The sequence below is a fragment of the Lottia gigantea genome, assembly GCF_000327385.1.
Source record: "Lottia gigantea unplaced genomic scaffold LOTGIsca_5, whole genome shotgun sequence".
Taxonomy (NCBI): Eukaryota; Metazoa; Mollusca; class Gastropoda; family Lottiidae; genus Lottia; species Lottia gigantea.
In genome coordinates, this window is record NW_008709715.1 from 3,751,559 (window position 1) to 3,876,551 (window position 124,993).

The 124,993-nt window shown below is 31.8% G+C and overlaps 14 protein-coding genes across 14 annotated transcripts in view; 10 read left to right on the top strand and 4 right to left on the bottom strand.

The window, feature by feature from the left end:
• LOTGIDRAFT_229110 (hypothetical protein) overlaps positions 1–6,485 on the bottom strand; it is a 13,642-nt gene extending 7,157 nt beyond the window's left edge. Inside the window, exons 1-14 of the mRNA XM_009062005.1 lie at positions 6,437–6,485; positions 5,673–5,760; positions 5,166–5,354; positions 4,771–4,786; positions 4,251–4,317; positions 3,097–3,243; positions 2,793–2,965; positions 2,392–2,602; positions 1,959–2,170; positions 1,661–1,775; positions 1,151–1,357; positions 796–1,008; positions 351–485; positions 138–205 (exon numbers count right to left, since the gene is read on the bottom strand). Of these exons, the coding sequence (XP_009060253.1) occupies positions 138–205; positions 351–485; positions 796–1,008; positions 1,151–1,357; positions 1,661–1,775; positions 1,959–2,170; positions 2,392–2,602; positions 2,793–2,965; positions 3,097–3,243; positions 4,251–4,317; positions 4,771–4,786; positions 5,166–5,354; positions 5,673–5,730 (1,811 nt within the window). The 5' untranslated portion in view covers positions 5,731–5,760; positions 6,437–6,485. The remainder of the gene's footprint in view (positions 1–137; positions 206–350; positions 486–795; positions 1,009–1,150; positions 1,358–1,660; positions 1,776–1,958; positions 2,171–2,391; positions 2,603–2,792; positions 2,966–3,096; positions 3,244–4,250; positions 4,318–4,770; positions 4,787–5,165; positions 5,355–5,672; positions 5,761–6,436) is intronic.
• Positions 6,486–6,908: 423 nt separating this feature from the next.
• On the top strand, positions 6,909–7,906 carry LOTGIDRAFT_154308 (hypothetical protein; the record flags this gene model as incomplete). The annotated part of the gene is made up of 2 exons (XM_009062006.1): positions 6,909–6,935; positions 7,583–7,906. Coding segments are annotated over 2 exons (351 nt in total), but the record flags the coding sequence as incomplete, so codon positions are not given.
• Positions 7,907–8,061: 155 nt separating this feature from the next.
• LOTGIDRAFT_154309 (hypothetical protein) lies at positions 8,062–11,273 on the top strand (the record flags this gene model as incomplete). Its single annotated transcript, XM_009062007.1, has 5 exons — positions 8,062–8,222; positions 8,355–8,429; positions 8,832–8,906; positions 9,180–9,348; positions 11,262–11,273. 5 exons carry the CDS (start codon positions 8,062–8,064, stop codon positions 11,271–11,273), a joined length of 492 nt encoding a protein of 163 aa, XP_009060255.1.
• Positions 11,274–24,057: 12,784 nt separating this feature from the next.
• On the bottom strand, positions 24,058–27,215 carry LOTGIDRAFT_106069 (hypothetical protein; the record flags this gene model as incomplete). Its single annotated transcript, XM_009062008.1, has 8 exons — positions 24,058–24,130; positions 24,162–24,251; positions 24,994–25,083; positions 26,130–26,219; positions 26,380–26,469; positions 26,530–26,619; positions 26,680–26,769; positions 27,079–27,215. The coding sequence occupies 8 exons, from the start codon at positions 27,213–27,215 to the stop codon at positions 24,058–24,060; spliced, it is 750 nt and encodes a 249-aa protein (XP_009060256.1).
• Positions 27,216–32,913: 5,698 nt separating this feature from the next.
• Positions 32,914–33,315, top strand: LOTGIDRAFT_58934 (hypothetical protein; the record flags this gene model as incomplete). The annotated part of the gene is made up of 1 exon (XM_009061683.1): positions 32,914–33,315. A coding segment is annotated over one exon (402 nt), but the record flags the coding sequence as incomplete, so codon positions are not given.
• A 10,218-nt stretch (positions 33,316–43,533) lies between these two features.
• Positions 43,534–44,109, top strand: LOTGIDRAFT_98136 (hypothetical protein; the record flags this gene model as incomplete). Its single annotated transcript, XM_009062009.1, has 2 exons — positions 43,534–43,655; positions 43,986–44,109. Coding segments are annotated over 2 exons (246 nt in total), but the record flags the coding sequence as incomplete, so codon positions are not given.
• Positions 44,110–47,801: 3,692 nt separating this feature from the next.
• On the top strand, positions 47,802–49,616 carry LOTGIDRAFT_84676 (hypothetical protein; the record flags this gene model as incomplete). The annotated part of the gene is made up of 4 exons (XM_009061703.1): positions 47,802–47,968; positions 48,308–48,431; positions 48,767–48,974; positions 49,414–49,616. Coding segments are annotated over 4 exons (702 nt in total), but the record flags the coding sequence as incomplete, so codon positions are not given.
• Positions 49,617–51,987: 2,371 nt separating this feature from the next.
• LOTGIDRAFT_229115 (hypothetical protein) lies at positions 51,988–55,564 on the top strand (the record flags this gene model as incomplete). Its single annotated transcript, XM_009062010.1, has 2 exons — positions 51,988–52,048; positions 52,481–55,564. A coding segment is annotated over exon 2 (3,060 nt), but the record flags the coding sequence as incomplete, so codon positions are not given.
• A 285-nt stretch (positions 55,565–55,849) lies between these two features.
• On the bottom strand, positions 55,850–61,236 carry LOTGIDRAFT_229116 (hypothetical protein). Its single transcript, XM_009062011.1, has 10 exons — positions 61,158–61,236; positions 60,231–60,968; positions 59,760–59,832; positions 59,465–59,558; positions 59,157–59,239; positions 58,646–58,806; positions 58,314–58,365; positions 57,995–58,083; positions 57,724–57,779; positions 55,850–57,504 (listed from the first exon to the last, which is right to left on the bottom strand). Exons 2-10 carry the CDS (start codon positions 60,917–60,919, stop codon positions 56,963–56,965), a joined length of 1,839 nt encoding a protein of 612 aa, XP_009060259.1. The 5' UTR covers positions 60,920–60,968; positions 61,158–61,236; the 3' UTR covers positions 55,850–56,962.
• A 260-nt stretch (positions 61,237–61,496) lies between these two features.
• LOTGIDRAFT_229117 (hypothetical protein) lies at positions 61,497–65,622 on the top strand. The gene is made up of 7 exons (XM_009062012.1): positions 61,497–61,620; positions 62,273–62,340; positions 62,623–62,713; positions 64,004–64,088; positions 64,344–64,402; positions 64,606–64,716; positions 64,899–65,622. The coding sequence occupies exons 1-7, from the start codon at positions 61,545–61,547 to the stop codon at positions 65,003–65,005; spliced, it is 597 nt and encodes a 198-aa protein (XP_009060260.1). The 5' UTR covers positions 61,497–61,544; the 3' UTR covers positions 65,006–65,622.
• A 741-nt stretch (positions 65,623–66,363) lies between these two features.
• On the bottom strand, positions 66,364–73,875 carry LOTGIDRAFT_105903 (hypothetical protein; the record flags this gene model as incomplete). The annotated part of the gene is made up of 4 exons (XM_009062013.1): positions 66,364–66,611; positions 67,883–68,042; positions 68,458–68,633; positions 73,680–73,875. Coding segments are annotated over 4 exons (780 nt in total), but the record flags the coding sequence as incomplete, so codon positions are not given.
• Positions 73,876–98,646: 24,771 nt separating this feature from the next.
• LOTGIDRAFT_229119 (hypothetical protein) lies at positions 98,647–101,947 on the top strand. Its single transcript, XM_009062014.1, has 6 exons — positions 98,647–98,731; positions 99,005–99,584; positions 100,149–100,299; positions 100,963–101,087; positions 101,477–101,584; positions 101,729–101,947. The coding sequence occupies exons 2-6, from the start codon at positions 99,027–99,029 to the stop codon at positions 101,897–101,899; spliced, it is 1,113 nt and encodes a 370-aa protein (XP_009060262.1). The 5' UTR covers positions 98,647–98,731; positions 99,005–99,026; the 3' UTR covers positions 101,900–101,947.
• A 3,059-nt stretch (positions 101,948–105,006) lies between these two features.
• Positions 105,007–115,583, top strand: LOTGIDRAFT_106459 (hypothetical protein; the record flags this gene model as incomplete). Its single annotated transcript, XM_009062015.1, has 9 exons — positions 105,007–105,110; positions 105,502–105,680; positions 108,937–108,990; positions 112,092–112,245; positions 112,791–112,974; positions 113,677–113,846; positions 114,255–114,436; positions 114,782–114,959; positions 115,361–115,583. Coding segments are annotated over 9 exons (1,428 nt in total), but the record flags the coding sequence as incomplete, so codon positions are not given.
• Positions 115,584–115,940: 357 nt separating this feature from the next.
• On the top strand, positions 115,941–121,486 carry LOTGIDRAFT_183243 (hypothetical protein; the record flags this gene model as incomplete). The annotated part of the gene is made up of 4 exons (XM_009062016.1): positions 115,941–116,002; positions 117,884–117,990; positions 118,287–118,456; positions 119,944–121,486. Coding segments are annotated over 4 exons (354 nt in total), but the record flags the coding sequence as incomplete, so codon positions are not given.
• Positions 121,487–124,993: the final 3,507 nt, after the last annotated feature.

Here is a 124,993-nt window from a genome sequence, read left to right on the forward strand (position 1 = left end):
GTCAAACATTGAGAAATATTATGAAATTGATTGACCAGTTAAATGAATATAGCTTTTGAAAATAACAAGTGGTGAGTTTTCCTTTAGTCTTCAAAATTTTAATTTCTGAAAAGTATTTTTTTGCATAAAAGTATAACCTGACAGCTGCAGCATCCATATTTTCTATTGGTGTTGATTGTAATACTTTCTTCATAAAGAATTTATTCTGCAAAATAGATTAAGAATATATAGCAACGATAAATTGTATTCAACTAGCAAATAGCCAAAGCACTCCTTATAGAAAAGCTCCATGATCAGCAAGAGAGCAAGTGCCAAATCACATTGTATTAAAGTATTAAGAGATAACACACCTGAGAATCAGGAAGGTCTAGGGATGTGCTGTTGTATAATAGGGAAACATCTGTATTCTGTATATCTTTTAAAGATAACTGCTTCATAAAGTCTTTATTATCAGCTATGTCTTCAATAGAACCAGCTGCTATTAGCTATACAATAAAAGTTCAATTGAAAATAATAAACCTCAAGCTAGATATGATTGGTAATAAACTGGTTGAAGTAAAACATGTTCAAAACACTCAAATTGGAAAAAAAACTGAACTGTAATATGACCATTTCTTTTGTATATTATACATGCACAAGCTTAATCGAGATCAGAAGAGTAGCTTTACATTAATTAACAACTCTGAGCAGTAACTATGCTTCTATTTTTAAAGTCAAAAGCCCCTAACCATTTGTAGCCCGGAACTACAAGCACATGAATTTGATCATTTTAATGATTTGTTTGAATGAAGATACCTTTTTAGCCATTTTACGAACAATAGCTCTCCGTCTTGGATATTTTTCAGCCTTCAATGTTTTTTTGACATCATTTAGAACTGTAGCTATATCAGATGCTGAGAGACTATCCACAGAATCCATTGGTAATTTTACAACCATACCTCCAAATCGTGCCACAGTAGCTGTATCAATTGGTCCAGTTGGTCTACATCTCCTTAACACATAATTTTTCTGAAACAAAATTACCACAAATAAAATGAATACTTTTATTTTAATTCAACTACACTTATACAATCACAAATGCAAAATAATGTAGTAAAAAAAACTGAAAGGTTTCCTACAAATTTAAAAAAAAAAGGTAATTAAAACTTACAATGCTTTGTGGTAATTTCTGATAACGAAAGTCTCCAAATATATTACTCTGACAATCCTCCTGACAGATTGTAGCTTCCGGTATTCCTTGGATAAACACATCAGGGAAACTTGTTACAAATTGTCCATAACTAACAAGTTCAGTACAAGTAATGTTGAAAGGATGTACAGATGGTAGAATACATCTTTTTGACACTATCTTTAAAGCCTGAAACACAGGTAACAATTATAAATTATTAGAGAGATTTTCAAGAAAGTAATGGTTTTGCTCTAAATCTAGATTAGTTTTACTTATATTACATCAACCATTTCTTAATCATGTATGGTCATAACGATCAACCAAGCTTTTTTCCTTAAGGGTAATATGCTCATACTTTATCAAATTTTAAACTTTTAACAATTTTGGTTAGTTCTTTTATCGTAATTTTTTATGAGATTTGTATATCAAGCGAGTTACTTAAGTCTAATCGAAATTTATAATTTATCTTGTAATAATATCTATATAACTTACTAAGGGTGAAGTGAAATCATATGACTTCAAAGCTGCTTCAGCATCACTACAAGTCATTCCATTCATAAAGCTTTCTACATCATGAGGTGCCATACATCCCAATATAGGTTTTATTCTAAAAAAAATAAAATAACCATTGAAATACCTGTTTAAGGAAGCTGCAAAAATTATCCTGCATAAACCCAGAAAAATTTAAGTCTAAGCTTTGAATTGAAATTTGATAATTTTGATATCATTATGGTCTGGTTTTGATATATCACCTACAACCCAAGGTGGTACAAAAATATAAGGAGCAAACCTGTTAACTGTTACTGACAATTGATCACTGTTCACTACTGATAGATATTTGTTAGCTAATTCTCTAGCACAACCAGCACCTCTTTCAATCAATCCTCTAAAATTTCCTTTTTCTATTATACTTTTAGACATTTGATCCACTGTTTGGTAAGCACATGATGGTGTCCAAAACATTTCTTTAGCTGGTAATAACAGATCGTGCTTGCTCAAAATCTACCCGAAAAAAAATTTTGTTTTGTTTTATTTTATGTATTTATTGTGTAAATACTTGTAATATCAAGTTCTTTATATTAAATTTCATTCCAATTTTTTTATTATTCAATATTCTGATAATTTTGTTCTGGTTCTCAATTTTAAAGCATTTTCAAGGAAATGTGCAAAAACAACCAACTTGGGTTCAAATATTCTGGTGAAAAGGGCGTATAAACACTTACATCATTGGCTGCCACAGTTGAGCATATAGGTGCTGGTGCACAGAACATGAGGAAGTAAACCTTGTCAATATCATTGAGGGTTAATTGAGTCTTGAGTGAAAACACTCTTGTACATAGGGCTCTAAGTCTAATCATATCAGAGAAGATATAACTTCTCACAGCTTCAACAGGATCAGTATCTCTCTGTGTGACATTGTGTAGTGTATCAAGACTGAAAGAAAAGATGATGTACCGTTAAGTTCTGAGACACATCTAATTATAACCCGTATTATAGTCTGAGTGTCAAATCTCCAAATTCATGTTTAACTTTAATTGGAGTCCAATGGCATTACTGTGCACACAAATTTTTTACATAAGCAGATTGATTAAAAAAGTCTTATCAAAAATGGGCTAGTACTTACAATAAATCTATTGCTGGCAGAGTTAATTGTGAGACTAGTTTTCCAGGTAAATGTACCACCAAATCACCCAAATACGATATATGTTCAACATCTATCTTGCGTGGAATTCTAAAATTATTCTGTTTATCAATAATAGCACCTATGCTATTAGTTAAAATTTCTGGATGAATAAGCTGAAAAGGATCAAACATTTGTGGGTCAATTTTATTGAATTTTACTGTTGAATTTTATATGACCACAAACAGCATTGTTTAAATCATGACTTATGACAGTACAAGATGCGACAATAATAAATTTTGTTTACCTCAAGATTGTTTTTCACAAGAGATATCAATGTACTAAGCTGACTTAAGGCGAAAGAAGGATGACGAATCAAGAGTTGAATAGCAACTTTATCAATATTCCTATTCTTCATAGCTGTTAATACTTCATTCGCAGTTGAACTGGATACCTAGAAATATAAATTCATTACACTACCGCTATCAAATAGATAGTGCTCAATATTCCATAAAGATAACTGATTTCATAATAGCGATCCACTCATACACAGAACATATATACCGTAATTAACTTTACACTTGTACATATTTCAACATCAGGGAATCACAAACTGCTTTATACAAACCCCTCACAACCTTTGTGAAAGTCTACTGTTTATAAACCCTCCCTGTGAAAAATTGTCCAATATTTTAAGGTGTATTATATATACATGTACAGGTATATCTCTTACATCCTTTAACAACGATCATTCTAGCCGTTGCTCTCACAATCCCATAATCTCGTCATTACTTTTGAATGGTAGAGAGTTTACTTCTCTACCAATTATATTCCTTCAAACAACATTTTGTGGGAAAATGTTTGAATAACCTGATGCAAAATTTTGAAATACCAAATCTCAAAGTTCATGGTTGAGCTTTTGATAGTTTTCAGAGCAAGAATAAAAAAATCAACAATTTTTACGCCTCCTTGAATAATGTTCACATTTATTCTAAATGACCTGCGAATCAATGACTCAACAAAGCAAGTACGACTACTCAAATGAGTTATGCCCCCTCTCATTTCGTCGTTACTGGGAAAAATCCCACTTGAAAACTTTGAAAATTAATTTACAATGGAAGGAAACATTAGAATTTTCTGAATTGTTACCTTTCTGTCAAGTTTCACATTGATCAATTGGGTTGGTGCGAATCTGCAATAATTTCCGATGATTCAATGAAGACGCCATTTTCAATCACTGTCCTTTTACTCCAAATATTACAAGATTCCTGATTGGATATATTGAATGGTGACGTATGGTCTGCCAAGGGTGGTTTTAAGTCTCTAATGATGAGAATATGGGATTGTTCAAGCAATGGTTAGATGTGAATAATCATTGTACCCTTGCTAAAGGAACATGCTTACACCCATATCCTCACAGCTAAGAAGGTTTGTGACGTACGAAATTAGGGGTATACTTACATTTTCATATGTACGACACGCAGCAGGTATCATGTAAGTCCTTTTCTGCAACGTGTATCGACGTATTCTAAAAAACATTAAAATCATTGATCATAAAGATATCTTGCCAGGCAAGGTAACATATGCCCACTGTTAGCTTGTTACCACGGCTAGATCAACAGATAACAGATCAAATTGTAATCAAAACTGCATCTATATTTCATTCATTGCAAAACATTGTGAAGTACAGGGGGGATGACAAGCAATTGGAGAACTAAATTGAAAATTAAATAACAGTAACTAAACAGTAAACCTTTTCATTACCGTTACAATCTATTTGAGATTAACTTTCACACTTGAATAATCCTAACTATAATTTTATGGATTTCTGAGGTTAGCCCAAAAATGATCACAATAAAATTTACAAAGAATTCTTTTTTTCTGAAAGCAAACTTTGTCAGTAATGAAAGGGTTGAGTAAACACATAAATCAACAGATACAGTTTGAAACAGAATTTAATTTTGTAAATTCTTGTACTTACACCTGCTCACAATTTGCTAAAATCAACAGAAGAAAAGATTTGCACAAGGTCATATAAATTCAAATAGAATGCTACCTTAGTATAGAATTTATCAAAATGTCAGACAATATTTTATCAACTTTCATAAGCATGTACCCTGTTTCATACAATTCAAAAAACAAAAACTTAATTGCCCATCAAGCAAAAAGCCTGATTTCACATATTTCATGTGTTGCCAAGTTAAAATTTGTTCAAGTTAAACAATATGCCATTACACCTACACAAAGCAAAATGGTTTTGAGAAATAATTTAATTGGAGCAATCCTGTTTTTGTGACTTAAAATCATAATTACTGGCAATCTTGTAGCAACTGGTAACAAATTTTGTTGGCTCAAAGTACATTGATAAATTGTTACCTTTAACAGTATCGATAGTTGTAGTTGGCAACATCGTTGTTGTGCTTATTTCTTCTCTTGTTTTATTGTTAATAGTTGTATTTGACGATTCTGTTGAATTGGTATCGATAGTTGCATTTCGTGATACCGGTGATGAACTATTTTCTTCTGTTGGTGTTTCATTTTTGACACATGTAACATCTAAAGTAACTGAAATGGTTTATAATTCAGATTGAGCATTCACTGTTTCCATCAAAATATAGAAACTTAAACTGCTCATGCTAAGATGATATACAATATCGATATACAATATCAAAGTTTTGTCAAATCCATAGCCTCTTTTATGTGCACAAGCCACTGTATTTTGAATAAATTAAGTCATGTTGAATAAACACACCATAAACAACTGTTTGTTTCAGAATCTTACAAGTTGGTCTTTGCTTATGGACTAAAAACTATTTTTCAAAACAAATGTTTTAATTCAGAAAATATTGGGTACAGTACAAAGTAAACTAACTCACTACTTACAAATACTTAAAAACAAAAGTACCAGAAAGCCCAATTGGCTTTTTAATACAAGTCTCATTTTACTGCTTTGCTAAGCTCTTCAAAAAGGCTGAAGAAAAAAATTAGAACCATTTATATGCATACCGGTAATGAAACTACATACATATCAAACTGCAAAGTGCTTGTGCCGATGGAGACTCTAGAGTCCAGTTTTTATCTTGCATCACTGACAGTGATGCGAAATTGGGTAAGAGATATCTCGACCTTAACCTTACTCCCATCCAAACTGCCCAAGCCAGTACACTAAAAAGAGCATTATTGCCAAATCAAAAGATAAAAAAAAAGAGTCTATTATTTAACTTATATTAGGCTCATTAGTAGTCTAAGACAATGCTGATACTGATAATAAAAAATTTCGCCTTGTTCAGTTCTTAAGTCAAGAAAGTTTAAGTTAAGACGTAAAAATTGAATGAGTTTCGTTGAACAAAATCTATAAGTCACATTAGTTATTTTTTCTACAGAGTATCTGTCGATTATCCGCTCTCAAAGTCAAAGGCGAAGTCAACGAAGTATGACGTTCGTAATAAATACTGGGTAAGCCAAGTAGAATTGTCTATTTGCGCGCGAAAGGGAGCCTTCGTTCAAGTAAAACACGTAAAAAGCTTCAGCCTAAAAGCTATGCCTTGAAAAAGGTGACCGAAAATTCGAGTGATTTAAATAATTCCCACTAAAAAGAGTCAAATCTAGTCTGATGTGGGAGTGCTTTTATTGAATCTTCCACTTACATGAAAAGGCCGACGTTTTTCTGGCACTGAAGCAGACAGCGGAAGTCACGTGGGCACATTTTTTTGGGGTCGTCACAATACTTTATAGGATCTTTCATTCGGATATAATATAAAATCATCCTCAATGAACACTCCGTCGTATGTAGCAAAACTTAATATCTGTCCTCTGTGATTTGCGATAAATAAAAATTAGAAACATTTACGAAAGAATTAAGAGTGTGTTTGTTTCAAAACGTTTGTTAAAAGATACATTTTGATTGCACAGTATTAATAGATGAGCCAATGATCAGACATCGATTTAACCAGCATTGGTATTCATTTTCATCAAACATGTCATTCAATGTTTCAGAGTTAACGCCCTTTAACCCTTCGACTAAAATTTTGTAATTTTTCATCTAAGTTATTGTGCAAGTTCGTCAATCTCTTTCATTTGACTCATTATCCCGAGGTCAAGTTTCAATCCTCTTGAAATATGTCTTGGAACCAACCTGGTCAATATGTAAGTTCTATTTCCTTTTGCTGTTCTCTTATTTTGTCGATTATTTTTGATGTGATAATACATTAAGCTTATTTAGACTTGGAATATCAGTAATGTAATAATAATTATTAATAAAGTCTTTAATGACAAGGGTGAAAATTAGGCATGTCAACTTCATAAATAGTCATCCAAGTGTCTGAACGCTATTCGCCTTGGAGAGGCTGGTCAAAGACAATGCGAGTTAATAAAGAAAGACATTGATTACCCCTAAAGAGTAAAAATCACCTGCACTGTCAAAGTTTCTCACTTATTTTGGACCAAATTCTAAATGAAAGAATAGTCTATTTATAATTATATGTGAAATTGTTAGATCTAATGTTAGATTGATTACAGAGTAGCAACTTGCTACAAACTGACTACAAACTTGCTACCATTGAACTTGGTATCGGTAAAAGCATATTCCATTTTGGCATTTTAGCAACCCGTCATTATGCCATAAGTTTATGATATGATGAATGTGTGTGTTTGCCCTAATTGTGATGTGTTGTGTCATGGTTAGTACTGGCAAGTAACTACATACTTCTTACCCTGGATATATAGTTTTAATTCTAAAAAGTTTAAGTGGTAGCTGAAAATTATACCATATTATTTGTGTTCAATGATTTCAGGGTGGTTATGGTAGTGGACAAGGTAGTCGACCACCATATGGACAACCTCAAAATTATAATCAAAGCTATGGACAACCTCAAGGTTATGGTCAGCAACAACAAGGCTATGGTCAGCAACAACAGGGCTATGGTCAGCAACCTCCAGGCTATGGCCAGCAACAACAAGGTTACCGGCCTCAAGGACAACCATATGGACAGCCACAGGGTCAACCTTATGGCAATCCTCAACAAGGATATCAACCACAATATGGTGGTCAGCCGGGAGGATACAATGCCACACCACCTCCCCCTGGTGTCAGTCCAGACTTATGGGGATGGTTTCAGGTAAAGTGATATAAACGGCATCATCTTTAACACCCACATGTTTTATCTAGTTCAAGTGATCAGCAATTTAATAGGTCTCATATTTATATATAGGGAACCAAAGATTGTTCTTCAACCATTGATATTATTATAAATATAACATACTGTAAAGAACTATGATATCTATTGAGAAAATCAATGTTTTGCAGACAGTAGATCAAGATAGGTCTGGTAAAATTACAGCAACTGAATTACAACAAGCTTTAATGAATGGAAACTGGTCAGCTTTTAACCCTGAAACCTGTCGTCTAATGATTGGTATGTTTGATAGAGACAAGTAAGTTGTGATACTCAAAATCCATGAAAATTCAGATTGGTGAATGCGCTAATAATTGAAGCTGTAGATGTCAATTTTGATTTTGAACAACATCATTTTGATGAAATCTTTGTTAATAATTCTATTTTACAGGAGTGGAACAATAGATATTCATGAATTTGCTGCCTTATGGAAATATATACAAGATTGGAAAGCTTGTTTTGATAGGTAAGAATATCAAGTGAGAATTACAAATATATTTCACTTTCAGTCTTTTTGAAATAGAGATTCAGCATTCTATATAATTGAGAATGTATATGTGCCCAACTTTTTACCCTAAATTGGCATATTCTATATTACTAGTACTGTAAATAATACAATCTCTAGGACAATGTTGTGGTAGATAATGTTGTCTGTTTTAGTCTACAGCCATGTGACAATCAGCTGACCATGATACTACTTATAGTCTCCCCCTGTTTGCATATTGAATTTTTTCTGTTCTGTAAAGCTGCAAATCACTGCTTGTGAAGCCGAATGCAAACTTTAGCTTTGAATTGTATTTTCAGACCCCTTTATAGAGTTATTTCCCTTTATATATTTAGTAATAATATCTTCATTTGATATTTTTAGATATGACCGAGATCGATCAGGCAACATAGATGCAGGAGAACTTCACACTGCTCTCAGAGAATTCGGTTATCAATTGTAAGTATATTTGGAAAATTTATATCAAATATACTGTTTATACTTTCTTGTGGTAACATTTGTAGTAATAATTAAGTATGCACACTTAAAATTTTAAGTGTGTATTTGATTGTATGCTCTCTAGAAGGCACAATTCTTGATGGATATTGATGAAACTTGGTTATATTGATAAATATCACCTAAACCTAATGATGAACCTTATGAAAATATAGTAGAAAAATAAAATACAATGAGTTATTGCCCTTGTTCTTTCAAACACAATATTTTCTTCAGATCACCTCAATTTTGTAATATTGTTGTAATGAAGTTTGATAGACAAGGGAGAAGAAGTATCAATTTTGATGATTTTATCCAAGCTTGTGTTATGTTAAAAACATTAACAGATAAATTCCGTGCTAAAGATCAACAATTAGTTGGAAATATCAGAATTAATTATGAGGAGGTAGGTACATGAATTAATTTGTGTTTAGCATGCAGGGTTCATTTTAAGGAGTATCACATGGCAGTTTGGGATTCCAAATGACCCCTTTTGCAATCCCATATTTTCTTTGGATTAGCCAAATTGAAATTTATCACAACTATCTGCAAATCAAATTGAATATTTGAAGGTTTACTGACGGAACATTTTAAATTGCCTTTGATTTTTTAAGAAATGCAAATTAAGATTTAACTTGTTTATGAAATATACAATTTTGTGTGATAAATTGCTAATAAAATTTCGCAATCTAAATTGAACCCTGTATGCCAGGGTAGCATTATGTGCTCTGGGCCTGCTTCATTTGTTATAGTATTGACAATATTGCCAGTTATAGTTTTCACTCCTCTCACTTTATGAAAAAAAGACACTGGCTCATTTTACTGATAATGTTAGAATATGACTAGATGTGAAGTAACAGATTCCTTGAAGTTCTCTTGTCAGGAATGCAAGACAAAAATCTGAATTCTTTTAAAAGGTTGCTTTTGGTTGAAAGGGGCTAAAGAAAGATTACATGCCTGCTAATTGGACATCCAATACATAGGTATTAGAGCTTATGTCCAGGCAAACTTTTTATGATCTAACATTTCCCATCTGCATCAGTCCAAAATGGGCATTTCATTTAATATCATTGTCATATCTTCATTATCTAGTATACATATAGACATTTTAATAACTTGAGAATTTAATTTTTCAGTTTTTAGAAATGGTTTTAGATACAACATTAGTTCGTGTATAACATATTTTATTACATTACAACTTCCATCACTTCCAGTGCTGATCTCTGATGAATAAAGTTACGATAAAATAAGATATTAAAGTGTCAGTGTTAGATTTTTTATGTTCACCAATGAAAAAAGATGACTAAAGTCTTTGGTGTTCAATTACAGCAATGTTTATAATCCTTAAATGGGGATTTATTTTGGTTCCATTCATTTATAATATTATTAGCTGAATTCTTCATCATTTTCCTATGGCCTTACACATGGATCATCTTATTATAGGAACTATTTATGAATTAGGACTGTTGGTCCAAATTGGCATGGTCCAGTCATACATGCAGTCCATCATAGTGTATTTTCAACATATTATATTACATATACATGTATATATTTCATAAACTAGGTAGTTAGCAATAGATGTGTGTAGATCATCACAAAAGCTATTGCTGTGAATTATTCTACTTACAGTGTCAGATATCCTAATTATATTGTCAGTTGAGTATAGATATCTATACTCTCTGAAACCATGTCTTATTTGTAATGTCAACATACATGATGAGATATTTGACTGATATTCTCAATATCAATTCTCAGTATCAATGTTGGGATATCTGATTGGGTAACTGGGTGCAGACATTGAGTTATCTGGCTAACATTGTCAATACCCATTTTAAGATATCTTTCTTTTAATGTTGGTACACACATTGAGATATCTTACTTACATTGTCGCTGTTCATGATGAGATATCTGACTTATAATGTTGGTACACACATTGTTTATTTGACTTAATATTGGTAGTACCCATGGAATACAGATTCAGAAAAAAAATAATGTGTAATTTGAGCATGGTGATAATTAAATGTTCCCACATTATTATAATGCAGATGTATGTATACATATATTGCTTTTTTTTTTTAAATTGGTATACTTTTTTGATGGGAGACCTCTCATTTTGATGTGAACTCATACATATATATAATTTAGTGGTAATAAAACATAAACAAATGATTGGATTATATTCTTTTATATTTTTTAGTATAAAGATATATATGTAACTAAAAATTAGATGTGTTTTATATTATTTTTTTCTTGTTAAATAATATGCTCTGTCTTTTTCATGTATTTCTGAATTGTTTGTTGATGTTATTTTCTGTTAAGTTTCAATGTTGACAGAATCAAACACCAGAACCAAAATAGTGTTGTAGTACTAGAGTGGCTCATGATATTGATTGTTTTACCTATAGTCCAGTGCTGTCTCTTGTGATATTTATTTTGTTTATTTATAATATTATGTAAATTGCAATTTGATATGATAACTGCACACAGACTTTTTTCTTCAGGTAAAGAAATTCCAATTATACAACATTACTGCATATATATCTATATCTGAAGTTATTAGATGGATATGCTTAGTTAATATCGAAGTGTATATTTCATAAATATGTGTACTGTATATAAAATTACTTGCTCAAATTCTCAATGAAGGGACTAAATTCATCCACTATCATATTATTATGCTTTCTTATAATAATTCTTCTAGAACTTGAAATGGAATTATAACAATTACAGTATATTATATAAAATATATATCTTTTATAAGTCATTGTATTTGATATGAATTAAAAGATTATATAATTTTTCTAGTGTCAACAAAAAATGTCGCCTTTGCAAATACCATTCAATCCAAATGTGATGGTGACATCATGATCTGGTTAGGTTCTTTGTGGAATTTTAGGAGCATGGAGTAAATAAGCCTATAAGTGTCTCTGATGTACAATAAAAGACTCAAACACATCCTTTGAATTCTTTGAAGGAACAGGTGCCCCATTTTTTTTTGACCAATGTACTAAAGTCTCAGAAACAGGAATTAGTAATCAGTGATCAGGACTCACTCTCAAAATTTTAGTCTTTAAATCCATGTGTGTACAGAATTATCTGAATTTGAATGTTAATATGATGACTCTCATTTTAAGATACTCTGTGATATATAGAAAATATAGAAATAGTGAGTAAATTTCCTAGTTTGAAGTATTTTTAAAGAAATTATGCAATTTTCTTACATTTCTAGTACCGGGTACTTCTGAAGACTTTCACAATCCAAAGAACATGTTTGAATAAGACAACTAAATTTCAATGCTTCAACAAAAATGTTGTCAGCTTTAAAACCTTATGTTTTAAGCAGATTATCATTGGGTGAATAGAGACCTTGAAAAAAAATTCACTTGAAGTGCATGAAGCATGAGATAAATAACTCATTGACATGAGTGTTTTGGGTATTTTAATATGTGTTGAAATGATGATGGACTATCTATTATTAAAAAACTTGAAAGGAAATAAGTAGTAATCATTCATTATTAAAGCTAGTATATAAGCTTACTCAATATATTATGGTATATCCTGAGGAATATACAAAGCCTACTCTTTATACAATTTACCAATAAAATTGAATTATTTATTGCTCATAATGTACTATTTAAACTTATTTTTATTATGTCTTTTTTATGTTTATTAGGTTTGTACCACCTAATTTCTTTGAACATTTGCCATGTAATTAAGGAGATTACCTCATGAATTGCTCATAATCAAATATAAAACAAATATGCCTGAAGCAAAGGCGACATTTTCACACCATATCTCTTTACAGCAATAACTTTGCTAACCATTTACTCATTGAATTGAAACAAAGCATAAAAATCGGCATCTGTGACTTAATGCAAATTCTATGTGTTATCAATTTAATTCTGGACACTTCCAATTATCATCTTTCGCTGGTCTCCTCTCGTCCTCTCGTGGAGTGGGAAAACTTCACCTTATAATCTTTGTCATACCCATTTACCCAACATTCTTTAATGTGCAAAGCAACGATATCTTTCTATTCGGGTGACACTTTTCCAAGTCAGCACCTACAGGGAGACACTGTATTGAAAAAGTCAAATCCGAGATCTACGGGGAAAATGAGTTTTTAAGGAGTGCTCGGCTTACAAGGAAAATTGCTTATAATTTTACGTAGGGATTGAATTGACCCTTTTACTCTTTGAACCACCACGGCCCCCACGTCTTAATTTGAGATATATGCATTTTGTATAATTATTATATTCTCACACACGAGATATGATCCTATCGCATATGTTGATTAGAATTTTATCCTACTTGTAACATTTTAATATTGTATAAGAAATGTTATCTTCAAATAACAGATCCTCTGTCCGAAACACTGATAATATCTATTATACAGTTATAAATATATTTTTAATATGAACTTAATCAAACGTTATTTGATGGTCTTTATAATTAGTCAAACCTTTTGAATCAAAGAGCATAGATAATAGTTGCAATTCCCGACTGATCGTGCCCAATTAGCAAATTAAACCGTCAAGTCGGTAAGATCAAAGGCGACTTCTATCGATGACCGACAAGGATGGGTCTTTGTTTCTAATGAATCAAATAAAAGGAATCGTTTGAAGTTCTCACTTCCGAAGCAATTAAAGCGAGCTAAAACAAGTGAAAAAGAAAGCCTATCTAAATCGGCCAGTAATAAGATTATTATTTAATCTCTTTAATGTCAGTCTCACAACTGACTCTTTGTTCCACACGAGAGCTACAAGATCAAAGGCAAAACTTGTTTTTCATGAGCATTATTTATTCTCTTATTTTTCTCTCGTGTATAATATAATACTTATTTGAAACGATTCTGATCAACAACTTCTAAAGTTTCGTGTCATTAATTATTAATTATTGTAAGGTTGCACTCGAAACGCAACTTTAAATAAGTAGAAAACAGTATATTTACAATGTTACGTCAAAGAGACACAGACATCATGCCTTTACGGATTCAGCTTAAAACATAGAAACTTCATATATTCTAACAATTTGATTGAAGATAGCATGACATATTATTGTAAGATATTTGATGAAATTTGTCCACGACACAAATTTATTATATTGAGGGACTAAACATATGAATTTGAATTATTGACCTTGAAGTTTTTAGGATCTTGCTCGACAAACTACGATAAATGACGATAGATTTCAGTGTATGTCTGCAATTAAAAGTTATAAAAGAATCAGATCTGTTAAGTTATCCAGGCAAGGCTTCTTTAAAATGTAAATTGTTGTAGGCTACTATAAAATCGGGTGTCCCATCAGAATATTTAACCTTGAGGAAATATCCATATAATTATTATCCTATTAAACAACAAAGTTACAAACTACAACTTTCTTTGATGATCGTAATATTTATGTTATTCGACATTTGTTAGCTATTAAACTTCTTGCGACAATATATAAACGTGGGAAATTTTTTAGACCAGTTACGACTATCGAAAGACAACGTGCCCTTTGACTCGTCATGCCCTTTGACTCCTTATTCACTTCACGTCCCCTACTTAAAACAATTGATGAGATAGGGTAGGTAGGTAGGTAGATGACCAAGTTAACGTTCGCTTCCAGCGGATGCTGATATCGCAAACTAGGTAGTTGTTGGTAGTCGTAGTAGTTGGTAGTTGGATTGGATCAAATTGGATGATTCGGCGTTGTTGGTTTGGTTGTTGATTCTTCGTTAGATCTGGTCGGGTCGAATGACATGGCGGTGAAACTCGGCCCTGGATGGTGTGGCGTGAGTTACTCGGTCTCCTTCATTCTTCCAAACTCGTTCTGATCATGGTATTTCTTGTTGATTGGTAGTCGAGTGGTAGTCGTTGGTTTGGTTTGGTTTGGTTAGATTATCTGTTATCTGTTGGAAAACTCGAAGACCTGAAAAAATAAGAAAAGAAAGTGAGAAAAAGAGGGAGGAAAGAGGGGGGGAAGCTTTCACAAAAGGGGGAGAGATGTTCTCTGATGTTTCTGCAATGAAACTTGTTGAATTGATTGGATATAATTAAAAAGTGTTAAGAAACTTTGAGTTTAAAAACTTAGTCTATCTGTTCAAGACAGATTTGGTTATAAAATGGAAGACTAGTTCCATTATCGTATACCAGTGGTCCGTGGTTGGAGCCAAAACATTCTGTATGGTGAGTGGTATGCCGTTGGTTTCCAGGTACTCTAGCAGTGGCTTACGAGCGGGTTTCAGTTCAGTGCATTGAATGAGGACATGCGACCTTGTGGCAACGTGGCCGCAGCGACATTTAATGGCGTTGAACTGATGGTCTCGTAGTACGTTGTTGGTCCGGAGTCTGGTTGCCACTTCACAGATGGCTACAGATGGATGGTTTGGTTTGGTTTGGTTTGGTATCTTCGGATCAATCTGGTATCTTGCGGTGTCGAGGTTCCGTAACATGTCGGACCATTTCTGGTTGATCCTAGAAGATACGATACTGCAGAACTCCGAATAGGAGTATTCTACAGGCTCGATATCCTCCAGACTCAGACTTTCCTTGGCACAACGGTCTGCTTGATCATTGCCAGGAATGGAGACGTGCGATGGAACCCATACTAATTCAATCTTCTGGTTGTTGTTGGTTTGGTAGTTGTGGTTAATTCTTCTTATTTCGGAAATAACTTGCAATTAGAAGAGGTGAGAAAAATAGATTGGAGGCTGCTTAGCGAGTCGGATAGAATCGCGGCATGCTCCGTGTGATTGACGGACAGCCATGCTACCGCGTCCCTGATGGCAAAAAGTTCTGCTGTGAACACTGAATAGTGCGGGGGGATCCTTTTACTGATGCGGATGCCTTTTGCTGGGATGCACAAACCGTAACCTGTTGCGGTACTACTCTTGGAACCATCGGTGTAGATCTTCAAATGGTCGGCGTACACGGAATCAATCAGATCAAGAGCGCGAGCTCTTGCTCCCACTGGGTTCTCGTGCTTGTTGGTACTCTGGATCAGCTGGGTGTTGACTGTCGGGTTGGTAACCTTCCAAAACGGAGTAGCCGATAGGCGGCGTTCAAGGATCGTTACTTGATCGAGCTGATGCTCTCTCAATAGATCAATGACCGCTTGCCCGTAAGAAATACTCCGATTCTTCTGGTTATTTCCGACACGAGTAAATCTTCTGATGCTGGAATACGTCGGACAGCTTTCGGACAAATACTGAAGTTTCCCCCAGAATTTGAGAGATAGCTCCTCCCTCCGAAGAGAGAGGGGTTTCTCTCCCACCTCCTGAAGTAGCGCCTCATTCTTCGTACCTACGGCTGCCCTGGTGGCAATACGTATAGCTTTCATGTGTAGAACGTCGAGTTTCTTCAGTTGTGTATCACTTGCTTTACCATAGGCAATACAACCATAATCAATAACTGAGCGAACCAGTGACCTGTACATCATCATTAGAGTTTCTCTGTTTGCTCCCCATGTGGTACCTGAAACATAACGCATAACATTTAAGATTTTTGTAGACCGGTTACAGATATAGTCAATGTGCGTACTCCAAGTCAGACACTTGTCAAAGTGTACTCCCAGGAACCTTACTGAATTCTCATGCTTAATCTTCACACCATTCAGTCTAAGGTCAATACTGTCGTGATCTTTCTTTCTGCTGCAGAACAAACCGACGGTTTTAGCTTCCGAAATAATGAAGCCCCAGTCGTTTGCCCATTTAGCAACTTGGTTCAGAGCAGTTTGCATACGCCATTTAACTTTATTGAGGTCATTGTGACCAGTCCATATCGAACTGTCATCTGCATATAGAGCCGTGCTAACCGAGAGCTCTATATGCTTTACATAATCCAGGGCCAGATCATTGATCATAATACTGAAGAGGGTAGGATGAGATAGGGCTCTTTCAAATGAAAATATACGAAATTGCACCGTTTCCGTTCCAAAGAAGTAACATGATTGGCTGTTGCTAAGTAACATATTATATCTACCTCTAATGGAAGTTTTTATCACCAAATTATGAATTACAACAGACTAAATAAAAAATAAACCTTTCCTCTAAGCTTAAGTTTTTCAAATTTCAACTGCTATCATTCAAAGATCAAACACTTCCATTTCATTGATCAGACTATAAAGTAAAAGGACATCAATAGATTGTTTGAATTTCTTTTAAAGGTGATTTGAACTGAATAATACACACAAAAAGGAATTAAATTTTGCAGAAATATTCAATCCTTGAGGGCATTAATTATGTTCATAATATTGTTGTTATTTCATAACTATGAAAAGCTCATGCGTGCCATTTGGCTAACAATTAAAAAGTTACTTTAAGGATGTGGATCTCAAATGCGCTTAAAAATGACTTTGTAGCACAACCTGGAGATTACTTTATCTCGCCGGGAATCTATTACTATATGTTATATCTAACTAAAAATCAATGTGATTTCAGGAAGTGCCTCAACTTCATATATCAGCTTTTAAAGATGCGCACAAAAAACGATAATTGCTTTACCATGAACCAGATAAAGGACATGGTTTAAATGGTTGGTTGGTTGGTTGGTTGGTAGATGACAAGTTAACGTCCGATTCCAGTGGTATGGTAGTTGTTGGTATAGGTAGTGGAGAAAGGGGTCGGGTTTATGTGATAGCCTATCAGACTTTAAGAGAATACTGAATAATCAATTCAAACGTGGAAAGATATTTCCAAAAGGTTGTTACATTAATGAGAATAACATTATCTATAAGAAAAGATAACATTAAAAGATCTTGAAGATTAGTTCCATTCAACCAAATTCACTTTGATGAAAACAAGTAGCCGTATCGTCTGGCCATCATACTGAGTGACCATTACCATTTTCTAATGTAGAATTCGCGTGGCAGATGTCCAGCTTTCATTAACTTCTCCAATAAATTCAATCAGAGGGGTTAACATCAAAGAAGCCGACAAGTAGAAGAATTACGATCCTGGACATAAGGGACGATAGAGTTATTGTAATTTTGAGTTAAAAGTGTTTGTTGTATGATCCGGCTGATTTCCCAAGTCAATTTCATTGCAAAAGTCATTGATAAAATCTCGACCATCATAAATAATAATTGAGATTAAGAGCTGACAGTGTTTGAGGAAAGGAATGGTTTGGATCGTCTTGACTCTTGGAATGAAAACTACCATTCCGTACTTTCACTTGATTACTTAAAGCAACAATTCGGCTCACATTTTTAATAAAAAAAAATTCGAAACTCCAAAGTCATTAAACTGTACCAACTGATCGAATTTCTGCAAACATCTTTTACAAAAACTTGTGTTATCTTTTAAGCCATTTTCTCAATTATTCAATCATGACAATCTAAATCAATATTACATGATAAACTGCTATAACTTATGATTTAAATTATATAATACCAATTTTTTTTTTTTTTTTTTGATCATACTGAAAGCTGACAATGAAAAGCTGAAATTGAGCGCTGTTACAAAATATATCACTATATCCCTTTAATATAGTCTAAAACTTTACCTATCCAATTCCTACATCATTTCTAATTCACTTTGTTCATTTCCTTTGTCTTTTATCTTGATGTCTAAGCACCAAATATAAGTTAACGCTATAACTATTTTATTAGATTCTATCAAGATTCTTTTTTCTTTAGTCTTTAATCTCAGGAACAGTACTATTTGGAATTAAGAAAGAAGCACGGATGAATTATCAAAATATTAAAACACGTGGAACTGAAGCAATGGACCGTATACAGTAATCTCTTTGATGTAGTGAAAATATAATTATGGAAATATATAAATAAGTATCATTAAGAATTAATTTTGTCTCTTCAATAAATCAATGATATGTATCAGGTTTCAAGTCGAGCTAATCAAGGATGATATATAATGTTTTATAAAGATAGGCTTGTGTTTAAAATCAGTTCCAGGACAGATGCAATCCTATATTGATTTATCATTATCAATGAGCATCGCATCAAATTTTTGCGGTAGATCAAAGAGAAATTGTAATGACTAGTTAAAGCTACTGTTAAGGGTGGCACGCGTCTGATACGGTTTGGATATCCGAGACAAGTTCTAGTGACAGATGATTACAATTCTTAAATTTCACTTGGTAAAATTCTACTTGCATCAACACGTTTTCATTAAAGACATTTTAACTTCAAAGAGGCTTTGTACCCTACGTACGAATATCGGCTACATATACTTCCATCATTAATTTCGGATCCAAACTAAACGAGCGAACTGATGACCACTCTACAATATGTATAGTTACTTACCGTCACCTACTGTAGATATAGACCACCCTACTTTTTCTATAGTTACTTACCATCACCTACTGTAGATATAGACCACCCTACTTTATCTATAGTTACTTACCATCACCTACTGTAGATATAGACCACTCTATTATATTTATAATTACTTACCATCACCTACTGTAGATATAGACCACTCTATTGTATCTATAGTTACTTACCATCACCTACTGTAGATATAGACCACTCTATTATATTTATAATTACTTACCATCACCTACTGTAGATATAGACCATTCTATTGTATCTATAGCTACTTACCATCACCTGCTGTAGATATAGACCACATTACTACATATATAGTTACTTACCACCAAATGCTGTAGATATAGACCACTCCATTGTATCTTTAGTTACTAACCATCATCTACTGTATCTATAGACCACACTACTGTATCAATAGTTACTTACCATCACTACTTAGATATAGACCACTCTATTATATCAATAGCTACTTACCATCACTACTTAGATATAGACCACTCTATTATATCAATAGTTACTTTCCACCATCTAAAGTAGTTATAGACCACTTTATAGTTACTAGCCGCCATCCACTGTAGATATAGACCACTCTATTATATCTATGGTAACTTTGCATCACCTACTGTAGATATAGACAACTCTACTATATCAATAGCTACTTACCATCACTACTTAGATATAAACCACTCTACTATATCTATGGTAATTTACTATCACCTACTGTATCTATAGATCACTCTATTATATCAATAGTTACTTAACACCATCTACTGTAGATTTAGATCACTCTCATATATCAATAGTTACTAAACACCATCTACTGTAGATATAGACCACTCTATTATATCTATGGTAACTTACCATCCCCTACTTAGATATAGATATCTCTACTATATCTATGGTAACTTACTATCACCTACTAAAGATATAAACCTCTCTATTTTATCCATAGCCACATACTGTAGATATAGACTACTCTACTACATCTATCGTTACTAACCGTCATTTACTGTATCTATAGACCACACTATTGTATAAATAGTTACTTACCATCACTACTTAGATACAGACTACTCTACTATATCTATAGTAACTTACCATCATCTGCTGTAGATATAGATCACTCTATTATATTTATAGGTACTAACCATCACCTACTGTAGATATCTACAACTCTACTATATCTATAGTAACTTACCATCACCTACTGTAGATATAGACCACTGTATTATATCAATAGTTACCTATCGCGATCTACTGTAGATATAGACTACTCTACTATATCTACAGTTACTTACCATCACTTACTGTAGATAAAAATATGTTTGTTTCTGCCATTCAAAAAGCTAAATGTTGTCCATGTATATTATTATATGTAAGATAAATTAATGCCTGTATAATGACAAGTTCTATAAACATCCCTTTGATTAACTAGCAGTAAATGATCCTCGATTGATATTTGATCATCAAGTATTACAACTTAAAATGTCTTTGATGAACAGTATAAGTGGAATCATTTTCTATATTGATAGTCTGTGTTCAGTTCAATTTAATTTGTGTTGCTTTCCTACTTCTTCTTTCCTTTTTTCTTCTTCTAGTGAAATGTAATTTCGTGACGACGACTAATAAACGAAATACAAAATATGGTATTAAAAACAAATTAATGACTGGATGAAAAGATTTCAAAGGAATAATAAATACCAGTTGATAATGAAAAGCCTTTTGGCTTGTTGGCTAAAGCCTTTGACAAAACCAAAATGAATCATATTTCTATATCCAACAAGCTCGAGCTTCAAAAGAAACGTAAGGAGAAAAAAGGATTAAAAAGTCTCTTTGACGTGTAATCTCTCGCTTCAAAGAGCAAACTAGGAAAAGAATTGAAAAATTCACCTTTTGTTATACAAATGATGAAAGTATTATCAGGGAAATTAACTTGTTGATTAAAAAAAACTCAATTTGTTACAAATTATCAAAGTTACGTAGCTCTGTAATTTCGATATAAAAGGCAATTTTTCACAAGTTAATCTAACATCAATTGATAGTGCAAATACGTTCGGTTTGTTTCATCTGCTTTTGATATATCAGATAGCTTTGACAAATTATGATTTTCACATCTAACTTTTTCATACCACAAAGAAACCCCAGAGACCAAATTGATTTCGACAAAATAGATAGCTAAATAATTAGATATTCAATTTCTATATGGAACAGAAATTGTAAACTGTGATTAGCCAAACTGCCAATTGGTTGAAGACCGTCGACGACGGAACGAGTTGCTAATACAAGGAACTCTTGTATATCGTACCTTTACCATTTTTTAACAATCAACTTTCGTTGATCTTATCGTTAAACGATTTGCTGGTCACGGAAGAACTCTAATGATTTAATCAATATCTTTCAATTCAGATTTTCTAACATCAAAAGAATTTGTTATTTTATGTGTTATAAAGGGGATATTTTGAAGTTGATTACGTTATTCTGTTTACCTGTATATCTTCATTATTACACCTGTTCTAATGCTACAATTACATACAATAAACCACATTTATTTACCTTTCAACCGTAACAATAGACCATCAGACGGCTACATAAACCATTTATTCTTTCTCTTTGATCTACCGGCGAATTAAGCCAACAGCTTGCTAACCCTCTAACGTCTCCGACCCTTAATTAAATACTTCAAAGGGACACTTGTCAACGCTGGTATTGATTTTCTCTTTGGCGACCGACGGCCAATATGTTATGTATTTATGTGTTAAAATAACAACGAAAATCTGTTAACTTTTCATAAAACTTGTAGCTCATACTTCTTCGCAAGATAAGAGAACACCCGATACACATGATATAGGGGTTGAAATAAGTTTTTCAAATTATGTCGATGCCGGTTTTGTTGGCGATTTCCAATCAGTAGTATCGACAGGTACGTTTTCACCACTCGAGTAGGGGGTGTCGGTTGGTTTGGGGTTTTATTTTGTATAAGAAAAAATTATTATCATAAACGGACTTTAAATAAATAAATAGAATAAAATGATACATTTAAAAGTGGGATGAGAATAGTATTTTCAAGAAAGCACTCACAGGTTATGAAATAGGTAACAAATTCAAAGGATGAGATAGTGAGTATAAAAATTAGTTAGAAATGGTTGTGACTTAAAATTATGAAAGTATGAAAATCTGTTCCTTTTTCCTCGGTTCTTGAAATGACAGAGTGAAGAGAATATTTTTTTCTCTTAATTAATTTTCGTTTCAAATATAAAATATTTTCTAGGGTTCTATTTCTAACATTGGTACTCTAATAGTATCAATTACATGACAAAAGGCACGTTTTAACTACTCAGATTAAAGATGTCCGAATTATCTTATATTTACAAAAGCAATGGGTCTTATTTGTTTGGTACGAAGACCCTAAGGCGCAATTGTAAACATATTTATTTATTATTTCGTTTATTTATTATTTCGTTTAAACGAAATAATAAATAAATATGTTTACAATTGCGCCTTAGGGGCTCCGTAGTTTGGAAACAACAAAGAAAAAAAAAACATACACTTTCAACCAACTTTCAAAAACATTCTCATTACCTCAAATTATGAACCACAAGATATGTAACTATGCGACAATTATAAATAAAATGTAACTGTAACATGTTTTAGGTATGTATAAGGGTTATAAATCAAACAAGGAGTCCTGTATAATGATAGAGTACGATCATTATGAGGCAAAACAATCAAATTCATATTGTGTAAAGAGAAGTTAAATTTCCGTGTCTACAATCCCGAAATAGGCAAAGAAGAAAAACTGGGTGACCTCAAACAAGATGGATACATTCTACATGAACGTCATTTTACTACCATACAACCCTACACTTTTCCCAAATCGCCGTGTCAAACAGAAATACTTTCCTCTGATATACATATAAACTGTCTTTTGATATCCTAGATTATAGAAATAGTTGTCGGTCTTGACAGGTTTAAGATGAACTTCAAAGCAAGCGTCAGGTAAACATCAAAGATAGCCGACAAACCAAGATGACCTGAGCCATCAAACACTATAGTAGTTTAGTAGGTGTCAAATTATGCCTTAATGAGTGTGAATATTGATGAATAAGCGGCGATCGACAGCCGTCTAAAATTAACCACAGATCCTACGCTACATTATCATTTTATGATATTTACTAGGCCTTTGATCGTGTTTTTCAAAGGTAAACCTAGCAGATTAACATTTCTTCTTTTTTTTCTTACTGATTATCCATACAAATACAAAGAAGACTTAAGATTATATGGCTAAGTTTTATACTTAAATCATATCGAGTTACCGATTTGTTCCGCGCTTGTATATCTAAGACGGCAAGTTCTTTGAAGTCTATTTTTTTTATCATCGTGTGTTATGTTGCCTTTAATATCCCCTTGAAAATCATATAACATATGATTTTGATGCTTTTATTCATCAGATATGCTTTGAAACCATTAATGATGAAATTTGAAGTTTCAATTATTCAAAAATAAACATAGTCGTGTAATTTTTCAATATTCATATGTAAATTTGAAATAAAACATTTAACATATCACATAATGTACAAGTTTAAAATACGTTATAAGTCAATGTTAAATTTCAAAATACTTTCATGAAAATTACAATCCTTGTCCCACAGTCGAAAATCGAAATGGAGTATTTTTATTCTGGTGTGTTTAAAAAAAACAAACACTTTTGTTTTTGCTGACTGCAAGGACTTTTGCAGTCTCCGTAACAAAGATAATACAAAAACTAAATAAGTATATACAGATATAATGAGTGGTCTATATCTACATTATGTAATGGTGTCTATAGATATAGTAGAGTGGTCTATATCTACAGTAGGTGATGATAAGTAACTATCGATGTAGTAGAGTGGTCTATATCTACAGTAGGTGATGGTAAGTAACTATATATACAGTAGAGTGATCTATATCTACAGTAGGTGATGATAAGTAACTATCGATGTAGTAGAGTGGTCTATATCTACAGTAGGTGATGGTAAGTAACTATAGATACAGTAGAGTGGTCTATATCTACAGTAGATGACGGCTAGTAACTATAGATACAATGGAGTGGTCTATATCTGCAGTAGATGACGGCTAGTAACTATAGATACAATAGAGTGGTCTATATCTACAGTAGATGACGGCTAGTAACTATAGATACAATAGAGTTTTCTATATCTACAGTTGGTGATGGTAAGTAACTATAGATATAGTGGAGTGGTCTATATCTACAGTAGATGACGGCTAGTAACTATAGATACAATGGAGTTGTCTATATCTACAGTAGATGGTGATAAGTAACTATAGATACAATAGAGTGGTCTATATCTACAGTAGATGACGGCTAGTAACTATATATATAATAGAGTGGTCTATATCTACAGTAGATGGAGGTAAGTAACTTTAAATACAATGGAGTTGTCTATATCTACAGTAGATGGTGATAAGTAATTATAGATACAATAGAGTGGTCTATATCTACAGTAGATGACGGCTAGTAACTATAAAGTGATCTATATATACAGTAGATGACGGCTAGTAACTATATATATAATAGAGTGGTCTACATCTACAGTAGATGGAGGTAAGTAACTTTAGATACAATGGAGTGGTCTATATCTACATTAGATGGTGATAAGTAACTATAGATACAATAGAGTGGTCTATATATACAGTTGATGACGGCTAGTAACTATAAAGTGATCTATATCTACAGAAGATGACGGCTAGTAACTATAGATATAATAGAGTGGTCTATATCTACAGTAGATAGTGGTAAGTAACTATAGATACAATAGAGTGGTCTATATCTACAGTAGATGGTGGCAAGTAACTATAAATAAAATAGAGTTGGCTATATCTACAGTAGATGACGGCTAGTAATTATAGATATGATAGAGTGGTCCATATATACAGTAGATGGAGATAAGTAACTTTAGATACAATGGAGTGGTCTATATCTACAGTAGATGGTGATAAGTAACTATAGATATAATAGAGTGGTCTATATACAGTTGATGACGGCTAGTAACTATAAAGTGATCTATATCTACAGAAGATGACGGCTAGTAACTATAGATATAATAGAGTGGTCTATATCTACAGTAGATAGTGGTAAGTAACTATAGATACAATAGAGTGGTCTATATCTACAATGGATGACGGTTAGTAACTATAAAGTGATCTATATCTACAGTAGATGACGGCTAGTAACTATAGATATAATAGAGTGGTCTTTATCTACAGTAGGTGATGGTTAGTAACTATAGATATAATAGAGTGATCTATATACAGTAGATGATGGTAAGTAACCATAGATATAAAGAGTGATCTATATCTACAGAAGATGACGGCTAGTAACTATAGATATAATAGAGTGGTCTATATCTACAGTAGATAGTGGTAAGTAACTATAGATACAATAGAGTGGTCTATATCTACAATGGATGACGGTTAGTAACTATAAAGTGATCTATATCTACAGTAGATGACGGCTAGTAACTATAGATATAATAGAGTGGTCTTTATCTACAATAGGTGATGGTTAGTAACTATAGATATAATAGACTGATCTATATCTACAGTAGATGATGGTAAGTAACCATAGATATAAAGAGTGGTCTATATCTACAGTAGATGACGGCTAGTAACTATAAAGTGATCTATATCTACAGTAGATGACGGCTAGTAACTATAGATATAATAGAGTGGTCTACGCCTACAGCAAGTGATAGTAAGTAACTATGGATATAATAGAGTGGTCCATATATACAATAGATGGTGGTAAGTAACTATAAATATGATGGTGATGGTGATTTACTATAGATATAATAGAGTGGTTTATATCTACAATAGTTGGTGGCAAGTAACTATAAATATAATAGAATGATCTATATCTACAGTAGATGATGGTAAGTAATTGTGAATATAATAGAGTGGTCTATATCTACATTAGGTGGTGGCAAGTAGCTATAAATATAATAGAGTGATCTACATCTACAGTAGGTGATGGTAAGTAACTATAGATATAATAGAGTGGTCTATATCTACAGTAGATGATGATAAGTAATTATAAATATAATAGAGTGGTCTATATCTACAGTAGGTGGTGGCAAGTAGCTATAAATATAATAGAGTGATCTACATCTACAGTAGGTGATGGTAAGTAACTATAGATATAATAGAGTGGTCTATATCTACAGTAGATGATGGTAAGTAATTATAAATATAATAGAGTGGTCTATATCTACAGTAGGTGGTAGCAAGTAGCTATAAATATAATAGAGTGATCTACATCTACAGTAGGTAATGGTAAGTAACTATAGATATAATAGAGTGGTCTATCTCTACAGTAGGTGATGGTAAGTAATTATAAATATAATAGAGTGGTCTATCTCTACAGTAGGTGATGGTAAGTAACTATAGATATAAAAGAGTTGTCTATATCTACAGTAGATGATGGTAAGTAACTATAGATATAATAGAGTGGTCTATATCTACAGTAGGTGATGGCAAGTATCTATAGATATAATAGAGTGGTCTATATCTACAGTAGGTGATGATAAGTATCTACAGATATTGTAGAGTGGTCTATATCTACAGTAGGTGATGATAAGTTACTACAGATATTGTAGAGTGGTCTATATCTGTAGTAGATGACGGCTAGTAACTATAGATATAATAGAGTGGTCTATATCTACAGTAGATGATGGTAAGTAACCATAGATATAAAGAGTGGTCTATATCTACAGTAGATGGTGGCAAGTAACTATAAATAAAATAGAGTTGGCTATATCTACAGTAGATGACGGCTAGTAATTATAGATATAATAGAGTGGTCCATATATACAGTAGATGGTGGTAAGTAACTATAGATACAATAGTGTGGTCTATATCTACAGTAGATGATGGTAAGTCGCTATAACGAAGTGTTATTTGAGGGTAAAAGTCGACTATCGGACTATGATCTACAGTAAGTGACAACATATAACGAATGGTCTATTGTGGTCTAGATGTAAAGATGTAGTAGAGAGTTTATTGAGTTAATTAATGTAAATAATGAGATTTGTAAAGTAGTTATAACGTTGTTTTTTCACCTAAAGACGATACCTATTTACTTGGACAAAAAAATGACTGAATAAAATATCTTTCCAACACTTAGTTAACCCCATTTTACCAAATATTTATTGTAAATTTTATTTACATTAATTATCCAACACAGCCTTTGTGAAGAAACTCAAAAAGACATAGGCATCTGTCCACAAAGATGAAAGAAATAATATTGGCTCGTTGCCAAAATGTTATCATAAGTATGATTTGATGTCCTTAGCAAACGCCTTTTAACCTACCAAATGTATGATATTTTAATATGTTTTACATATTTGTCGTATAGTTTCTGTGGGTCTGTAAGAAAATAGAAATATCAAGCGTTCTCTGAATTTAAAATTCGTATTTGTCAGTTGAGTTTTTCTATCCACTCTTTTTCCTTTGATTTACAACTGTGCTTAATACATTGGCCTGAACATCAAAGGCGGCCTCCGGCAAACATGTGTAATTTATAAGGGCAGAGGTATTGTCAAAAATAACTTTAAAGTTTATCAAATTATTTCACGAAATCGTCAAATTTTTATATGCTTAAATAAGTGCCATAATTGGGATCACAAGGGAAAGTTATTCATGTTTGTTTACATTACATCAAAACATAAGTTAATTGTACTGATATGTAATTAACCGAGGCGGTAATATCAAAGGCTTGAAATTCTCCCAACCGAGTGTTGCTATCGGAAGCTATAAAGAGTTACAAAGTAGGTTAAAGGTAACCGTGTAGAAATATTTAATATTTAAATGCTTTACCATGCAATAATGTACATTGACATGTTTTTTGGAATCTCGTAGATTTTATGTGGGTATAATTTTTGTGGGCTTACATGTCATAATCAAAATATATGAGACTTTTCAAGTCTTATTGTACTAGCTGAGGACCCTTTAATAATAGACTGGTCTAGGTGATTTCTCTCAGTGTTGTTTCTAGCTGGAATTTCATTGGTGCGGTCCATCTAAAAGGTATGACGTCACATAGTATGGGGGGATTGTCGGCGGCGGGCATGTGGCTTTGATCTTTATACATTCAAACTTTTCAAATAGTCTCTACTGTGTTTGTTCCTTACAACTCTAATTCTGGATAGAGATAGCCTTTGTCTTCGGCCGCAATGCAAAGGTAAGCTCAATCATTTATCTTGTTACGAGGATTGCCATATGTAGATAGCGAGGCGACCCGTCAAAGTGAGTGTTTAGTCAGTACAGTATACAACAAACCCGCGTTCTAACCCAATGGCAATGAAACGGCGTCAGCAACTCAACTAAACAATTTCTACAGTAAATTTGAGGTATTTATTTCATGTGATCATGGATTTCTTCTTGTGGATGAGTATTCTTCTGGATTATACATGTTGCACTAATTGACGGATATTACAAGTTCTAATGGATATATCAGTGATGGCCTTTTAATGTTTATTTTTGACGGAATTCCTACCCTTTCAAGTGTAAAGGCCATCCAACGGTGTGAGAGACATTTCTTAAAGTTCAGAAGTTATTCTTCAAGTGTATGGATTATTATCGGGAATATAACAGGACTTGGCTTCTATCGTTCACACAAATTTCTTACGTTGTTTTAGAAAGTAATATTCTGTTATGTGTACGTTACATAGGGGTAAGTGTAAATAGTTGTAACGTGTGTGGTATATTGGGTTTTTGGCCTGATTATGTTACCCCATGTATATTGTGACTGGTGCATATGACATCGTAAATTGTCCTTTCTAATTAGGTTTGTTGATTTACTACAGGTCCCAATCAGTGGTTTAATTATATGGAGTAACATCCGATAATTTTGAGAATCCATAGTAAGATAATTATTTTGATAATTAGAAATATTTTTAGAAACAATTTTTCTTCCATTCTGAAATTGATATGCGAGTAAGATTGGCGTTTGATGTTCCCTTTTTTCTAATTGATCATAGTAAATTGTCTATATGGAGCAGCAGTTGTTTATAGCATAACAGAAGGTAATATTTTATTCGCGATATTGATAGTGTAGTAGTGTAGTTGAATATTCCTTAATAAACGCCCAGCTGACGTGTTTTCGTTATCTGGTCGTATCGGATATCAAAGGAATAAGTGAAAAATGGTAATTGTCTTTGATCTTTTCGTAAAAAATGTTATGATTTGGTGATCTAGTTAAAGTGTTGCCCACAGCGCCACCATTTGTAAAAGAGTAATGGCGGCGGCTTCTGATGTATTTTGAGGTGAAAATGAACGAGTTGTATCACCGACCCGTATTAAGATATATTGTCCAACATTGTGTAAATCGTTCTTTTTGTCACGTTTATGCTACAATATGTATATCTTTTGATGCAAAGCTCATGCATTATCCAGATAACAAAGATAACCTATTTCAAGCAGTCCAAATATATCAGGGCAAATATGTTATTTTAGTCCGTTCGTTTGTCTTGTAAATTGCACTGGTTTCGTGATATATACTTAAAAAAGAAAGAACATTTAGGTCAGTTTTTACGTTTCTTGATTGTGTTTAGTCTGCAGGTCTGATTAGGTTGCAGTTATTAACTGGTCAGCAGGAGACAAATGGAGATGGACAGTTGAGGCCATTATGTTAATTGTTGGATTATGTAATATTTGTCCAGTGAAATAATCTAACTAATGTTGCCAAATTTACTTAACATGGTTCAGACGGACAGTGTAGTGGTCAGAACATGAAGTGGTCAAGAAAGTATACATTGGTCAGTGTAGTGGACCATGGGAAAGAATGCAAGTCCTGTTTGGTATTTAGTTATTTTTTCTAGTGAATACCCCAAAGGGAGTGTTAAAGAATGTCCATTTTTGCTGAGTTACACATGTGCCCTCCACTCTTTTAGCTGAATAAATTAAATTCACTGAATCGGGTTTCACTTGATGGTTAGATGAACAAAAGGGGGTTTCATGTTACACAATGCTGTATCTAAAATCTATGTTTCTATCAGCTACCCAGATCAAACTCTGGACTAGATGTTTTTTCTTCAGTATTTTTCACATGTTGAAATAATCAGGTTAAATCTAAAAAAAGACTAAAGGTTGTTGTTAGGTTTATAGATATGTTACAGACACACTTTGTTATACACCCATATTGCTCATGGCTAACTTGTACTCCTAACAAAATTTAGACTAAAACTTTTTGTGTAGGCCTACCCAATGTCAAAGGGAAAAGATCAAACTAAAATCAAAAGATTTGCGTTGGCTGCAAGCTTTTGTGTTTCATCAATTTTCATGGTACAACCCAACTACATACTATTAGAAACACTAATAAACACAGAAAAAAATTGATAGCTCTTTTTTAGAGAAGAATAAAGCAAGTCAAAGAAAGCAAGTTTCTTTTAGTTCAGCATTCATTTCAAATGATATGCCATTACAAAGTATATCAAAGCCAGTGAGATTACAATCAAAAGAGGGCATCAGAGACATAAACAAAAGCTCAATAGAACTGATCTCATGTGATCTGGTGGATCAAAGAAACCAGTTGATATTGAAGGCCTATCAAATAGCACACAACTGAAGGAGATGAGTAGAAAGATCAATTAGTAACAATTACTTTTAGAATTTCAACTTTATCAATAAGTTCTTTGAATAGTAGTTATAGATTTTAATACTTAGCATACCTTTATCAAACAGGAAAGATGTTAAATACATAGAAGTTGTATCGAACTATTCACTGTTTAGTGTTTTTATTGCAACAGTTGAACAATCTATCTTTTATATCAGCCATTACTCTCTTCGATTCCATTCTCTTACGATGAGACAGAAAACTTGTTGAGATGTTTGGGTTTTTCTGTGCGTGAGGTATAAAGAAGAGGTTTCTATTTATTTTAGAATGTTTTATAATGATGAAACTATGATGATATTGATCTATTTTTACCTGACATTTAACACTTGTTATTTTAGCCTACTATTCCTTCAGTGTTAATTTCAATTTCAATTTGTGTCCTGATGCGTTAGCTTGCAATTCTATAAGGATGTTAATATGCTCATTACCTATAACTAAGCATATTAACTTTAGATGAAATATCCTGAGCGCCGTAATATTGGTATTCAAGAACTGACATTAAAGAAGATGGGTACAAAATATGACCTTGAAAACATTTATTACATGGTAGACATATACATACATCAGTATGATTTGATTGTAAATCATCATTGGGCAAAAGTTAAACTAGTAATATTTGTAAAAAATGCATTGTCATCTTGTTCACTCACTTCCATATATTATAATGATATTTTTTGATTCAAATATTTCTTATTTCTCTTGACGCAGTTACTATTTAGGCTGGCTTTAGTTGGTTTTATTGCACCTTGACACAGAATAATATTATTAGCTCTCTATTGTAGATGGGTCATGTAGTTCATTTGTCTCTAAGTTTAGCAGCTCAAATCTTGTAAACACACTTTGGTACACAGGATTCTTTAAATCAGACAACTTTGATAGTTTAAGACTTTAAAGGTTTCTTAGTGTCACATGGGTTCTGATTGAAGCTTGAGACTTCCTTTCCAACATCAAAGACACAAAATCGAGTCTTTTTTTATTTCACCTCACTGAATCTTCTGTCTTGTTTTTTCTTAGTCGGTGTGAATGAGTTCATCAAAGTAACTCTGTGTCACTAAATCTTTTTAAACTGAATTTTTTCCGTCCAGAAAGTTGAGGTGATTTGTAGCTTGAGTTTGTGTTTTAAAATGATTTCTATTGACTTTAGAATAAACTTAGTTTTCTTTCAAATGACTTTTAGTTGAAAGGTAATATTGAATCAGCAGCTCAACTTAGATTCCCTAGTTTCCTGTCGAAGTATTTGTTTTCAGATGTGTTAACATTAATTGCACACTTAAAAAAACACTCCTGATTAAAAAGAAAAGCAGCCACAATAGTTCAAAGGATCCAAAAATAAGTTTTTTTTCCAAAGGAGTAATTTAATGTGTTTTATGAATAAAAGAATGTCTTCAAATGTTTCATGAGATTTGTTGAAAGTCGAACTTAAACTGTTCTGTTATTGCATTGGTTATCATGGATGTGAACTAGCTGACCTCATTGAATGATGATTTTATTATGTTTGTCATTTTTACATCCTTGTGATGTAAACAGATTTTATTTCTTTACTTCACTATTTATCAGTTGTATATCTTCATCTAATATTCGATTATTTTCTTTTATAGATGTAAGAAAATTTGTTTGTGACAATACCATCTTGCGGTCAGAGATTGACCTCACAAATTTGTGAGGATGACCAGCAAGGTGTTTGAATTTCTGAATGACTCGGGTGGTAATAATTTTACGGAATCAGCACCAAGACCACCTGTTCCTGGAGAAGAAAATGAGCTTCAGTCTAACGGAGGCATGTCAACACGAAGTAGTGGCTCACATAAAAGTCAAGTGTCCAGTAAGAGTCAGTCTTCTGGTAAAAGCATTTCGTCAAGTAAAGGTGAAGTAACACATTCACCCGCTGCAACCCCTCGGAAATCTAATCTGGACAAAACAGGAGGATCTTTAAGTTGTTCCACGCAAGGTTTATTTATTGATGATATGGATGCTCCTCTTGGATTTGAACCTGAAGGAAGTGCTGCTAATTCACCTCCCTTTACTGAGAATGGTACACCTCCCCATTTAAAATGGGCTGAAACATTACACCATCTGTTAAGTGATAGTGATGGTGTGGAGTTATTTAAGGAATATCTAGATAAGGAAAGTGGCGGATGTCCAGAGGTTGACTTCTGGTTCGCATGTGAAGGATTACGACAAAAGGATGCTCTACAATTACCTAGTGTTATAAAAGTGATTTATAAGAAGTTTGTGAGGCCAGACAAAATAAAATGTATTGATAAACCCACACGGCAGGACATTTCGGACAAAATCAATCGTAAAGAACAAGACAGCACCATTTTCGATACTGCCCAGGCAGAAGTGGAGGTGTACATGAAAAATGTGACCTATCCTGCATTTTTAAATTCAGATTTTTATGTGCAATATGTACAGAACTACGGCGATAGTCCAAAATCAAGCCGTTCTAGTGGTTCAAATAGTGCTAGGCCAGTGTCCCAGACAGGACTTTTACCGGCCCTAATTGAGGACAAAGAACTTGAAAGTAGCCAATTGGGTTCTAATGTGGGATCTAGTGCTTTGAATAAATCCCATGGTCATAATTTCCAACGTCCAGAATTACCTAAACGAACTGAAACTGTTATTGGGTAGGTACATCATTCTTCTTCTCCTCAATCAATTTGTTACTTTTCACATCGGTGTTGACATTTATTTTTACTCTAAATTATGTGTTGCTTTTGTGTTTGCACTTGCCTTAATTTCTAATCACCAATTTTTGATTTAGCTACCGCAATCAGTATTATTCAGTTCTTTCATCTCTCACTTCATCTAGGTGTTCCCGTTATACCTCACGAATGTCAAGTTCTTCATATCCAGCCCATGTTTCCTATGCCCCTGTATCTACTGTGGATAGCGAATTACAGAGTTTGTCAAGTGATGCCTTAACAGATGACACTATCTCCTTAACAGATAGTTCAGTGTAAGTATCTCCTCTTGCACTTCATAAATTTAAAGGGATACACCATGCCAAATGTTCAAATATTAAAATTTTCAACTACCGGTATTCAAAGTCTCCTACTCTTGTGGAGAGTCTGGAGGTGTTGAATGCTGACACTGGGCCAGCACTGGCTGTGGCATCATAATTTTTCTTACCTTGAGGAAGATTCAGCACCTTATCTCAAACAGACTTGCAGTCATCGTTAACACCTTAGGGGTTCAATCCAGATCCATTGCACTATGTACAAAATGACCTTCATTGCATAATGTGGTCCATTATCCTGACTTGAAGCTGAATATTTTCATTCTTTCTCTAAAACTCAAATGTGGAATTGTCATTTAATTGTACACAGTTGAACCATAGCATGGTGTATCCTTTTAAACATTCATGGGATGTCATCAAACACAACTTTCTTATGCATTATTTATTTTTAATGTGCACATTGCTTTGTACTAAAACTAAACAATTAAACTGGTTTTGTCTAGCAATCTCTACTGTGTGGAACTTAGTATTGAAGTTCTCCTTATGAATTCATTAACATTGTATATTAGGAAACTTTTTAAAAAAAAAAAAAATAATGAACATCTGTTTGCTGCAGGTGAAAAAGGATCAGATTTTCTTCTAATTATCTAACAATGTTAAACCATAATATAAGCTTAAATGATGCTAAACTTGTTGATAAGTATGAAATTGAACTTTCCAAAAAAAAATCTGACTTGAGATGGAATAATATTTTCAGATAAGTAAAAGTCAGTTAAATAACATAATACTCTGGCCTGAAATTTGGGGGTGTCCATAATGTTAAAATATCATTGTCAAATTAACCATTCATGTTAAAATATTCTATATAAAACATAAAACATAAAAACCCTCTTTGATGTATATATTCTATAATAATGTATTATTATAAAAAAGAATTATATATGTAAAGTATAATTAGGGTGTTGTTCTGATAAGAGTCAATATATATCATGTAGTACAACAAAAATCATCAAAGCAATGATCCAACATTGTAATTAAAAAATAATTTGTTAGATGTTCACTTATTCAAAACTTTTTTATAAGGGTTTTTCTTTTGTTATATTTGACATTGAGATGCAGATGACATTCCTTTCTGTGCAGTTTTTGGCTTCTGTTACTTAAATACAATGATTTCAATGCAAGTGTTTCTCAATTGGCATAATAAAGATAAATTTGAAAGGCACATTCAAAGACAAATAGAGCTCAGCCAGTATATATGCTCATGAACAAAGAGCAACAAAACACATGAGGCAAAACAAGGTTATTCTGTTGAATTTGTTATCTACCTGAATTTTATTTATTAATTCAGAAATTTTACCAACTTTATTTAAACTGTGCATATAAATGATTGTTGACCTCTGCTAGACTTGACAGGCAAAAATACCACATGAATAGCCAGTGTTTAATAGAGTTTTGTCTAGGCCTTGTGGTATGTTATCATTACTTTACATCAAGTCAAATTATACCATGTCTCTGTCTGTAGACTACATAAAATAATGATAATTTCCAGACTGTCTATCATTTCATAATAAAAGATTAATATAATACTATTATTTCAAATCTCTAATGAAACATCAAAAAGTAAAGGAGTGGAAACTAGAGATATTTTATCTCCAATGACAATTGAAGTCACCAGACTTTTATTGTCCTCAGTCATGGAATTTGGACTTGATATTAAGATTAAATTATAAATATAACTTATTATCATTGCTATAAGATCTGAAACCTTGAGTGAATGGTGTTTTGAAAGCAAAAGCATGCCTTGTCATGTACCATTAATGTATTGAGCTGTAATTTCCTTTTGTCCCATTCACTCAATTAAATAATTTTAAGGTGAAGATCATGAACTTGTGGTAGAAATAGTTGTCAAGATAAATGATAATTTTAAACTATATCACATCTTGACTAATGCATTTTATGTCTAGGTCATCAGAGAGGTCAGTTTGTGTACCTGTTTTACCCCTATTTCCATTAATAGTCTCCTTTCTAATTGACCACTCTGACCAATTAGTAAAATATTTAAGGTTAAAAAAGTGAAACTATTTTGGAAAGTTCAAGCACTAGGTTACCTTTGCGAGATAGCGTTGTAAAGTCACAGGTGACATGAAAAATGTTATAATATTTTTCTAGTAATGTTAAAGGTATAAAATCTAATAGAGAAGTATAAAAGAAAGATGAACTATTTTATCACCTCCAACATCAAAAAAACCTATTTTATTATAAAACACCATAAACAATAAGCTGTTTTGATGGACACTTTATTGAGACCTAGTTTGGTGAGATGAAAGAAACATTTATTTGAAGTATTGTTTAGAGTTTTTCAGTCCTATAGCATAGCTGTTTACTTAGGAGACCTCAATCTATTGTAGCCTTTATCGCCTTTTAACACCAGTTGGTTTGACTGGGTTGGTTCTGGTTGAGCGAGTGACAATTGGTGTGTGACAGGAAGGCTCCAAGTTTTACTTATATATACCACTTTGATCAGTGAAGTAAGGAGACTGTGATCTAAACATAGATTAAATCAAATTAGCCCCAGGTCATATTTTAAGATGAAAGTTAATGTCAATATTAAATTCTTTCACTTTCATGAAAATAAATTAAGAGAAATCACTCATTTTGCAAGCCATCAAATTTTAATTGCAGTAGACACAGCTTCGAATTTTATCCATTAAACTATTATTAATATTATGTTCAACAAATATTTCATTGTTAGAATAATGCCAAGTACATCAGTTATTAAGCGATATTGAAATTTTGGTTTGTTCAAATTGTGGTAAATTTTTTTCAAAAAATAAAAGCAGACAAAATAAAACTGATTGAAATCCTGAAGGAATGTAAGAGATGTAGGTTGTTTTAGATAAAATGAAACAACCTGGACTCTGGTCTCAATTTAACCATTGTTCAACTTTTATCTTATATATAGACCTGGTATGTATACTAACAGTAACACCCAAACACTTTCTTATTTTATAAGCTTTATCTTCAATTTGAACATGGTAGTTTTATTCTTGTTAAACACTTGTAAACAGCAGAGTAAATTTTAGTAGGTAGTAATTAAATTGTACTGAAAACCTATTACTAAGACTTGTGCACATGTGAAAAAGGCATTGTTCAGCCAGCCTTTGATGGTGTACAACTATTATACTGAGTACACTGTACTCTATTCAGTGAGACTTTAGACAGCAGTCAGCCTTATCCAAATGAAAACACTTCAAAGGATTTGTCATACCACCGTGAAGAAATTTATGCACAGTTGATAAAAGGGCCAGGCCACTTATGAAGGGAAGGGGCTTTTATCTAATGACTTTACTTTGCCTTTGATCTTTCTCTCCTTTACCTGTGTGAGCCAATGAAATTGAGTCTAGCCTCCAATTGATTTGAAAGTCAATAGATGCGTATATCTGTATCTGGCTTTCTTCACTACCCCAACATGTTTCAATAGATTGTTTGAATTTCTCCCTACTTTTTTTTTTATTGACCCTAGTAAGAAAGGATTTAGTTTTTTTTTATTAGGGATGATAATTTTGATCTCTTTCTATGATAGTCCTATTATGAAATGGGGTTATCTAGCTGATATTCAATGATATCACATTCCTTTTTGGGTTTAAACAGGTTTTTGGCAATTTTTCCTCTATTGTTAGGTTGACATTGTTTAGTGGAAAATATGAAAGTGTGAGGTTACCATATGTTAAAGTTTAAAATCACAGCTTTTATGGTTTTGTCGTTTCTTGGCCTCGTAAAATAAAATAAAAAGAAGTAACACTGAACATTAACTTGGAAGGGAAACTTTGAAAATGATACATTCCAACTGTTACTTTTAACATATGCCAGACTTTCTTTCAAATGATTACATATGAATGTCTTTGATCCAATTATAATTGTGTTGATTACTAATTAGCTAATTAGATTAATTAATGAGCTCATTAAGAATAGATTGAAATGATTGTAATTATAGAGATGGGTTATCTAGTAGGAGTTGGAAGAGAAGTAGAAAGTCTATGAAAAATCAAGCTCAGGTGAATCGAGAGCCCAGTGCTGGTCTCCATTCGAATATTATACCTGTAAGTATCTATGTTATGTTACCTAGGGAGGACCATTGTTACTTAAAATATTGTATTCCATCATAAATAGATCTGTCCCAAGTATCTGTTTTGAAAAGTGTATGAAGATTTAAAAAATGATTTTATATCTCTGTCTGAAAAGAATGGTCCTTCTTTTATTCAATATTTCCATTGCTAAAACCTAACATTGAAACTGATGATACATGATATAGGAGCTGAAAATGTAGTCATGGATGTAAAACTCAATTTCAAATCGAAAAAAATATAAATTTTCATTTATACACTAATGATAATGTTACAATACTTTACATGTTAATCAAGACACTTTTTTTCTTGTTTTAGCGAACTGAAAGGGCACCAAAAGACAGAAATATTGCAGAAACAGATCCAAAGAAATTTGCAGCTCTGGTTATAGAGAAGTTAAAACGGGTTTATGAAGAACAAGAAATGGGAATGAAAATGGAGGAAAAATTAAAATCTTTAGAGGTATGTTAAAACTAGATTTTATAATTACTATACCATTAAGTTCACATCTATATTTTTTTTCATTTTTTTTTAAAAAGTACTCTCTTTGATGGTAAGATATTTCCCTTTGAAAACTTTTTCAACGAGCCTTTGAGAAAAGTTTTATCATGGTTTGAAAATCTTGTATCAGTCTTGTCTTAGTACAAACAAGTATTTAATGTTTCCTCTGATTCATGGATTAAACTTAAGTTGAATATATCTAGTTTGCCTCGAGTACAAATAATAAACTCATTGCCCCTTTCCATATTAAATTTTTCTTGCATGCGTCTTGAATTCTTCATTCCTTGGGTTGAATTTGTTAAAACCTTTTCCACATTATTAAATTTTTGCTATGAAACACAAAATATTTACTTTTTGCAGGATTCTAAATTAGAAGAAGAAAAACTTTCGTCATCAATGGTTAAAAATACAACCGCTTCATTTAATATACCCTTTATACCTTCCAATTCTGTGATAGAAGATGAAACTGCTGAAAGTATTTTAGATCAACATTGTAGTCGGATATGGGCAAGTTCCAGTCATCATACGCCCAGTGGACATTCACCGCCAAATAAATCTCCAATGTTGGCTCGCAAGAGATTAAATCAATCTTTACCTGCCCCGAACAGTGGTTCTAGTGCTCTTCATTCTCGTAGCTTTACGCATCAACATCGGAAAAGAGACTTTGTGTCCTCTCAATCTTGTGATAGTGGTGTAGGTGAGGAAAAGTTGGGCAAAGAAACACATAAACATATTCATCATCATCATCATCACCATCATCAAGCTCGGACTTCTAAAAATAAAATGGAGAGAGAGGCCCAACATGTGAGTATGTCATGTTGGACTGATGTGATAGGACAAGGTAATCGTAGTGCAGTGAATAAAAAGAAGACTAATAAAGGTGTTAAATCATCAGATAGTAGTAGTTATATCGATAGTGGAATAAGTACTGTTTATGATAAGGAATCATTACCTCCAATGCCTAATTTAATGGATCCTACCAGTTCCAAGTAAGTTCCAATTTTCTTATTTTGATACATGCATGTTTGCGATAAAAGTGAATCAGCATATTATACTGTGCTATATAAGATTGCTTGCATCAGTATTACAAGATAATTTTCAGCACTCAGTAGAATAGAACAGTATGAAATAATCAATATCAATACAGATATTGCTAAGTATTACAAATTGTATTAGATACCTACTACAGACGTATTGTACAGGTTACAAACAAAATGATATTTAGTCTATATCCATATTGGAAGATTTGAAAACCATTTTGTATTTCTAACATGTATCTCTGCCTGTATAGAATCAGGCAAACTTTGTATTTATAGCTACATGACAATGTGTATCAATGTATTGATACACATATTTCAAGTATGAATTTATACAAGTATTACAACACTAAATTGTTACAGCATGTATATCAATGCTAGATTGATACAGCAGGTATTAGAAAACTATCATGTTGAAGGTCACTCAATTCATGAATATTTTTCATTGCTGGTTTTGGGAAAGGATCTGGGTAAATCATTAATATGCTAAATTAAGAAAATAATTTCTAGTATACATAGAGCAAATAAATTGCTTGGAGATCTGTTGAGTAAAAAAAAAGATTTTCTTCTATAACATATAGAATAACTTCATAATTCACAGTTTTATTAATGGATAAAGTAAATTTTACATACATAATTCTCTAAAAATTGCTAGGTTCAAACCCCAATATAATATTATAATTTCAAGATAAGACAAATTGTTTCAAGTGAAGCTTACATAGGATACTTTTGACATAATTTAAGTAACATATTTCATTTCACCACACAGAAATAAAGTTTAAGTAATGTCTTTACCATGGATTTAAAACAGTCTTATATACAATTGTCTCTTTTTATCTCTATTTCCATTTCAAAAAGAATTTATCAATCTTTAAAACAAACAAAAAATCTCTTTGTCTCAAATTCCCCAAGGTTTAAATATCCTCACAGGCTTTTTCTCTTGAGACCATTAATATTTTATTTCCTTTTCAACTTTCTAAAAAAACTAAATGCTATCAATTGCCTGAGTTTGTGTTTGATGTTATGAGGAAAACCTATTGATAGAATAGAAGTTAACCTAGCTCTAACCCTTTGTGTACATTGAATCCCTTTATAAAGTGTAGTCAAAGAAAGAATTAATTACAGCTAGCCATGCAGTAAATAATATCAAATTACAAGTACACTGAGATTGAGAAAAACTTTACCAATTGACTGAGTACAAGTTAAAAGACTTCTATTTTGATAGAATCTAGCAAAATATCCTTCCTTCACTTCAAAGCTGACTGCATGCTATGATTTGGTGTAGGTAAAGCCTCCTAGATTAAGAGTGGAAAGAGAAAATTAACTCTATGCCATAAAGAAAAGAGAAAAAACAGTATTGACAGTAATTGGGGAATAATTGAATCAGAAAATTAACCAGGGAATTGATTATTGTCCTCTTTTAATCATCAAAGCTCCTTTGAGAGAGAAAAATATCAAAAGCTGTATTAAAACATTACTGACTCTTTGTACAAGTATTTTCATCTTACTTGACTTCAATACTGAAAAAATCCTCACTAAGTTACCTAAGAATCTTGTGCTTTTGAGATGGAGGCTTTTTGAGATTCTACATATGGCAGACACAAAGTAACCTAAAGCGAGATCAAAGAAGTGAGGTCGTCTAGCAAGATGGTTGCCGTCTGTGAGTAGAGAATAATGGCAAACTTCAAAGATTCTAGTCTGAGAATGCCAGTAGGCCAAATAAAGTACAGCTGTGTGCTCATGGGTCGTTAAAAGCTAAACATCTAAAGGCTTTGTACTGATCCCTTAAGAGATGAACACTACAGAAAAGACTATTAGATATCTTTCTTTATTTTTCTCAACTGATAAAAAATATCTGGTTTTTAAAACATTTCTCTTGAAGAATTTGAGATCATAGTGAGTTGGTAAATTAATTTCAACTTTGAAAATTGTTTACTGGTACTTATTTGAAAGATATTTATCTGAATATTATATATATAGAAATAGCTGATGTCTGGTAGGAAAGCTCGTTAAATTAGCTATTAAATTCTAATGTATGGAGTGAAATGAAATATTGACAATAAACGCAGAGAAGTGTTAACTCATTTCTGTTACTATAAGACAATAGAAAGATTGAATTGATAATATATTAGAATGATTTGGACTAGATTGTAACATATGGTACTAGTGATTTTAAACTGATAGTGTTTTCACTTTATATACTGATACATATCTACATTTAATTTCTAATTTATGAATTCATATGCAATAATAATTATAATTTGATATCTTTGTTATCAAGCTATCTCTTTCATCATGATCTCACTTTCCAACACTTACTTTATTAGTCACATTTTCCAATTTAGTATAAAAATATGATCTTTATGGAAAATTGTTGATTCAGAACTATTAATTAACAATGTTGAATATATGTAAGTTTTTATTTGGACTAGAATGATAACATATAACTTCTCTTACACATATGAGTATTTCTGAACTCTTCCATTTACATAGCATAGATGTAGACTGTTTGTGGAGGAAAGAGGGAATTTGTAATAACAATGGGTCAAAATGAATAAATATAGTAATGGGACCTCCTGAAGTAAATATTTTGTCCTTTAGTAGAGGTAATTTCTCAACTGATTCTGTAGGTGTTCCAATTATCCTTGTTCTGCTCCTAAACCTGTCTAATGAAGAAGATTCATTTTCTATATGATGAAAATAATCTATTTAATACATTTAGATCATTCTGATTTTTACAAATTTAATTAACCATGATTGTTGTTGTATTTTCAGGGTGTTAACTTGGATGTTGGAGAGTGACCGTGTCACTGAGCCGAATGCCAGCTACCAAGATCCAGATAAGAGTTCCAGAACTCGTGGATCTCATGCAGCTAGACTTAACCATTCAGCCAGTGCCTCCCTTCCTTCTCATAAACAAAGGTTAGGGCGATCAAATACTTTATTTTTTATTCCATTTAAAGTATTCATATTCAGTTACTAGGCCATGTTTAATCATTGGAGGTATTATTGATACTCTGGCCTAAAATAACCTATCTTTTATAATTGATGTTATTGTTTTCTTGAATAGTTATGCAATGTCATTTTCTTTTTTGAACAGTTCGAAAAAAGTTTGTGGAAATAGTGGAACACATACTAATAGTAGGTCAACATCAGTGGAAAGAAGTGGAAACATTTTACAATCTTGGGTTGCACCAAGTCAAGTTTTACCAAATCAACCATTTGCCCAGGATTCTATGATGCCTTTACCACCTCAACCCAACACTCGTACTCAGCTAGAAGAGGCTAAACGAAGGTTGGAAGATTATCCTGCTGGCTCACCCATCAAATCAAAGTAAGTCTTAATTCAAGATAAATTTCAGATGACAGAAGCCACTTCTGTGTTGCAAAGAGCTATGGTTTTATAGAATTCTATAAGCTAAGATTCTGTTATTAGTGGATAAGCCAAATATGTGGATGTGAACCTCACTTTAAAGAGAAGTTATGGAAAACTGTTTCACTGAATAATGGATTATTTCTGATTTTTTATGTGTTTCTTTTATCTTCCAGATCTTTTGCTGGAGTACCAAAAGGTCACATTGTGCCGTCTGGTGCATCCAATACTAGAACTATGCCTTCTGCTAAAACTGTACCTTCTGAACTAGATAGATCTGGTGGAACCCAAACATTAGAGTAAGTATTACAAATCATAATCAGAGTTTTGTGGTTGAAGGGAGATAAATCTTGATGATTCATGTTTGTCCTACATATCTTTCTTTCCAGAAATTAATGTTGTTTTCCAAAATCCCCAAAAAACATTTAGGCCCATATTCCTGAAGGCTGACTGAATCAACCGCAAGCTAAGATCAATGTCTAAATGCATCTGGCCTACTATAAACTGACAATTGGAAGTTATCTAAATCAAGCTAAATGGAATATAAAGTTGACTTGTGTTGTATTCAAATCTCAAACTAATTTCATCCTCTTCTTTCATTTCAGTCGATCAGTGTTATCAAACAAATCAAATAGTGCCAACATCTCTACCTCAAACTCTAATACTACTGTAGTTGGGATATATTTCGGTGCCGAACCCATACCATATCGTCATACTTTACCAGGTCGTAATATCACCCTCGGCCAGTTCAAAACTCTTATTACCAAGAAAGGAACATTCAAGTAAGTATTATTACAAGAGACATCTATCTTTTTGGAGCCTGATGAATTTAGGAGAAATAGACTTTATCTGGTGGACATACTGCATTAGTCTTAAATTTAAGATATAAGTGGTTGTATCACAGACCTTCAATAGTGACTGCATATGAAGATTTCTAAAAGTGATTATATATGTGAGTTGAAAGGGGATATGATTGCAATCAATCTGAAGGGATTCAATGCCCAGTGTACTTCTAGCCTCCGTAATCTTTAATTCAATTATCTTTATGCTACATACAGATTTTATTTAGTAAATTTAGACTTCGTAATATTGATGTCTAATTTTATTTTCAGATATTTCTTCAAACGAGATAGTGATGAATTTGGAGAAGGAGCCGTATTTGAACAAATTAGTGATGATAGTGTTGTTCTACCAATGTGGGAGAACAAAATAGTTGCCAAGGTGGACAAAATTGAATAAATAGCAGTTATTGTGGCAAAATTGTAACTTAAAAAAAAAATTGTGATCACATCATTGAAATAGGCAGCATTCTTTACTTTCTTTCGTCCAATATACAAAAGAATGTCAATGCAGTATTTTGATGATGTCATTGTGTATGGCAATACCCATCAATCATCAGTAGTAACCCAGCGAGCAGAAGTGAAGCAAAATTTAGAGTTGTGCACAAATAAAACCAAATAAGGACATGATATTTTGACTGTCATGGTGTTGTGATTGTGAAGAAAACCTTATCAAAGATGTCTATTATATAGAAAACGGTATATAATATATATTTTGTATATGACAAATGGCCAAAGCCATGGCATGGCTAGTCAAGCCAGAATATTTGTTTGTATGTAAAGACATGTAAATAGTTGTATGTTATCTTAATTTTATTGACTCAGGGGAAGGCTTATTAAACAGTTTCTTGCATACATATTTTATCTGATTGCTAATTTTGATTTAAAAGAAAAACATTGGAATTGTGTTTGGATTTCATGATTCTTCACAAATGAGTCATGAATGTTAATATCTGAAAAATTTCAATAGTTTTTGTAGCTAGATGAAAATTATCAGTTAGATAATATATGTATGTAATTTATCAGTGTTTTATGTGGTGTATGTAGATGTGTATTTTAAACTTTAAAATATGGTCAAACTTATGTCTATGACGGGTTTTAATAGTACAGGGTACAAAATAACAATCAAAACTTCAGGAGATAGCTGATCGATGTTAAAAACTTTCAATTATCTTAAATTTAATTTAAACCAAAAAATTCAACCCAAAATCAAATGGAGTAATTTTTATACATAGATAATAAAATTAGTGGAATGAAAAGTGCTTTGATTAATTTATTTTAACATCTTTTATTATTTTTTTTAAAAGAAAATCAAATATTGTTATTATTTATTTTATGAATTATATGATGTCTGTAAGGGAAAAATATTGCGTCATAAACCAGTATTAGGGTTACATTTTAGATATTTGTGCCTTTTCTTGAAGTCATTTCTGTGATAATCTTGCTATTAATTTTAATGGGTTTTGGAAATATCAAACTTCAATAAAACTGATACTAGATATGGCACCACTTTTAGAACCACTAAATTAGATTTTAATGTATGAAACAACAAGAGCTAAAACAATAAGATACCAAAGTAATAATAAATTTATATATAAAGGATTAAGTCTTGTAAATATAAGAATATTATATATATTTACAGAATATATTGTGACATTGTTTTTAACATAAACTCAAATTGACACATTGTATATTGTACCCTTTTTACCTATATAATGTCTACAATAAGACAATAGGTAATATATAAATAAAGTTTGTATATCATAATTACATTATTTTGATTTATTTAAAATTGATGGCTTGTAAAAGAAACAAGTTCAGAAAGCCTTGATCTCTTATGGATATGCTGTGTTGACTGGAAAGCCAACTTATTCAAGATCACTTTCAAACACAGACCAAGTTTGGAACCCTAACCACCTCCACCAGGTTAAACATAAGCAAATGACCTGTGTCCAACCTGTTATGCCTCAGAACACCCAATTTATATTTCCTAAATAGACTCTTCATATAGATGTATTCTTCCAAATGAACCTGTGCGTACATGATACCCCCAGACCACAGTGATGTCTTATTTTTTTTAAATAGTTACATGAAAATTCAAAAATAAATTTTCAGTTGCATACCTTTTGTCTTTGATCATTAGAAATATAAGGTTTGATCATTTCACCTTAATAACACACTTCCTCCCAGCATTTTTCCTTCTGTTTCGTTATCCTTTTCCATGTAAGATTTTTTCGATTCTCATTTTATCAATCAAAAGTAGGACTCTATTCAATTTAGGTTTAATATTTTTAAAAAAATGATTGGCAAATGTGATTTCATAAACATTTGGTTTGGTGAGATTATACCATAAATACAACAATTCACTAAAATGTCTTGGCCTTGACTGGTTCAATCTAAGTTAATCTAAAAATGTTCTGAATCCGGTTTATTGGGAAATTACAAAGTAATCCAAGGGAAATAAGTACACTTAAACTCAAAAATTTACTAAAGCATCAGATAGAATAGATGCTACATAATCAGTTCCATTTACATTTATTGGACAAATTCTCTGGATCATGCATCATTTATTCAATCACAAAATTTCCATATAGCAATATGGTTTAGTATTAAGGACTGATGAACAACATAAAAAGCCAGTCCATATGATAGTCACTTGTGTATTTCCATCCTAAAAGAAATCCACACAAAAGTGTCCCAGACATTAAAGGGACATGTTAACATTCCTCATTTGACCATACACATCCTAGTAATTCAATTTTGTTGATCACATCACAGAAACTGAATGAAACCATGATGTATATTGTTCTTCAATTGTGTTCAAAAAACTTTAAACCCAGCCATCGAAAGAATAAACATAAACTAAAAACAATGATGGTACTTGGTACTAACATCAGGTAATAATAAACCATGTTTCAGTCAGGCCAGGGATCTGGAAATATATAGATATAAAGTTTATTGCATACTATTATGATAACACGATTTTCTAGAAAAATATATGTTTGATCTCAAAATTTCAGCCATATACAGTTTGCTTTAAATTATCTTTTATGTCCCACAGATGTCCAGACAACAATGTTGTGATTGCATACTAGCAGGTATTAGCAATCATTTTTGTATAAATTGAAATATCAACTTCAAAATTTTTAGCATTGGCGTTGATGTAAAAGCTAAACTTGAGACTGAGTTAAGATTTATCAATATCAAATTTCCATATTATCCTCTTGGATTATGGCTATATGCACTGCCCATACACCCCCAGGCCCTCTACTGTACTCCTACTTCCAGCAGGCAGGTGCTTCCCCTAGCTCTATACCTTTGTATGCAGAGTAATGGAAATATAGTTTTTTACGATTGGGTTATTCATGCTACACAGCAAAAATCATAATCATCCTTTATTTAGAAAACGAAAGTAGACAACTGTTATTACATGTACCAAATATTTCTATTTGCTTATAATAAGACACAAATACGTATTCCATAGTAAATCTACAAACATATCTAAATCCATGTTGAAAGAACAACTCTTAAAAATACATGTTACACTTACCAAAGTGATTAATTTATTTGTGGGCCAGTGAAACTTTACTTGGGTTGGCCTTGTTAAATGAAGAAAAAATGTGAAGCCGAAGTCTTGGAAAACTAAAAATGCAAACCTTTGTTTTTTTCTTCAATACTTTGCCAACCATCGAGTATCGAGTTAATTATTTTTAAAAAATCATACTAGGACTACATAGAAATAGGATTTAGAATTTAGAAGCAGACAATATTAATCGAACGAATAAATTAAACTGCGTTTCGTCTTAAATGTACAAATCCTAAATTTGTTTCAAGGGAGGTAATTGTAATGAGCATGCTGGTAAACAAAAATTATAGTTTATGTAATGGAATTGGTTGTTGTTATGAAATGAATTGGTGAAGCCAAGTAAATGCCAAATGGATAAAATATCTAGTAAAATTGTGTATACTGCTTTGAAGAGAATTCGACCATTATGGGTCAACGTGGCAAAATTAACTGCACAGTATATTAAAAAGCCGGATGTCATTCCCATTGAGAGAAAATTGAGAAGAATGGATGATTCATTGATATTGCAAAAAAAGAAGATTTTGTATAAAGATGACAATTTTCTTGCTATTGACAAAAGTTTTGATGTCAAAATGGCATCTGATTCATTAGAAGATGTTGTTACTGTAGACAAACAGCTGCGTGCAAGTTTTCCGGAATTATGTGATAATAGTGTATTTTATGGATTTAGGTTTGTTCATCTTGCCTTCTTGATCTTAGACTGGAGTAGTCTATGTAGTTTTCAAGTTTGGATGGGATTTAAATTAATCATATCTAACAGTTAATCCTTGCTGTGGAATATGACTTAGATGTTTAGAATGTTATATTGTGGCGGTTCAGAACTATAAGCTTACATGATTAGTGGAGTCGAGTCAAAAGGTTTATGCACATCTGAAAACATTTCTATATACACACACCATTTCAATTTTTCCTGTCTAAAATTGATAGATTAATAGTTTGTTAAAAATATACTGTAGTGTTGTTCTTTAATACAGTATGTTTATTTTTTGACTTTTCTGGTCTATTTCAGGTTTCAGCAAAGGCTTGATAATGCAACAAGTGGTGTTGTTTTGATTAGTTTGAATAAATCTTCAGCAGCAAAGTTTGCTAAAAGCCTTAAAAAAAGAAATGTCCTGAAACATTATTTAGCTCTTGTAAGTAAAATTGCACTCCAATTCCCAAACATATGCTAAAATTAATGGATTTTAACCTTCTTACATGACTTCATGGCTAATATCATAATACATAATGGTAGATGATAATGTTGCAATCTGGGGTGCTATTGAGGCAGGTCACACTCATCCATCTGGGTATTTTAACACAGTATCCCTTCTGGACAGTTTACATATCTAATATTGTTTATTTGGTATATTCATTACACACCACCCACGAGCAAGTGCCCCTGCTGGGGGACTTAGTTATCCCTGAGGTAACTGAGATCTTGAGTCAAAGTCAGAGAACTTAATTGATTTGAACTTCATATTTCCAGGTACATGGCCATGTTGAGCCCACTCAGTTTATGATAAATGTACCATTGTGTAGACACATTAGAGAAGAAAATGAACCTCACAAAATGAAAGTTGCTGAAGATGAACTAGATGAAAACTCCAAAGATTGCCAAACTTTTGGTGTTAAATTAGAAACTGGAACTTATAATGGTTCTCCTGCCACTAAATTACTACTTGTTCTGTTTACTGGTAAGAAACAGTTTGTGATTTCAATGCTGCTGAGCAAATATCTTCATCAAGGGTCAAGGTTAACATTGGCTGTGGTACAGTTCAAAAGGGCTGACTATATTATGCATTGATTGAAAGGGGTTGAAAGTGGAATTTTACTTACGATTAGGAGGATTCAAATTCATGGCACCTAGCAGATGATAATTCAAATTGCTGCTGACGCATAAGAAAGTGTTCCAAGCATCATTAGAGGGAAGTTATGCCGCTTACACTGTACAGAAGTTGATAACTCTTGTATATAATCAAGAAAGGCGATAGGGCTTTAAAGCCAAGATAAGGATGGGTTTAAAGCTTTCATAGTAGATTGGAAATGGATATAGTGAAGATGATTTGATGCTAACTGTGCTCTCAAGTTTTTTTTAATCACCCTGCAAACTCTATGTTGAACCTTGTTTTTCAGGTAGAACACATCAGTTACGAGTACATTGTAAGCATATAGATCATCTAATAGTCGGTGATTATACATATAGCAATAGACAAGATACAGAACCATATAGAATGATGCTTCACTCTTATAGACTACGTATACCGATATCACAAACACAAACTCTAGACATCAAAACTGATAATGATCCATTTCTATCACATTTTGATCCAAACTGGCAAGTTGATCAAATTCATATGAATTATATTGATTGTGTGAAGAAGTTTTATGATAATGAATACAAGTTTGTGATACCAGATGAAAATGAAGTAAAATATTATAATGCTGTTGATTCCTGATGAAGTTTGTTATTAGATTGTAACATTACTTTTATAGATGTTGGTTTTTGTATGTTAGCTATCATGTTATTGTATAATTGAGTATATATGTGATAGATTTGAATGTGGCAGACTTTATACTATGAAATAAATTTATATCTTACTTCACATCAAGAAAACTATTTGATAAACTTCATTATTTTTTAATTACAAAAATATTTACATAACTCATGTTTTTTCAAGCTCTTCAATCTCTTCAATCTGACTATGATATAAAAATGCGTGCTCAAATTATTTAAAATATTTTGAAGTAACAAATCAAATAGTGAATGAATTAAACATTGTGTTGTATTGATTATTAATGGAACTTATTGTACCATCTAAGAGAAATAAAACCACAAATAAAACGGTAGAATTTTAATGTTTTTTTGGTTACTAAATGTTACGCTTCAAACAGGAGGGCAGTACAGTTGACATAGGTCCAGACTTAAGTCAATCAAAGCTCAAAATGTTTGATAGTTATAAGATCTGTCAGCCCTTTGCCAGGAGAGCAAATAAGCTACATGTAAATACCTACTAAGCGTATGATGAAAACGCATTCAACAATGTTCACAGTATCAATGTAGGCTATGCGACGTGTTGTTCGGTAGTTAAAAGCTTTTTTTTCTATCTTCACTACTTTTTAGTACCGAACAATTTAAAAATTGTCGCATATTATAATAGATTTTTTGCTTTTGATGGTGTCACAAAACACAGAATCAATTCATACTTGTAAATGTTATACTCTAATTTATAGGCCATCAGTCTTCTGCCAAAGCTAACGGCCTAGGTTAGCAGCCTCGTTATCGAAAGCAACCAAATTACTATAAATATAAATTCAAATCCATGCTACGAATAAGACTCACAGAGTGTCATGAAAAGTAATCAAACGGTATAAGTAATGAAAATAGCAGAATATATATTTAATAATTTTTCTGATTAACACCCTAAACAACAGCGTGTGTAGCGAAATACATTGTGGAACAATGTAGGTCAGTCGCTGTCAGCCAGGCTATTTGTGGGTCATGTGTATTATAACCTTCACCCTGGATATTAACTGCGGGACTATATGTGATGTAGTCTCGAATATGAGGCGTTCCGTTGTCAATGAAAATATAAACTATGTAATAATCGAGGCTATCCGTGACGAAATTCCATCAAATCATTGTCCAATCAGATATCGCACACTTGAGCCTACGTCACTCATCCGAGTTATTTTTAGCCAGGCCTCCATTTTTCTTCTATGAATACGATATACTTTGTTGTACAATTTGCCTACTATGTTGCACATTTCCAGGTAATTATCATGTCATTTATGTAAACCCACAATAGTATTTCTATTATTATGTCTACACTAAAGATTAAAAACCCTCTCAACAAACTCACTTAGAAGCATGAATGCATGTCGCCGATATGTTTGCTTCGACCATATTTCGAGGCTGTTCGGTTCATCATGAAACGTTGGTGATCTATAATTTGTCAAAGGTTTCTGTTTTATTTCCTTCATGACATATTGCAGAATTGAAAGAGACAGCTTAAATAATTAATTTCTATGATTTTTAGACATACCCTAGGGAATACTACAGACTGAAACATGTTCCTTTTAATGTTATTGGATATTTCAATTCACATTTAGCGCATATGAAGACAACAAACATGTGGTCACGTGACTTGTGTGTAAACTAACTGGCATTGACTTTTTACTGTTAAATATTAAGATGTATAATGGCATAAATCAAATAAATTAAAATTCTTTTTGACATTTAATGCTGTTTATTCAATAAAATAAGCTTACTTAGTAAAATAGTGATAGTGAAGTATAAGGTGTTTGCAAAGTTGATATGCCACAACAAGGCAGGTAAAGCAATAGCCCAGGAAGGAATTCAATTATTAGCATTCAATTGAAGAAACTTTGGATATACTGCATATTTTGTTTAAAAAGCAACACGAAGAACTTGTTTATGATTGTAATTGGCGATTTTTATTTGTAAACTGTATTGAGTGTATATTTGATTTTTCTCACCAATTAAATGATCGGCACTTGTAGAAAATCTTAGCCAGAATTCTTGATATTTTTTCTCCAGTGAATAAACAAGGCCTCGTGGGAATATCTTAGCCGCAAACAGTGATTAAATATGATAGCTAGATGAAAAATGTCAACAATGCTGTAAAATATGACGTACTGACTTGTGACAGAGACCTTACTCAAAATATCTGTCTCTTTTTTATTTCAGATGAAGTACGGTATAAAAATTTAAATTATCTTGTATAAGAGAAAACCTTTTGTCTAAAAGGTAATGTATGTTTATTTTCTGTTATTATCAAGTCAAATGCTTTGTTCCTCTAATATCGATAATCTAATTGGAATTTGCAATATTTATGATATTTATAACAATAACTGGATTAAGCGAACTGGTATGATCTCAAATGTCTTGGCATTCATGACTTATGTCTTGTAGCCTACTTGTAACCATATATACATACAAAGCATGTATATACAACAAGGATTGAATTTTGAATTCTTATTCTGAGAATTGTATTGAATAATGATGGCAATATCAAAATTGTAAAGATTACCAGAAATTTGATTAGTCAATTTTCTTACTATAAGATCTCTTGAATTTATTGATATATTGGCTAATGATTTACATGGTTGTAATGATGTAACACCTTATAAATGGGTTTAGTGATTATTATTGGATTATTGTGTCATTTATATTTTATAGGTTGTAAAATACCAAAAATCAAAATGGACACGCCTCATCTATCCAAGGAGGATGAAAATCAGCTGCAAGATGATATGACACTTGTGGATGGCAATTCCTCAGGTGGAGAAGATCAAACTGATAATATTCAAGATGATGTTGATTTAAATACACTTACAACAACTGAAAATATTGAAAGCAATAATGACAAATCGGAAGATATATCTTTGAGTGGACTGAATGCTATGTCTAATATTTCTGAAGATGGTTTATGGGAATCAGACAACTTATTCAAAGACCTACCATATGAAGAAAAGAATCTTGGTGATAAAGGAAATATATCACCAATTAAAGAAGCTTTAGCAGCCGGTGAAAAGCCTTTAAATGAAACCCCAGTGTCATCATCAGAAGCAATACCAATTCCTTCACTTAGTCCACAATTACCAGTTGCTGACAATTCACATTCCCTTTTACCTAAGATAACTATAAAAGGAGTGTGCTCTAAACCATCACTATCTGCCACACCCATTGTGTTAAATGCTGTTAGTTCCAGTGACAGTTCATATGTTGTAAATCAAGACAATCAGGCAAGTCCAATAATTCTTAAAGCATCTGAAGCCAGATCATTGCTAGAAGCTAATAACAACAAACCAGCTCAAACAGCTCCACAACTGGTCTATGTCAAGCCACCACCGGGTGCAAAAATAATCAACCCAAATCAAACACAACCACATAACAACCAATTTAAGTCTGTCATTTTACCAGCTAATAGCATTCCAGGTCAAACCAAGCAACTGGTGTTGCAACAGTCAGGAAACAGTCCTCCAATTCTTATACCAGTGAATTCTGTCATTCAATCTGGAAGTAATGTAATTCCAGTAACACAGACGAACAATGGTACAATTCTTGTTCCTTCCACTACCAATAAAAACATTCTTGTGCCTGTAACAGCTTCATCATCATATAAGGCTACCACACCTTCAGTTGGAACGAAGATAGTTTATTCTGGATTACCATCTTCACAATCAAATACAATCCTTTTTCCAGCTAATCAGTCAGTCACATCAAATACAATCATGATACCACAAACCCACAAAAAGATTTTACCAACTTTAATACCGAATCAGAAGATAATATTACCAAATGGTTCTGCCAACAATCCATACATTATTGTACCTACATCCGGAACTGGTTATAAACCTGGTGACAAAATTCTTGTGAAAACAACAACTAAAACTCTAACACAAAAAGCTCCTCCTAAAATTGTACCCAAGATATCGCCAGCATTTAATCCAAAACCTGGACAGCTTGTTCTTCAGACTGCTGATGGTCAAAAGCTTCTTCTACAACCAATCGAGGGTTCGAAAGCTTCTGATGCAATTCCTGCTCCACAAAAACTGGTTTTTCATCAAGGCAGGGTTGATCCAGCTTCTGTTCCTAAGACTACCTTTCTTCCTGTCAAGCAATCCCCATCTCCAGTTGTAGCTTACACAACAGCATCTATTCCTAAAGCAACAGACTCTAATACCACAATCACAGGTGGAGAGCTAAAGACCTCTGGTATTAGAAAAGATATGCTGACCAGTATACCAACCAGTATAGGCTCTTCCCTGGCTGGTGAAAAACAGCACATGAGATTAAAGATAAATGTTGAGAATAGTAAGGGGGAAGTGAAAGAAACAATTGAAAAGGATGTTGAGTTAGATACAGAATCTCTAGTGAAGAAAAAGTCTGTTTTAGTTGATATTCTTACCAATCAGAAAGAAACAGAAAACAAAAATAAAGAGGTTGATGATGATATTGCTGTATTTGAAATAAGAAAGGGTTCTCAAGACTTGATTGATAAGCATAAAATATTAAGCAAAAAAACTATTGACAACAACAACCTGAAAATTCCAAGCAGTACCGGCATAGGAGGAATGTCATATTTTAAAAAGTCCGTATCGAAAGATTCTGGTGAAGTTTCGTGTTTTGTTCCCCTGGATGTTTGTGGTTCTGAAACACTAGATCATCTTATTTCTCTAGCTCAGAATCCTCCATCTTCTTCTGCTGAACCAGAAACATGTGTAAGTCACAGAGTCAGTTCACCACAACCACAACCACAAGTTAGTGTAAAAACTTTATTAAAAAATGCCTTACAGCGATTTCCATCCAAACAAATTAATGCCAATAATTGTAATAGAAGAAAACAGGATTTAACTAATAGAAATGCAGATATGGATTTGGCAATCATCAAACCAAATGTTGTGAAACCCAAGCCTAAGAAACGTGCATCATCAATGAAAAGACCTGCTGCTAGAAGACGTTCTACAGTAGAGCAGGATGAAGTGATATCATCAATTACTGATTTTGATTTAGTACATCTTCAACGAGAGTTTGAATCTAATGAAGAAATTGATGTTGTAAATTCCCCACCTAGAAATGACAGTGAAATGGATTTTGAAATTAAACGAGAACCATTAAGTCCTGAAGTAGATAATTCTGTTTCGTTTGGTAATGATGATTATACTATTAGAATTAAAAGAGAGAGAGATGATGATGATCAATACATGGCTAGTACTAGTACAAACATTAAAACTGAGCCTAATGATGAGCCTACTAGTTATGGAGAATCAGGCATTCTTTCATCAGAAGACCTTGTGAGAAGAAGTTTTAGAATCTACAATAATCCTACACACAAAAGTGTTCACATAGAGCCAGACTCAAGTAGATCTAAGAGCAACACCTTTATTCCATTAACAAATTTTCTCAGCGATTCTCCTGCAGTTAAACTTGAAAATGTAGAAGACTTTGATGCTTATGCACCATTTGATTATAGTAATGTGCCAGGACCTATTAGTGTCAGTCTCAAGAAGGGTAAAAAGAAAATACGAGCCTTAATGGGATTGAAAGATTTATATATTCGTGATTGTCCCGATTTCCGTATCATAGAAAGCAGATTTGCTATAAATTGTAAGCGTAATGTGTATTCGTGTAATCAGTGTGAAGGTGAATACTGTACTATTAACATTAAATCTCTCTCAGATCATTTAATTATGCATCAAAAATTTCCAAAAATCCATCAGTTAGTATCTGAAAGACCTTATGAAGTATCAGCTTTATCAGGTAAGTGCGTTTGACTTTTACTCACATACTTACATACACATGTACAGAAGATGTCTGGACAATCAATATAAATTCACTTGATATAGCTATTATTTATGACAGTAAAACAATTAGCATTTTCATTTGTGATGAATGTAGTAACATTTCACCATGTTAATGACTTCTAATTAACATTTCAGGTAACGAGGTAGCAGATATGGTTGCGGGATCTGAACGTACTATTGATGGATATGATCTTAATCAATATCTTAAGCAGTCCGCAAATAAATTTGTAAATAATGACAAGAAATATGTATGTGATTTATGTCCATATAACGGAAAGAATACAGCAGCTATGCAGTCTCATTTAAACGTTCACAGAATGGCATCTCGGGTTGCCTGTAATGTCTGTAATATTGTGTATAGGAATAGAAAAGTAGTAGAAATACATCAAGCCAATGAACATGGAATAACACCGCCAGATGGAGGATTTACCTCAAATGACATATATTTGAAGCCATTTCTACCACCTAGTTCTAGCAAAAAACAGAGTACAAGCTCTGCGGAAAGTTTAGTTTATGTGTCTGCTAGACCTTTATAGCGAAGAAAAAACCCAGTTATTATATATAGTGCTAATTAAAAGGACAAGGATTTAAAATCTTTAGGATCTGTTTTCTCACGAGAAGGAAGGAAGTGTCAAACTAAGACATAATAAACATATTTTTTTATTATGAAGAAGCCAGTTAAGATTAAAAATTCACTTTGGTAATGTGTTTAACTTTAATGTCTTGTGACTATCTTGAATGTACAATTTACAATGTATCAACATGATTGTGGGTATAACATTGATTTGGTTTTCTTTAAACATACATTTTTCAAGATTCATGATAAAGAATATCATCCTTGATGGAAAAGATTTATACACAACAAACTTTTTATGAACTTTATTTTATTTTTTTCCATTATAGTATTTTTTCATTCTACAGCCCTTTTATACACATATATATTTTGTACTGTATAATTTTGTTTGTTATATTGAAATTAAACATTGAATAATGTTGAATTTGGGCTTGGGAGAAAAACAGAGCACACATGGGTGATCCTTTACCATCATAAATGCTATCGTTATCCTTAAAATTGCAAGTTATCAAGGAATATTTAAATGTTGATATTTTATTCCCCCCCTCAAAAAAGAACATCAGTTAATACACAAATTCAATGGCTATAATAACTATTCATAATAGCATAATTTTTATTCATGTGGCCATAAGACAATTTCAAATATAACAAATGAGAATGTCAAAAACTTGATGACAGTAAAATGTATAAGTTTAAAGCTCAACTTTCAAACCTAAAAATCAATACACATCTTCTCGTATAAATTAATGAATGCTACATAATGTACAGAGATTAACTAATTTATTTAGGAATACCAGTATGATAGGGATTATGAATGGGCTGATTATTTTGGATGAATCTGGTATCCACTATCTGTGGTGCACCGCTGTTCTGTGAACCAGGCTGAAACAAATTATTCTGATTTGGTCCACTTATGAAATTGTTCTGATTTTGTGAATATGTAAATCTATTGATTTGACCACCAGTGTTCGGCAAATTATTCATGAATAAATTAGGATTCCCCTGGTTTGATGGATTTCCATTACCAAATGGCATCCTATTCATGTGTGGTAGGTTCTGATAGTGAAAATTATGTTGCGGATTAAAATATCTTTGATTCATGGAAGGTTGTTGCCAGGGATGTCCTTGTCCTTGCTGAGATTGATGCCAAGGAGCAGATGGAGGAGGCTGTCTGAAATTCATTTGATTTGATGGTGGTGTAAACCTGGGACAAGGTCCTCTAGGTGGCCAACAGTTCCACATATCTTGGTTGTTGTTAGCGGGTGGGAAAGAATCAGGTGCTGGACGATCTCTATCATTTTGGTGTTTTTTCTGTCTTCTCCCTGAAATTACATAAAGTTGTATTATACCAGAATCCAAAACTGTAATCATTTGCCAAATCAGTAGCAGAAATGCCATTCATTAATAGAAATGAGATAAATGTGCCATGTCTGTTTAGACAATACTATTTTTTTCCCAATAGACTTGTTGAAACAAAACAAAAACATCAAATAAATGCTGTTAAACCTCTGAAGACAAATATTACTAATATATGAACACACTTCTTTGTGGTTTAGATGACCTTTGACCCATTGCACCTGGTAACGCATCCAAATATCTGAAATAAATAAATAAATGCATAATAGAAGAAATCAAAAGAATATATTTCACAATCAAGTGTAGAAATTGAGTAATTTGACAAACAAATCTAGTTCAAATTTTCAAGTTCTGAAAAGAATCCTTTTTTTTCTTTTTTGAAAATTCTAAGAAATGTTCTGAAAAAAATGCTCTAAATCGAATTTTGAACAAAATTCTGAAAAAAGTTCTACTTACGATTCTTCATCTTCTTCTTTTATTTCCTTTTCTCCTTTCCTTTTAGATTTAGATCTCCTTTCACTCTCATCATCAGAATAATCTAAACACTAAAATTTAAAAATAACTTTTCATTAAAAAGAAATGAACACAACTTCATTTAATCTTAATAAATTCAGCCATTGATCCCATTCTTTATAACTAATCAAAAGAATGGAATTTGAACACACACAGGAGAAAATTATTTATATTAATTGCTTATTTGCTAAAACTGTGAGCGTGTGATGAAAAAATTTTTTTATATCAACATCCCATGCAAAGTGGATCTGGTAAACCTTACCCTCTCTGGTGGTTCATTATTATCTTTCCATGATGCATCTGATCCCTTTATTCTACAAACGAAAATAGTCATAAATTACACTTGAACCTTGAAGTATGTGGAGAACACCAAAGAATTGAAATACACATTCACATCTTGAGAAATTCAGAAAATCAAATTGTCCAAAATCTAGATTTTGGATTGAGTACACACAATACACTTAATATGTGTACTAAATAAGTGCCCTGTTTCACGAATACATAAACACAGACTCTGTAATTTACAGAGAGCAATTTCAAAAACTTATGGTTCTTTTTCTTTCTTTTGTTCAATTCAAATAAAAGTTCACTTACTGTCTCAATTGATCTAGAAATATATACTGTGTTATATCTTCTAAATTAGGTGCACAATATACTTTATCACCGATATTAATCTTCTTATTCTTGATATCTTCAATAGTGTTAAATCTGATAGAATAGAATGGTTTGGATACTGGACCAAAGGTCTCAAATACCTAATAATAAAAATATTAAAATTATTATAACACATACCTGGATATATCATCATGATATCTTTTAAACATAACACTTCACATTTTACAAAATATTTTGTCCACTCACATATCTAAAGTTTATTTAAAACATGAGCGGCTACAACATTTTCAGGAACAGTTACACACTGTTGCAGGTTGTGGAGAACTAATTTTTTTTCTTCTCTAATTCATGAAGTCAAAATTGTTGAAATGTATAATTATTGTTATATTAGACTATAAACAACAGCAAAGACAAACTATTTAAGTAAATAGTTGCAGTAAAATGCTACAATATAATAGAGAACCATAACAGAAATACAAAATTATTTTACCTGTCCAAACACCTTTCTATCTTCATAGAAAAAGACAGAATCTTCGTTTAAAGCTGGTGTGTCTGGTAAACTTTGAATAACAACTGAAATATAAAGCAGAACTGTTTTATAACTAAGCATTAGGTAGGAATATCAGTGGATTGTTAAGAAATGAGTTCTGCAACACTAATAATTCATGCCAGTGCTAGATACGCAAGAATTACAGTGATATAACAGTTATCTTTATACAGCTGTCAAAATTAAAAATTGATCTTTACTTCTACTCAGCAGATATATTGGGTATGAAAATAAACAAATAAAGACAGTACCCAAAGTATTCACTATTCCAGAGACTTGACCAATCAGTAATAACTTTTCATCTTTAGCTAGATTTATCTTCAATTCGTCAAGAGGTGGCAGGTCCTACAATAAAAATCAAAAGTTGTGTATCAGATGCTGGCTTTGAAAACAATAAAGCCACAAGTTATATGAAAGGCAAAAATAAGACTATTTCCAAATGCATTTGAGTTTCATTGCAAGCCTGGACCAATGATCAAAGAAAAACATGAAAAATTGAAAAGGTCACGCTCATCTGTACTTGAAGCAATTCAAATCCTGACTCACCTCTGGAAGCAATTCTCCTTTTGTTCTTGGCACCTCTTTTGGAGTAAAACCTTTACTCAAAACTCCACTTTCACTATAAAATACATGAACATTAATAGACATAAGAATCACTCGATTTGAAGAACAAAATTAGTTTTCCACACAATGATTTAAAGATAAAGAACATACAGAGGGGTAGATATAAACTGAAACAAAATTTTTAATGAGAATAATTTATAGCTCAAAATTGAATTGGAAAATTTATTGCTCAAACTGGAATTAGACAAATTTATAGCTCAAATTAGAATGGTGCAAATCGATCCTGTCAGTGTCCCCAATACACATACTGACTAGTTGGTACATAATAAGATTCAAAAAACTTTTTGCATTATCTTTAATGTCTTCACCTAAATTTCAATGAAACAAAACAGACTTTGATTTAAACCTCAGGTTAACATCCAAAGTTCTGATAATTCTATAAAAATATCTTACTCATCAGAAGGTACTACAGGAGCATCACTAAATACTACTGAGGAATCATCTCCACTATCATTTTCAGTCCCACTATCATGATCATCTTTCTCAGTCTTGATCTGACGGTATGACATTAGGTTCTCCGTTTTTAAAATTTCAACACCATCCCTTGACATTATTGGCTGCTCATCATAGTCTATGGGTTCTACTTTTATTACAACATCACTCATCACCTGGTTTGTTTTGGTAATTTTACTGTCATCTGTATCTATTGTCTGAACATCTGCAGCCATTTCTGTCTTGATCACAGTCTCCAAAGAAGTGTCCATCTTTGTATCATCATTGCAAAGAACATCTCTTTCTGTAGTGTCTTTTTCTTTGATCTTTTTAATATCATCCTGTCCTGTAGACTGTTCTGATACTGAAGCTGATTCTTCATTTTTAAGACTGCTTTCAGACTCAGTTTTATTTCCACTGGCATCTGAATTGATTGATTCGTGTTTAACGTCAAGAGCACCAGACTCTACTGTGGTTTGGTTTTCTGCTGATACATTTGCTTCATCTACAGTGGCAGAATCTAATGCAGCTCCACTGACCACTGGAGTCTTATTTTCAATATTTGGCTGTGATTTATCAGAGGCAGTTTCTTCTTCATTAACATTTATCAAATCAACCTTTATCTCTTTCTCCTCACATGTCGATGACATGGTTATGACACTGTCAGCAACTGATCTACCAATCTACCAGGTACAGTAACTACAAAAATGACAAAATAAGACATGAAAATATTAAAATTTTACAAAATTGATTAGTTTAGAATATGCCAATGGCTATGAAAACTTTGCTAGAAAAATATTGAGTCCACCCATACTGTTTTACTCGTTAAGATGTTTAAAATCTTTTTTGCCCCAGACACCAAATATATCAATGTTCCAAAGGACTTACAAATCTTACGTTCGTCGAATAATCTTCGATTAATAACAGACTTTGTTTATAAACACACGTGGTTCTATTTTCATTTTCTTCAACTGGGTCACCGGCCTTGACCTTTGAATGATGAACAGGAAGTGAATTGTGTAAGAGTCTTTTGCTAATTTCGGAGCCGCATTTTAGTATTTGCATTTCAAAATACACATGGAGTTTCTTAATCATCTGAATTAATATGCCCATTAACCAAAACTCGATTCTGCCTCTGCTTAGAGCTTGAGTTGCCAAATTACTGCATACTTTAGTACGCATGTCATGCCGTGCCATTTTTATTCTGGGTTTATTTCCGGGTTATTTATTCACATGTTGTTTTAGAAGGTCGTGTTGTCAGTTTCGTCAGCTTTCATGATGGATCCAAATAACAAGAAATCAAGTTTCTTTGCTCCCTATTCCTCTAAAGATCCGAGCATGGAAGTACCAGGTATATCTTTTTTTTTTACAACACTTAGACAAGTGTTTTTTTTTTATACTTGCTTGGTTAACAAAAGCCCATTAACTAAAATTACATAAATACTAGTAACTTCAGTAACTAGTGGTGACACTGAAGTCGTGAAGACACCACGATCCACCAAGTTTGGCACAAACAAGACACAAGCGTGTTACTGCCCCACCACAAATGGAACAGTACGAAAACAGAATCTTATATAGGCCTAATCGAAAAATCAACTAAAAATCAGGCTAATACTATGGTGATCAGTGAGACTGAGACTATCTTTTCTTTGGGTTGATGAAAATTAGGCTATCATCTACGGTTAAAACAAATTAGGCCTCTCAAAGACCTAGTTCAACTAGGGCGGTGTCAACTGTACGTTTGGGAATATATAATTTACAGTCGGTTGTACTCTATAGTCAACTTAGCACCTAACCATTAAAGGCCGAAATGTTCGGTCAAAATAGAGGCAGAGTCTGCAGAAGAGACTTTTTAGAAATCTGTGTTTTTTCACATGGAATTTCTGGAAGGGAGGTAGGTTAATGTGTCAAACCTTATCATATCTAGGCTCTAGATACTGTACAGAATAATGTTGTGGCCTGAAACATTGATATATAATTATATCTTATAATTTTTTTTGCAGTGTCAGCCAACCAGACTGGGGGATTAGTGTCGCCATATTTAAATTTTAATCCAGCCTATATAGGACAGGTATGTTAAGGTATCTCTAGCCCTGAAAAATGAAATGAATGGAGTTTTACATCCTACTTTTCTGCACCATGTGACTAGCCCTGAATGTGGTGCAAATGGTCAAGGAAGAGAAAATAGTAAGCTGATGGCACTGTATTGTTGCTTCACATTAGTCATATTCGCTCAATCTTACTTAAGAGTTCTAAGAATATCTGTTATCTCCAGGAGTAGTAGCCTAATAACACTATCATAAAAAATATTTGTCCTTCGAGGAATTTAATATTTTCATTCTCCATCCTTTAGGGTTCCGATTATATATTACCTGAAGGTTCCAAACCTAATCGTGGTCGCCTGGAAATGGCATTTACAAAAATAGGAGCTTCAATCTTGTTTGGTAAATATACCTTTCTTCATTATTCGATTGAACCATAAGTAATGAAGTAATTTTTAGTGTTAATTAAAAAATTTAATACTACTGTGCTTGTGATATTTCAGTTGAGAACATTTCAGTTACAGCTGTCTTGTCTAAGATTATAATTATGATATTTCAGTTGAGAACATTTCAGTTAAAGCTGTCTTATCTAAGATTATAATTATGATATTTCAGTTGAGAACATTTCAGTTAAAGCTGTCTTATCTAAGATTATAATTATGCTTGTGATATTTCAGTTGAGAACCTTTCGGTTACAGCTGTCTTGTCTATGATTATGATATTTCAGTTGAGAACCTTTCGGTTACAGCTGTCTTGTCTAAGATTATAATTATGATATTTCAGTTGAGATCATTTCAGTTACAGCTGTCTTATCTAAGATCATAATTATGCTTGTGATATTTCAGTTGAGAACATTTCGGTTACAGCTGTCTTGTCTAAGATTAAAATTATGCTTGTGATATTTCAGTTACAGCTGTCTTGTCTAAGATTATAATTATGATATTTCAGTTGAGAACCTTTCGGTTACAGCTGTCTTGTCTAAGATTATAATTATGCTTGTGATATTGCAGTTGAGATCATTTCAGTTACAGCTGTCTTGTCTAAGATTATAATTATGCTTGTGATATTTCAGTTGAGAATCTTTCGGTTACAGCTGTCTTGTCTAAGATTATAATTATGATATTTCAGTTGAGATCATTTCAGTTACAGCTGTCTTATCTAAGATCATAATTATGCTTGTGATATTTCAGTTGAGAACATTTCGGTTACAGCTGTCTTGTCTAAGATTAAAATTATGCTTGTGATATTTCAGTTACAGCTGTCTTGTCTAAGATTATAATTATGATATTTCAGTTGAGAACCTTTCGGTTACAGCTGTCTTGTCTAAGATTATAATTATGCTTGTGATATTGCAGTTGAGATCATTTCAGTTACAGCTGTCTTGTCTAAGATTATAATTATGCTTGTGATATTTCAGTTGAGAATCTTTCGGTTACAGCTGTCTTGTCTAAGATTATAAGTATGCTCGTGATATTTCAGCTGAGAACCTTTCGGTTACAGCTGTCTTGTCTAAGATTATAATTATGCTTGTGATATTTCAGTTGAGAACAGCTGGCGTGTATATTATGTTATTGTTATGCTTGTGATATTTCAGTTACAGCTGGCTTGTATATTATGTTATATGCTTGTGTTATCATTCCATAAGGGAACATTTCAGTAACAGTCCGCTTGATTCTAAGGTTATTTTTTAAGGTGCTGGTGTTGGAGGGCTCATGGGAGCAACATCTGGTTTAAAAGAAATTCAGTCATCAGGCTTTACTGTTGGTAAAGGAGATCAGTAAGTAGATTTGATAGTTACCACAAATAGAGTAATGTCTGCAGTTTAGATCCAGTATAATTCTTTCTGTCTGTAGCTCTTGAAAACCTATGAAATGGGAATTTTTGCATCTTATATTATCTATTGTCCTGAACAATGACATTTGATCTTTTATATCAGGTTTATTATTCATTGTTTAAGGCCATTTAATTTAGCTGTCAAGGAAATTATTTTATTTTTGAAGAGTTAATATAACATAAGATATAATTTTTTCAGAGTATTTAACCTTGTTAAAAAACGTGGAGGAGCATTTGCACAGATGACTGGTGTTATAGGTATGTATTTGAGGTCTAAAATCCTTTACAAATGTGCTAGAATGAAAATTTACATGTTTTAAATGTCATAATTCTCAAAAAGAACCAATTAGACAGTATACAATCAATTTATCATGATAATGTATCCTTTCCCTCGTCTTTATGACTGGGTCATATTGCTTATCTTAGGTAGTGTGAACACATTGATTTTTATTTCATTTCAGTGTTAACATACAGTTTTTTTGGGATAATTTTTTCATACGCCCTTGATACGAATAATGAAGTAAATGATTTATTATCAGGAACTGTAACGGGTATATTATATACAAGTCCAGGTAATATTTATTTTAATTCTCCTTGATCTTTGTTTCTAACTCATACTTCTTTGAAACTTGAAAAATTGAACAAAGTAAATACTCTTCTAGAAACCTAAGCCAATTGATGCCATATCAATATATTTTTTTTTCAACTATAACTACATAAATTGTAATACACAATAATATCTTATGTATTTTAGGTGGTGTAAAGAAAATGGTTAAAGGAGGTGTAACAGGTCTAGCTATTAGTTCACTATTTTGTTTATTTCAAAATAAAGATAGAATTAAAAGTATGTTATCAAGATAAACTGGTACCAGTGTCAATTAGTAATATCATCTGTTCATTATTACAACAATCATCAGAAGGAAAGTTTTAACAAGTGACATTTTGCCTTCAAAGTATACTGTCAACATTTAAAAGTTAACATTGGAAATGTGATTGAAACTGTTATATGTACATGTCTATAATCAAAGTTAGTTTACTAGAATAATTCAAGAGACAGTGTAATGTGAATTGAAGTGGAAAAACTTTCATGAAACCTACCTTTCCAAGGGAGACAACTGATGAAACTTGACAGAATATGGAATTTTTGTCAGAATTTTTATTGTGGCATATATATGTACAATACTTAGATAGGATATTGAATCAAACTTTTTTTTATGTCCATGTAACAATGGAAAGGATCTTTATCAGTGACTGATTTTCGGTCATTAGTGTTCTAGACAACTTTTCCCAATTGCCTTGGTTCTAAATTTTTTGTGAAATTGATCGTGTAATGGGGATGTTGGCTTATTATTGAATCATTGAAGATAGAACACATTCTTTCCAACATAACATAAAAGAGAAGATTTGTGGTCTTACTTTCTCTTTGTTGGGAAACTGTTAAATGTAATTATGTTAATAAATGTTTTAGATTTTTTTTTAATGACGTCTTTGTTATTTTTCATTGGAATTGAAACCTTATTTTGATGTTATGGCAAAAAGTTAAACAGTTTCACTACTTGCCTTATAACTAGTTTCAACATCAGTAAAATAATATCACTTTTTTAAACAATTAGGTTTTTTGGTAATTATTTACAGTGCTCCTTAACTTTTGGAGTATAAGTGTATTACACGATTTACTCTTTACACTGTTTCTCTCATTTATAAACTTAATTAATTTTATTCATGTATAAAATAATCTCCAAACAAATTGTATAGCAAAATCAATTACAGAACATCAAAATTAAAGAATATGTATGTAACACCGTGAATACAATAGCAAAATATTTTCACTGTTAAAATAGTGCTCAATACATCAATTGAAGAGCGATATTGAAATATTAAAACAGAAAATGAAATATATTGTTACTCAGAGATTCACGCTGTGAGATGATTTGCTTGGTCTGAAAGATTCACCATATATCTCACTAACTGATTCAGCATATTTTGGTGTAGTTTTTATGAAAACATTTTCAGGAATCAGTATTTGAATGACAAAAAAAATAATATTGTGTCTCAGATGATGAAGTTTGGTTGATGCATATTTAACATGGCTTCCAATACATATAGGCTATTCACTTACAGCCATTAGTTATAATTTAAATCACAGCATCATAAATTACAATAACTGATATATATCAAAATAAAAACTTAACCAACAATAGCATGAATCAACAGTTATTTCACCTTATATCCTGTTTTTTAGGTCGAAAATACACATATCTAGTTAACATGGACACTACACTAGGCATTTGTTTAGTTCTATCAGAAAACTCTTTATCTGTACACGATTCAAACTCATAAGCCACAATTCTATTGACATGAGTTAACATATGTAATAGTTCCATTTTAAAACCATAATTTTCTAATACAATACACAAGGCTTGTATAAACCAGGAACCTTCTTGGTTATTCCTCCATGAATAATAACCTGTAATAAATGAAAATAATGTCATTTTTTCTCGAGACAAAGTCTAGAACACTATTAGCCAGACAATGATATTTTTGCATATCTTGAAACCAAAAAATAGCAATAGAAAATATTTGAAATTAGATTCATAATATAGACTTCACATGTTTATACATGTATTAATTAAGAACCCTACCTGGTACATTAAAATATGATATATTGACATCTGTACTGGATATTTACAACTTCAACAAATAAGCATATTAGGCATATCAAGTTTCAATCAAAAAAAAAGCTGTAGCTTTTAAATAAACAAGATTTCATATGCCCTTTAGTACACGTAATAAATAAATAAGATTTCAAATATATATATATATTCTTCTAACATTCATATAACATTTATAGCTGTTGACACTATCAAGATGTTGAAATGATAAGTTTTAAAACTAGCTTTGATTGGATCAAACGATTTTCAAGAAAAATAATTATATGATGGCACATCTGCTGCTAGATATTTTTGCCACATAAATTGTGCCTTCTTGAAACCAATCAATTAGTTCCTTATCTAAATTCAATTTCCTTCAACCTTTACTCTCTACTTGTTATCTTTTCAATTAAAGGTCAAACAGACAAATAACGTTCTTGATGCAACAAAATGAATTATTCACAAACTCTTTTCTTATTGGCGTAGTCTTATCCAGAAAAACTAATCACACATGAATTATTCATACGCTCACGTCTGTCACATTAAGTATATCCCAGAGTATATATTGGTGTTACATATTATTGTAATGATGGTCGTAGAAGAATAGACTAGGATCAAAATTATACCAAAGGCACCAAATAACACCGTTTGGATCTCAGCAAAATACGCCTACTTTCACATGTGGTTAATGATGCAAGAATCTTTTTCACTTGATCTTTATTTTGATTTAAGTTTTCTGGCAGTCAGTTGGAAACAATAACAATTTCACATGCATTCGCAAGAGGGTTACAATTGGAAATTTTAGCACAATTTTCAACTTCCTTGTCTGATCATGAAATTGAAGGAGCTATATCATTTGTAATATGAGACGACAAGTGTAAATAGTCTATTTAGAAAGTGCTCAAATATATGAACCAGATCTTTTTAGATTTGAAAAAAAAACTAGGTTCTTGAGAGTTAATGAGGACAGACGGACATGGGTTCTGACAATATAGATGACTCTATTTTGGTATCTATCTTGATATCGTTCATACGGTCCCTGATCAAAGAGTATATGATAAATTTCACCCTTTACTCTTATACCTACCAGGCACAGTGGAATATGAAAAGAGAAAATCGGCTTCGGAAGGTATTTTACGTATACAGACAGTCTGTGAGGCAGCATCTGTATAATCTTCATCTTTAGATGATGTAGTACTAGCATCAGACATATCTACTCCATAATCTAAATTAATACCTCGACATGCCTACAATACATCAATTAAATACCAGTTTAGATTAAAACTTATAAAACTGTTAAAAATACAACCATACTAAAGAATACCTAAAAAATTTTCCCTATTGCACAGAAACAATTTCCAGCTTATTTGTACCCATTTATAACTGGATTGACTGGAATAATGAGAAAAGATGACCATTTGTTTGAAGTAACCATATAAAGATTTTAATGCTCTGAGAGACAGAGCTACAGTCTCTTCGCAAAACAATAATTTCTACAGACATTTTTTTTATTTCAAAAACATGAAGGAGTTAAATTAACAGTGACAATACAATCAATACACATACTGTATTTCAGATGAAGATAAGTCTTGATCATAAATTGCTTAAAAAAGCATGTTGAAATAGCTTTTGAGCACGTCTGAAATTTGAAAGACACCTTACCTGAATAAAAAATAATTTTGGTTTGCCAATTAATGATGGGCATCTATCACCTTTTATGGGTAATACCATTAATTCTAATGGTAAAATACCATCAGTAGCATAGATTTTACCATCTTTACCATGACTTAGTATAGCACAACCAAAACAATCATTATTAGAATGATCCTGTGAAGCAACTGAAATATATAAATAGATGAAGATTTATATAGATGACATAATTCAGTTTAAGTTGTAACAAATAGTCAAATCTAGCTTGGAAAGTTTCTATTACATGTATTAATTGTCTCCATATGTACATAAATATCATTGGGAAACTAGGCTCTATATATAAGAAGTTTGTAGTAACATAGTGATGCCTAATTGTAAAATTAGAAAGTAGTAGGTAGGTGGAATTGATTGAGATGCGAATATTTCAAAGAAATTTTAAACAAAAACAACTTATTCAGGTACGGTAATCTTGTTCATGAATTTATCTATGCATTTTATATTCAATTTAATCCCAGACAGTTTTATTACAATACTTATACTCCCTGTACCAATATCATACATTCACTTAATCTGAATCAATCTGATCTCACAAGGAAAAGTTTACAGATTGTCCAAGTAAAATATATCCCTTGAACAGATGAATCGCAATAGAGTAGGCCAATGCTGTTGTCCTAGCAAAATTCTTCTCATTGTACATCTGTGACAGAAAAGTCTTAAAAAGTCATTAAAAAAATTTCATTTGATTACATTTCAAGATTACTCCAAGACAGAAATCTACCTGGCACCATACATACATGTAGTCTTATTGGAAATGAAATGAAATGAATGGAGTTTTACGACCTCCTTTTCTGCACCATGTGGGCTAATTAAGACGCCGTGCAGGGGGCAATGAGGGAAATTTTGCCAGGACAGCGGCATTAGCCTGCTCTTTTTCAATTTCCAACCGTTTGAGGGATCTTTAACGTCACAGCCTGTATCACACGGGGCATCGGTTTATTGTCCCATTCGAACGACCAGATGCTTTTTCCATGTCAGCCCCTCGTACCTGCATCACTGACAGGGGGAAACCAGGTTGAAAAATCCGAAGGTATTATCTCGACCTATGCCGGGCTTGAACCCTGGACCTTCAGGTTAGCGAGCAAGCATCTAACTCACTGAGCCACCGCGGCTCCCTATAGTCTTATTGGAGGTCCTTCAAGTAGTTGTATATTGTTTTACAATGTAACACATTATGTCTATGTAATTGTGAAAATATGATATCAATATTATCAATATGTTTCTTTGAACACAATTATTCATATTTAATTTTTGTAAATTTCAAAAAAGTTTAACTAGGAGAATTAATGACACTTAATCTGGGAATAATGGTTGAACATAGTTTAAATCTTTTAAAAACATGATACATAACCTTCCAATGTCCTTGACAATGCCAAGCTCCATTATTGGTCATATTTTTTGCTGTGTTTTAACATCAATCATGGAATGAAATGAGAAGAGTTGAAATGTAAGTGTTTGATTGTGATAAAAATCAATATTTCTAGTGAAACAAGTGTGATTAATAGGAAGGTAATGAAAGATATTATACCACCTCATTTCACAATATCAGGTGATTTCCTACTTTATCAACCTTCATTGTATTTTAGTAGTCAAGTGAACGCTTTAAACTACAGTTTAATATACCGTTATCATATTCCAATATTTTCATATAAAGGAGCCAATCCTCAAAATTACAAAGGTTGAAAATGAACATGAATCTGAAATATGCTTAAAAGGAACTTTAAAAATCATTCATTCCAAGACAGCCAGCTGGCCCAGATTTTCCTGCCAAAACAAATTAACTGTCTTTAATGTTATTGGGCTAAAAAATACCAGTGTTGTACCCAAAACCTTGTTTTATCTGTGCCTGTAAACATGGTCAAATGATAAAGTGTTTGTAAACTTTGTGTTTAAAGGGTAAAAATAATGCAATAAGCTTATTGTGTTAAGTAGTTAAGTAGTTTTCCCTCTGTCCTCCCCCACAAACAGAGGTGTAATTTGTAGATCATTAATCTGTCCCTCTTATAACTGCCTTATGTCTGTTGAACTAAAATCACTGACTGTTTTTTCAATTTTACTCTATTCTATCAAGCTGTCAGACATATTTCAGACACAGACAATTCAGTAATGTACAGTTGCCATATCCATTAATCACAATACAGTAAGAAGACGCCACTTTAATCAATTCCACAATAAAATCATTTCAAACTTGATCTCTTAATGACATCATATGATCAAATTGCCAGCCTGGTTCACAAACAAAAGATGATAATACATTACTTTCTAGATATTGTAAAGGAGAAATCTACATTGCAGGAGAACTATGCTGGACAGATCCAAAGATTCAGTAATCTGTGATGACTGCAAAAGAGCAACAAATTCATCACAATTTTGCACAATCAACAGTGGCGGAGCCAGGTTTATGTTCGAGAGGGGGCGAGGGATCTGAGATTGCCTGAATCTTTAACCGAGTTATGAAATTTTTGCCTAAAAAACTTGCTTTCAGGGCTGCGAGGGGAGGCGGCCGCCCCCTCTGCCCCCCCCCCCTTTATCTCCGCCACTGACAATCAACAGTCATTGGGAACAGTTGTTATTCCAGACCATTATAAATTTTCCCTCTCATTATTTATATCTTATAATATTATAACCTTATAAAAAGATAATCAATTACAATTACCTTATATTTTCAATACCAAATTTTATCTCTTACATTAATTATTGTTTAATCCTGATCAATCATCATGGCACAGGCAGATATTATCTGATAGATAGTTTCAGACACAGATAATGAATGACGAAACTTCAATTACACTTAGATCTCTTCAATATTCAATCTGATATGGAGTTTGACTTGTAGGTGACTGAATTGACATTTTGAATAACTGACCGTAAATAATGGTCATATTGGAATTATAAATCTGACTGTGAGTGGTGTTTAAAATCAACTAGTGTCTTGTCTAGACATGGACCTGTCTTCAACATCTGTCTGGATAAACAGCTAATACTAGAGAACAGACTACAGAACTAATTGAATAATGTCCATGAATCACGAAGTCTGAAAGAAGACTTTTCTAGACTTCAGTAGATATTTCTAAAACAGATGTCACTCTGGGGTAAATAATATTTTTTACACCATAGTGGATTACATCCAAAAACACCTGATTTGGCATGCTGTTGGTGAAATGAGAATATTGCTCACATTTCTTTTTAAAGATACATTCCATGGAAAACTGTCAGCTGTTGGTGAAAAAGATACAGAATGACTGTTCAAATCAATATTCCTTAAAGGAAAACATGTTTTAATATTGTTTCTTTTACTAAAATGTTATCTAGTTTTGTAAGAAATGCTTATTTTTACACAAATATGAAATCACAGGCTTAGGTTGTCATTTTCAGTAAATATTTAAATTAAGACCTTTGTAAGTAATATGCAATGGTCTACTCTAAAACGAAATACTATGTACAAATTATGAGTATATCAGTATAAATATGATACAAATTTGATAACAGTTAGTATCAGATCACATATTACCAATTACTCATCCTCATTTCCTGCGACCGAAATAAGACACTTATTATTGGTACCTTGCATGAATCATGGATCTTTGAAATTTTCAGAAGAAAACAAATCTATTCCATTAACTATTATTTCAAAACTTTGATGGAAAATCCCTGTCTTTGATTTTGTAAATCTCTATTAGGTTTGATTAAATACAACTATTACAACTGATGTATCAAAGTGTTACATGAAGCAATTAATTCAAAATAAAATTGACAAAAAATCCTAGAAACCTATATGATACTCTAGCATGTCAAACCTCTATTAGTTTGACAATAAATTGAGAAGACAGTAAATATTTTAACATTTAACCAAATCTCAACAGAATTCTACCATTAAAATATGTCATCAGATTAAATCTCCACTGTTTTAACTTCCTCTCAAACACATTATCTCATCTTTAGGGAATCAAATGTTACTTTATCATCTATACATTATTTTAATTGCTCCTGTTATTTTTCAATAATAGATCTTTTGTGGTAATGTACTTGATTACAGCAACAAAGTCTGTCCATTCAATACACATGTACTTAAGTATTTGTTCAACAAGTTGTCCATTGAAGTATTGTGTATATATATATATTTTTTTATTTATTTTTCATTTATTTATTTTATTGTACCCATGGGCTGAATGCTAGACAAGTCCATGTCCTTGTGTCTTGGGCCTAATTGTGACCCATATGTAAAATAAAGAGTTTATTATTATAATACGAATAAATGAAATTTTAATAAAAGTCTTAATATTTCCCCCGTTTCCAATTTTGCTTATATCTAATTACAGATGAAATGGACATTGGATTTACAATGGATACTGAAATACAATTTATAAAATGGAACAGTTTTTACCTAAGCAAATAAATATTTAGATGGCTACATCCCTTTTATTAAAAGTACTTGACTCATTTTTATCCAGCAATAAGTAATTTAGTGATAACTTTTATTACACTGACAACTTTACATTGTATACCAGAAAATACAATCTAAATTCTGTTAATAATTATTCCCTATTGTTCAATACTGGACACAATTTTCTAGATAACAATTACTTTTTATAGATAATAGGTGATAAAGTAATTGTAAAAATATTCAATTACTTCACACCATTAAAACAAGTTCCTTTGTAAGTTAATGTATGGATATCAATTCAGTACATATTTATGTGGTTATGTAATGGTACAATAAATTTGGTCAAATCTGTGTCAATCTAATATATACTAATCATGTTAGGAGAAATTGACAAATTTTTTATTAGCAACTTTGTGCTGCCAACAGTCTATCCTTTTGCTAAAACTGGTTGATGTCGCATGTTCTGGAGAGTTAACACATATAACATATTACATTATATCAAATAATGGTACTTTACATTTGAATCTCATCCTCCTAATTTTTAAAACTCAGGGCAGACATGGACCACAGCCATTTAATTCCATGTGCTAAGATGTATTTAGATATAATGAACACAACAGAAAAAATAGTTCTTAATCAAAAAATAATCTTTAGGCCAAATACACACAAAAGACTTTTGCTTTGAAACAATGTTTTCTGTGCTAACATCTGACAACTCCATCCATAGGTTTATCTGAGACACGGCTTAAAAACGAAAGATATAAATAAGTAAATAAAATAACATAATACATACTATCATACATGAGACCTGTCATCTTTGTTCTTTTAACATCATCATATCGCCGTACTTCAAATCCTAAATCCTGGAACCTTTCTTCTAATCTTTCAGCATCTAACTCAGTACCTTCTCTAGTATCCTGACCGGTACTTGAATCAAAATGTTTATTATTAATGATTATAAATATACCACGGTTTTTATAGTTAAAGTTATATTCATTAGGTTCTGATGGGGCGCCTGGTTTTACTGATTTTCTTTCTCCACTGAAAAATACAGAAAATAAAATATTAGAAAATTATTCTTAACAAAAATACAGAATAAATACACTATTCTGATTACTTGAGAGAGTTATAGTCAAGACAATACTAAATGCCAAAAAGACTTACAATTAGGGCTCTCAAAATATTGTAATGGATTCTAAAAACTATTCTAAATGGATACTTTTGATGATGTTATTGCTTTAAGTGCTGATGATAATGCTGATTGATGATGATGATGATGATGACTCTGTTGATACTGCTGTGGGCCAGCAACCATCTTAAATCAATATTGAAAAACAAGATTCTACTTTACACTTTTGTAGTCATTTTTTCAGACCTAATGGAGCTAACAAGGACTTCAATCAGTCAAACCTCATGGTATTTATGTCAGTTATATTATTTGTTGGCAGTCAAAAGAGAAATGGTCAATTAAACGAAAAAAATAATTCTTGCAATAACATAGTCTGTGAAAACACCAAGACCTAATGATATCTAATTCAAGTTTTGGAATAAACAGTATTGACTCCGGTTTTGCACATATTACTTTTAAACGAGATTTGTGCATTGCCGTTTCAACATTAATCTTTTTTTTAATAAATCTTTATTAACAGTACATTAAACATGCGATCCACATAACTTAATATTCTCCTGAATTTTAGACGCATTTACCGAGAGGATAGAACCTTGAATAAACATAGCACCAGACAGAATATATCCCACAAATCTCTAATACTTCTGCTTCAACAAAGTTCCTATTTAAAAGTAAAGATTTTGACTTTCTTACCTAATACTACTCATATTTCTTCTCAGACACAAATTCACACTCTGGGGAAGGAAATAGAAGTCAACAGTTCTTATACCATGAGCAAGACTGAAGAGAAACTTGAAGAGATTTCCAATAAAGAAGGGAGAAAAAGTAGCCAATTCAATCAGTGAGTGCAACCAATAAATAAATAAGTATGAAGTATAGAAATTGAATTTCAATCAATTTTACAGACAGCTAGATGAAAATATAAGCTTATGACCCTGCTGTTTTACAGATTTTTCTAACTGAATGGATGATTAAATCAGTTAGAAAACAACATCAAATGATTAGTAGTTGACCTTAAACACCATGTATATCAATTGGGCATTTAGAATTCACATCAAGAGGTCAGCAATTACCGGTATTGACGCTGGACAGTGCCAGAGAATGTAATTTACACATTAATCTGTTTTCACTAAAACCCTGTGAATAATTCATACAAAGTAAACTTTATACCAATAAATTGTCACCAATGGATCAAGAATGGAGGTTTGATAGCTCTACAAAGTTGCTTCGTTAATTCAATAAAACGTGGGTCTTGCCTTGACCAAGTTGTCAAGTTGAATGGATCCTCGAGAGCCTAAGTGCTTATCATTTTTGAAAAACATGTTAGCTTCCTTTCCAACACTATTATTCAAAGTATTAAATGAAGAACTTGCTTTCAGCATTTTACATTGTTTACTGAAACCTATCATTATATCAAAAAATAAGTAAATGAGACCATTCTGTGTTGAAATTGTTGGAATCCCTGCTGAATGCCTGGAGCTTTTGAGGAGATGAGAAATTTGTAATGAATTAAAAAATTAATTATTCATACTGTTATATTTATCTCTTATTTTAACTTAAAGGGACATTCCGCTTTTTTAGTAGGTGGAAACATTTCTTTTTGCTCAAATTTGTGGAAACTAAACACCAAAATCTAGAGAAATATGCCCTTTTACATATCTGAAAGTATCGTAAGGTTTTTAAGGTTGTTGTGCTTTTTGAAAGTTTTAAGAAAACTACTGCACTAATTTTAGTAAAATAAACGCTCAATTGTAGAGAAATATGTCTTAACTATATTCTAAAGGTTTCAACTAATAATATCGAGCCATTATAAACACCAAAACTAGGTCAAACTGCTTAATTAACAGTTTGTACTCTCCATTTTCAGTTTGATCAAGAAGATACATAGATATAAATAGCATACTTTTTTCAGGTATAATTTACGATATTAATTTTTGATAATGAAAACTTTTCACAAAAAAGCAGAATACCCCTTTAAATAATATCAGGTATATGTTCAACCCTGCTAAGTGTAAAACAAGTGTATTCTTAATAGGTTTCATACACAATATCTGAATTTTTTAATATACAGATACAGATACATAAGCACTTCATACGAAACACAAAACTGATTTATTCAGATGGAGAATAAAAAGAACTCTTATGTGCTAAAGACATCAACATGACCCTTGAAAATCGAAGATGTTGCCCCTCTTCATGTGCACAAAATCACGATCTAAAACTTCATTTCATTATCATTACATATCTCTATATCAGTGTCCTTAGATACCTGATAATAATTTTGTTACATCTCTTATATAATTAATAAGCTAATCTGATTACTTGAACTAAAAGGACTTGATGCATAATAAATGAATAGGACCTAATGTTTACTGGTATTACAACACAAACTGACTTTTTCAAGATGTAAAAATTGCAGAAATCCTTCATTTAGATGAGACGCTCAGTGGCATAGCCAGAATTTCATTGACGGAGCAATTCAAGCACCTCTGCTCACTTTTTGGGTTTTAGTTGGTGTGAGGGGTGAGGGGTCTCCCCCTAGAAAATTTTCAAATCTAGGAAGGCTTAGAATGTATTTAAGATGATATTGGCGGTAACAGTAAAATACAAATTTTTTCCCCCCTCCCTGCAATTAGGTTCTTAAATAACCAGATATAATGCGGAAATCAATTATTTCTTACTACAGTACAATCAAAATATCATCATTTATTTAATAGAGCAAAGAAATTTTAGAGAAATAATTAGCCCAATCAATGTCTATAAATAGATTACCTAATCATTTCTCTACTTTCATTTTATCAATAATATCAATCATTCTTTAATTACAAGTATTCTTTGTCATTAAATACTTCAATATCCAATGTCACTCATAAGACGCTCAAAATTTCATTTTAGCTTTTTCTTTGAGTTACTTCAGTTTGGATTAGATCAAGTCCTCCTACATTGAAGTTTTCTTGTCCTGTCTTGCTTGATATAAAACTTTCAGAAAGAAATACTAATTAGATGGTTTATATTACAATGCTATTTCCATCTAACCATAGAGACTAAAACTAATTGATCAGAAATAAAATGAAATTCAAAACCAACAAAAGGTTAATTGATTAGATTTCAAAATCTGTCAGAACTTATACCTAAATCAGATTTTAACCTGCGATAAATTCACAAAAAGGGGAAGGTGCAAAAACCCCAGTCTCAGTTAGGGAGGCAAAAGATTGGGCTTATCAGTCAAATCAGCGCTTTGAGAATACCTACAAAATCAAAAATTAGCAGATGGCAAAAAAGAAGTAAAAGAAGATAAGAGTACGCGTAAAAACATGATTTCCTTCGAACAGAAATATTACGTGCAGGTTGAAACGATGTTAATTTTTCAGACTGTCAGGACTGCGTGCTAGGAACATGAATTATGTGAGTTTGTCAACAATAATCATTATGTTATCAATAAGCTTTTACCCTGTACCAATATACATGATGATAGAAAACATGGCTGATTGTTTCATGTCTTACGGTTCAATTCTTAAAGATTTTATCTAGATCAATAGTAATCTAGACACAGTAATATTTTATATTTTATTATCCTTAACACAATTACTTAATATCTTTATTATACAGTTTATAGAATAAAATCACCCTGCAATTACTAAAATCATCAATCAACAATACAAAATGGGTTTACAAGTCATGAAAACAAGTTATACCATATATATTTTGAATATGTACATCATTCAGTGTTACAATTCCATTCCTTGCTTTGACTTACTAAGTACCATAATAGGTTTCTCCATTCATTCCTTTGCAACATCCATGTAGCTAAAACATCTTCCCATAACTTTACATGTCATTTGTTTTATTACATTTCTGTTTGAAATATCTTCTCTCTTTATTTCACTTATCTTTTACATGTGATTTATAGACTTTTTTTTTCACTTGTGCATCAAAATTTATTGCTTTGGCTATTACCTGTCAACTGCAAATTGAATTTTCCACATAATTGAAGCTCTGTTACTTTTCTACTTAAATCTGCAGTTCATGTTTGAAATTCTATTTGCCAAATTTAACAAAATTATATCAAGATATTTCAAAATTATTCTATCTGGAACAAATTTTAAAAAGAAGATAGTAACAAATAAAAAAGCTTAACATAAACAAAAAATTATATGTTTGTAAAATTTTACTTCAATAGAACCTTACAAAATCAATACTGTCAATTGTTTACAGCAATACAAGTTATGGTGACATTCCATATGAAAGCTGAGTTCAGACGCATGTTCTCTTATATATCTTATCATTAATGGCATCCTAGATTTGTATCAAATTGGCCATTACAACATTCAGCCTGTCTAGATAGCGATGAATTGACAGAACAATTCAAAAAAGATAAGAGAGGTGATTGGAATGTTTCAGCATAACACAGGTAGGCTGGAGAAAAAGGGTTTGCATGAAGCTCTCTCCTCATGAACTTATGTTAATCTAGAACTAGTAGTATATTGTCCATATCCTTAGGTGGAACATGACATGACCCATGACATTACATTTTTCTCTTCAATTCTGTTTCTGAAAATTACATATACATTCAACATCATGGAACAGTTACAAATAAACAGCTGGAACGTTTTAGATGAATCAAAATGTAAGATACAATGCCCAAGCTTACAATAACTGTGATTGAGTTTCAATGATAGCTGTATCATACATGATTGCAGAATTTTTGCTCGAAAAAGAATATATACTTCAAACATTTGCTATTATGTAGAAAGAATTTTTGTTCTATTTTAGGATTGACCAAGGGAATTGTTTTTTGTATGTAATTCTAATCAATTATGTGTTTTGCCAATTCACTTTCTTGAATTTTTATGTTAAATTGTTCTTGTTCCATTTCAATTACTATTTTTTTTAACAGACATCTATAATTGAATTTAGTTTAACAACTACCTGCTACTTGTTAAGGTTTTTCTACAATAATTGTTGTTTCTTTCTAAACTAAAAACGTGTTAATGAACAAAGGCTTATACTATGTTGACTGGCCTAAGCACAATAACTTTTAGTACAAAACAAGTATAGTGCAAGTTCTAAACTCTAATTATAAAAAAACCCTATGCTCCAAATGAGATATCAAATACTTCATAATCACAGCCGATTAGGAATATTGAGCAAATGCACAAATAATGCTAATTTAACTTGACTAAGATAAACTTCAGATTTTAAAAAATATTGAAACAAGATTTATTAATAACATCAGACTGACAAATCATTTTGATAAATAACTAGAACACAAAAACACCACAAGTCGTTGGACACCTGCTTCCTGATTACCATATGTTTCCATGTAAAATGTGCAGTTTTATACCCCAACATGGGCTCCTTACAGAAGAGGTGTGCACTATACATAGTGAAATAAATTTTGAGGTTTTTTTCAATGCAGTTCCTTGTTTTCAAGAAAGGAGAGGGAGGTGGTTATAGATTGTCTTCACATTTACTGAAAATCATATTAAAAAAATTTATATCTTAACTTGATGTTATAATCATGGTGAAGCCATAAAGCCATATTTTTATGACATGAAAGACCAGAAAATTTCTCTACATGATTTCACTAGAATAATGATATAGATGCCCATCATTATGATAAGAAATAAATTCTTTTATACCTAGTGATTGATATATAATACATGGTTTCTCTTTAATGATACTACTGACTGAGTGGCTTTTAATAGTATCTGGAATATTTCAGCTCTCTTAATATGAGTTTTCTTGATGGGTGAACTGTAATAATGGAGTCTGTCTCGCCATGATTGAAATAAATCAGAATGTACATAAAGTAATGTCATTTTTCTAACCTCTTCAACATAAGGATAAGTTATGTTACTAATGGAATCTAACTTTGCTTACCAATGTCTATCAAATATATATGGAGGTAAAGGGTAAGTGTAGGGGTCAAAAAAACTTGTATTCAAAAAGACGTAAAGATTAAAATGATATCTGAATGCTGGCTTAAAAAAATAGTGGTTTCTTGAAAGTTTACATCCTACGCTTGATGGAATCGTTTTAGATGAAATATTGTATGCTAAAGAAAATAAAATTTTACAAATTGAAGTTAATGTTTCATTGAAAATTTATAAGTCACAGCCTTTGCCTTTTTTCTTTTGATCTATTACCTTTGAGGGTCAATTTGGGGTATAACTGCCAATAAGTTCATATTTTACCTTTATTCAAATGTTTTGCTACACATCATATTTCCCACATTTTCCCCGCTAATATTGAGGTTAAATCCAGAACCAAATTTTGCCATTGTCAAGAATTTCTTTAAAAAACTGTCAGGCATCAAAAATTGAAACCAGATAATAATTATAAAACTAAGATTCAAAACTAATTTCATGTTTTTGTGACATTATATAAAATAGCCCTTTATTAGATGTATATAAAAATAGCCAAGAGGTAAAAAAAGAATTGAAAGGAATTGACAGAAAGTGACAAGTAGAAATATCAGATTAATTTCAATCTATCTTGTATAAGAAATCTAGACCAATGTTTCACCTTTAACCATTCGAATTATCTCAATCAATGTGGACTATAGTCCCTGTCATCCCATCAACTGATATGCAATCTATACTTGTTTTTCATCACTACAGGGAATGTTGGATAAGTTTACCTTTCTGAAACATCTGATGCCAGTCCATTATTGGTTTGATAGTTTCAAAGTCCAACCATAATTTGAATTTATTTCTAAATAGGATTAATTTTACAGTTCTTTTACTCTTGACTCAGACTGCATGAAAATTGCCTCTTGCTTATTAAAATGTGACTTTGTACTTGCACTGAAAATGATTCTGAACAGTGGACGTACCACATTATGAGATTTGCACTATGGCATGCCCTATGAATACACATTAAATGAATAATGATCTTTTCTTTTTCTAATTAAAGGACAGCACTCATACTCAAATAAGAATTTTATTAATGTATAACCTCACATAGCAAGTTATTTTAAATCTGACCAAAATTTCAGAATATAAAGCATACAAAGTATATTCCTGATGAATTGGCAACAGAGGCCTACTCTTTTTTACTCATATTCACATAGGTATTTCTCATCATTGGAAGTAACACAGAAGAAACAGAAGAACACCATATTGATGAAACAATCAATGTTCTATCACATGGGATCAAGGACAATTATAGTCTGATGATTGAGACTATTGAAGCAGAAGTTGAAGAAATGAAAGAAATGACCATAGTGCTCCCAACAACCAGAATAGAAACAATCTTCACCATTATTAAATCAATAATGTTGATTTGGTAGTTTTATTGGTATAAATACTAGTTACACAGTACTAAAACTATTGGAAAAGTGAGTTCCAGGAAACAGGGAATGATTGTTACAGAAGTAAAAACCTGAAATTACCATCTGGGTAACGGTGATTTCAAGACATTATTATTAAAGTTGTCTTTCTACCAGTCAAATCAAAATCATATTTAAAGAATATCAAATTCTTCTGACACATTTTGGATTCTCAATTCCAAGAATAAGCGATATAATGAGATGATGAAAAAAACATTAAGGAATATGCAAAAAACTACAGTAAAAGATGTACAAATTTACAATTGTAGACATTGTTGTCACCATTTACTGGGTAAGCCATTGGGAAAGGTCAACCAAAAAGCTGGCTCTTTAATAACATGTCAAGTACATTGATCTCAAAGCAATAGAGAGATCCAGATTTTGTATTCATAGCTGGAATCCATCTTTAATTATTAAGCAATAACATGTATCTGTTAATAGCAAATTCATTCAAGTTGTAATGTACATTGAAATTTCTCTTTGACTTTAATAAATCAGTGTTCCAAATCCTCTCCTCGGCCTGCTAATTATTGGTCTTCAAAGGAAATGCTGTCTGTGGCTTTATATACCAAATGAGATTTTTATGGTAAAATGAGCCAAAACGAGGACAAAGATCTATGAATCTTAAAATCTCTTCAGTAACTAAACAGACACTGGGGAGATTGTGAGTGAAGCAGTAATAAGACTTTGCCTATAACCAGACCATATTGAAATAAATGGAATTAACAATAGGAGATAAAGTGGTAATCAATAAGAGTAGGAAATCCATTTACCAATATCTACCTTACTTATCAAACCTTCAATCATCTTCTATCAGAATCTAGCTGTAGGACATATTCTAATATTACAATGTTATTACTACTTATAGTCATGCTATTTAAATAGCTATACAGCCACTGGAAACCTTATATAAGTTGCATAGTCATAGTAATATCCACACTCTAATGAGATAATGACACTAAGAACATGAAAAAGAACATGTTAAAAAGAATATGAAAAGGTACGCGTCACAAAGAACACAAAATGGTATATGGTACTCTTCACATGAAATACATCAATAAAAACACTAAGAACATGTCATAAACGAAATGGGACATGACATTAACTTCTATGGGTAATGGCACTGGAACATACAGTGAGAAATGGTGCTAAAACACTAACTCAGACATGACACTTAACACAAATTAAAACATGGCACTTAGAACACAAAGTAAGACGTAACACTTAAAACACTAAGATATCAGAACACTAACTAAGACATGCGCTCAGAACACTAACTAAGGCATGCGCTCAAAACACTAAGGCATGCACTGAAAATAATAAGACATGGCACTAACTAACTAAGACATGACACTCTGAAACTAACTAACACATGATCCTTAGAACACTAACTAAAATATAGCATTTACAACACTAAATTGGACATGGCAATGTCACTAAACCTGAATGCATTCCTTCAAATTCAAATACATTGTGAAAACCATGTTTAAGATACACAAAGAGGTAATTCACCATGAATCATTTGTCATAGATCTAAAGAAATATTGTTTCTTAATGATAAACATACATGAATGTTAATTGGTAATGTCTAGAAATGTAACAGTATAATAAATCTTATATAATATCTTGAAATACCATAGAACATTCTCAGACTCTAAGACAATTTTCTATATACAATCATTTGACTGATTAGTTTTAATCACTGGAATGTAATTAACCAAAATACTGAGTATAAAACACATATTAATTCATTAATTTTTTCACCTACCTAGTCAAATAGAGCTTAACATATTGAAAAATTCTCAAACTGCCAACACCTGCCCTAGTTGGATAGTTGAAGAAGCTAATAACTCAAGTCAACAATCACATTTCAATGTATTTTTGAGCAAAGAAAATTTTACATGCACACAATCATTGTCTCTATGAAGATATCAATTGCTTGGTTACAAAAAATTAGTGTGTGAGGGTTCTAATCTCAGTCATGTATAAGTCTGATGACATTGAATAAGTCTATTCCACATTATTCCTGGCCAACTTTGAATGGGTATGGATCATTTGGAAAGATCAATGCAAGGGGGACAAAGTTCATCTGGCAGATACGATCATCATCAATCTATATAGTTAAAACTCGCCAGATGTGATTGTGGGCATAATTAAGCAAGAGTTGCATGTCAACAAGAGTAAATTCTGACCTTTCAAAGAATTAATGCTCTTGAGTATATCTCATACATATTCAAGTCTCAAACTGTCCCTTAATAGACATTTAAATAGATTTTGATGTGTGTGCATCATAAAAAAATAAACAGCTTGTGGAGTGGTGATAAAATTTCAGAAACATTTAAAGGCCACAGGCCAGAAATTTGTTTAAAAAAAGCAGTCTGAAAACCAATCAAGCAAAATGTCAAAGAAATAATTAGTTTAAATGCTTCTTGGGTGTTTGTGGGATATGTGTTAACAAGTTTAGTTCTACCTTCTTTTATACAGCCACCAAATTCACCAATAAGAACAAACATTGTAATGAGAAAAGTTGATTATAGATTATTAACCATAATTAATATTTATATAATACTTATTAGAATAAACATAGTATTAATTGACAATTCAAAAGAAATTTAGTAATAATTTGTTATTCTATTAATGCTACAATGGATTTAGTCTACAATTTACTAGAATACTATTATTGTACTAGTATCACGTATTGGTCAACAATAAACCATTAACTTCTTTCATTTCTCTAACCATATATTAGTGTTTGCTACCATTTACATCTGTGATTCCTACTGTTCCAGAAAAACTTGAATAGATTATGACATTTCATATGTACAGTTAATTTTGCTTGAATAGAATTATTGATCAAATCACATTAAAAATTTCATCTTATGACCTATACATTTTCATTCTTTGCCACACAATTTCTACTTTCTATTTTTTTCATTAAATTGATATGAACTCAGATTGTATGGCATTGAATTTCAAATTAATTGATTCAATTGTCTATGATCTAAAGAAAAGATCAATATTTTGGTATAAAAGATATGATAGGTATCAAAACAAGTATTTTCTCTTTGATATTAAAGATTTTACAATTAGATATGAAGATTTCTGGATAATAAAAATCAGTAACTGCTATCACCCTCAACACAGAATGTCTCTTTAAATACAACATTCAGTCTCCAGAACAAATTTAGACAGCTAACATTATCATTTTAATTGAAAGGTGTAAGTCAACAATAAGAATGGAAATAGGAATAACATTGTATGATAACCTTTTCCACTCATCATCTATAAATGTATGAAATATGGAAATAATCTTGATATCTCAACAATAAGACAGAAATCATATTGACAGGTAGTCAGAATCTATTCAAATAGCAAATACCAGAAACCATTTGTTTTCTTTTTTTCTGCCATAAAAGTAATTACTGTCTGCATATTCAGTTATTCCAATAAGTCAACCCATAATCTACCAGTTCAATGTGTAATCATGTTATCTGCAGAGGGAGAACTGGGTCAATATTGATAAGATGGGTGCTTAGGGTGGTGAAGGTTTCAGTCCCATCAAGGCTAGAACAGCTTCCCATAGCATGGCAAGTGCCCTCGAGGGCTGAACTAGTGACAACTTTCGATCCCTTTTACCGTAATCATTTTAGACCTGATCAACAATCTTTATTTTAGCTTTATTGCTTTCAAATGAAAACAGATTGGTTGATAAAAGGGAACGATCAGTTGTTCATTATATCCTTGTTATCATTTTCAAATCATATAATGAGAGCCATGACCAATGAAATATCTTCAAAATTAAAGCAAAGTTCAAATACTTACGTAACTGTGCGTAAAATATACGGCAGGTCCTGGTTGTTTTTAGTCATTGAGAATGTTTTCATTGAGTTTGAACATAAACTGGTTTTTCTACACAGTAAAGTTTTCATCCACAAACATGGTTATATAGACCACATCTAAATTGTCATTTAATGTCCATCATTGAAATTTACGAGTTCCAATGTACATAAATAAATAATTAACACAGACTTTTATACTTTAATTCTTCAACTCCAGTGTTTCAAAAGATCTACTGACTCTAGGGACAAGACAAATCACAAAGTGTGATTCAAATATGATTAATGATGAAGTTAGTAATTAAATAACATGTTACACAATTACATTAGGTTGCCAATGAATATTTTAGACATTTCCAAATTTACAATGGAAACTAGTAATGATTAATATTTGATTTCCATCATTAGATTAACTTTCCATAAAGTGCTCATCTATAACAGTTGAACAGTTAACTCCTTTTATTTCCCTTCACGTGTAAAAATTCTAGTTGAAATACGAAACTATCCAAATGTAGGAAATTAATTCAAAGAATGATTGAGAAGTTCTCAATCATAAGTCGTGAAAAACTCCTGACACATTCCATTTAAAACAAAAGTTATAATTTTATCTGTTTTACAGCATTGAATCAGAAGTAGGAGATACATCCATTAAATTCATTTAATCATTGAGTTTATCCAATCCCATTTAATTTTTGTCACTGAACTAACTGCATATTGCGAGACTAAACGCTTCTGACCTCTAGCAATCAACTGTCATTACAAGTCTGGATAACTGTTGTAATTAAACACGAGGCTAACAATACTGTAACTTTCGGTCTTCTGCTCTAGTAACTTTTAAACGGTTCTTCTGTCTACTTTCATTCATTCAGAGTCAAGTTAAGTTTACTTGTCAAACAACCAGTCCTGTAATCTTGACTGTAATTGTATAACATGCAACCCCGTACCAACCATTTATATCTTTCACTAGTAGGAAAAATTCTACCATATAAACGCTCAGAGATCAATAATTCTTTCTATTGACAGGAGTGGGCAGCAGATTTCTTTTTCTTTATCAAGACTTTTTTTATTTACATTGACAATACTAGTGCCATACTACCAATATTAGTCTAATCTAATCAGACAAACACTTAAATCGGCCCAAAAATCATCTTTTATTAGCAAATATTCTTAGACTATCGATAGAAGAGATCTACTATTAACACTTACATAGAAATCAAAAGTACTGATTTATTTTGATTGGATTATTGGCTGTAGTAGAAGTTACGGTCATTCATAAATCGAAGAATAATACAGAGAACTAATATTATTTTATTGGAATCAATGTATTTTTCATAACTTTTCCATAACTCAATCTTGATAATAACATACAGTAATGTATACAACAAAATCCTAAATAAAACAATAGAGAAGAAACTTCCTTAAAAATACTTTGTTAAAGGCCATGGTTTGAGATTTTCAGAGGATGATTTGGTTCTTGAATTATGTAAATAGTCTTCAGAACTACTTGAACTGCATGAAAATAGCAGAATCCCTTCAAAAAAATGTTAAACTAGAAATTTCACTATCTCTTTCTTTATATGTCTTCAAGTATCATCATTTTACATTTCAAACACAGATAATCCTGGACACACATGGATTTGATGTTGAGCTATGAATGCTATAAAATTCTTGTTTTATTTAAGACTAAGGTACAATTACAATTACAATGACAAAAGTGTCCCTCTCATACAGTGCATTTCATTCACAACATAAACCACTGGTGAAATTACACCAAAAAACATAAAAATACGGGTTTTGTTTTAAATGTCTTTGATCAGAAGAATGAAAATCTTCTAATTGAAATAGTATATAAGAAAATCTTAGAGACATCTTTCAATATCAGGTCAAAAGATGAAAATGATTAAAGTAAATTTTGAAGAAAGATAGCACTGAATTAGAATAATACAGGAAAGTAAGTTGTTTTATTTTTTAATATAAGTGGACCATTTGTAAACTGTATCTATTTATCTTGATAACATGGAAATGATAAAAGTAATGATTGTTATCTTAATATTTGTTGAACAATTTAACTAACATAAACAGGTTCAACAGTAAAATCTATACTTTCAGCAGGTTGTTTTCTACATCCAATATTGAATTGGCAGTAAGATTTACATTGCAAACTTTATTAATCAGATGTTATATATGGATGTCATATTGTCATCATTTAATGTTATTTTATATGGGAGTTCATCAGCGATGTTGTATCATAGCTACCTGTAAAGTATAAATATAATGATGACCTCCTCTGTTTTCTTTCAAAATCATATCACAAAACCTGAAATTAATTTGGCTTTAATTGCTGAGGTAAATTTATTGAAGTATGAAATATTTGTTGCTTTGGTTTCATTAATTGATGGGAATAATGCTACAAATCAGATAAAATAAAATAGACTTGCTTTGTAAGCCATGAAATTTAACTACAACAGGTCTACTACCTTGGCTGAATGAATAAGTGTATAACAGTGATCATGTAAAGAATGATGTGTTGACATCTTGTAGAAAACAAGATCTGATGTGATTAAGGTAATGGATCTTGGACTAGGACCTTCAATGCCATATATTCAGCTTTCATGAATTTTTTCCCACGGTGAATAGAAGTACAAGAAAGCCAAAACCCAAATGAATATTGATTGTGAAGACTAAATTACTATAAACTACCATCAGTCATTTGGTAGACAGTACTTTAAATAGTATTGATTTATTGTCAGTTAGTGATCTGATGGGTGGAGTACTGGCCACTGGCACAGATTTTACAATAAGAAGGAATTATCAACTAGCCCCACCTTTAAATCTTATCAAATAATGTCTTCTGGTCATTTATCAATCAAATTATTTCAATACTTTAAATAAAAACATAAGTTTTCCATAAAAATTTTTTTTACTCTGAATATATAAATACCTGAATTGCACATTACAGATGCTTGACAAAAACCAGATATGACACAAGACCAAACAAGTGAATCGAAAACACAAGTAACATGTACAAAAAACAAGCAGAGAACTATAGCCAATACAAAATTGTAAAACAAAATACACATTTGCTTTTGAATAATTGTAATGAAATGCAGAAAATATACAGCTAGAAATGTTATGAATGCAACATTGTATAGAGTATGAAGAACACATTATTAATGCAACACTATGAATAACTGTTAAATAATTCGTTTCCATCAAGAAACTGATATTGTGTAAATAGAAAAGACAGTAAGGAGAAAACAAGGAAATCACTTGTTTGTATAATGGATAATGTAATATTCCAATGATCAAATGGTCAAATAGATATGAAAGTTAATTACCACTGTGGTATACTGATTGCTTATTAACTTAAGAACATTGATGTGATGAATTCTCACGATATTCAGAAAACGAGCTCATTCCTTGACACCTAATTTCGAAGATTGACAAACTGTTTACACTAGATGGATGTTTATAGGTACCAATCAAATTAACTTTCTTGGTACTATTTATAGCTGATAGAGCTCTACGATCTTCAACATATCAAAAGGTTTGAGACCATGATGAATCACAGACCAAAACTATTCATAAAATGTGTTCCTTTCTAAACATTTTATGTTTGAAAGATCATTTTCAGTATCTTATATGAATCTTTTATAAATCCAATTCACAAATTATTCAGTAAGAGCATTTATTTGATTTTGAATATACCATTTTACAGCTGATTCATCTGGATAGTAAAGACAGATGAATTTTAGATCATGAAAGGAAAAGAAACAGGAACTCAATTGAATTTATAACAGCTTAATCTGATTTTCAAGTTGGATATGAGTTAAATTTGAAAGAACTTGAGTTGAATCGTAAGAGTTTAGCTGGGTTGAATTTAAAAGAATACAGTTACAGAGTTAAGTTGAATTTGAAAAAATTGCATTGAACTGGGTCGAATTCCTAAAGAATTTAGTTGTACAACAAGACTTCTGTTGAACTTGGTTGAATCTTAAAAACTACAGTTCAGTTGATCAAGAGTTCCGTTGAACAGGATTGAATTTTGAAATGCAAGTGATTGATGGCTATCTTCCTGGTTAACCACCTCTATATCTCCATTTAATCTAGTTTTATTAGCACTGTTATGATTCTCTAAGGACCTCCAGACTGATATTGCTGGTCAATATAATGGCTATTTGTACTCTGGTATTGGTTGTTTCATATTTTCCTTGGGAATATTCAGATGGATTTCAATGTCTTATAATTTCATTACGGCTGGGTGTCAGACGGCTATTATTATATCTCAACCTTTCCAAAATGTCTAGTTTGAACATGACAATCATGAATAAATAATGTACAGAAATTATTTTCCTAGGTAATATGTGAGAAAAAATTATTAATCCAAATGACACAACATAACATATGGAATGTAGAGAAGAGAAGCCTATTACTCATTTGAGTTGAGACACAAAATTATTGGCTTACAAGATAAATCTTAGTCTTAAAACAATGGACAAATCTATCAAGATATGCACTATGAAAATGGTTTAGTAAATAAGGACTCACAAGATGACAAATCAGATCATCCTCTCCAAGCTATGTCTGTCATTGTTTGTCTCATATATATGTGTAGGACTAAAAATGTATGAAACCATTGACAAAAAAATTTTGCAGTAAAATCTTGCTCGATAATGTCTGAAACGCTAAAAAAAGATAGAACCATTTGTATATTGATTTTGAAACAATTACACAAAATTAAATTTTCTAAACCATTCAAATGACAACTTTGTAATGTTTTTATACTAGAAAGGAAACTTTGCTTTAATGATCAGAACAGACAAGAAAAATGTGCACAATTCAATTAGATCTAGATTAGAGCTTCACATAAAGTCAAGTAAATCAATATTAAATCAAAGAGTATTGATGCAGGAGTCAAAATAAATTATATTACTCAACTCAATATCAACATTTCAGAAACACATGACATGGGTCTTATAACAATACTGTATAATATTTGTGTAAAACAATACAAAACTCATTTAAACATTAGTTCAGTTCAATATAAAAAAAAAAAGCAACATCAAAAAGTAAAAAAAACCAAGTACTAATGATCCAAACTAAACCAGAAATCCAAAGTTTGGCAATACAGCTAATGAACATTTTAAATAAGGGTGTATATCAATTATAGATGAGAAAGTATGTCATTAAAAATACCAATTAAATCCCTTATTGGTAAAAATTTTAAGGGTGAATATTTTTACACAGTAGGCTACATTAGTATTTGTATTTAGTCAACTTTTGACAAGAAGAGATAACTAACCTCAATAAATGATGGTTTGGATTGCAGATTAGGTTTAAGTTGTAGATCTTGTGGGAAAAGAATATGTAAATAGACATGTCAAATCATATGTTTGTTATAGACAAAAAGACATAATAACAAAAAATGTCAATATTACCAAGAGCCCAAGAGCAAGGACTATCAATTTACTTTTGAAATAAATTCCGATGATGTTTGAGAACTATTTTTTATCAATGCCTAAGAAGCTTAGATGAAAATGTTTTGATTACTAAAATTTTAAAGCTGTTTTCATAACATGACATCTTATATACTATTCTGTGTTTTCTTTCCCCAAAAATTATCAAACCAATACTATCTGTTCAAGCAGAGAAATGATGCATGGTCTGGTCCAATTTATATCATTCCAGGGTCATTCTTCAAGAGCCCCACGTGATATTTATAAAATATTCTTTAAACAAATGCCTCTTTAAATAAAATGTATTACATCCCCTAAACCCTTGTTTCAAGTTCATATAAGCAAAACTATATTTTAAATCAGTAAATGCATTTGCGATTTTAAATAGCAAGCAGAGGAAAGATCATTGCCTCATTGATTGTGTAAATATCTTAAGGAGTTGAGGTACATAGAAAATGAAAGAAAAGTCTCCCAACTCAGCATGAAACAAGAAAGTGTAACGTGTAGTAATCCATCTTTAAAGACAGCTAGTGTTATTTAATAGAACGTATTGCAGTAGAAACTCTAGTAGTCAATGATGCATTAACAATAAAATCTTTTAATATTGATTTTCAATAATCACTTCCAAACTTTCTTTTAACCAACGGAGACTTTTAATGACAAAAGAAAAAATATATTCCAATAATTCAATAACATTCAAGATAATTAAATTGCCTTTAGTTAACTTTTAGAATCAATATGAGAACTTTTACCTCATTAAGGAAAAGATTTATCACTGTGCCAATAAATAATTAAATTTCCTCTAATTTACAATTCAAGTTTACAGTAAGCCTGACTAGTCATTAGAAACCTGTATATATATATATATATAATACTACTGATTCTATGATAGAATATAATCATCTATAGAATTCCTAAAACCATTTGTAAAGAAGAGTTCCTGGAACTCCAATTGAGACATGAACTTTAAGGAAGCTAGTGATCTCTCAGCTCCCCAACAAAAGACAAATGGATCATCTTGTGATTTAAAAATCTGAATGAAGGACTGGCCGTGCAGGTCTGAAATTGCACTGTTTTGACACTGCAATTTGACACCAACAGTTGGCACAAGCTATCGTCTGTCAGAGATTTAGTCCACAATGACTTGAAACAAAAAAAACAACACTTCTTGCAATATGACAGATAAATCAGACTTATCAAAATGTTCACAAATTGATAACTGAAGTTCTGAGAAAAAGTATACACTAGAGCCACTCGTGGCACAGAGTGGGACTTTGCAAATGTAGCAAATTGCAAAAGACTCTGAAAAAATCAACCTTCTACGATAATTACATCACGCGCAAGAGCAGTCTAAAGTTGAGAAGAATTCTTTGGAAGATGGTTATAACGGAAGTAGACAGACCTCACAAATGAAAGTATCAGAAGATAGCCAAGGTCAATGACATTTGACATTGAAAGGGAGAGGGTCAACAAAGGTTAAGGTTACGAGATACAAGTCATCAAAATTTTTAAATATATACGGCTATAAAACCGGAAGTTGAGATAGGACAGCAAATATAAAAGTATAAATAGATACCCAATGTGAATGACCTTTGATCCTACAAAAATCAGGGTCAAAAAAGGTCAAGGTCAAAAATTGAAAATTTAGAATTTTCAAAACCTGTTCCTTTTTTTGAACTATAAAGCTGAAACAATCGAACTTCTAAGACAACGTGGCTCAACGGATGAAGTAATTGTATGCAAAGTTCCATTTTGAACAGTGTGCAAAGTTCNCTTTTTGAACAAATGTATCCTATGCGAGTTATGCCCCCTTTCCCAAAATGTAAACAATTAGTAATTCAACCCGGATGTGCCACGCCCACCTCAACTTTTTTGTCATAGGTTAATTTATATTCAAATTGTCTTGTTGTGTTCCAAGTTTCAATGTTCTACATAAAATAGGTCATAAGATATATACACACCAAGCTCAAAGAAACAGAAATATTGTAAAAAAAAACTCAAATTTGGATAATTCACGAATTTCAATTTTGCTTTAAAAAAAACGATTGTTATAAAGCACTTGAAAGAGCATGAAAAGCACATTAAGAATCCGAAAAAATTAACCCTCTAGGTTAATTAGGTCATGTGCTAGAGCAGTCCAAAGTTGCGAATTTGGCTGTTTTCGGACAGCTATAAAACCGGAAGTACATGTCGGAGGTCAAATGTCAAAGTATTAACAGATAGCTAAGGTCAATGACCTTTGACCTTATGAAGGTCAAGGTCATCAAAGTTCAAGATCACGAGATATGACCCTTCAAACTTTGAAAAAATTCAACTGGATGTTGCAAAAAAGCAAAATTGAGAATCGAAAAACGGCTTCCTAATGTCATGTTTTTTTTTTATCTTCTTTCATTTGACACCAAAATCATTTAAATCGGATGAGCCATTATGTCCGAATAAAAATCAAATCATTTCAGAAAAATCAAAATGGCGGCCAAAGATTCATGTTTGTTCAGGATTTTTTTTTCATAACTTTGTCTACCTATCAGCATAAAATTTTTTGTCCTATACCAATTACACCGGAAGATATTCAACCGGAAGTGAACATCGATTTCCTGTTTAAACCGGAAGTGAAATTGAAAATTTCACTGTACCGTTTTGTTTACTTTCTTAAACTGTCTTTGCTCAATTTTTTTCAGATTAATCAGACAAAAAGCAAAAAAAATGAAAAAAATGCAAAATTTGGCAAAAAAAATGTCTGCGACAAATTTTCGAAATTTGAAATTTTGAAACTGCTATTCTTTCAGATTGTAACAGTAGATTCCAAAAATGCAAACCCAAAGAAAATCGACCGAAAAATACGACTTCTAGAGCCGATTATCTATTCTTGCACATATTGAACTGTGGCACTTCCGGTTTTGCAAAAAAGATCCAAAATATATTTATGCACATCGTCGCCTATATCTAAGGTTCGTGAATGTTGAATGGTTGCTGCAACTATTGTAGTCTAAGCTCAGGAAGGTGTGTAAAAATCGAAAAAAAAAAAAAAAAAAAAAAAAAGAATTGACATTCCGATAACAAACTGGGCGCCGTAGCAAAGTCCCACAATTATGTATATTAATTACTACAAACAATATTTTCTGATGCTGGTATATGATGATGATGATTGCTGCTATAAATAACTAACTCACCTAGCAGTGGATCCACCACTTCCTTCAGATCTGAGATCTAAATTATCAGCTGACTGTGATGCTACAAAGAAGAGTAATACTTCAGTTATCTCCCATATGCCATAAAGAAGAGTACCTGTCACCATATATGCCCATAATTAAGAGAAATTGTTAATTGTCAGTACAAAAAAGGCAATGGCTAAAGTGCTAAAGGGCACACAAATCTTTCAATTCTATTTTACTAAAATAATTTCATGTCTTTTCCTGAAAAAAATCTTTTGTTCATACAGCAATATTTGTTGAAAAATAAACTCTAAATAAAATCTAAATGAAATGACTATGTGACCCAATAAATATCTGCTTAACCAGCTGACAGACGTCAAGTTATTAAGCTACTTGTATATTTATTTAATATATTGAAGTGATTTTTTTAACAGAAACAAAATTACGTCTGTCAAAGTAAAACATTTAACTAAGTACATCTCTACCTCCAGTCAAAGCTTCAAATCAGAAGACTCATGTCCCCTTATCAGAAAATAAATTGTACCTCTTAACTTCTTCTGTAACTTAAATGCCCTTAATCTCTTCATTTTAAAAATTGTTTTTCTTAAAACCACAATCCTAATTCACATAACTCATACAATATGACTGTACATAATATATTAGATATACCATTGCTGTTACCTAATCTAAAATCAGATTTGTACCTCACCACCAGTAACATATGTTATACTTTTAAATTAAAATGAATTAATTTCAATAACAAATCCCACATTTTAACGGCCTATTTAATATAATAATGTTAACAAACTTGTGAGAGAAATGACAAAGTATCCCCTATTATTTATCAATTATAAATCAGGTTAGACTAGTTCTCCTAAAAATGTATAAAATTTTCGTCTACCAGGTTTCCACTGTTTAGAATATCAAAATAGTGGACGAAGGACAACAATCATTTATGCCCACTTTAGCATGTAATTGCTTGAATTGGAGGAATATCAAACCTTTCCCAAAAGAGTAGAAAGGCGATAAAAAGGAAAACTTACCAGTTCAATTTCTTCTGAAGAATGATGCAACCAACACTGAAGCCTGAATTTATTTGGTGTTAGCTTCTTGATACACTCAGTTGGTTTTCCAACTCACCCCTGATTATATCTCACACCCAAACACTGTGGGTGAGGACTTCTAATCCAGAGTTGGTTCAATATGTCATTGTTCCCTCAATTGTCCAAACTAGTAACAAACAAGCATAAACTAGAAGGCATATCAAACCAACCCATGATTGCTAAAAGTTTAAAATGTGCTGAGCATAAGTCAGAAGATAATCTACATTTATAACAATGGATTTTCTGTGTTATACTGAGTACTATTCCTTCAGGGATTTAAACAGAAGAGTTTCAATTTTTTATCTAGAAGCTGGGTTTTACATGGCTGTGGAATGGTATGTATTATGTATTTACAAGGAAAGGAATTTTTATTCACAACTGCAATAAGAGTCAGAATCTGAGTTTGAAATAAGTATATATCACCCAAAATAGCTCCATTTTAGAAAATATTTTTGAAAATTCATTAAGGAAAATAGGGAAATACTAAAAATATAATTGAAGCAATATTTAGATTGACAAGTTGACTCTAAATAGTACTATGTATTTCAGAGACAGACCACCAAGTAGATACATATTATTCAATTTTGTATTACTAGATTTAGATCTTTGAAAACAGTAAATTTTGTAAAGTATTAGATAATTATGGAATAAGGTGTAACTTCCAGCAACTTGACATTATGACAATAGATAAATGTCCATCAGGTGGGTATTTTCACTCAAACTACCTTATCATCTTTATAAACTTTGTTGAGCCAATGAAATTCATGTCTTTCGATTGGCTGAAATTTTCAATGTCTAGAAGTCTTATATAAGATGGTGACCATCTTCATAATAGCTCCACGCTTGAATATTTTAACACAGATTAGAGACAACAATTAGTGGTTTATTCTGTCAAAAAAAGGATGGTATGGAGCTGATCTCTACAAGAAAATTGTCGCTTTTTGGAAAAAAAACCTCAAGGAAGAAGAATATTGTGCTTCTTCTGACTCTCTGCAGACAGCATTGAGAGACTGGATGTTTCTATCTAAAGTCTAAGCAAGATTTAGATCCTTAATCCCACTCACTCAAAACTGACTAATATAATGCCAAACTTTAAAGATACTCTAGACCAACTAGATAAACTTCAAATAAACTTTGAAAAAGACCAACAATTGAATATGAAAGGATATATTTGCTGTGTCATCTGAGTACAGCTTTAATAATTTTTAGCATGAATAGAAAAGGTTTACTACTTGATAAAGGCAGTGCTAAAATTACACTACATATATCACACTTCAGTTTTTCAATGGGACTGGCCTGTGATTTAATTAAACTTTTTTCTCTTCACTTCAATGAACCTGATCAATTTCAGATTTCCAAATGCTGAGGTTTCGTACAAACTAGAAACATTGGTAATAAAATAGATTTATTTGTTCATTTCTTCACTTTTTCAAGAAATGAATGCATGAGACCATTGATTTCTTTTGAAAAGTTTGGGATCAGATTTGAATAAGATGATTTAAATGTCACACTCTGGTTTATGTCTGAAGATAAATTATTTTTAAGCATTTGACCATCTTCACCCACCACAATAGAATTATCAGTTTTAATGCCATGACCTTCAATATATTCTTTAGCAATATCTTTCTGAATAAAATTATCATCTTCACTATATATTATCATTCTTGGTATTTTCTTTATAACAGATGCTTTGATATTTCCACGAACTTCTCGAAAGTCAACTTCACTTGCCGTAAAACAAAACACAATAAATTCTTTAATAGTCATATAGTCCATCTTCATATTTGACTTCAAGCCATATAACAATGGTCTAGCTAAAAATCTCAGTGTTTTATAGTCACATAATGATGGCAAGATATCGTACAAGTTAGGAGAATGTCCAAGAAGGTTAAACATTTTGTGTGGCCAAGGATTGATTAATACCAAAGATTTTACGTTCAAATCACTTTGCTTGAAAGTAGCTAGTCTCATAGCAACATCAGCTGATGCACCCAAAGCAATCAGCAAGTCTATATTCTTGATGCTTAAATTTCTCATTAGTCCTAACATCAATTCTCTTTTCTCATCAGCTGAATGCGTAAAGTAAGAATTTCCACTCTTGTCAACTCCTTTTGTAATTCCAAAACCTGGAAAATTAGGGGCAATAACTCTATATCCCTTCAATTCCAATGGTTGTAATAGTGGCATGACATCATCATGGACTCCTGGAGTATCGTGTAGAGCCAATACTACTTTTTGAGATTCAGACATATGAGAACTCAAATTATTGATGTTTTTCACAGTGTCATAATAACCAACATCCATTGGGACACCATTCGGTATGTCTTCCCATCTACCGACACTAGAATTTATAACTAAATATTGAATTTCTCCTGTTTTGTCTTTAAAATGTGAAGTTGAACTTCTGCCCTTCGTTTTGGTAATGAACGTTCGACATTTATTTGCCCGTTTTATAACTGTTATCTTTAGAAAATGCTTCCATACTGTCACTGATGAAGTAAACAAAGGTAACTGGAACTTTTTGAGGGAAAACATTATTCCAATCCCTGAAAGAAAAAAAAAAAATAGTCTCTATAACAAATGTCAATCAATTAAAAAATCAAATTTGAAATTTGTATTATGAAAGGAAACAGCTAAAAATCTAGAGGTCAGGGAGTAGCAAAGGAAAAAGCCAAAGCAGAATGGGGCTAAAAATGAGGTGCCTCTCTACTAAAGTCTAAGGGGTGAAGCCAACGGATTTGAGATGGCCTGAGTAGACTGAAAAATCTGTCTCTATTCTAGCCTCTGATAGCTATCAGCAAAACCCTGGGATATTGGAAAGATGAATATTTTTGTAGTTCAGTCATCTTATTATTTTCTCCCTACACCATTTATATCATTTCCCGGTTCCATCAAAGCTTTTTTTTTGGTGAAACTGATCTAGCATCTGCCATTTAAAACTGCAAAAAGTTCAAAGGTCACAGATTCAAGTGATCCTAACAAAATGAAAGTTACAGTGATACCCAACACTAATTTACAATCATCTTAAATGTTATTCAATAACAATATTATGTTAGAGAAAATGTATGTTTGGAGGTGTGGAAAATCCCTATTTAACAGGGTCTTTTTTCTTCTGATTATACTTCAGCTGACAACTGTCAAAATATCCATCAGAGGCTGGAATAGAGGCAGATGTTTTGGACTAATGGTCAGAGATGTAATATCGACCTTTCGGATTTGTCGGAAGATTACTGACACCATTTTCTCAAAGCATGGTTTACCGGTAACGATTTTTAAGCATTATCTTAACCTAATCCATTTTCGGACATTTACCTCGTAGGATATTATGGACAAATGCTTTGTTAACGGAATCATAGTATTGTCAGAAAGCATATTATGTGTTATCAATACCAAAACATGCAGGCGGGCTTACCTCAAGGCCAAGTACAGGAGAACCAAGGACTAAATTATTGTTACTCAGTATCTTTGGACAGGGCAACGATTTTGTTTATTACTTCCACCTCAAGTGAGGATTCCACAAATTTTTAGTCTGTTTCTACGAAACGAAATATATTGTGTCTTTAGGTTAGTGGGGGAATGCATTTGATTGACAAATTTTATGCTTTGGTAATAAAAAGGATCTTAAAGAATGAAATTATAAAGATGTCAATTCCCGAATTTGAATTTCATACTCATATCATCGTGTCTTTTTAAAAAATCTTACATAAACAATTCCGAATAAATGACTACACGCTCTCATTTCAGGCCGAGTTTAATGAGTAACAGGGTTATTTCTCAATAACTCATAGGCCTACTCATGGACTTGCACTTTGACTTGGATACAATTACAAATTATAGTGAGTTTGAACCCCTGTGCTGCATAAAATTTCCAACACTGACACCTGAAAATCTTTTGACAGTAGGCCTATCTGTAGCCTACATTTTGATCTCGATTAGCAATCCTAGTCCCAGCAACAATTTTCCAATTTATTATAAAATCAATTCAAACGATTATGTCGTATAAGGTGCAATTTCTTATACGGTTTTAATCTGATAACAGGCTACCATAGACATAATTATTTTATAAATAATCTATCACTATTTTTTTTTTCATTCAAATTTTAATGTAGGCAGATGAGAAAGTAGATAGGAATGAATAGAAGTTGTAGAATGTTTTGTCATCTTCGTGTTGGCGTGTACAAAATAAACTGCAGAAGCTTTGGTGTAATTTCACAAGCGTCTTTAGACAGCAATAGAAATAATGGCCATGGATTTGCATTTTTACATATACAACAAAATCAAACTTCAAAGCGTGGGATTCATATGGTGGGAAAGACTCCATTATTTCTTATTAATAACAAGACAAACTTATCAAATCTGAAGCCCCAAATTAGACGTGCATCTTTTATGGAAAACTATATTGAAATTGTAAGCAACAATGCTGTTGTAAAGGGATGCGAGGACTGCCTTTTGTACCTCCATAATTTGACAGGGTTGCCATGGTGGATTGATATAGTTCTTACAGCCTGCATTTTAAACCTAACGTTCAGATTACCTCTGACAATATGTACTATGAAACAGAAAGTGAAACTTCGAACAGTTTATGAAAAACTTATGTCATCTATGCCTCAAATGACAAAGAAGTATAAAATGGAAGTGTTTAAAAAAAAGCTTGGACTACTAGAAGCAAAAAAGTTGATGGTCAACATTGTGAGTAGAGTAGGCTTTCATTGTCATTGTAAATGTGTTCCAGCCAGAGCCCACTCATCTCCCAAGGTTAATCTGATGTGCACATTATATATTTAAATCAATTGTTTCTCTGTCACTCATTTAAAAACAATTTTCTCTTCAGAATAGTATAATCTAACGAAATTTTTCCATATACCTCTGGTTCAGACAAATTGTGACTTTATTAGCTATGAACTTGTAAGTTGACTTGAAATACATGGCAATATTCAATAATGATTAGGCCTATCACAGATCTGGCAGAATTATTCTTAGAGTGTATTTCATATATTGACTGACCTAGGAATTTATTTTTTGTGCAAGAAATTCTTAAAATGCTGCAAATTTATGGGATAAAAAGATGTCTAATATCTCTTTAATTATTAGGTCAAATGTTATGGTCTTAGCTTTGATACTTTATGAACAATTTTGAACTGTTAATTCTGATGTTATTATTTTTTTGTCTGATATATGTTTTCAAAATGAAGATGAGATGATATTATACAATAGACAAATAGTTATAAGATTACATTCTGTTTATTTTGTTAGTATCAAGAGAAGGAAAGAGAATTATTTATTGAACACAATTGTCATCCAAGAAAGGTGACGGTGGCTGAATTATCAACGATACCACTTCTTCTTGGAGTATCGATTGCATTTAGAAATCTTAGTGGAAACTCTGTTAGTTCTTTATTTTCAGGTAAATATAAATCATTTTTATACGCCTGCAAGGAAATGTGGACATATTTTGCTGTCGCCCCTGTCTGTTGGTCCTTCTGTCCATCTATCCACAAGATAGAGGCTACAGTTTTAAACCGATTTGGTATGCATGTCAAGTTCAAATTGGTAATACTCCAATGAACTGTTTCAGAGTTATTGCTCTTAACTAAGTAAAATGCATCGAATTTTTCTTGTAGGCAGAATAGAGTCTACAGTTTTCACCTGATCTTGATAAAACATGGTATTCATGTATATATTGATGAGATCTTGGTCAAGTTTTAAATTGGTAACAATGGGATGAACAGTTTCAGAGTTATTGTCACTATGTGTGCGTCAAAGAGACCTTGATGACATGTTTTTTAGGTTCTGCCTTGACTTTATTATTAAGCCACTAAAGACTTTGTAACCATTTCTGACAGCTGGTAGTGGGTGTATGTTACCTTGCCTAGCAAGCTATCTTTTCTTGGGTTCTAAATTTGATGAATCTGTGTGTCTTATGAGTATGCTGCAACATAAATTTCTGGATTTTGTATTACAATAGTATTGTTACTGTGTCATTGATATTGATCTATAAGGACATATCTTACCTACCTAAAGTTTAACATTTATTGAATATTAATAGCTGAAATGAAATATTTTGTAGCGTCTATAGCAAAGAGTCCAGAATTGATGACTGAAGGTATTTTATGGTTTCCAAATTTAGCAATTCCTGATCCTTATTTTATATTACCAATGTTATTGGGTGTGCAGAGTTTAAGAAGAGATTATGTAGGTTATTTATAAATCATTGAATGAGGCGCATGTGGATTTCACTGAACCTCATTGATCCATTGCGGTCAATATGAGCTGTAGGCTCACTCACTGCAATCTACTTGAATGTCATTAACTTTAATTCATCAGGTCAATGTACAAAAACTTGCAATTTTGTATATTCGTTGAATCAATGGCTGAATTTTTTCACCTTGCTGAAATGTTTTTACCCAAAAATGTTAATTTCACTTTCAAAATGCTTTAGTAGCAGAAGTTGATGTGCTTTACTGGTCAATGTTGATTAGTCATAGGTGAAAGTTATAGGTGAAATAAAGCATTTAAGGTGAGAGTGATGTACAGGTCATTATGATGAGTATCATGTAATATTGTGTGGTATAACATTTCAGGTTTTAAGATCCACAGCTCCTAAAGGAAACAATACTAGTGTTTGGATTAAGTATTTTATGACTGGTTGTAGTGTACTTTTCATGTTCATCGCAACAGTTTGCCCAACGGTAAGAACAGATTGGGAACAGGTGAACATCAAAATAATGTTTTAAATGAAGATGCAAAGTATGTGAAAAAAACAATTTTTATGCCAATGTCTATAAAAAGATTCCTTCATAAACATTATGTGCAAAACCTTTTTTTTTTTTCAGTGTATGGTTCTGTATTGGATTTGTAATGGATTTTTCTCCAATATGATTCGATTAGGATGTAATTTACCACAAGTTAAGAAGTTTTTTAAAGTAGACATACCACTTCAACCATTAAAAACAAATCCATCTATTGCACGTTATGTTAAAGCATTAAATGAAAGAAAAAAGTGATATTGTACAAAAATATTCTTAAATATAATATTAAATTTTTTTCTAAAGAGTTTTTATGTAGACACTTACAAAAGAGTTTCTTCTATAATTGAACAATTTTTCGAAAAATTCAATTGTAGTCTCTCATGTCTGTCAATCCATCCATACATTCTTCGTTCATATTACCCCTAAGGGAGTAATTATAACATTTTGTGGGGGTAATGAGAAGCTTTGTAGTTAAGCATGAAAAAGATTTCAGGGAAAACCTATGAGAAAGGCACAAAATAGTAGGGATTTATAGGTAAAGGGTGGTAATGCAATCTATCAAGGATCCTGAAAGGGGTAATAGAAAGAAAAAGGTTGAAAACCCCCGTTCTCTAGACCAATAAGATATAGATCTTCATTTCATTTGCCTGGCTTGGCTCTAGTATAATATAATAGACCTACTCATGGATGTCTAAAGATAGTCTTCATAATTTATTGCGTCTAAAATTTAATACCACTGACATATCATGGTGTTGAAATGTTTCTATATTGGTTTCAACAACCATTCCTTCTCTCTGTAGTTAAACTCACTTCAGATCAGATTTATTTATTTCTAACTTACATCAAAAAAAAATTACTTCTCCTATAAATGATAATGGAAAACTGATAATAATGTTACAGTGTTAAACCTGTAGATTTGTGATCAATAAGAATGAGAATTATCTCCTAGTTCTTGGTACTTTTATGTTTGTCCCTTTTTCTTTAATTAATCTTTTCATAGATCATTTTTTAAGTTTGAAGATGAAGTTTAATTATCTTCAAAAAAAGTTGAAGCAAACCCGATAAATATGGGTTAATACTGAGCTAAATAAAGGAGTGACGGAAAAATTAAAACCAACTGAAGCTTTGCCATATGACATTGACAATTTAACAAATGGAACCTGTCTCTAAAGTTTTCTTCACCTATAGTAGTTACAGATCATAGCTTTGAATTGAACTTGACACCAAACTGCACAAATCGAAATGTTAATTTCTTGCAAGAAGTGAGTTTAAGTTTGACTAATCAATGTTTAATTGACATAATTGATAAGCAACTGATTAGGAGTAATTAGGCATTGAGATGAACTCATCAAATAACATACACAACTTGTCATATTACAAAGGTCATGTAACGGGACAGGAAAATCTACTCCTTTAAACATTTCCTATTTAAGACAGTATTAACCTTGATTCACATTCGAAAAATTAGTTTCTTCTGATTGATGTTAGAAATTTAACCATGAATATATTTGTAATCATATTAATACTAAGTCTTTTGGTGAATTCTGTGGAATGTAAGAAAAGAAGAAAAAAGGTGAGTTGATTTTTTATTCTTTGATTTTTAAGAGCTCCCAGGTCAACCTCACAACTGACAGAGTCTCAAAAACTGGATTTTCAACAACTGCATTAATTTGGGAGAATATGAGCACACCGGCAACTGACAAATTGCAAAATTAGCAGTCAGAACTGATACCATCCAGTTATTTAGCAAGTGCTTATATATGAGCGATACTGTGACTTTCAAGTAGACCTGATCTCATAGACTGAGTAATCACTAACTCCTAATTGTTTATTCTAAAATTCATGCAATTTTATGATCCTTTATGCTAATTTTGCTAGTTGTTCATGTCAAAATAGAGAACAGAAGTTAATTCAAGTTGAATTTCCAAGTGACAATAATATTTTGTATTTATCGTATTTACATTCTATATATTGTTTTGAGGATGAAAGACTTTCTTGCTTCAAGGTTGTATAAAATTCCATATTGACAGTGTACATTTCTTATTGTCTTGTAGTTTCTAGATTTATATGGTCGCCCAAGACCTGGCTTTCACCCAAGATTTCACCCAAGACCTGGCCCCCATCCACCAATGATAGGAAGTGATATAAAAAGTAAGTGTTGCCTTTCATACTTCTGAAATTGATATTCAAAACTTGTTTTATTACATCAGACTATCATGATATTGCTACGGTGAGTTTTTTTAATACCTTGCTCACTGTTCATGGCAACTGAGCATTTGTTGACATAGAGCTTTTGGAAGTCTGATTGAAAATTGGAATGGTGCAAATGGCACCACCTCTGTCCAATATGTACAGGTTAGTTTTTAAGATATTTTTTGAAATATTCTGATTTATTTGTAGATCCAGATTTGAATAACGTTAGATTTGTAAGTATTTATTGTTTATCTTATTCTGCTGTGATACTTTTACTGTTCTGACCAAAACAATTGGTCAAGTCAAATTCCTAATTTCACATTTTCATAGATGTGAATTTTGCCTAGTGTCAAGAATTAGATCCATTTGTTTTTTTTCATCGTCCTTATCAACCTTTGTCCTTTGGAATTATATTTGTATACAGTTGAATTAAATTATTATGACTTTAGCCATGGAGAGATACAGTAAATGGTAGAAGATATAATAAAGGACCTCCAGGTCATAAATTGGTGCCGTCACTATCAGGTGATAATTCTGGTCAATCATTTAAACCAAGACAAAAACAATCAGCAGAAGTAGCTGTACCATACAGTGGTGAACATATAAGGTAAGTTCATGGTATATGTGAGTTGGTAGAAAGCAGCATGATGTAGGGTCCAAAGGTTTCAAGATTTATTATGATAAGTTTACGATTTGTTCGAGTTATTCTAGGAGTTTTGGTGTAATTACGAGTATTTTACGTATAAATATGTATTCTCATGTATAGTTTTCTGTTTGAGGAAAATACTCGTAACTGACTCCTAACTGACTTACGTAACAACAAATTTACAACTCGTGAAATGTCTGTACGTTGCTTGTTGTTATCCGTGACAACAATCAGATTTTGTTGTAAATTCATGTATGTGTAGGAGGTATAAGTTGTTATGGTATCATTTCATGGAACAGGTTGAAAGTTGACACTGAGATTATATTGAGCAGCACTCGCATGACAAAAATTGGTTTCCTTCCTTATGGAAATTTAAACTCCAAACAGTTCTTATTGCCAAGTTGAAAACAATTTAGCTCTCTTTTGACTGAGCTATACCACAGCCCTTTTTGGTTTTCTGCCTTCAGCATGATTTTTACCATTATATTGCAGATTAAGAGGTAACAGTTCAGCATTGAATGCTGGTAGAATTGAAGTATTTCGTGGTGGAAGATGGGGATTAGTATGTGATGATGAATGGGATATACAAGATGCTTCAGTTGCTTGTAAACAATTAGGTTTCAAACAGTAAGTACATTTCTAATTCTAATCTTTGTTTCAACTTTAAACCTCTTGGCATTGATCTTTCCCGAATTATTCATACTTATTAACTGTTTTGACTGGAATAATGATAATATTATTTAAGATTAGTTTGATGTAACTGAGCAAATGATGTGATGTTAAGTGTACAATGCTCTAATCGTCTGTGATACAGAACCCTTCATAGTTCATACCTCATGTATTGACTGCAGTTTAAATTAAAATAGGAAATGGCCAAAGTGTTTCAAATTTGCATTTTGAATATGTTGTAGAGGATACCCATGTATGACCTAGGTGAACGTGAATGAACAGGCTTGATTTTTGTTATAAATCTAACAGTAAATCAATAGTTGTAATAATAGTAAAGTATATATTGTAGAGGTGCTATATCAAGTCCAGGAAAAGCATTCTATGGTGTTTCTAATGAAGATAATGATATACTAATGGATAATGTGCAATGTAAAGGGACTGAGACAAATTTACAATCCTGTGTTTATACTACATTTCATGATTGTGCTGCAAGTGAGGCCGCATCAGTTGTGTGTAAACCTAATCAAGGTATTTTTGAATTTTATAGAAATTATTAAATCAGTGCTATTTTCAACTTAAGACTATGCCTTTATGTGGAAACTGTTGAATTTAGTTCTGCTTATGTCAAAATTGCATTTCTGAAGCTATATAGATCTCTTTTCAAAATGGCATAATGCCTATTCTGTACGCTGATTGGTATTTTGACAGTCATTGACTTGCCAAAAAGAAATGAGATTTGAAGAGAAGTCATCCATAGTTAACGTATCTAATTATCTTAACCTCTAACTTGCACCTTATTTTATCGTAAATCTGTACCTTTTGATCTTTTGATCTTTTGATCTTTTGACCATGTTTATCACATGTTACACCACAAACCAGTGAACTAATTTAGAGTTCAACTATCTCCATGTAGTCCAAAAACGAGAAACAACATTCGTCACTAAATACCTAATGATAAATCCTGTAATATGGAATTATTTAAGAACAAACTACCTGCAAGAGATTAAGATGCATTTATTATGAATAGAAAACATTGTAGTAAATAACAAAGAAATTAAATCTTAAGTTATTTGTGTACTATAAGATTGTTGAGTGTCAAATCTACCATGGAATAGAATGTTACTGATATTTCTATATCTTCTATAAGCTGTTACAAGTCTCTTGCTGTAAACATGGGGATATTGGACTTGAATATTCTGGTAATAGCATCTGATGATAAGAGAGGAACTGGTGGCAGTATGGTTGTAGGTGGTAATGATGGGTATAATCTCACTATCATATTTGATATTAAGTATGAGTATTGTGTCATTCAAATTTTTTTTTTAGTACCCATTAATAGAAACATTTGTCAGCTAGTTTACAAAGCTCAGAAATAAGAATTTGACGTTTTGAACTTATGTTTTGTTTTAGGATGTGAGGATGGTTGGGTAGCTAGAGATGGTAGTTGTTATATGTTTTTTGGTGGTGCCAGAAACTTGAAACAAGCAATAGAGAAGTGTGCTTCATATAGTGCCAGTTTAGTGAATATTGAGTCTGAAGAAGAAAATAATTTCTTGTCCAATATTTTAAAGGTTACAACAGGTAAAAATTACACTTTAATAGGATGGAAGCTTGTCTAAAGGTGCGAATAGACAAGATACGGTGCCTGGTGCAGGATTATCGATACAGTAGAAAAGAGAAGAAAGGAATCTTGTCAGGACAATGTCCAGACTTGTACTTCGCGTGTTCACTTCAATTTTTGTTTGTATCAATTATTCCGCACAAGACACCATACCTCGTCTGTTCTTACTTTCAAATTCATCAACTGGTTTAAAAGTAAACATTACACTATCTGCTTGAACTAATTAAATGCAAATCTACATGTTTCTATTTCATGAGGTTTTTTTTTCATACAATTTTCACTGATCATGAAGGACAAAGGTACATGTTCATAAACTATTTGTAATCTCCTTACAAATAACCTGAATTACTTAAATATCTTAGTATTTTATACATTGTTTTGAATATTAGTGATTGTTTATGACCTTATTTTGATACTGAAATCTGATATATCCTAGGCCATTCCTAAGAATATAGGTGAAGAACAGAAGTTTAGATTATCTGTTGTGTTTCAGATGATCGTGTATGGTATACTGGTGGTAAAAGGATTAAAGGTGATTGGAAATGGTATAAACTTCATCCATCATCTGTGTCAGTGAGAAATACTAGACGAGGTAGAAGTAGAAACAGGGCACCACGTTTATCTAAAGCTGCCTTATCATTTAATAAATGGTTTCCAGGTGAGTTTTGTTGTGTATGTTTTTATATGGTTTTCATATGTTATGAAAGTAAGCTAACTGACTGAATTGAGAATAAGAGTATTATATACTTTTCTTAAAAAGAGATGAATCAAATTACTTGGCAGTGTGAAATTTATTGTTCACTAAGAATGTCTTGTGTAGAAAACATTAATCAACTTCATTATTATCATTTATTTTTGACAGGTTGGGGTGAGAATAGATTTTCCAAAGAACCACAACGAAACAGAAGACATTATTGTTTAGCATTAACTGATCAATTCAGACATCCTAATGGTAGTACTGTACAGTTAGATTATTTTTATTGGGCAGCTAAAATCTGTGCTAGTCGTGTCAGTCAGTTTGATTTTATTTGTGAGAAACAAGGTTTACCAGAACCAGAAGGTTTGTACTACATATATCTAACCATGCATTGGACTTTGTGGAGCAGATGCAAGGTTTCTCTGATTTATATCCAGTAACAAAAAAAATATGGAACTTTGTTTGTTCTCTTCTAAGAAAAATCAGTAAAAACAAACTTCTGTTTTATAGAATTTTAGTTCAAACAGCCAACTTTGAGTTTATTCTTAAATCAGAGACCATCTAATTATAATGTTGAATGATATTTTATGTAATGTATATTATTATGTATTTTGTAGAATGTTTTCACAGTGAAAATGGCAGTGATTATAGAGGGTTTGTATCAGTAACAGATAAGGGTACATTATGTTTAAACTGGACTGATTCTAGACTGGTTAACCCTGAAACTCATCCAGATAAGGTAAAATTTATATATTTAAACATACATACAAACAGATATTTGAAAAAAAGGAACACAAGGAAAAATGCTCATATTAAATTATCAAACTCTTTGGCAATAATCGTTTTCTGTCATCCATAAATTTTTGTATACATTTAGTTGAAATCTTTTGACACTCAGTAATATATTTGAATATTATTTTGAGTTAAGATTTATACCTTATTTTATTTTCTCCAAAATGGTTCTTCCTTATTTTTTGTTTGTTTTTTAACATTTGTAGGGTTTGGGAGAGCATAATTTATGTCGTAACCCAGATGGTGATGCTAAACCATGGTGTTGGGTGAATCATAAAGAAATTAAATTTGGTTATTGCCCTGTTCAGCATTGTAACCACACACATACACAAGATACAACAGAAGCTACACCAGGTAAATATTTTATCTACACACACAAGATACAATAGAAGCTACATCAGGTGAATATTTTATCTACACACACACAAGATACAATAGAAGCTACATCAGTTGAATATTTTATCTACACACACACAAGATACAATAGAAGCTACACCAGGTAAATATTTTATCTACACACACACAAGATACAATAGAAGCTACATCAGGTGAATATTTTATCTACACACACACAAGATACAATAGAAGCTACATCAGTTGAATATTTTATCTACACACACACAAGATACAATAGAAGCTACATCAGGTAAATATTTTATCTACACACACACAAGATACAATAGAAGCTACATCAGGTGAATATTTTATCTACACACACACAAGATACAGTAGAAGCTACATCAGGTAAATATTTTATTTACACACCCACAAGATACAATAGAAGCTACATCAGTTGAATATTTTATCTACACACACAAGATACAATAGAAGCTACATCAGTTGAATATTTTATCTACACACACACAAGATACAATAGAAGCTACACCAGGTAAATATTTTATCTACACACACAAGATACAATAGAAGCTACATCAGGTAAATATTTTATCTACACACACACAAGATACAATAGAAGCTACATCAGGTGAATATTTTATCTACACACACACAAAATACAATAGAAGCTACATCAGTTGAATATTTTATCTACACACCCACAAGATACAACAGAAGCTACATCAGTTGAATATTTTATCTACACACACATAAGATACAATAGAAGCTACATCAGTTTAATATTTTATCTACACACACACAAGATACAATATTAAAAGCTACATCAGGTGAATATTTTATCTACATTATACAAGATACAACACAAGCTACATCAGGTAAATATTTTATCCACACTACAAATTATTATATAAATCTAAAACTTACTATTTTTTTTCAGAAGTTAAAAATTGTCCTGATGATCAGTATTACTGTTCTAAAGAAAAAGTGTAAGTTATATAGTGATTTTACCTTTTTTCCATGAGCAGAAAAAGTCCAGTTGAATGGATAGATTTTTGTAGAATATTTCTTTAATGCAATGTTTCAATGGGATTCTCAAGGGTCATTAGGAAAGTAAAGAGACAAAGGCTTAAATAGTTCATTTGAATGGAGTTTTATTTCTTTATATTTCTAAACTGTTTTGTATATTCATTAAATAGTAGATTAATAATTCTAGGTGTATCCAATCATCATGGAGATGTGATGGGGAACAAGATTGTACGTTTGGTGAAGATGAACTTGGTTGTGGTATGTACTAAACACTTGTTTTTCTGATACATAAATTTTTGTATGATATTAGTGATGGCTGTCATTTTTTTATGTTGCCAATTTTATAATTGTATATAAATATCTGTTTTAGGGAAAAAGTTTCATTTGAATCAGATGATGGATAAACCAAAATCTTGTGTGCTAAAGTCTATAAATGTTGAATATCTCTTGCAAATGATTTTTTTGAAGTCATGAACCATCTTCAACATTTTAATTGATTAGTTATGTTTGTGGAAAACTTTTTATAAAAATGTTAATTGTAAGTCTTGCCACATCTGATGCAGGAAACATCTCACATATATTTACCATTTAAAGTGTTTAACTTGTTGTTTTCTTTCTTTAACAGAATATGCTGTAGATGATTTTAAAGCTCAGAGTAATACTATGGTATCAGGTTATACTAATAGAGTAGATTATATCAATTCTACCATTGAATATGTAAGTTTTTGTATTTTATAAATAGAAAATTTATAAACTGTGTGTACATGTGCCTTTTGTTCCCAGCATGGCAGGTTTTTAAACTTAGTCAAAGTTTGGCTAATAACACATACAGTAATTATTGTAGAAAAACTTGCATTAGTCTTGAAATGAAAAAAGTAAAAGTTGATTGATTAGATACAAATTATATTAGAAACAGGGATGTCACAGCTGAATTTTTTTATGATGAATAATAAAGGGACATTTTATACCATGACTTGAATGAAATAAATTCAGACCTCTTATCATTTGTTACACAATTTGAATTAAAAGTAAAATATCTATATTTTCAGTGTGCTAAAAAATGTGTGAATACCAAAGATTTTGTATGTCGATCGTTTTCATATGGTGATGCTTATGGGAGATGTTTTCTAACTGATGTTAATACCAAGAGTGGTAGATTATTATATAGTTCACGATATGATTATTATGAACTTGAAACTCAAACAGGTAATCATTTTGTTTACACAAACTTTTCATGATTGACAGTGAAAATAGAGAAAATAGCTTAATATTAATCTTATATGATGATATCTATTTTCTAGAGAATTGTACAGGGTATTATAAATGTAATAAAATGTTTATAATTCTAGAGAATTATACAGGGTATTATAAATCTAATGAAATGTTTATAATTCTAGAGAATTGTACAGGGTATTATAAATGTAATAAAATGTTTATAATTGTAGAGAATTATACAGGGTATTATAAATCTAATGAAATGTTTATAATTCTAGAGAATTGTACAGGGTATTATAAATGTAATAAAATGTTTATAATTCTAGAGAATTATACAGGGTATTATAAATCTAATGAAATGTTTATAATTCTAGAGAATTGTACAGGGTATTATAAATGTAATAAAATGTTTATAATTCTAGAGAATTATACAGGGTATTATAAATCTAATGAAATGTTTATAATTCTAGAGAATTGTACAGGGTATTATAAATGTAATAAAATGTTTATAATTCTAGAGAATTATACAGGGTATTATAAATCTAATGAAATGTTTATAATTCTAGAGAATTGTACAGGGTATTATAAATCTAATGAAATGTTTATATTTCTAGAGAATTGTACAGGGTATTATAGATGTAATAAAATGTTTATAATTCTAGAGAATTGTACAGGGTATTATAAATCTAATGAAATGTTTATAATTCTAGAGAATTGTACAGGGTATTATAAATCTAATGAAATGTCTATAATTCTAGAGAATTGTACAGGGTATTATAGATGTAATAATGGTAAATGTGTATCTCGAAATGAAGTATGTAATGGAGAAGACAATTGTAATGATTTTTCTGATGAAGATAATTGTGATAGTGAGCTTTATTCAATTCTGTAGTAAACCTTATAATGTAACCTTTTTACCTTAGCCCCTTTCATGTTAGTCCCTTTTTAGGGACACTTTTAGTTTTTAATTCCCATATAGAAATATATGCTTTAGCTGGAAGCATATTTAAACGTGTCATCTACCATCCAACCACCATCCCCATTTCCATTATAAGATGAAATTTTTTTGATTGCAGAAAGGTTCACAACAGACATTTTGGAAAACTTTAGTATCTGGTACCAAGCTGGGGTATAGAATTATACAAATCAAGAATTTGTCTGATGTTTGACATTACTATGACAATGAGTGTCACTGTACTGAAATAAAACTCTTCTTCTGATTCTATTGAAGGTACACCAGCAACAATTGAAGTACGTTTAGTTGATGGTGAAGATGAACATTCTGGTAGACTAGAGATAAATTACATGGGTGAATGGGGAACAGTTTGTGATGATAAATGGGATATACAAGATTCTAATGTTGTTTGTAGGATGCTGGGTTACCCGTAAGTCATTTTCTTTGATTATTCCTAAGTCTGAAATCTGGATTATTTCATCTCATCATATTATATAAGCTCTTCTTTTATTGTTAATGATTCAAAAATTATAAAACTAGTATATAGTGGAAATTGTTATATTCCTTTCAATAAGTCATTTTCAAATTCTCTGATACCTAAACTGTTGCTTTTTGAACACTGTAGCTGTAAGTTGATTATTGTTTTCTATGAATACACTTTTAAGTAAAATTTAGATAAATGAAATATTAAATTTCAGATTTAAGCTATACAGAACAAAGTGACCACTACAACATCTTTGGTTAAATTCTTTCACTCATTCTTTAGGAGATTGGTTTATGTACATTTAATGTAATATTCACAATAAAAAGATCTTATTCATGTCCTTAATTATTTCAAATTTGTTTGTGTCTGTGTCATACCCATACATATCTCATACTGAAACAAACTTTATGGTGCCAAAATGCCAACAGATAAGCATAAATTTCATGGATTGCCTATAGATAAGTCTTTAAAATCACATGTTTATTTTCTAGTGCTGCAGAGAGAGATACATCTGATGTAGATTATGGATCAGGTTCAGGCAACATTTTATTATCAGATGTAGAGTGTTTTGGAAATGAAACTAGTCTAAATGAATGTGAAAAATCACCATGGAGACAACATTCTTGTCAACCATTTGAAGCTGTAGGTGTGGATTGTAGGGTGGAAAAAGGTAAAGTCTAGGTTTTTAGATGTACAGTATGTTTTCAATATGTACAAAAAAAAGGCTGGATGACAATTTCAAAAATGGATGACAAAATTAATGTATATTTTTCAGAAATACAGTTTGTCATTATGAATGTCTTTGAAGCCAACCAAAAGATTTTACCTGAATATATTTTGATATTTTTCAGGATGTGATACTGAACAATTCCTATGTGATAATATGAACTGTATAAAAGGAACTTATGTTTGTGATGGTGAAAATGATTGTTTAGATGATTCAGATGAAAAGAATTGTAGTATGTTTTTATACATTCATTTGATGTGCAGAAAAATATGAGTTAATATTGTTTTTCGTCTAGGAGATTCAAAAGTTGTGTTAAAGACAGGTTATGACACCAACAGACTACATAAACTTGTTATTTTTATATTTTTGAGCCCATTATGATTGAATTTTGTTGCAGGTCTGATTGATAATTAAAACTTTTGGAATGACAGTAAATCTCATTTCATTTAAAATCTGGCATTCTACTTTATTTACATGATAAAAGTGAGATTTTATGTGAAAGCGGGAAAAGGGGATGGTTGCCATTAAAATGCTGATAATTAATATTTCATCTGCCAAGAATTGTTTACTCAATCACTCAGTATATCAGCAGAAAAGAGTTCACATTTTTTTCATATTTACCAATCATATCTAAATAAGTTTGAATGTAGGGCCTACATGAATTATGTTATTTTGTAGAAACAATAGTTGAATTAGTTAACGGTACTAAACCTAATGAAGGTCGTGTAGAGATTATAAGAAATGGTATTAGAGGTACAGTATGTGATGATGACTGGAATAATGAAGACGCCAGTGTTATATGTAATCAGCTAGGTTTTCCGTAAGTCTTCTGAATCTTTGCAGAAACAATGATATACAACTAACACTACTATTATAAACCATTAAAATTATGTCTAATGATTGACATGTACAGGTGAATTGAAACAGTAGCAAATATTTCTTTTTTCAAAAAATAAACTTTTTTGAGTTTATTATTGTAAATTTAAGGAATCCTTAAAATTGTGTAAAATCAATTAGATACTAGTGAAGGCTTAATTTTTATGGATTTCATTATATAAGTGTGTTTTGATCATTTAAGGAATAAATGTGGATCTTTTTATGGTTATGGAAAAATCAACGTTGGTTTATCACGTGAAGACAAATGACCCGACAAAGTATAACTGAACCAATTTCACTATAATCACAATTATAAGTTTCGGTATAGTTAGACACATTTTGTATCTTTTAGACGTGGTGGTAAAGCTGTAAATAAAGCCCGTTTTGGTGAAGGTATTGGTATTATATGGTTGGATAATGTCGCCTGTTCTGGTGATGAGGATACAATAGATGATTGTACACCTGACTGGGGAACCCATGATTGTGATCATAATGAAGATGCTGGTGTCATTTGTTTAGAGGGATCTCTTCCAGGTATACATGTACAGAACTTTCACCTTTAAGCTATTTTGGATTGTTGGAAATATACTTAATCACTTAAGGCCCTTCGCGATTATCGACGTCATCAAACACTTAGTTTTAGTGGAATTGCAGACACCACAGATATGCAAATTGATGCTATTAGTGTCAAGGATACACATAAAAAATTTAAAAAACCTTTTTACAATACCTTTAACAAGTAATCATGCAGAAAAGTAGAACGTAAACTTCCATTCATTTCATTTTCATTTAAGTAATCTCCTGTTTATCTTTACCCTGTCGAACTAGTAACTGAATAATCCTCAGTTTTCAATTTGTTCTATAGAATTCCTTCTAGAGTTAATCAGCAACCCTCTGTTTATATTTGCCCTGTAGAATTACGTGTACAGTTAATTGGAAGTAGTAAACCTAATGAAGGTAGAGTAGAAGTGATTATTGATGGAGAACGAGGTACGATATGTGATGACTCTTGGGATGATAATGATGCAACAGTTATTTGTAAGATGCTGGGTTATAAGTAAGTGAATATCTTCCAACTGTTATTTATGTGTTGGTGCCTCCATTATACATTATACATTTACCTGTATAGATTGATATAGTTTACTTCTGTATCAAAATTATGAAAATACTGCAGAAACAATTGATGTAAAAGCATGGTTTTTTTTTTGTGAATTCATCTAAATATGCAGAATAGTTTAGCTAAGAACATTGATGCCTTTTATATATTAACCAAATTATCATATATATATATATTTATATATATATATATATATATATATATATGTTTATACCAATGATAATAAGATAATATACTATCTGTATAGTGCAGATAGTGGACTATTAATACTTACTCTCTGTGAAATAATATAAAGATTTTCAGTATGTATTGAAGTTTTTTGTTTTTTCTTAACACTGTAGAAACGGTGGAAGAGCTCTAATCAAATCAGCCTTTGGTAATGGAGCTAGTCATTTACCTATCATATTAGATGAAGTTGATTGTTTTGGTACTGAAAAGTCTCTGTATGATTGTGATACAGCTCCTGTTTATGAACATGATTGTGATCATACAGAAGATGCTGGTGTCGTCTGTTATACTGAATCAACTGAAAACCACACAGTTGATGTGAATTCTGGTGAGTAAGGTTTTTGTTGTCTGTCAACTTTCAAACTTTCCTTAGAGTGAAGACTATGCTATTTTTTTGTTATAATTTTTTTTGTTCCTTCGTGTTGGAAAACTGAGACATGATGACATAAACAACTATCCATTACCGTTCTTACAAAGCAACGTAGCGCTTTTTCTTCTATTTTTTTAGCTTCACAATGTGGCAATAGACCATTTGAGGACACCCCAACTGGAAGTCGATTTAAAAGAGAAGCTGAATTTCCCAGGGCTCAGAAAATTGTTGGTGGTGATTTGGCAATCCATGGCATGTATCCATGGCAAGTTGGAATCAGACAAATTGTTAGCCAATATAGCGATGGCAGTGTTCTAAGTCAACATTGGTGTGGGGGAACTATTATATCTGATACATGGATACTAAGTGCTGCTCATTGCTTTACGTATGTATTTCTATGTTGCAGCCTTTTTTCTTGCTTATATCACTCTTCATCCCTCATTACACAATTATACAATCCTTTTAGAGCTAAAGTTCATTACCTCATGCACTTGTCACTGTTTCTAGTCTGTTTATTATTCTAACAAGCAAAATCCACTTAATTTAACATCAACTTTATCAGCTGCCATTTTTCATACATTTATCATCTTATACATCTTTTCTAATCGTTTTTCGCTGTCTAACCAAACTTTAGTTGTCTGAAATGCAGTAAGAATTATTGTGAGAAAATATATTTGCAAGGCTGATATTTTTCTTATTCTACCTGTTATAATTTCTTTCTTTACTTGCAATAATCAGTTGCATTTTCTCAAAATTCTGAAACAAGGTTATAATATAATATATTCCTTATCTATGGTGATGCAGTTTCCAGTGTAACAATTTTCTTAACTTTGCATTCAATCTATCTTATTCTAATAAGGCCTTCAATTACTCTTGCAGAATTTTTCAAAATAAAGCAATGAGCAGCTCAGAAATAGATGGGTATTGAAAGAAAAGATCTAAAAATAAAAAAGTTAGTTCTACAAACAAAGTTGTATGCAGAGTTAAAACAATGTTTTTTTATTGTAGGATTAAATAAGGAATGTGGAGTAAGACATGTTAATCAATATACACCTCGTATATCTGGTGGTTTTATTGCCACACATGGTTCTTTACCATGGCAAGTTAATATTATTAAAGTATCATACGGTCTGTTCTCAGTTCGTCATTGTGGTGGTACAATACTTACTGATCGCTGGATATTGACGGCTGCTCATTGCTTTGAGTAAGTCTAATACAAATTTGGAATGAGCTTATTTTTTTTAGAATGTTGAGCATTATTTCCTTCAAACCTAGAATTTTTGAATGTATTTTGCATGCTGCTTATATGATTTTTTGTAGTTTTTCTATTGGTACAAACTATTGCCCTCCATGATCTGCCAAAGTTCTTTTATCAGTAAGAGCAAAATTTGACCCAATAGCATCACAATTTGCTCTGCTAATGGTGGGCTTACAATACAATTCAATGTTTGAATGTTCATACCAGAATTCCTCTTACTGAATTGGTTGACAAAATATGATTTTATTACAATGCCCTAGAACATGAGTTACATAACCACTTTGTCAGATCATGATTGGAATACAGAGCTGACCTGTTCTTTCTTTTTGTTTTTCTTTAAATTTAACCCATCTTATTTGATATTTTCTTTTGTAATTATTGAAGAAATCTGATAATGCATGAAAATGAAAGGATCCATTCAACTTCCGAGAGACATTTTTTATAGCTTTTTATAGAAATTTTGTCTTTTTTATTCTTTTATTATATTACAATTATACAAATTGTTTGTCAGTACTGTTTGATATAGGCCTTGTATCGTCTTGTGGCTGCTACCAGTTGTTGACAGATATTTGAATGTCTGTTATAATCTTTCTTGTCCCTGCATTGTATTGCATCTTTTGAATGTTTAAATGTCTTTTTTTTAGCACAGCTCCCCATGTGACTGTATTTTTGGCATCCATTGATCTACAGATCTAGTTTACATTCAGATTCTTCAAATAGAGTTTAATGGAAGTGATCTCCCTTGTATCTGATAATGATGCAGAAGCTGCAATGGTTTTCTGTAAACATTGAATGTATCTCTGGAATACAAAATTTTTAGGAATGTTTTGGCCTTTTTTTATATTTGGACTCAAGAAAGGACTTTGAATACTTGTTGTAGTGATCAATGATTTTATCAAATTTAGTATTGTATGTAGGCCCCTAATTGATTTTAAATGAAAAGTCTACCAAACCAGTAGACATTAATTCAGGTAATGAAAACTCTGGTTATATTTCTAGTCGTCTGAGAAAGAATCGTATATTAGTAAGAGTTGGTGATCATCATCATAAAAAAGAAGACTTAGATGAGCAACATTTTGAAGTTGAAGAACTTATTCTTCATGAAAATTATCAACGTAAGTCTTATATACATGATTTTCTTATTAAAATTAATTTAAACTTTTAGAATTATAGTACATGACCTTTCAAACCCAGCACGTTGCTAGCTAAGAGCATTACTGATTCCGTAAATAACAAATGCAGAAAGTTATGCACAGCTCCCCTGATCATTGGTTGTTTTCCCTACACAAACATAAATAGGGTATCATTATTTTAAGAGGTAGAAATATATATTGGTTCCACAGTCAGTCAAATACTATGTTGATACAATCTTATTGTCCCTACTAATTATTGCTTTTTTTGGGCTTTTTAGGCTCCACACATGATAATGATATAGCATTAATAAAAATAAAGCCTAATCGAGCTGGTAAAAGAATAATATTTAGTAATTATGTACAACCGGCCTGTCTACCATCTAGTAATCAACTATATAAAGTCGGAGAGAGATGTTTGATATCTGGTTGGGGAGATCTTGGTGATGGTAAGTACATTACATTTCTTATGAATAAAGATATCATCTAATTATTAACTTTCCAATAGTAAAAATGAGATGTATATCAATATATGATCATTCATATATAGATTTAATTTTACTATTCCAATGATCACAGACACAGATATTTTGATATATGATTTTAATTTATTACTATTTATCCACACACTAACACACGCTTAGGTGATTATAGGCTACTGTATTTTATGTACATGTTTTATTTCACAAAATACTATTGAACTATAAGAAATATGATCTTGATAATAATATTGATATAGATCTTTAAGCACGATGATTAGTTACTATTGTTAATTGTCTAAAATCCTGTTATATAAATTAGTATGCTTCACTGGATAATTAAAGTGGCAATATATCTTAGAATATGTTGTTGGAGAAAGTGTTTTATTAGGAAAGCTTGTAGCTTCTATTTGCACCATTCCAGTTTCCTGCCTGATGTCTGTGGTTTGTTATTCCAAACAAACTGGAGCAGATAGTGATGTCACTTCATATTTATAGAATGGAGCAAATTAAAACTATATACATTAAATTCTGGAACCCTCTTTAGAATCCCTTAATCTCAAAAATATTACACACATATTTGTGTTATTTTTGTAGTCAGAAGGTTTAATTTCATACTGTCCTTGCAGAATTGCTGTATAGGTGACAATGCTAAATATCTCTTAGAATCAATATTTGTCATGGATGACATTACAAACACATTTTAATGGATGACATTACAATTTATTGATATAACAACATATTTATATTGTTTTGTATGTGTCCTCAAATTTAATCAGCAGTCACCATATGAGATGTTGTATAAATTGTAGTTATTTTTCGCAGCATGTGACAGGCTGTGACACATCAAATGTCCCAAAAGAAAAGTGCCATGTCCCCACCTTGGGACATGTTCCTGTGGTTGAAAACCTACAATGTAGAATATTTGAGGAATTGACATTGCATCATATTTGCATGGATGACATTACAAACAATTTTTAATGGATAACATTACAATGTATTTGACAAAACATATTTATATTGATATTACAATATATTTATATTGACATTACATACTCTTGACTGACATTACAACTTTTCCTTTTTATTTCTTAAACGAAATACATAATACTGGTGGTACAGCTTGCTGTAAATCGAAAAGTGTTTTATATGAGTTCTTGAAAACACTTTCAATTACTAAGTCGTCAACGCTAAAAGGCGTAATTCTTGCCTGATTTTGACAAAACTTGGTAATATTATTAATAATCAAAAAGAAGTGTATGACTGAAGGTTGAATATTTCATACTGGTGATTGTTACTGTACTGATAAATATTTTTTTATTCAAAATCAAAGCCGCCAGTAGGCATATTTGCCCTTAACTAGCAAGCTATCTTTCCTGATAAATTTGTATTTTAACCAATATAATGAGGGGTTGCCCAAACTCATATAATTTTCAAAAACATTTATTTTTTATTTCAGATAAATATACATTAATGGGTGTAACATCATTTGGTAATGGATGTGCTAAGCCTAATGCACCTGGTGTTTATGCTCGAGTCTCTTCCTTTATTGAGTGGATTAATGAGAAAATAAACAGATATTAGATATGGCATCAAAGAAGTAACAGAACCTGGTGTAGAGCTGCTCTGTGAACAAAACTCATATTATTCAAAGTGTATAGACACTGATGATTACATGTGAAGGGTCATCAAAATTCTAATTTTAAACTGAGTTATAAAGCTAATGAAGCTAATCCAATGACTAGACCCACTTCTTTTCAAAATGTTTGCAAATGTAATTTCAACATGAATTCTTGAAAAACTCAGGTTAATACAAAAGCCACGTCAAGACATTCTGACTTCTTACTTCTAAGGTTTTTTTTTTATGTGATTTTATGCTATTTTAAATCTGTATAGCCTAATCTAACGTGTTTAGGTGCTTTATGGTTAATTCACCTTAATGCATTTCATTTCTGGTGGATGAAGTTATGACCTAAGCTTTCCTCTCCTGATTAGGCTCTTGGTGCTGCGTCATGCAGTCTATAATGAAGGAAATTTTGTCTGGACATCAGTGATAACCTACTCATTTCTAACTGTTGAGGTATCTCTAACTTGTTGCAATGCACAGTTTATGGCACACAAAGTCTAGAGTTTATTTTCTTATATCCGAATGTACTATCTGTGAATACTATCATCTGAATTAAATTTAATGCATGATTTAAGCCCATTATTTTCAAAATTTGTCCGTCTGACCACCACTTTTAGAATAATTTTAACACCAATTTGATTGGTGCATTCTACCAACTTTAACTTTCTCATAAATATTCTGGATTATATCGGACAGGCACATTAAGGGGAGCTGTGCATGTGGTACCAAAACCACCTCGCCTGTAAGCCATTTGGTTTACCCTGTTTCCAGTAAAAATTACAAGAACATACATATAATATATTTATCAACGAAGCAATGCTGAAGCCTGATGCACAAGTCACAGGGATTTGTGAACAGGCAATAAGAGCATGAAATGATTTGACAATTGAGGATGGGAAGAGACATAGTTTATTTGCAAGAGCATCAATATTTCATTTCATGTGTCACCCATTGAAGATAAAAAATTATAGTCAGAACTCGGAAGCAATAAAAACTGGGAAGTCAGAAGTGAAAAAAAGGTGGAAGTTGGAATGGAATGCTTTTATAGGTTAACTCTTAATTTTAACTGATTTGTCTGAATTTTGAAGGTTTATATCTGAATTTACACTACTCAAATATTGGCTGATTGGACTTCATTTGATTATATCTGACTTTACAACCCTTTTCAGCATTTTTTAAAACCATTACAAATATTAATAATAACTTTGGTTCAGATTAATCTTATGGTTAATGTTGATGTCTTCAGGTTTATTTCACACCAATTGATGCAAGACAAACTTTAATCAGATGCCAAGATATGTGTATATTATACAAATGGTATTATATGAGATAAGTATATTAATAAACAAACAATAAAGTTCATCCTTTCTATCTCTATGTCTTTGCTTGTAAGATTTATTCAGGACATATTTATATTTGGGTAGGATTTATTGCTGTATATTGTCCGTGTGGCACAGTCTGTTCATACATGTCTTTATCTGTGAAATTTTTTCTTAGAATTGTGAGAACTTTTTTGATTTGTGATTAACTCAATAGGAATATATGTAACAAAATGGATGAAACTTTCCTTATGGGATGTTGAATTAACAAATCAAGAAGTATCAGATGTTAGGCTACAATCTAATCAAAACCAGAATACGCTTTTGTTTCTTTTTAACAATGTGACAAGATATTGAAATAGGTTGAAATAAGGGTAAGCATTGTCTCCTCTACTCTTCTCCTGAGTATCAAATATGTGAACACGATAGAAAGCTGGTTTCTTGATGGGTTTTGATAAAATTTGGTGTTAATGTTTATTATCACCTAAGGACGAACCCTATAGAAAATCATACAAAACTAAAATATTTGATATGAGTTATTGTCCTTGTTTTTGAAAATGAGTATTGTTAGCTTTTGAAAGGTCTAGCAATGATGTATCCTATAGATGGTCAAAAAAAACTTAAAAGTATTTGATATGAGTTATTGTCCTTGTTCTTGAAATATCGCTCAAGGAACAATTCTCTACATATTTTAAAACAAATTGGTAGCAAAAAATGGAAAAATATTTAATATGGGTTATGGCCCTTGTTCTTAAAAAAACATGTTAAATATTATTCAATCTTTAGCTTGTTAATGCTTCAGAATACAAAATTCTTGACTGATTTAGACGAAAACTTGGTGGAATTGTTCAATATCAACTAAGGATGAACTCAATCAAAAATCAAGCAAGAGAAAAAGGCTGTTAATAAAGCTCTTGCTGTATGAAAATGTTACTCTCAATATATTTAATTTATTGATAGCACTTGTCAACAACCTGGATGACTTGGCTGCCATTACAATGGTGGGCATATTACAATGGTCATCTCTATATTTTCTAAGTTTGGAGATGAAGTTTTGATTATTTTCAAAAAAGGTGAAGCAAACTTAGCTAAATAAGGGAGTGCCCGAAAAATTAAAACCAATCGACATTGACAATTTAAAAAAGTGGAACATGTCTTTCCTTTCTGTTTAAAACTATGTCATAAAACTTCAAACTATTGATTTGCACAGAAATGTTTCTGTAACTTTATTTTGGTTGTGGAGGTTAGAGCAAAACGCTGAATCATATGATACACCTTCATTTAGAAAATACACTTTGAAAATGAAATTGAAATATTGAAAATTAAATTGAGTTTAGAAACTAGAGCTCTAAAGCTATTTTAGCTTATACACCAAATTTGAGTTCAATATATTTTTTCTTGTAATTTCTCCAGAAGTAATAATCTATGAATAATCTTCAGTAAAACATATTCTGTTTGAATTGAAATAGTTTTCATGTTGAAATACATAGTCTCTATTTGTGATCGAGGCCAGTGCTTCTATAGGAGAGTATCTTCTATAACACCTATAACCAAACTGCACAAATCAAAATGTTAATTTCTTGCAAGATAGTTTAAGTTTGACTAATCAATGTTTAATTGACATAATTGATAAGCAACTGATTAGGAGTAATTAGGCATTGATATGAACTCATCAAATAACATACACAACTTGTCATTTTACAAAGGTCATGTAACGGAAAAACCTACTCCTTTTTCCTATTAAAAACAGTATTAACCTTGATTCACATTCGAAAAATTAGTTTCTTCTGATTGATGTTAGAAATATAACCATGAATATATTTGTAACCATATTAATACTAAGTCTTTTAGTGAATTCTGTGGAATGTAAGAAAAGAAGAAAAAAGGTGAGTTGATTTTTTATTCTTTGATTTTTAAGAGCTCCCAGATAAACCTCACAATTAACATCTCAAAAACTGGATTTTCAACAACTGTTAATAACTGCTTGCATTTGGGAGAATATGAGCACACCGACGACTGACAAATTGCAAAATTAACAGTCAGAATTGATATCATCCAGTTATTTAGCAATCGCTTATGTATTATAGATACTGTGACTTTCAAGTAAACCTGATCTCATAGATAGAGTAATTTTCCTAAAAACTTTATAAAGTTGTATATTGACAGTGTATATTTCTCATTGTCTTGTAGTTTCTAGATTTATATGGTCGCCAAAGACCTGGCTTTCACCCAAGACCTGGCCCCCATCCACCAATGATAGGAAGTGATATAAAAAGTAAGTGTTGCCTTTCATACTTCTGAAATTGATATTCAAAACTTGTTTTATTACATCAGACTATCATGATATTGCCACGGTGAGTTTTTTTATTACCTTGCTCACTGTTTATGGCAACTGAGCATTTGTTGACATAGACCTTTGGAATTCTGTGTTCTACTAAAGAAGGGGGTTAACATGGATAAAACAATCGAGGGTCGACACATAAGATTTGAAACAGAGGAGGCTTTTTTTTTTGTTCTGACAAAATTTGTGTGATTGCATCAGCCCCATCAGGTGAAAGAAAGAGGGAACTTCATTTAAATCAATTTTCTCTGTTGTAGCAGATGGTTTATGTTATCTTTAAAGGGATTGTAAAGGTTTTCAAAACTTTTTATGTGTATTGGGTACACTGTAAGCATTGATTTGCACCATTCAAATTTAAGTCAGGCTTCTGTGGTTCTCGCATAATATCATATAAAGCCCTTTGTGACGGTGACGTCTTAGAACACTTATTTTTTAGTAGAATTGCAATGGAATGGTGCATATTGATGCCATCAGTGTCTCCATACAAAGGTAACAAAACCTCTTCACAATCCCTTTAAAGCGGTATATCTACAAATTGTTTTGATGAAGAAAAGTCGAGATTTGATGTAACTGTTTCCTTGACATGACCAATATCAGAGACTGAGACTGGGGGTAGAAACAGGGGACAGACTGATTCAATGGGGAACTACTGTTGAGGCTGAATTCAAAATACGACAACTCTGTCATGATGTCATAATCAGAAGCCTTTCCTAGAGTCTTAAGAACATTTGAAAAATTGAATTGGTGCATTCTGACATATTTTCAGGGAATAAAAAGGTATAATAGCAATAATATTATTAAGAATAAAATGGGAGTACAATTGGGGATGAAAACTATTTTTATAGGGGGGCAAATTTTTCATAAATTGGTGCCGTCACTATCAAGAGATAATTCTGGTAAATCATTTAAACCAAGACCAAAACAATCAGCAGAAGTAGCTGAACCGTACAGTGGTGAACATATAAGGTAAGTTCATGATCTACTTAGTAGAAATCCGCATGATGTAGGGTGCAAATATTTCATAATATTTTGATGGAATTTAGGGTGACACTGCTTTGTAAAACAGTTTTTGATTTGTTGATGATTGACCAGAAATAAAAGATTTTGATGAATGTCAGTAAGAGATTAGACACATCACTGAGATATCTTTTCAATTCATCAAACATATTTTTATACTCCCACATCTCTCTATGTGGACTTATATGTCGGCACCCCTATCCTC

What these genes read in the sequence shown, in the direction of transcription:
- LOTGIDRAFT_229116 (XM_009062011.1), bottom strand. Translation starts at nt 60,919, where the DNA reads ATGTCATCGACATGTGAGGAGAAAGAGATAAAGGTTGATTTGATAAAT. An exon ending in CCTGTAGTACCTTCTGATGA is followed by an intron (nt 59,833 to 60,230) that starts GTAAGATATTTT and finishes TGTATTTTATAG; the next exon opens with TGAAAGTGGAGTTTTGAGTA. An exon ending in ATAGAAAGGTGTTTGGACAG is followed by an intron (nt 58,807 to 59,156) that starts GTAAAATAATTT and finishes TTTTATTATTAG; the next exon opens with GTATTTGAGACCTTTGGTCC.
- LOTGIDRAFT_229117 (XM_009062012.1), top strand. Translation starts at nt 61,545, where the DNA reads ATGATGGATCCAAATAACAAGAAATCAAGTTTCTTTGCTCCCTATTCC. An exon ending in ACAGATGACTGGTGTTATAG is followed by an intron (nt 64,403 to 64,605) that starts GTATGTATTTGA and finishes ATTTCATTTCAG; the next exon opens with TGTTAACATACAGTTTTTTT. An exon ending in TATATTATATACAAGTCCAG is followed by an intron (nt 64,717 to 64,898) that starts GTAATATTTATT and finishes TATGTATTTTAG; the next exon opens with GTGGTGTAAAGAAAATGGTT.
- LOTGIDRAFT_229119 (XM_009062014.1), top strand. Translation starts at nt 99,027, where the DNA reads ATGAATAGAAGTTGTAGAATGTTTTGTCATCTTCGTGTTGGCGTGTAC. An exon ending in AAAAGTTGATGGTCAACATT is followed by an intron (nt 99,585 to 100,148) that starts GTGAGTAGAGTA and finishes TTATTTTGTTAG; the next exon opens with TATCAAGAGAAGGAAAGAGA. An exon ending in AGAGTTTAAGAAGAGATTAT is followed by an intron (nt 101,088 to 101,476) that starts GTAGGTTATTTA and finishes ATAACATTTCAG; the next exon opens with GTTTTAAGATCCACAGCTCC.